General features: G+C 41.9%; 1 protein-coding gene and 2 long non-coding RNA genes across 6 annotated transcripts; 2 read left to right on the top strand and 1 right to left on the bottom strand.

Moving 5' to 3' along the window:
- Positions 1–11650: 11650 nt before the first annotated feature.
- On the bottom strand, positions 11651–51751 carry GARS1 (glycyl-tRNA synthetase 1). 2 transcript variants are annotated; one of them, XM_021935927.2, is made up of 18 exons: positions 51296–51540; positions 50498–50615; positions 47567–47668; positions 46423–46525; positions 45253–45394; positions 43624–43712; positions 43173–43249; positions 36735–36880; positions 34208–34357; positions 30702–30864; positions 29168–29332; positions 24815–24922; positions 23848–23993; positions 19652–19737; positions 17056–17165; positions 14153–14246; positions 13257–13447; positions 11651–11959 (listed from the first exon to the last, which is right to left on the bottom strand). In XM_021935927.2, the coding sequence occupies exons 4-18, from the start codon at positions 46478–46480 to the stop codon at positions 11834–11836; spliced, it is 1851 nt and encodes a 616-aa protein (XP_021791619.2). In that variant the 5' UTR covers positions 46481–46525; positions 47567–47668; positions 50498–50615; positions 51296–51540; the 3' UTR covers positions 11651–11833. The 2 variants fall into 2 exon arrangements, with proteins under 2 accessions (XP_021791619.2, XP_003896193.2); XM_003896144.5 differs by lacking the exon at positions 50498–50615 and having other exon boundaries at positions 51296–51751.
- LOC108585028 lies at positions 51576–86571 on the top strand. Of its 3 annotated transcripts, XR_004183241.1 has the most exons (4): positions 51576–51757; positions 74436–74597; positions 76279–76403; positions 85403–86571. It is a non-coding gene; the product is annotated as an uncharacterized LOC108585028 (long non-coding RNA). The 3 variants fall into 3 exon arrangements; XR_004183242.1 differs by lacking the exon at positions 51576–51757 and having other exon boundaries at positions 74063–74597; positions 76279–76378; XR_002520981.2 differs by lacking the exon at positions 51576–51757 and having other exon boundaries at positions 74063–74597.
- A 12838-nt stretch (positions 86572–99409) lies between these two features.
- Positions 99410–104130, top strand: LOC103882926. Its single transcript, XR_644908.4, has 3 exons — positions 99410–101852; positions 102162–102323; positions 102854–104130. It is a non-coding gene; the product is annotated as an uncharacterized LOC103882926 (long non-coding RNA).
- The last annotated feature ends 25349 nt before the right edge of the window (positions 104131–129479 follow it).

The raw sequence follows: 129479 nt of genomic DNA, 5'->3' as shown, positions 1-129479 counted from the left end.
TGCATTACTTTTATGGCTCAAAGTGTTTTATTGCTCACTTTGTCATACTTCTCTGCCACACAATATATGTATGAATTAAAATTAAGATATTTCATTTTCTATGACCAAAGGTTCAAGGGTTTTTACAATAATCTTCTGGGTTGAATTATTACAATTATTTTTTGATATAAAATATAGTAAACCGCTGATTAAAACAACATAGATACCTAAAGTTTTTATAAGTAACTAGTTAAACCTAAAGAGGAAAATTTACTGAAAACACAGCTTAATGAAATGGACAGGAAGTTAATGGCTCATGAATCTCTAGGTGAATATTTATTGCTAGAATAAATCGGGACTCAGCATCAATTCTTTTCCTTTTTAACCGTTTATAGTGGGCTGTCCTGAGAAACGTTTTCAATTCAGGAGATGATCTGGCACTGCCAGTCAGTTCTCTATCCTCCTGCTGAGAGGTACAGTCAAAACTGCACGGTGATCTACCACCAAAATGACCTATCAGCTGGCTGTTTAATTAATGTCCTTTCAATTTGGTTGGAAAAGATGAACTGAACATTATCTGACTTGCAGTAGGCTTTGGGTGCCCATGTCATCGGCTCATTCCGTTTCTCACCACCAGCTGTGCGGGAGTGCACTGCAGGTTAAATGTGAGCCCTGCTTCTCTTGTCAAGAGGGCAGGGAGGTTGGGGCGCCCTGATTTTATTTTCTCAAGTGACAGAACTCAGAACTCAGGGTATCTTAGAAAGTCTTACTGCATACCCAGCGGCAGCATGATGGCCGCATCCGTTAGCATCATCGGGGCTCTTGTAGAGCAGGGAGCTGCAAATGGCTTGGCCCCCAAGAGGCCACTTGGAGATTTCTGTGGCCAGATGAGGCTGTGAGCAGGTGCTTATCGGAGCAGATGCTGCAGAACCTGGCACCAAGTCCCAGGCATTCATCACTGCTTCTTAATACAGCCCCCGGCTCATTATGCCAATTGTCCTTTGCTCCCTGGAGGGACCAAGGGCCTGTGATCCCTGCTGGGAGTCCAAGCCTGCCAAGGCCAACACCGAGAAAAGCATCAAAGTTGCTAACCTTTGTTCAGCAGGCACTTCGATAAGCTCTCTCTCCAGTTCAGAGGAGGCTCCTCCTTGGTCCCACCCCAGCCCTGAATCCCTCATTACTCAGCCTCCTGGTTATGGCTCCCACTGAGCTCTGCCCTTAAAATGCCAACAGAGCCATTAGGCCATCTCTCTGGGTCCCTACTTGTTAAGCTCGTTAGGCACCTGTTCCTCAAGCCAAGCCAGTCCTCATTAGCATCTGCTCCAGCGCTGGCAGCACCTCGTGGAGCCGGCCTTCCTAGAAAGTGGCCTCATTAGCAGACTCTCCTTCTCCAAAGCAGGCAAGTTCCAGCACCCAGATCCTGGGGGCTCTTAGGGCCCCTGTTTAACCCTTTCACCCACCCTGATTTACACAACTGGGGAAGACCTAAGCCAGCTGCAGGTCCTCACACCAGCCTCTTGACCCCACTCCAAGAGAGAGGAACAGGCTCTGTCCTGACTCCAGCACAGCTCCCAAGTCCCTGGGTCATCATCAAAGTGAGGCTGGAAAGTACCTGCTGGGGTAGAAGCTGGTAAATGACACACGGCAGCAGGAGTGGTGGGTGGTGGAGCATCTGTGGGGCAGGAGGTGAATGGCAGGGATGGCATTTCTCTCCCGGGTCCCCTGCTGGGAGGACCCATGGTGGAGGTGCTACCCGAGGGCCTGAAGCCTCAAGACCTGTGGGGGATGGCACTCGCACAAAGTCCTTCCAACGTACAGACTTTCCTAGAGACGGAGGCCAACAGTCCCGTGGCCACAGAGAGGGAGGCCCAGATGGAAATGACACAAGGGCAGGAACACAGAAAGACTTGTAGGAACACACACAGAGACCCAGAGAGGGAGGCACAAGCACCTTCCTCCATCATTCCCCATTCACAGAATACCAGGTGTGCCAGGTATGGAAGTAACAGAAAGACAAGGTTCCTGTTTCAAGAAACTCAAAATCTGGTTGAGAACAGCACAAGGAAAAGGCAGGCAAAAGACACATTGGCTCCCGCAGCCTGCGCCTGTCCTCAGCCCCCTGCCCTGTCCATCTCCTAGCCCACGCCCACAGTGGCCCCAAGCCAGCTGGCTTCTAGGCATGAGGACCTCAGCTGCCCTCCCCACTTCTTTCCCCTTCACCCCCATGCAGGCCCGGACTTCCGGATGCCCCAGAAACAGAATAGGGAAAGAAAGCCCAGCTGCGCCGCTTGCGCTTTCCCCAGCATCTTCAGAGGGCCTGGGCAGGTGGGGGACGTGTGCTGATGCAGCTGGATGGGAAGGGGGCTGTCCTACGAGGGAAAGGTGAAGACTAGAAAATGGCACGCTCAGGAGAACGAAGTATCCCCCGCACATGTCATGGGGCATGGGGGCAGGCCTGGGGATGGGAGGCCCAAGGGGAGTTCTTTCCTAGAGTGACATTTCAGCCAGGGTCGGGGAGGGCTTGGCGGTAAACAGCTGTCCCTCAGGTGGAGTGGTGGGGGTGGCCGAGAGCGTAGGAGGGACTTGAAGCAGGGGGACCCCTTCAGCCAGGGAGCCTGGCCCGCTGTTCTGAGAGCACACCTGGAAGCAACCAGGTGGCATGTTGTACAGCAGGCTTCAGGAGTAGTGCTTGGTGGGGTCAGCCCCCGGGTGATTCTTACAGCAGGGGTGTGGGCCAGCAAAAAAAGACACATCCCTTGTCTCTTCTTTCCAACGCACACACATGTGCTATAGAAAGTGACAGCGACGCCGGGCGCTGTGGCTCATGCCTGTAATCCCAGCACTTTGGGAGGCCGTGGTGGGCAGATCACCTGAGGTCAGGAGTTCGAGACCTGCCTGATCAACATGGGAAAACCCCCATATCTACTACAAATACAAAAATTAGCCAGGTGTGGTGGCATGCGTCTGTAATCCCAGGTATTTGGGAGGCTGAGGCAAGAGAATCGCTTGAATCCGGGAGGCGGAGGTTGCAGTGAGCTGAGATCACACCACTGCACTCCAGCCTAGGGGACAGAGTGGGGTTCGGTCTCAAAAGAAAAAAAAAAAAGGAAAAGAAAGAAAGAAAACATGTGAATCTACTCATCAATATGCCCAGGATGGCTTCCAGGCTCTGCCTTGAAGGTGCCACTAATTTTCCTGAGGGGGCTGTGCCACTTAGACATGTTAATTAGCAGGAGGAATGGGCAGAGGGCATCACTGCCCTGTGTTGACTGAGTTTCTGCCAGATTTTCCTCTTAGGGATTTGTTTGTTTAGGCCTCGAGGCCCTCCCGCACAGCGCTGTAGCAGGCCTCCCTCGTCACAGAACCATCACCCGGCAAATCCTATGCATTAGTCGAAAGTGTCCCTTCTGGGGGCTCCTTCAGCAGTCTCCGCAGACTCCACTGCTGGGCTGGTCATTCCAGGGGGCATGTGCTGTTTCTTAGGCCCGCAGCAAGAGTTCTGCACTCAAGAGAAACCCTAGAAACATTCATTAAATAAACCAGCCTTTCCTATTTGTTCCACCCAGAGCTGGTTAACCTACAAGAATGACCAAAGGCACAAAGAAGTCCCAGAGATCTGTTGGCTTTGCACAGTGGGAGAAATCTGTCTGTGGCTCCATACACTACCCTTACTAGAGCCCAGAGGCCAGTCCCAGACAGAGGGCATCACCTCTTCTCTACTGCACATGAGTGACAGCAGATGGGAGCGGGAGGGCCTCCGTCACACCCTGCAGACTCTCCTGCAGTTGTCTCCAGATTAACCTCACCCCAAGGGGCCCCAGGCCTCAATGGCTCTCGACTTCCCACTGGCAGAGGACGCAGGCTGCCCTTCAGCAGTTCCGCAGTTCCCTAAGCTGGGATGAGACACGGTTTGCCCCCGTTAGTCCAGGATGATTCCTGTGACCTGGTGTAATTAATAGCATACCTTTCACTCTCATGAGTCCTAGTCTGGACAATAAATTATATGATCACTCTACTTAAACCCCACATTTGTCTGTGTACACAGCAGGGTCCACAGACGCTGCTTGGATAAATGAATGATGAAAGCCAGATCCATAGGAAATTCTGAACGTTAGCTACTGCACTTTGGAAAGGAGAACCTGAGTAGAAGGGATTTTCCGAGGTGACGTCCTGAGTTCCGTCTCAGTGTCTGCTTGGTGGACAAATGATTGAGCAGGGGCAAGTAGGAGCTAATGATTCCAGTTTCAGAAAAAAACTGTCCTTCAGCTTCTGCTGTGAATACGACAAAGTAATTAATTGTGCTTCTTAATTAGCTCTGTAGAGTACCACATAAGGCCCCCTCTAGCCCTCTAAGGCCCAATCAAGATAAACAATAAAGCATCACGAACCCCACAGAGGCCCTTCCACCCAGGAAGGTGGAGAAATCCTAAGACTCATTATTTCTTCCTTCAATCCCAGTTCTAGTCCGGTGTTCTCTGGCGAAGGCCAGTGGGGGGCCCATGAGCCATCGTGCAGCCACCTCTTTTCCCTGTGCTTCCTGCTTGGCCCAAATGCTGTACCTGCAATTACAAGGGAATCCATACTCCCTCTGGCCATTCAGGGACTTTCCACATGTGCTCCATGGAGGCCCCCAATTCCTAAACAAATTAACGCCCCAGCCTGGTGTCTCCAGATCCATCTCATCCTTCAGTTTGAAAGATTCTGGGCCACCCCCTCCCCCTTCATTGCAGACTTGAATGTGAAGGTCTTTGCATCTGAAGAAATGAGGTGCCAATGCTGGCGGGGTTCCCCATAAAGGAGCTCCATCTGGAAAGAGGCCCCCAGGACCTGCAATCAGACCTGGACTTCATTTGGGCAGCTGACCCCCTGGAGACGGGATAGATCCATTCCCCTAGAAAAACACATATGGGTATAAATAGAGCATGACATCTCTACAGAAATCCTTGAAGGAACTACGGATCCAAGTTTATAAGCCCCTAACATCAAGATAAAATTAAAACACTCTAATTTGGCTAGCAAGAATTCCCTAAGTTGGTGGTGCTCAGGCCTGGCTGTGGTTTAGATGCCCCACCCCAGGCCCCCTGAAACACATGTTGGGAGGCATGGACCCACATGTGAGCAGGCTGCAGGAGTGCTCACGAGGCCCTGCGCTCGCCGTGACTCCCACGGGACCCACCTCCCCACTGCATGGGGCGATGTCACCTTTCGGGGCCCAGGGCCAAGCCTCCTCAGTGGCCACCCTTGCTGTATGTGAGGTTAGACCTCACCGTCAGGTCGTGAAGGGTTCGAAGGCAGGGCCACATCTGGTCCAACCCCAAATTGCCAATACCAGTTACCCAGTGTTACTGTTCCTTTCAGGATGCCTCAACCAGCCCAGGAACTCTTGTCTCTAAAAGACCTTAAAGTCTCACAGTTTCTCTGCATGGAACCTCTTCTCAGAGTCCACCAGTGTTATAAAGATTTTTAAATTTACTTTTATTTTAGTGATAATCTTTAAAAATGCTTACCAGTTACCTCTCTTTCAGTGTCAAATGGAAGATGGTCTTACAGTAAGTATACAACATTAGCTAAAATTTCTCAAAATGGGGACTCCTGGTGTACTACAGAGGCTTTGGAGGTCTTGTTTCCTTTAAAAAGGGCACCACTTCTACTAAGTTTGGAAACCTGCCTTCGTGCCCAAGCATTCAGTGGCTGCAGGCCTTTTGCAGAGGACAGACGTGGGGCTTGAGCCAAGGGGTGAGTTGTGTGTGGGAGTAGCCATTTCTAAGTAAGCCAATTTTTATACCAAAATACGGAATATAGAGCTGCCCTGCAGGGAAAGATTCATTCGTTCATTAAGTCACTCATATATTTACTGAGGACTTACTAAGTGCTAGGCACTTCCCCAGGCACGGAGGATACAGCCAAGAACGAAACAGACCCAAATCCTTGTCCTCGTGGAACTTTCATTCTAATGGGGAGACCAAAAATTAAACAAAATAAAAAAGTAAAATACTTTTAAAGTGTTTAGTGCTCAAGAGGAAAAAGAAAACAAGGAAGGTGATTATGAAAGGGATGTGTCTGAATGTGAGGGTTGTGGGGGGGATGCAGAGCATGTTGAAATTTCAGATGAAGCAGCCGAGGAAGGCCTGAGGCGACTACTGAATGACATCCAGAGATGATGGAGTGGTTGTGGGAACCTCATCTTTGGAGGAAGCACTGTGGGCAGACAGAATATCACTGAGTACCAAGGTCCTGTCCTGGGCATGCTGGGGTCACTGGAAAAGGGCCAGCATGGGGGGTGGTTGGCAGGGGAGTGGGTGTAGATCCACATGTTATTCTCGCAGGACAAGAAAAGCTGGACTGGCAAGGTGGCTCATACCTGTAATCACAGCACTTTGGGAGGCTGAGGTGGGTGGATCACCTGAGGTCAGGAGTTCAAGACCAGCCTGGCCAACATGGTGAAACCCCATCTCTACTAAAAACACAAAAATTAGCTGGGGGCAGTGGCAGGCACCTGTAATCCTAGCTACTCAGGAGGTTGAGGCAGGAGAATTGCTTGAACCAGGGAGGCAGAGGTTGCAGTGAGCTGAAATTGCGCCACTGAGCTCCAGCCTGGGCAACAGAGCAAGACTCCATCTGAAAGAAAGAAAAAGAAAGAAAGAACAGGCTGGGCGCAGTGGCTCAAGCCTGTAATCCCAGCACTTTGGGAGGCCAAGACGGGCGGATCACGAGATCAGGAGATCGAGACCATCCTGGTTAACACGGTGAAACCCCGTCTTACTAAAAAAAAAAATACAAAAAACTAGCCGGGCAAGGTGGCGGGCGCCTGTAGTCCCAGCTACTCGGGAGGCTGAGCCAGGAGAATGGCGTAAACCCGGAGGCGGAGTTGCAGTGAGCTGAGATCCCGGTCAATACACTCCAGCTCTCATGACAGAGCAAGACTCCTGGCTCAAAAAGAAAGAAAGAAGAACGAAAAGAATGGAAAAGAAAGAAGGAAGGAAGGAAGGGTAAAAGAAAGAAAAGGAAAGAAAGAGAGAGAGAAAGAAAGAAAAGGAGAAAGAAAGGAGAAAGAAAAGAAAAGGAAAGAGAAAGAAGAGGAAGGAAGGAAGGAAGGAAAGGAAGGAAGGAAGGAAGGAAGGAAGGAAGGAATAGAAGAAGCTGAAGGAAGGAAGGAAGGAAGGAAGGAAGGAAGGAAGGAAGGAAGGAAGGAAGGAAGGAAAGGAAAGGAAAGGAAAGAAAGAGAAAGAAAGGCAAGAAAGGCCACTGAGTTCTGAGGACCAATGCAATCATTCTGGTGCCAGGTGGAAAACTGCTGATGAAGGGGCAAGGGCACGAGCAGGGAGTTCAGACAAGTTTTTCGCAATAAACCAGATGGGTGATGATGGTAGCTTGCCCCAAGCTGGTGGCCATGAAGGTGGTGAGAAGTGGCCCAATTCTGGTGGAGGTGGAGTTGACAGGCTGGACAAAAAAATGGAAAATCTGGGCTCAAATTAAAAAAAAAAATTCATAAAGACTTTCTAAAGCTTGCCAGTGGGTTTTTTCTTTCCCACAATTTCATTGCACTTAATCTCACTGTCAATTAGTTCACACTTAGATGCAGAACAGTGAGTTTTGAGGAGCCAAAAAAGGTTTTAACTTGCCTAAATTGTTTCAGTTAGCATAACTGCTTTTGTGCTAATTATTGGTGATTGAGTTTTAAGACCCAACAAATGCAGGCATAGGCTGGCAAATTCTATGCAGGCTCACTTTGCACTAAGTCTTGCACATTAAAAAAAGGAGGCCAGAGAGCTTTGGCTCCCAAAGAGAGAAGGGCTCTCTCTTCCCAGCAGCAAGCTCCTGAAACTACCATTAGGTTCAGACACTAGAAGAGTCAGACACTAGAAGAGTCAGACACTAGAAGAGTCAGGACAAGAAGCCAGCTTACTTTATTTCCGGCCCAGAGCTCACAGCAGCCCTCTGCTCTTTGGCACCACCAACCTCATCCAGCAAGAATAAGGTTCCCTAAAATTCCCCGGGAAAACAGAAATCCTACTGCTCACTTTCCCACTCTCACATCTACTTCTCTAATTGTCTCACTGGATACAATGTCCCACAAATTCATATTCTCAGAGGAAACCCCTTTTGAGAGAGCAACGGGTCCAGCCTCTCACACGGTTAGAAAGTTCACAAGGTGCCAACAGTGGTCGTGGTGTTTCTCCTAAGGGACTTAACATACTGATGTCCAGGCCCCACCCTCAACTCGTTAAATTGGTTTAAGGAGGAGCCCAGACATGAGTATTTTTTTAAAGCTCAAGTGACTTTAATGTGCAGCCAGGGTTGAGAATGACTGCCCCAACATCTTCTACTGAGGCAACAGATTTTCAAAGGTGTGTCCTTCAACACGCAAGGAAGACAGCCCATCCAGCAAGAGGGGTGCATGTCAGCAGCAAGAGTGAAGTGGCTCTTAGCCAGGAGCGTGAAGCTGCAGGCTGTGCCTCTCAGGCAACCCGTGGTGATACTCCCAAATCACATCCCAATTTCTAGAGGAGACATTCCTCCAGACATCCACACAGCCTTAACACAATTACTGCTTAGAGGCAGCTCAATAACCAAGAATTATTCAAAAGGCAACAACACGTGAACGTTGAGGCACAGCAAAATTAGTCATCCACTTACTTACTGAATCTTCAACTAAATTTCACTTTGGTGTTGGCCAAATGCCACAAACACCTGCCTTAAACATTGTCAGACTATCAGCAAAGATGCCGGTGCAAGCAATGCTCTCAAAGCCTCTCCATCCTAGCCCAGCCCAAGAGATACAGGTAATCGTTTTTCTTTGGGAAAGAAGGTTCATTTCAGGGCAACTATAACCAGAGATAATTTGGGTTTACCTCTAGGGCATCCAGCCCTCTCAAGGAATAGACTCCACTGACTAAGACAGTTGCTGCTATTACCCTGCAATTACACTGGTTAAGGCAGTAGTAAATAAAGGTCTAGAATGAATGTATTTCATGTGACTTATAATGAAAACAATGATTTTGCAAGTTCTTATCACAAAGAACTTGAGATGTCTGACATCTCTAGTACCAGCTCGTGAAAACAGTAAGATCATTTCCATGTTCTTTAGACTTGGTGATGAATTTCTTTTCTAGAACACCATCTATAGTCACTATTTTGCTGTTATGAGCTGTTGAGCTACATTAAGGTGGTGGACTCCTGCAGAAGCCAGGCACTGACAGCCTCTCTAGAAGTAACTCCACGTTGCATTTGACTGAATGCCCCGAATTCCAACCTAAGTATTAAAAACCTAATTCCTGTGTTCTTACATAACAGTCCACGGAAATTAGCTAGAATCTGACCTTCCCCCATCACTATTTTTGGGAGAGGTAATAAACAGGAGTAACTTCTCCGAGATACAATGCTATTTATCTCGCTCTTGTTTAGCCCACAGTCCAGTAAATACAGGTATATAAATAAATTAAAAGCCCTCAAAGAGCATTAAGCCAGAAAGACCCATGCTTTAAATACACATTGGGCTTGAACAGAAGTGTGTGCATATGCATACGCAAACTCCTGTGTAAAGAGTCTCTCAATTTAGAAAACAGCACTTCAACCTCTTGTGCTTAAAGTCAAGCAAATATGGTACAGACAGAACCAGAGAGCTCTGCTGCTGGCCCATCTCCCTCACTCAGGTATCAGTCACTTGAGAGACCCGCTTTAGAGCAGGTGTTCCAGGAGAAATCACACACTGCTACCCAGGGGAAGGAACAAAAGAGGGCTTGCAGATTCAATATCCAGCCTCTACCTCACGACAAATGTATTCGTCAATGAAAAAGGAAGAGAGGTTTGGTTCCAATTCCTTTATGATCCAAAGTATTAGGTTGGCACAAAAGTAATTGCAGGTTTTGTCACTATTTTTATTTATTTATTTATTTATTTATTTATTTTAGATGGAGTCTCACTCTGGGCCCAGACTGGAGTGCAGTGGCATGATCTTGGCGGACTGCAACCTCCGCCTCCCGGGTTCAAGTGATTCTCCTGCCTCAGCTTCCCTTGTAGTTGGGAGTACAGGAATGTGCCACCACCCCCAGCTGATTTTTATATTTTTAGTAGAGGGGTTTCACTGTGTTGGCCAGGCTAGTCTCGAACTCCTGACCTCAGATGATACACCCTCCTTGGCCTCCCAAAGCGCTGGGATTACAGGCGTGAGCCAACGCGCCCAGCCTGTCATTACTTTTAATGGCAAAAACCACAACTACTTTGGCACCAATCTGATAGGCAAATCTCACTGTGTATTTAATGTATCTTTCCCTATTAATGAGCTTAAACCAATGTCTGAGGCTGTGGTGACTGTTTGACTATGGAGGTACCTGCTGTAAAAGGAAGTAAATAAATGCAAAGTTAGGGCAGCCCCCTGCCAATGTAAAGCTGCTAGAACATATGCCCAGTTACAAGCTATATTATATAGAATTTGAAGTGAGAGAAATCCCTAGAAAATGGGATTTCATTTTCTAGAAAATGAAAACTCAGTTCATTTAAAATCTGGCTCCTTCTAATTTAATAATGAAAGCTCATAAAAGTATGAGACAGAAGAGAAATAAGCTTCAGTGTAAAGCTTTCCTTCCAAAGAGGTTTGTTCAAAAAAGAAGTCTGTTCAAAAATTCAAGTCTCATCCAAAGACTATTTATTGAAGACCTACTATGTATAGCACTGCAGTAGACACCACTGGAGATCAGATACAAATGAGGGAAATCCCTGGGAGATTCCTACTTTACATCTAAGAAATCACAACTTCAATTGTTCTTCACACCAGAGACAAAAGGGCACACTGGAGACCACCACTCCTCTATCCAATACTGCGGGGGAGGAAGTGGGGACACTAGACACGGTAGTAGCTCTGGAAATAAATAGCTGCTCAAGTTCACACAACCTTGAATTTTTCCCTTACAAATAAGCATAGTCTTCTGAGTTTTCTATACAAAAACATAAAAGAAGTAAAGCACCTTAAAACCTGAGCCAAAAACTACTAGCCTAGAATCAAGACAGTGTGATAGTCAGGAATTGCTAAATCAGACGAGACAGATGGGTTCCCCTAGCATCAGGAGCTTAATGATTTCAGGTTACCAGTGGAGCTGAGTACAAGCATGCCTTAAGATAGAAGGCAAATCTGTCAAGGCCCTCCCCTCCTGGAGAATCTGCAGTGGGGTTAGCAGTCCTAAAGCTCCACCCCAGCACTCTGCCTCCTCCACTGCACCACTCCTGCCACCCCATCCTCGCCTCAGTCTTTCCCAGAAGTCATTTCATCTGCTTGGAGACTGTTGTCACAGTATCTGCACGATGCATCATTTTCTCAGAAAAAGATAAAGAGTAGAAAAGGTAAATCAATAGACAGAAAGTAGAGGAGTGGTTGCCTGGGCTGAGGTTAGAATGGGAGTGAGGTAAATGAGCATGAGACTTCTTTTGGAGTGATGGAAATATTCTAAAATTGGTTTGTGGTGGTGGTTGCACAACTCTGTAAATATACTAAACATCGCTGAACTCTACACTTAAAATAGGTTATTTTTATGGTATGTAAATGATATCCCAATAAAGCTGTTAATTTTTTTAAAAGTGTTAACTGTGTTTAACATTAAGCCATGAGAATGTCTACCCAAACGTGGGAGAAACAGCCTTGCTGAAAATGTAAAAACACGAGCAAATAGATCACAAGTTTGTTCAGGATTCCTTCAACTTTAATTGTGGGGGTAAAATCAGGCAGCCACTGAAGATAAAATACAGTCCCTGGGAGTAATCACAATGCTGTTTTCTTTTGTAAAGTGGACATGATAAGAGTTTTTTGTTTTGTTTTGTTTTGTTTTTCAGCGCAAGTGGTCAAAAGTTGTCAACATTGTCTTCATTCCTCGATTGTCTCTTTTTTACCAGTCTCTTGCCCTTCAAACAGAGGATACCTGGCCTCCACATCGGCCCATGTGATGCTGCCATTGGCTAGGTCTCGGACTATGCTGGGCAGCTCAGAGACCTAGAGACAAGGAGAGAGAAGCCAAGTATCAACCAACTTGTTCAGATTTTTAAGAAGATTTATCCTGAACTCAGGAAACCTTACACAGAGCCAAACAATGTCATGCCATGCAAGGGTCCATGTTCTTCTTCTCGCCCACAATGCCCACCAGTTCCCCCAGACAACTCAATTCTCCCACAAAGCCTTTCCTAACTTTTCTAAATCTCCATGTCCTTTACTTCATGTGTATTAAATTTAACTATTAGAACAAACAGGAGTCAGTCAAGTAACTCGTGTGAGGGAGTTACATAAGACTGGCAAACTGGAGAGCTCTGACGAAGGAGGCCACTGTTCCTCAGCCAAAATCAAACACTGGCTGCCACATAGCAATGGTTCTCAAACTCGAGTGCACGTCAGAATCATCTGGAGGTCTCGTTAAAACTAAAAAAGTTTTGCCTGCCCCTTCTGCCTCTCCATCCCCAGTTTATGATGTAGTAGGTCTGGGGAGGTTTTGCTTATCTCACACATTTCCAGGTGACACTGATGCTGCTGGTCTAGGGACTACACTTTTGAGAACCACACCCAGATGGGTACACAGGTCCAGAGTAGCCAGATGGTCTCTAAAAAGTCAAGTTAGAAATTCACGACTTCTGGATTAGACTATAAACTCCTTCAGAAAAAAAAAAGCAGTCTTTTGCTTCTGTTTTCCCTATTAGTATCTGTATCAAGCTAAGTACGGAACAGGCACTTGAAATATGTGCTCAAAGTTGATAAATTAGGCAGGCAGACGTCAATTAGAGCAGCTACTCTTTCCTTTCCCTTACCACCCATCCTTCCCCTTCTGTGCTTCTACCATCTCCATTACTGCCTTCCTATTGACCAAAATTACTGAAACATCATTCACTGTTTTGAATATCTGAACACGGAAAAGTTTATACATACACATGTATACGTGTCTGTAAAAATAAAAAATTAAAATGTCTAACCCCTCAAAAGCCTACCAATAAAACTATGGCAACAAATTATTGGGATCATATTTCTCTTGCCCAATAAACAAACAAGTATAAAAGCAAACTGCTGGAGAATGAGCCCAGAGCAATACAAATGGTTATAAAATATTAGAGAAGTGCTAATGGATATTTTCATAATTAAACCAGGGGGACTTGAGATTCTGGGCTCTGTCTGATAGAAGCCGTTCATTAAAATTAAAAAGAAAAAAAAAAGGAAAGGGAGCATATACACATCAAAATCCAACACAAATCAGTAAGAAGCAGTACACATTTCTAAGGCTAAAAATGCCAAAGAGAAGGCCAGATACCTCTGCTCTTATCTGCCGCATTGAGTCACGGTCCCTCAGAGTTGCTGTGTGGGGGGTCTTGTTCACTGTGTCAAAGTCAATGGTGACACCAAAAGCCACGCCAATCTCATCAGTCCTGGCATAGCGCCTTCCAATTGACCCAGAGGAATCGTCTACCTTGTGAGACACTCCATGCCTGGTGAGGGCTTCCGCTATCCAAAATAAACAAAGTAAATTAAAAATAGAACAATGGAGTTAAGCCCAATGTTATCTAACTACTGTCTTCTTACAAGCTCAGACTTATAAAAGGGACCAAGACAAGACAGCAACAAGTTGAGTTGCAACACAAAGAAACATCCCTAAAGTTTAATAAATCCCTTGCGAGAATCCAAATCTTCACGCATACCTCCATCTGATACAGCTATAGGGGGAACAAATATAGGACCAAGAGCCAAGGCCAGAAGGTGAGTCCTGACTCCACCACCTCCATTTTTATGGCTCTGAGCAGGTCAATGGACTCTCCCCACTTCCCAACTCTGAAATAAGTGGGATGTGCCAGATGACCACTAGGATTCCTTTCAGGGCAGTGGATTCTGTAGCTGTAGATCCACTAGGGTTGCTACACTCCACTTGGGTTCCCTCGATGAACTGAGCACCAACGTCAGTATGAGAAGGAAATAATTTTTAAATCTGACTCTTGGGTCCTACCTTGACTCACTCAAATGCCAGAATAAAACATCTAAGCAAGCATACCCTCTCTCTTAGAAATAAGAGTACAGGCTAAAATCATGTACTCTTTATAAAATCATTTATATTCTTTATTCAATCTCTATTTTTATTGAAATAAACGATACATTTCCTAAGATTCAGTCTCCTGATGGTGTTCCCATGGAGTTTACCCAATTGAATTTGCTTACATAATTCCTTGACAAATGGCATGAACTCCTGGTTTTGGCTCAGTGGGAGGACGGAACATTTGAATGGAGCGACTACAGCAGGGAAACTGAAGAACTGGATGATTTAAAAAGAAAAAAATCCAAATATGTTAATTCGTAAATATCTAAATGCTAATACCCCAAACCAAAAGAGGTTAATATTCAGCAAGTGTTCAAACATAACATCATTACCCAAATGCCAGAAAACATGACATGAAAAGCAGTATGGCAAAAGAGAAGCAGGAGAACCAGCATCAGAAACACCTGGTTTCAGCTCCAAATTTGGGCCAACTCATGAGCTCTCTTTCTAAACCTTAGTTTCTCCATCTAAAAAGCAGGTCTCCACCACCTGCTCTGCTTGCTTCACAAGCCCGTTACTAAAAAAGTCAAATGATGTGAAAGCATTCTGAAAGCTACTACATATAAAAGACGGTAATTTTTAGTCCCACATAAAAGACAGTTTTTCTGTGGAGACTACCTAAATCATCAAACAAGTGGCAGTGCCCCAAACCAAAAGCCTATTCTGTCTTTTAAGAAAAGAACCTATGAGCCTTAGTGACCCAGTGAAACAGAAAAGTTTAATTAGCTCACAAACATAGGTCCAAAAGAAATAGTACAAAACAAAAAAGATGCTCCATCTACCTACACTAAAAAGTACATACAGCCTTCTTAAACTGCCCTGAAATAGTTTCTGAGTAACTCAGAAATCAAAGAAAGCAAAAATAAGGCTGGGCACAGTGGCTCCTGCCTGTAACCCCAGCACTTTGGGAAGCTGAGGCAGAAGAATTGCTTGAGCCCAGGAATTCAAGACCAGCCAGGGCAACATGGCAAGACCCCATCTCTACAAAAACTAAAAAATTAGCTAGACATTGTGAGGCGCACCTGTGGTCCCAGCTACTCGGGAGGCTGAAGCAGGAGGATTGCTTGAGCCCAGAAGTTTGAGGCTGTAGTCAGCTGAGATCATGCCACTGCACTCCAGCTGAGCAACAAAGCGAGACCAAAAAAAAAAAAAAAAGCGAAAATAAAAATATTCTGTGGAAGGCAAACCAATCTACCACTTTGGGTTGGAAATGGGAACTGAAGGCAGTTCTTAATACTTGTACAAAAGGTTCACTTGAAGGCAAAAACACAGAATAAATTTGTCCCATAAAAATAATGAATGACACAGATTCCAGTTTAGCCTCTTACCCAAAGTTCAATTAACCTTTAATGCCAAGCAATGAATATCCCACTCTAAGTAAGGCCTGTATTCCACCAACATTGCTGCTCACATCACAGAAGGTTCAGAATTATATTCCCTTCCTCCATCTTGTGATATTTCTATTTAATATGAGACAGTAATAGGGACCTGACTTTATAGAAAAATAATTTTTAGAATTTCACTAGCAATGTCTTTCTACTACATTTATAGGCAAATAGATTGAGGAACTAGGTGCTAACAATTTAGAAGCATTTTTGGCTTCCCACAGCCTAATCAAATTTCTCTTCATCATGGGAATTCATGCAATTCATAAAACACTGTGACTAATTTATTCTTGTTTAGCCCTTACGAAATTTCTATTAAAGCTGTAGTTATATTAATATTGTTAGATTCAAAGGAACAGCTAAAAGATTTTCTAAAACCTTTTTATTAGAAAAATAAGCAGAAAAAGCTTGAAGCAGACTTGACATCTAAAAAGAACACACGCAGTTATGTTTGTCATCATTTCTCAAAAAGAACCAAGCCTTATGTTTGCGTACCTGGGGCCTAGCCCAGGTTCTTACAATCTGTTGAATGAATAGGGCTGCTTCTTCAAGGTTGGGAAATGAAGAAGCAACTTTAGGGCAGAGAGTACACTACTAACTTTATTAGCTATGTATTACAATAGTGTGTCAGACTGAAGTACTGCTGCCGAGAATGCACTAGTTCATCCTTCAAGGTTAAATGTCCCAGAAAGAACCACAGGGTTGATGTCTAACATTACATACACTCAAGCTTTAGAATGGCCAAGTGGATGACGCTGTTTCTTTCAATTAACCTAACATATACAACCTCTCCTTTTTAGCCATTCTTCTGGTTGGCTTTCCTAGCAATCTGACCAGGAGTGTAACTTCTGCAGGCAGAGGCGAGGTAAAAATGGTGAAGTAAGGCAAGGAGATAGAGAGGAAGAAGGCAAGGAGATAGAGAGGAAGAAGGCAAGGAGCAGTGATTCAGAAGCATCAGAACCAAAAGAAAATTCGTGGGAGCTGATGAAGACTTCTTATAATCTTCTATCTTCAGCAATACTTGAATGCTAGGAAAGGCTATACCCCAGATAACTATTATCCCATTTATGATCTGTCAAGCTTTCACAGTGAAATCACCTAGGGTTCTTATTATTAAAAAAACACCCACATCCCTGGGTCTTAGACCTAGTGAATCAGCATCTCCAGAGTAGAACCTAGGAATTCACATCTTTACCCCAAAAGTACCCCAGACAATTTTATGCAGTTTGAGGAGGTTCCCTTTGATACTTTACCAGACTATAGATAGAGCTTAGTGGTCTGGCTAAATTCTATGAGTCATCTCATCCTTCCCAAATTTCTGAAAACACAGCATATCCAGAAAGTGCCATTCCTTCCACTGACATAATGTAGATTGTTCCCCAAAGTAATTGGTTCAGTCTCAGAATAGAGAGCACCAGGCAACTAAAACAATAGCTTCTAGAATAACCTAAAGCTCAAATAAGATAACACAGGAAAGTGGTTTGTCTATAAAAACTTAAGCAAAGATGAATGTTAACAGCACTAGTAGACAATAGTAATAACTAATTGATCATTCTAGAGTCTTATTAATGTACTTCACAATGTAATTCAGAACATTTTTATTATCTGACACTATAACAGCACACTACATGATAACTTACTGTTCTCTGTTCATCTCCTTCTCGTACATGGAATGTATGTTCAAATACCGTATACATGATCCTACCCAGGCCGAAGGAGGGTTCAATTACATTCGGAACAACTTCTTCCACTGCGAAAGAGAGAGAAATTCAATAACATTCTCTCAAATACCACATAATGCATTTCAGATTCTCTCTGAACAATTCACTGGGCACGGTGCTCACACCTGGAATCCCAGCATTTTGGGAGGCCAAGGTGGGTGGATCATCTGAGGTCAGGAATTCGAGACCAGCCTGGCCAACATGGTGAAACCCCGTCTCTACTAAAAATACAAAAATTAGCCGCGTGTGGTGGCAGGTGCCTGTAATTCCAGCTACTCGGGAGGCTGAGGCAGCAGAATCGCTTGAACCCCGGAGGCAGAGGTTGCAGTAAGCCAAGATCGTGCCACTGCACTCCAACCTGGAAAACAAGGGCGAGACTTGGTCTCAAAAAAAAAAAAAATTCTTAGCACTAAAAATATCTCTATTCTAGATGGATTTTTTATGTCTGTATATCAGAACAAAGAAACCAGAACATACCTAAAAACTATTTGCTAATAGGAAACATGCCTTCGAAGAGAAAGTTGGAGTGAAAAAATCTTTCACCAAATTCTGTTTATACTGTGTAAAAACGAAACCTGAGTTACCAGAATGTTTATTCACCAGTTGGCAAACTACGAATAGCAGCAGCTACATTTTGTCTCTATCACCTGCCTTGGCTACCCAGAAAGCACAAAAAATCTAAGGCTTTTAATAAGAATTTGCTAGAATTTAAAATCTAACACAGCTGGCAAAATTAACAAAAACAATTCCTACACGCAAAAAGTATTACACGGTTTGTGTTTCTTTAACTTTTTAGCTTGTTATCTTGATGAGAACTTGTTCAGAACCCCATTACTGGCATTGTATTACCAATGTTCTGGGGTCAGGACACCCTTAGGGAAGAGTTTGCTCAAAGAACAGCAGTCCATCAAAGACATCTTACAGTGGCCTACAGCTCTTCCTGTGGGTAAGACAACACCCGTGGTATACACAGGAAATACACTGATAATTATTACTTATTATGTGGAAAGGAAGAAGCACTGCTAAGCACTGTCCAGGTCTAAGATAACTGGCCATAACCTTGGAGAGTTTATATTGTTTGGGAAATGAGATCATTGGAACCAAAAACTCACACATGTAGAGGAAAACAGATCCTGTTTGTCTACGATAAAGAGTAATATTTTAGAAACATGATCAAGGCATTCCCCCCCCCATCCTTCTGTGGTATCTGAGTAATGGTGATGTGCAGCTCTGAACTAGCTGCCAGGATCGTGGCTATAAAGCCCCAGAGCGTGATGGAGAAGCCCCTGCTTACTCCTACCACTGCTCACAGAAGCCTGGCTACAAGCAGGCCAAGAACAAAGGCTCACTCTCTCCACTGGCAGTAGCTTCTCAAACACCCACTACTATTCTGTTTCCAGGAATTTCAATTCAGCCACAAATAAACTTCAGCATCCTCCATATATGCTCCAAATTACTCATTGCCTGATTCACATAATTTGTTCTACAAAAAAACAATCATCTTCTTAACTTTTAAAAAAGCATGAAACATCACTGGTCTAAATGGCCTTTTTTTTTTTTTTTTTTTTTTTTTGGAGACAGAGTCTCGCCCGTTCACCCAGGCTAGAGTACAATGGCGCAATCTCGGCTTATTGCAAGCCTCCCGGGTTGAAGGGATTCACCTGCCTCAACCTCCCGAGTAGCTGGGATTACAGGCACGCACCTCCACGCCCAGCTAATTTTTGTATTTTTTGTTTGTTTGTTTTTGAGACGGCGTCTTGCTCAGTCGCCCAGGCTGGAGTGCAGTGGCATGATCTCAGCTCACTGCAAGCTCCGCCTTCCAGGTTCACACCGTTCTCCTGCCTCAGCCTCCTGAGTAGCTGGGATTACAGGTGCCCGGCGCCACACCCAGCTAATTTTTTTTGTATTTTTAGTAGAGATGGGGTTTCACCATGTAAGCCAGGATGGTCTCGATCTCCTGACCTCGTGATCCACCCACCTCAGCCTCCCAAAATGCTGGGATTACAGGCGTGAACCACTGCACCCGGCAAAATTTTTGCATTTTTAGTAGAGATGGGGTTTCACCATGTTGGCCAGGCTGGTCTCAAACTCCTGACCTCGTGATCTACCCGCTCTCGGCCTCCCAAAGTGTTGGAATTACAGGCATGAGCCACCGCGTCTGGCCCCTAAAGGACTTTTTAATAAGTTATTTTGCCAAAAAAGACAGGGAATGAGGGCTAGGCGTGGCCGCTCATGCCTGTAATCCCAGCACTTTGGGAGGCCGAGTCGGGTGGATTGCTTGAGCCTAGGAGTTCAAGACCAGCCTGGGCAACGTGGCAAAAACCTCATCTCTACAAAAAATACAAAAATTCGTTGGGTATGGTAGCGTGCTCCTGTAGTCCCAGCTAATTGGGAGGCTGAGGCAGAGGTTGTGCCACTGCACTCCAGCCTGGGTGACAGAGCGAGACCCTGTCTCAAACAGCAGCAAAAGCTTTAGGGAGCAGTGACTTTTTGTTTATCATTTTTACAAATTTACCATATAGTGTCTTCTGGAATCTCTTCACATTGACCATGTCTTTTGTTAACTGAAATGTTTTCCCTTCAGTTTCAATTGTAAATTCCCTACAAAGAAACAAAATACATTTTGTATTAGTTCAAACAGGCACCCCATGCCTTAATTTAAAGGAATTTTGTAGATTGCTAAATTGTTTTTTATTTTATAACTTGATCAACTCTCCAGATATAATAAGTGATGTCAAATTTAAATTATTTCATAAGAAACACCAAATTAAGTATTATTCTAACAATGGCACCAAAAAATACTCTGAGGAGATACACCAAATTTTGACTAGTTTCATAAAATTCCACAAGTGACTTAATGACTAATGCCTTTGATTTTGAGATCAAGGTAAAACCAAAAACAACTTTTTGAAATTTCAGTTTTAGAATAATAACAACTTTGTCAGAAATAAGCCTGCTGGTAAAAACACAAGGGTTCTCATTACTGTCCCAACAAATGTACAAATGAACCAGCATGCCATCTTACAAAAGTAATTTTACAGTCCAATGCCCACACTATTTTCAAAATAAATTTTGACATTTGTCTTGATGAAGATCAGTTTAAAAGAAGTTTAATGTTTCTGTTTCATACGGCAATATAAAATATTATCCCCCCCAAAATCACTGGCTGCCATGTATTTGTGTCCTGAGATATGCCCATTCAGTTTCAGGTTATAATAATTCACTCTTTATAAAGAGTTTCATGTAATACCTGTATTTCAGCTTAGGAGGTGTTTCCTCACATTTTGAGTATCAATTTGGATTTCTCTTGCCTCCCAAGCAATTCAGTGCTAGGATAGAGTGCCCTCATGTGGTTGTCTCGGAAGCTGGATACTTGGCATACATAACAACTGCATTTTGCTTGTTTCCACCTGTGATAATCTCATGCCTCATCTGACTGGTGTTCACTGAATTCTTCCGTTTTTACTATTCTGTCTGAAGTCTGTGTGTGCGTGCATTAAAGGTTCCATTACATACACGGTGTTATATTCACCCTCTCTGTGAGCACAGTCTAAGTGTATCATAGTGAACAGCTATAAAAGAGTTGCAATTGGGTCAGGCATGGTGGCTCACGCCTGTAATCCCAGCACTTTGGGAGGCCAAGGCAGGCGGATCACCTGAGGTCAGGAGTTCGAGACCAACCTGGTCAACATGGTGAAACCCCATCTCCACTAAAAATACAAAAAATTAGCTAGGTGTGGTGGTGCACACCTGTAGTCCCAGCTACTCAGGAGGCTAAGGTGGGAGAATTGCTTGAAACTGGGAAGCAGAGGTTGCAGTGAGCTGAGATCACACCACTGCACCCCAGCCTGGGTGACAGAGTAAGACTCCATCTCAAAAAAAAAAAGAGTTGCAATTGGCAAGGAGACAGCCATTACTTGAGAATAAGTAATAAAACAAACTGTGTTTATGGATAATGATATTTAATTAGTAATATAACTTAGTCCATTTTAATGGGACTTGATATTGTTTTAGTATAAATAGATGTTAATTCTAGAAGACCAGAAATGTTTTAAAATTTTTCTGAAACAGATATCTTCAACTTGCAAGAGTTCATCTTTGTCCCATCCGTTCTTTGTTCCTTTTCCTCCTCTCCCATCTTCTTGTGGAATATTTTTTCTTATTCTACTTTATCTCTACCATTGGTTTATTAGTTACACCCCTTGGTTTTTTTTGTGTTTTTTTTCCAGGTGATTGCTCTAGAGTTCACTCTACGCATTTTTTAACTTATCACAGTTTATCTTCAAGTAATATTACACCATTTCATATATAATGTATACACCTCACAAGAGTATATTCCTAATTCTTTGCTCCCACCCTTTGTGCTATTGATAGCATACATTTTACTTCCATGTGTTAAAAATTCTGTATTATTATTATTTTATTTCATTTATTTATTTATTTATTTATTTATTTTTTTGAGACGGAGTCTCGCTCTGTCGCCCAGGCTGGAGTGCAGTGGCCACATCTCAGCTCACTGCAAGCTCTGCCTCCCGGGTTTACGCCATTCTCCTGCCTCAGCCTCCCGAGTAGCCGGGACTACAGGCATCATGCAGCCCGGCTAGTTTTTTTGTATTTTTTTTAGTAGAGGCAGGGGTTTCACCATGTTAGCCAGGATGGTCTCGATCTCCCTGACCTGCAGTGATCCCACCCGTCTCGGCCTCTAAGTCTTGGGGATTACAGGCTTGAGCCACCGTGCCAGGCCTGTATTATTATTTTGACTTTAAATACTCCATTATCTTTTGAAGAGATTAAGAGATGAGAAAGAAAATGCCATTTCTATTAACCCACATATTTGTCATTTCTAGATCTCTTAAGTCTTCTGGGTAGATCTAAACTTTCATACTTCTGCCTGGAGAAGTTCCCTTAACAATTCTCATAGTGGAGGTCTGTTGGTAGTGCAATTTCAGAGCCCTGGATTGTCTAAAACAGAGATGTTCAATCTTTTGGCTTCCCTGGGCCACACTAGAAGAACCGTCTTGGACTGCACGTAAAATACACTAACACTAGCCATAGCTGATGAGCAAAGAAAAAAAAAAAACTGCCAAAAAAAACTCATGATGTTTTTCGAAAGTTTACAAATTTGTGTTGGGCAGCATCAAAAGCCATCCTGGGCCACATACAGCCTGCAGGCCGCAGGTTGGGCAAGCTTGGTCTTAAAAGTATTTCCTCTTCATTTTTGAAAGATATTTTTGCTGGGTGTAGGAATTTTAAAACACTTTAAAAGATTTCATTCCATTATATGGTGATCTGCATAGTTTTTGATACGAATTCTAATCATTCTTATCTTCATTTGTTTTTACGTAATGAGTCTTTTTCCCCTCTAGCTGCTTTAAAGGTTCTTCTCTTCATCCCTAGTTTTTAGCTATTTGATTTTCATGTGTCTTCATATGGTCATCTTTGTGTTTATCCTGCTTGGGGATAAGCTTCTTCAATCTGTAGTTTTATCGTTTTCATCAAATTTGGAAAATTTCCAGCTATTGTATAGTATTTTTTCTATACGCCCTCTCTAGGACTCTCAATTACACACGCATTAGATGGTCTGATATTGTCCCACTGGACAGTTTTTTCCCAGTCTTGTTTTTTCTATGCTTCATTTTGGATAGTTTTTGTTGCTATGTCTTTGAGTTCAATGATCTTTCTTCTGTAATGTTTAATCTACTGTTAATCCCATCCAGTGACATTTTCATTTGAGATACTGCCTCTAAATGTTTCATGTTGTCTATATATATAAAAATGTGTTTATATCCATATTACACATATATTTTTCCCTTTCTCACCTCACATGTTCATGTTTTCCTTTATACCCTTGAGTACATTAAGTATATTTATAATAAGTGCTTTAACATCCTTATGTATTTACCGCATCATGTTTTTTCTAGGTGTTTCTTTCAACTGACTTTACTCCTCATTTTCCTGCTATTTCATATATATATATAGTAATTTTTATCGTTTGCTGGATATTGTAAATTTTACATTGTTCAGGGCTGGATTTTGTTGTATTCCTTTAAAGGCTTTTCTCTATTTTTCCTTTTTTCTTTGAGACGGAGTCTCACTCTGTTGCCCAGGCTGGAGTGCAGTGGCAAGATCGCGGTTCACTGCAAGCTCCGCCTCCCAGGTTCACGCCATTCCCCTGCCTCAGCCTCTGAGTAGCTGGGACTACAGGCACCCACCGCCATGCCTGGCTAATTTTTTGTATTTTTAGTACAGATGGGGTTTCACCGTGTTAGCCAGGATGGTCTCCTGACCTCGTGATCTGCCTGCCTCGGCCTCCCAAAGTGCTGGGATTACAGGCGTGAGCCACCATGCCCCGCCTTCTCTATTGTTTATATTCATGCTTAAACAATTACAGAGAGTATTCTAAACCTCCAAAAAGGAGAAGTGACCTGAGAGGTAGATGTAGTTTCTAACCCTTCCTAGCTGGGTAAGTCGCTTTAAGAAAGTTAATAGGAAAAAAAAAAAAAAAAAGTCTTTATATTCTACTTCAAATCTTTTTCCAGGCTATAATGCCAAAATCTCAGCAAAGACAGTCCTTCAAATGCAGCCAACAAAAAATCTTAAAAATCTTACCTGCAAAAAATCTTAAGAAATTAATCACACCCTAACTTTCAGAACCTGGCCGAAGACACAACTGACTGGAGCCCGTGGAAGACTAAACATCTGAAATCTTACCCTTTCTCATTCAGCAGCATCTCCATTTCTGTAATGTAGCACTCATCACAAATGGCAAGATACTCCATCACCAGTTTTGCATCCTTCTTATACGCCTTACCAATTGCTCCCTTATTGGGTTCAAACTGAACAACACTGACTGTTTTGTATGAAGTAGTCAAGGAATCCAAAACTACAGCACTGCCTCAGTATTTCAGAAAACGAGCCTGAGAACAATCAGTCATCAACTTAAAACCACCCCAGCTCTCTATCAGTACTCCAGATCCTGTTTATGTTGATTTTAAGACAAGATGAAACACCTGTCCACAAAATCATTCAAGCAAATCTCACCCAAAATTAATACCATCAATAGAAACTTTTCCAGTTACAGTGAGAAAAAAGAGATATTATCTAATCAGTAATGACCAACCCATGGCATAAGAACTTCTGATAAGAATTTATTTCTAAAATGCCCAAAACAAGATCTATTTCCTGTCACTGACCTACCCCTAAGAAATCAGCTCATAACTTCACTGCCTAGTAAAGAAAGAAAATTTCTATTTTGCTGATTTTCAGACCAAGTGAGTTAAATTATTATTTCATCTACTATCAAATGACACTCATCTTTTAATGGAAAAAGCTTTCACCAGGTACCCTTTATTTAAAGAGCATGTAGGTAGGTGCAGGTGTGAAGCGCATTTTGGAAACAGCTGAGAAAAAAACTATTAACGCTCTGAAAGATATTCAGAGCATTTTTCTAAATATGCTTCTTTTAAAGGCCAAACATTGAGTGGGCACACATCAGACTACAAGTGCAGAGAATAGGAAAGGAACAAAGAGATAGGTAAAATAATAGGTTTAAACAAGTATTACTACAGTATCAAAAACATCTCCATTTATCCATAGAACACGGTAAAGACTTGGACTTAGTCATTAGCAAGATGTTCACATGTGAATCCTGAGTTTTTGGAGTGAACAGAAAGGATATGGGTTCTTTCAGAGGTTTCTCAGCTACAAGTGGGACTTTGGTGGCTCGTGCATGACAGGAGAGGTCATAACAGGAACGATCAGCACATCCAACAATCTCAATCCAACCCTAAAAAGATATAATCAATAAAAACAGTACTTACTTATACTTACATTGTGTTCATTCACAAATGCATGCAGATTATAACCCTTTCATATATTCAAGGATAATTCGATTATACAATCTTCATTCAAATTTTATAAATATTTGAAATGGGAATAGCCTCATATATCAGGCAGCTAATAAACCTATAAAATATAATTCACACAGATCTGGGTGTGATGGCTCACGCCTGTAATCCCAGGTACTTGGGAAGTTGAGGTGGAAGGATCACTTGAGGCCAGGAGTTTGAGACCAATCTGGGCAACATAGTGGGACCCCATCTTAAAAAAAAAAAAAAAAATGAAAGAAAAAATATATAATTCACACTGTAAACAAAATAGTCTTCCTTTCCGGATGGATTTATATTGTCATACTGAGTCTGTGGTGTAAACTAATATATTCTGGAATTTAATTACGGAAATTAAATGTGAACCTAGACAAAGCCTGTAAATTTGGTTCAAATTTGTGAACAGGAATCAAAATGAATTTGGCAGAAACCATAATTCCTTGGATGAAGTACCTACTGTTCTCACAACTTGATATCAGATGGCTGACTAAACACCTACTTCAGCTTGCCATAAATGTGGGCATTTGGATTCAATTCACTTTCTTTACTGAACAAAAGACAACTCAGTATAAGAGTGGATAAAGTTTAGGTCACACAATAAAATTATATAAGAGCATTATGATCACACTGATGCCAGGTTCTCTGTCTTATAAATACATACATAAGATACTGTTAAAAAGCAAAATTTAAATTATTTTCAAAGAACCTGCAATGAATTGAATGCTTGTGTCCTTGGCAAAATTCGTATACTGAAATCCTAACTCCCAACATGATGGTATTAGGAGGAGGTGCCTTTGGGAGGTGATTAGGTCATGAGGATGGAGCCCTAATCACTGGAATCTGGGACCCCAGAGGGCTCTCTTGCCCTCTTTCACCATGTGAGGATACAACAAGAAGTTGGCAGTATGCAAATGAGAATGGGGCCCTCACAAGAATCAGACCATGCTGGCACCCTGCTCTCTGACTTTCAGCCTCCAGAACAGTGAGAAATCAATGTCCGTTGTTTATAAGCCACTCCGTATGTGGTACTTTCTTATAGCAACCCCAACTATGACAAACTCTTAAGAATCCGTTATTTCAATAAGAAAAAGAGTTTGTAAAGAGCTTATTTTGGTAGATATCTAGTTAGTCCTTCTCACGAAGATTTGTTGTTGTTTTTTTTTTGTCCTTGATCCAAAGAGTTTGGGGAAATTAAACCATCAAAACTACTAAGCTTGGCCAGACACAGTGGCTCATGTCTGTAATCCCAGCACTTTGGGAGGCTGAGGCGGGCAGATGACCTGAGGTCAGAAGTTCAAGACCAGCCTGGCTAACATAGAGAAACGCCGTCTTTACAAAAAATACAAAAATTAGCCAGGTGCAGTGCCATGCATCTGTAATCCCAGCTACTCGGGAGGCTGAGGCAGGAGAATCGCTTGAACCCAGGAGGCGGAGGCTGCAGTGAGCGGAGAATGCACCACTGCATTCCAGCCTGGGTGACAGAGCAAGGCTCTGTCTCAAAAAAAAAGGCAAAACTACTCAGCTTTCCAAGCACATGTTATCACATGGGGTGTTTGTAATAAAGCAAGCAAATATAAAACTCATATGAGCTCAGAAACTCCAACACGAAACAACAAAAGGAATTAAAGAACAAAGCCTAAAAACATGCAATCTGGCAATCTGACATTCCCTATACATGTCGACTGGTAAATATACTTATGTTCTTAAACATACAGTTTGGTGGTTATAATTTACCAAAGATGTCAACTAACATTTATGTACTAAAAGGTAAAATTATAAAAACGTGCCTGAGAATAACAATGTTGGGATAGTGATTACTTCTCTGGAGGGAAAGAGGATTGGTGTGGCATTAACTACAATGGTAACTTTTTTTATTAAAAAAAATATATAAAGCACACAAAAGTATTAAACTCTCTAAGGGAGTTCTCCCCTCTCGTTAAGAGCATCTGGGACTCTGGAGCTTCTTGTTTCATTTAGCCCTGTTTTCCAGTGACTTTCCATTTTCTGATCCCCAGCCTCACAGTAGCACTCAGATAAGGACTAGCAGGCATACAGTGGGTTTATAAAGCAGTACAGCATGACTGTTAAGAGCATGGGCCTGGCGTCAGACAGCCAGGTTTATATCCTAGCCTCACCACTCACTGGCTGTGAAACTTAAGCAAATTACTTAATAGAGACAGCAAGAACAACATCTGGTTTAATCTGAAATTAGAGTCAGAGCAAACTAAGAGAAGGAGCTGGGTATGAAACCAAAAGAAAAGAAATAATCTTTTCTCATAAAAAAGGAAAAACATTTTATTGGTTTGATCTGAAAATAAAAAGTCGTCCCAGAAAATCTAAAAAGTGTAAAGAAATTAGTGATCACCCATAATGCTAAGAATAATTACTATTATCATTTTGACATATGTCAAGCAAGCTTGCTAAGAAAATCCTAACAGATTACAGTAATTCTTTCCTAATTCCACAAGGGAAAAAGAATATATTAAAAACAACATCATTAATAGCCATTTATAAACATATGCAGATTATTATGCATTTACACATGTGTGTGTTAGAACACATAGAAAAATCATCTAGAGAAGGCAGACATACCCAAGATCATGGAGCTAAGTATGATCTTTTTTTGTTTGTTTGAGACAGGGCCTCACTCTGTCGCCCAGGCTTGAGTTCAGTGGTGCAATCATGGCTCACTACAGCCTCAACCTCCCGGGTTCATGTGATCTTCCCACCTCAGCTTCCCAAGTAGCTGAAACTACAGGGGCGTGCTATCACACCTGGCTAATTTTTGTACTTTTTGTAGAGACAGGGTCTTGCTATGTTGCCCAGGCTGGTCTCAAATTTCTGAGCTCAAGCAATCCTCCCACCTCGGCCTCCCAAAGTCCTGGGATTACAAGCATGAGTCACCACACCCAGCCAGTTTGGACATGTCTTAAAAGCTATAAAAAAAACAACAAAGTTACGTGACAGAGACTCATAAAGCTAAAAATATTTGCCATCTGGTCCTTTATAGAAAATGTCTGCTCAATACAAAGAAGAGACATAAAACACCTGGGGAGAGGCACGTAACTGGAAGTTTCATTTTCTACATAATATTCTTCAGAATTATTTTTTTCCTTTTTGTTTTAAAAAAAGTAGTCATTACTTTTTAAAATATGACTGATTTTGATTTTTAATTTTCAAAAATCCATAAAAAGAAAGCCATTTTAAAAAGTAAAAACTGCGCCTGTAGTCCCAGCTACTCAGGAGGCTGAGGCAGGAGAATGGCGTAGGCCCGGGAGGCGGAGCTTGCAGTGAGCTGAGATCCAGCCACTGTACTCCAGCCTGGGCGACAGAGCAAGACTCTGTCTCAATAAATAAATAAATAAATAAATAAATAAAGAGTGAAAACTGAACCAAGGGTGCAGTGGAACAAATGACCCTGGACTAGAATAAAGTCTCTTTCTATGCAGGTGAGGAAGCCTCTCTAACACCCAAGAAGGGAAATGCCAAAAGACTCTCAGCCTTGTTTTAGATGCCACATTTCCTCCTGCCACCAGTATAGACAGCATCTCCTATACGCAAATGCCTTTCGTCCCTCAGCTTCAGTACTGATGTTCATGTTTGGTGGTGGAGGCTGGAGGGGTGACAGGGCACAGGGGCAGCAGGGTACCTCGAGATCATCTGTGAATTGTGAGTTAAATACATAACATTTGAGAAAGGTAATACTTAAGCAAGAGATCAGAATCAACTAGTATATTCCCCAAAGCTACCACATAGCTCATTGAGCTAAGAGCACTATGACTTTCTTTACTCAACCTCTCCACCATTTCCAATGTTTGCTGGGATTCTTGCCAGGAAGGAGAGGCCAATGTGTCTTAGATCCACTCCAGGATATTGCCAGTAATGCTGCCAATACACTGTACAGCTAGTGTACACATCAGCACTGTCCCATCATCAACTAACTCTCTCTCTCAGCTGTCTAAGACTACAACGGGCTCCTTAGGACACATAAAAAGGCAGGAGGCAACTGCTTTTTCCATTTTGCTCAGGAAAAGATCTCTTTTCTTTTCCCTTTGTTCCTCTGTGGCATAAAGTGCACAAAAATCCATTTTTGGGCTCCTAAGTTAACAATGTGAAAACCACATGGTAAACAGCACTCCACTTACGTAGGATGTTTTGGATTCTGCATCCCAACAGTCACAGGCGTAATGGGCCATCTCATTCTCCATGTGCTGCCGAAAGCGGAGTTTATCTGGAGATATTCCAACCTTCGTGAGGTAGAGGTAGATGCGGCCAATGAAATAGCCTAATACTGTGTTATTAATCACACCCTAAATCAACCAGTAAGAAAGCAAGCATGGAGGAAGAAAAGAAAACACACATTAATTTGAAAGCCAAGATACCATTTTCCATTGACTCCTACTGAAAAATATTTGAAACCCAACGCAAACTATTCTATCTTGCTTTCAAAACAATTTCAAATACTCAGAATGAGATCTTGGTTATTTTTTAATGGGTTAATGTCAAGATGATGATAATGGAGTTATTCAAAATCTGTCCAACATACTTAGTGGGTCAGCAAAAATTCAGCCCAGTACCTCATACCTTCTAAATCTACAGTACTAAAAACAATATTCATAATGACACTAAAGAATAGCAAAGACGGCCGGGCGCGGTGGCTCAAGCCTATAATCCCAGCACTTTGGGAGGCCGAGACGGGCGGATCACGAGGTCAGGAGATCGAGACCATCCTGGCTAACACGGTGAAACCCTGTCTCTACTAAAAAATACAAAAAACTAGCCAGGCGAGGCGGCGGGCACCTGTAGTCCCAGCTACTCGGGAGGCTGAGGCAGGAGAATGGCATAAACCTGGGAGACAGAGTTTGCAGTGAGCTGAGATCCAGCCACTGCACTCCAGCCTGGGCCACAGAGCGAGACTCCGTCTCAAAAAAAAAAAAAAAAAAAAGAATGGCAAAGACATTCCCTTCTGAATTAACCAAAGTAATGAGACATGTTGAGGGGATTTTAATGTATCCTTACCCACTGAAATTTGTGAACCCCATAGAGTACATATAATCATTTTAGTGTTTGGAAGGACCTTAGAAAACATCTAGCCCCATCTCCATACACTACAGAGGTCTTCTCCGCAAAGTGGCTGACAAGCTAACGACCAATCTTGCCAGGAATATTTTCAGGGCCAGGAAGCTCACTGCTCCGCGAGGCAACTCATTCCACTAGTGGACAGCAGCTACTGTTGGCAAGTTTTCAGGCACTCACTTCTCCAGGCAAATATTTACAAAGTGCTTAGATGCAAGGCTTTATTCCACTGCTATGAATACAGAAGAGTTTGAAACCCAGAGGGCTTGCTCTCTGTGGGTCCAATTCTGTCTCCCCCAAAGTAGTACATACTGTTGAGAGTCAGATTGGTGAGGCACAATCAAACCAAGATCTATTTTCCAAGTGCTCTGCTAAACATTTGTTTTTCATGCTAGCCCCAAGGCCCACAAATTGAGATGTTCAGGTGATTTTTCTCTTACTATAATAATACTGTATAATAAATTCTTTACAAAACCAAGTACTGTATAAAAAGCAAATGACCGCCAAAATAAAATACTTTGTCACCCAGAACACATAGAATTTGCTAATTACTGCAAACCCTGAACAGGCACAATCTAAGTTAAGTTACCTCCAGAATCCTACCTGTTCAACAGCATCTCCCAGGCGCATTTTCCGAGCAGACTGTCCGCTGACCTGGGCTTTTGCTGAATACAAATAAAGGTGAAGGTCTGCCACATTTTGGAACTTGGGGTGGTCTTTCTCACTGGGATCGACAAAGTGCTCAATTTCTGCCATTGTGAATTCTCTGAAAGCAAAAACATAAGTAATATATCTGCATATTTAACTACAAAAAATAATAATAATAAAACAAACAGTAAATAAGGCCCCTATTTTCAACTGCATTCTAGTGATAAAGGCTCCATACTACAGTCATCTTTTTTACTAAACAGAAAGTTGGTTTCCTAAGGGAATGGCTAAAAAAATTCTGAATTAAATTTGTCTGGGTAGTTGTTATTTTTATTTTTTTGATGTATTATATTTCTACAAATGTATGGGGTACATGTGAAGGTTGTTATTTTTAAACACATTAATGAAAATTTTATTACTCACTATTTAAAATAAACATGATCTAACTTCTCTGAAGTATTAATTCCTTCCCTCCAGCTACATTCAAAAAGATTATTAGTTTTAACTGAAAATAACTTGTTAAAGGCAGATTAATACAGTTTTTTAAATTAGGAAAACATACGCAAATAGCACATGCAAAATAAGAAATAAGATATTGAATAGTGACATCCAGATAAAATGGTTTTCCTTAATGCATTAGCAAGTCTTTATAAGTATACACTAAATGAAGTTCTTCATCCCATTCAAAGAATGGGAAATTAAAAGCGAAATGAAATGGTTCTTTAGTTTTCACAGCAGTTTGATTTCTTCTTCTTTACTGCTACAAAAAAGTAAATGACTGATAATGGCATCATACAGCTGGTTTCTTTGGAGTAAGAGTTTCTTAAATAAAGTGTTATTCAAGGCAAAGGACATAAGGCATGAATTGAACAAGCTAACATCAAGCTAATTACCTAACGATGAAGTGCACACTGTAATGGTTTCCCAAAGAGATTTCTCTGAATGCAATTTAGTAGCTATTTGGGGGGAAAGTGTTTCAAGTTAATTTTATGAGTCAAAATCAATCTCTCTTCTTTCAAGAAAAATCACATTTTCTGGTGTACTTCCATGATTATCTCAGATGTTTTACAAGAAATGTAAAATTGCTTAAATGGATCCTAAAAATACATGAAATATACTGCAAAAGAGGTTTAATTTTTAAATTTTATTTTTTAATAGTGTCTCTTATTTGGTCCTGCAGCACCTATGTTTTAGCTGTCTTTCAACAACTAGGAAACATCTTCTGCGCCCATATAAATGTGAGAGAAACAAACATGATGTTTGTTCTCACATAGCTTGTAAATGGGCTGACAGCAACTGAACATCTACAATGCGGGACAGGATAAATTAAGGGCCCTGTTTAGAATCTCCAAAAGGCTGCTGCCAAAGTCTTTCCATCTGTTCCGTCACAAATCTCAGCACAGTGTCTATAGTTAATGATTCACTGTATACCTGAAATCTGCTCAAAGAGTAGATCTTAAGTAGAGCTCACCACTAAAAAAAAAAAAAAAGTTACTATGTGAGGTGATAATTATGTTAATTAGCTTGACTGTGGTAATCATTTCACAATGTTTAAGCATATCAAAGCACCACACTGTGTGACTTGAAATCATAAATCATACAAAATTTACTCATCAATAATCTCAGCTCATAGATAGGAGGCAGGAATCATCAGAATTCTGAGTAACTGTATCTGAGTTCAGAGACTGTACCTGAAACTGTAGAGAACTAAAATATACACAGGCTAGGAAGACAGACAAGTCAATCAAAATAAAATAAAATTTTAGAAAGTCTTCATATGAACAATCTAATACCCCTAAACTAACAAAAGGAAATACAGCTATGCAAAGATTAATCACCAGAGAACTCTGCCATCAAGAAGAATCAGAACACTACATGTCCTACAATGGAACAAAAGCCAGGAGGATGCTGACTCATGAAAAAATTAGTGGACTTCTGGTCAGGAACTTGCAAGGGACATAACAAAACTAGCCAGAATTCAGACACAACACTTTGAAGTGAAAATGACCAAAGAATATACTGTTGAGAAACCCCAGAGCCTTTCCACCAGTTAACCCCTGGGATCACTCCCAAGTTCCAAGCTGGTTTCCCTACCCACCACTTTTTTACTGCACAGGCCCCAGACACTGCCTTACTTCTCAGTCCTTCTCAATAATCTTCCCATAGCTACTCTGTGTAAACCCTCTTCGTAACACTGGCTTTAGACAAGGTCAGTCTTACACAGCTTCCTCAGTTTGGGAAGGCATGCTTGCTAGATATTGAAACGGTCAAAAACAAACAAACAAACAAAAAACACTCAGACACTGGGAAATAAAATGAAGACTCAAATCTGACAAATTTTTCATTGCTATCATACCTGGCTAAAGTTTCTGATGACCTCCTCTTTTTACATGAAAGCCCAGAGGGGTCCTTCCCCCCACTTCCTCTAAGTTGTGCACATTCTTTCCTCTGTAAGTCCCTCCTTCCTAAACTATAAGCCTGAAGGGCCTAGAGATACAATTTGCACAGAACGTAGGCATCTTCTCCCAGGTGGCATCATGGGAACTCACAAGATGAGGCAGGTGCTGTGGATGCTTTGATTCAGAGTCAGTGCCTGGGCTATGTTATGACTCAAGTCTGTAATTACAGTGAGCAAGAAGAGGACACAGGAAATGGGTGGGTGCTGGGGCTGGGAAAACACTTTGGGGCCTTAGAAAGTTATGTTGAGCTACAGTTCATATTTTATATGGAATGTATTACACTGAGAGATGGTACCAGGAATAACATGTATAGAAATCACAAAAAGCTTAAGTCATAAAAACAGCTAAGTCATAATAAATTTCTAAAGAAATGTGGAAATCACCAGCTCCAATATGCCTTCCCACACAACCCTGGATAGATCAGACAAAAGTAGGCTAATTGAATAGAGGCAAGTGAGTGAATACGAGTCATGAGGGTAAGCTTGCTTGCTGGCCTTTCTGTCATACAGGCCCCCAAATACCTGGACGGAGGTTGTGTCCAGAACACCGGTGGGTTACTGATACATCCTCACCCCAACTTTACCAATGTTGTCTGCCCTAGACACCTAGAACAATCCTCCTGTCATAACTTTCACCCTATCCCCACTCCACACTTTCATACACATCACCATTGCCAGGAATGCCTTGGTTTAGACAATCAAGATACTACCATCCTCGAAATATATGATGAACAAGGAAAAAGGTAATTTTGGAGCAGGTGAGATTTAAGATATTCTCCATCCTCCTTCCTTTCCCTTCAAGTTCACTTTTGTCACTCAAAACTGCCTATCATCCTGGAGATTACATTTAGAGGATTCCAAATGTAAAACATGATTTTTGGAGAAGACAAAAATAAATTCATAATCAGGATTATGAAGCAGAATTGTTTCAATATAGCAAGCTTTCATTTTCAATGCAATGCCAAGGTCATTCACTAATTTGTAAGAGTAACCTGAGCAGTACCTGACTCTGATCAGTCCAGATCGAGGGGAGATCTCATTTCTAAAAGAATTTCCAATCTGGGCAGCAGCAAAAGGCAACTTTCCTTGGTTGAATTCCAAAAGTCGTTTGAAATTCAAGAAAATTCCCTGTGCAGTTTCTGGTCTCAAGTACCTATAAATTTAAGTAAATCAGTCTGTTACAAAGAAAGAAATTATGTTTTCCAACAATCCTGAAATTCTAGATACAAATCCTAAAAGTCCTAAATATACCATTTTCATGACAAAGTTGTACAGGCCCTAAAATGAAGTTTTAGAAACATTTTCCTCAGTATCAAACATTTTCATAGCAAGTATTAGAATATGTATTAATTAGTGTGGCAATACTACTGTTGGCAATGCCATTTCATTTAATTACATCAGTGAGTCAAAACCCCATTTCTCAAAAAGCAGAAATAAAAATAATTTAAAAACACCACCTCAGGCCAGGCGCAGTTGCTCACACCTGTAATCCCAGCACTTTGGAAGGCTGAGGTGGGCGGATCACCTGAGGTTGGGAGTCAAGATCAGCCTGACCAACATGGAGAAACCCCGACTCTACTAAAAATACAAAATTAGCCAGGCGTGGTGGCACATGCCTGTAATCCCAGCTACTCAGGAGGCTGAGGCAGGAGAATCGCTTGAACCCGGGAGGCAGAGGCTGCAGTTAGCTGAGATCACACCATTGCACTCCAGCCTGGGCAACAAGAGTGAAACTCCATCTCAAAAAACAAACAAACAAAAAAAAACACCACCTCTCCCATAGTGCCACCTGATGTTTTCTAAGTCATCATGTACATGAAGGCAGATGACCATCTTAGATCCTCTGGAAAATAATACCTACGCCTATGTTTAGCCCTGTTAACCCACATATTAAAACTTAACTGAGGGGCTAAAAAGAAATCAGTATGGGCTCACATTTAACATCAGCACTCACTTATCACTAACTATCACCTCACCAAGCCAGGTAATTTTCAATGTTTTTCAAATCATTTTATTCTCTGCAGTATTTTATATTTTCAACCAGAGGCTTGCACATTTCTCTGTATTTTAAAGATATAGTCAAGCAAATACACTATTAAAGCCACTGCCCTCTCAATTTCCTAGGAAATATCCTGTGCAAAACATCCACTAAGGAAGTGCTCCCAATGGCCTACTTCAAAATAAGTATTTTACTAAAATAACTTTAAAACCAAGGGGTAAAAACCCTAAAATTGTACTCTCTTCTTACTTAACAGACGAACTCTTTTGATTTTTATGGCCCTTTCCAGATTTAATCCAAATGTAAGTAAAGTTTATGTGCATATTTACAGTTACTATGTATAAAATTATGTATTATTTATTTTATACTTTTCCATTTTCTAAATAATAGCACAAATTTCTCACATTAATAGTGGCAGAATATTATACTAAACTAATCCACTTTACTATAATTTGTTTAACCACTCTCAAATTACTGAATAGGTTATTTCTACTTTTAGTTTACATACTGCTTTTAAGTATAGTTTCCTTTCCTTCTGAATTATTTCCTTAGATCAGTTCCCAGAAATGGAACGTCTGGGTCACGGGTTGTGTCTCGTTTTATGACTCTCTGTACATATGGCCAAAATGAAAGGCTTGCCACCGGCCTCTTTCCATGAAATATTCCAAATCAACCTGATGTCTCATTAGAATAATTAACTGTGACACATTTTGTCACAATTAATTTTTCTTATTCTTCAGTCCCTCCTCTGGGAAACATGATCTATCTAGCTCATGTAGCAAAAACCTACTCTCTTACCGTAACATAAGAAAAATATCTAAAGCTATGAAAGGGAACATTGGCTAAGTCTGTTAAACAGTGGACAAGGAATCAGAAGATAGAGATTCCAATTCTGAATCATACTGTAAACTAACCAGATATTCTTTATCCGTGAAAACCACATCTTTCAAATCAACAGGCTACACCTATGCTGTCCAATATGGTAGGCCAAGAGTCACATGTCTATTTAAATTTCAATTAAGATGAAATAAATTTTAAAATTCAGTGCCTCAGAAGAACTTGACCCATTACGAGTGCTCAAGAGCCAAATGTGGCTGGTAGCTAATCACACTGGACGACACAGATTACAGAACATTTCCATCACTGCAGAAAGTTCCACTGGACAGTGTCAGGCTAAACTAAATGGTTTCTAAAGTATCCTTCAGCAATAAGTTCAATGGCTTTCAAAACCATTCTTCAACTGTCCCTTCTGCCCTATGCAGCTATAACTAGAAGATACAGTAATCAGAGATTTTATATCTATTTTATGGCAAAAAAAAATACATATATACCAAAACAGAAATTATATTCAGAAAGAACTTTTTTAAAGTAAGACTTATATCTGCCATTATTTCTCCATAATATAGTCATCTGTAGTTCTGTATATCACTTTTTAAAAGTTTTTTCCTTCATAACATTGATATTTACCTTTTACTATAAGCAATTTTAAAAACTTCATTACATAAACAGGTAAACAATAAGTGATACACACCCAGGCATGTTTCCTCCAGGCCCAATGAAAGTCTTGAACATTAAGTTAAAAGATACTGGAGGGGATAGGTCATTTCCAGTAATGGGAGATTTTACATTATAGTTCACAAAAAGATCCGTAAGTTCTTGCTGTCCATAGTTATCAAGCTAAAGGACATATAAAGAAATTAGTGTAAAAGACAAAGAAAACAAGGCATAAGATATAAAGTATTATATAAAACCCTAGCAATCCACTGTTACAACTCACACAAAATTCAGGAACATCACAATTAACCTAACCTTCAGGACACCCACATTAAAACCATAACCAGCCGGGTGCTGTGGCTCACAGCTGTAATCCTAGCACTTTGGGAGGCCAAGACGGGTGGATCATGAGGTCAGGAGATCAAGACCATCCTGGCTAACACAGTGAAATCCCATCTCTACTAAAAGTACAAAAAAAAAAAAAAAAAATTAGCCAGGCGTGGTGGCGGGCACCTGTAGTCCCAGCTACTCGGGAGGCTGAGGCAGGAGAATGGGGTGAACCCAGGAGGCGGAGCTTGCAGTGAGCCGAGATCACGCCGCTGCACTCCAGCCTGGGCAACTGAGACTCCGTCTCAAAATAAATAAATAAATAAAAATAAAAATAAAAAGCCCATAACCAATTTACACACTTTCCATTTATCAAGAGAGAAACAAAATATCTTTCTGGGACCTAAAACTCATATAGTCACTGTTTCAAAATGAAAGATAAAGCAAAATACCTCTTATTCAATTATAACAGTTATTAGTTGGCAAGAATCTGAAATTACATAAATAAGTTTACAAAGCTGAATTTTACTACTCTGAACACACTTAAGGTGCATTTCTGCATTTCTCTGTATTTTAAAGATCTAGTCAAGCAAATATACTATTAATAGCCACCACCCTCTCCTCAATTGAGTAATTAAATGTGCATTGAACTTTCCCTTAGGAGCTAAGATATTAAGCTCCTAGAAGATAGAAGCTGTATCTTATTAACCTCAGCATTTTCCAGTGTATTGCACATTCTATACATTGATCATCAATGCCAAATCCTGTAAAATGATGTATGACCTCCAATTCAAGAATTTCAAGTGGCTATGACAAACCATCTAATAGTAAGCAATATTTAAAACTTAAAAGTCTCCTAATAGAAACAAAGTAATTCAATAAATCAATTAATGGCCATAAGAACTGAAGCTTTGAGTTCAGAAAGACCTGGGTGTATCTCCCAACTCTATGCCACTTATGGGTTGTGTGACTACAGATTAAGTCTTATGTAACCTCTCTAAGAACAGGGGAGAACAGCATCTACCTCACTATGTAAGACTATTATGAAGATTAAAAACATGTAAAGTACTTAGCACAGGCAGGACCTGGTACATAATACCTACTCGATAAAGAGCAATTATGTTTTCTCCCCTCATAAATCCAATGGTATTTCCACTCCATAAAAAGGCAACTCACTCACACTAACCACATGTTCCAGGTTTGAACACGCGATTTAAAACACTAAGCCTTCTAGACTCTATTTCTACAGAATTTCTAGGGGGAATCCACAAAATAACATTATACAATTACCCAAGAGGCTGGATCAATGAGGAAACTGTTCCAGTGACCTTCAAGACATGGGTACCGTAAATATAAGCTGGTCCTACTACAGCAGAAAGTCAAAGAGCCTGAGGAACATCTATCTCCCAGGTAATTCAAGAATATATAGTGTTTTCCAATAAAAGGCATAATTTAAAAAGAAATCAGGAGGAAAAAGATTCCACCAATATAGATAGAAATCAAAACCCCTGGGAAAGGGAATCTGGCAATATCTGACAAAATTACATTTGTATGTATCCTTTGACCCAGCAATCCCATTTCCAGGCATCTATCCCAAAGACACAATAGCAAAAACATGAAAATATATAAGCACAAGATTATTCGATGCAGCACTATCTGTAACGTTAAAGATGGGAAATAACCCAAATGTCCAGCAGTGGACAACTGGTTATATAAAATATATCCACACAATGCAGAATTATGTAGCTATAAAATGGAAGGAGGCAATCTCTATATACTATGAGGGACCAATCTCTGAAATATTTTGTTATGTGAAGAAAACCACCATGGAGAAAAGTGTATATGGAATGCAACCATTTATTTAGAAAGGGGGGCATACAAGTATCTATGTCTTTGTTTATATTCTATTTTTTTTAAAAAAGGCAGTTGTTTCAAGTTAAAAACTCCTCAGGAAGCAGGGAAGGTGAAGGGAAGAGAGATAGTAGACTACTTAAATATACCTTGTTTTTTAGATTTGCCTTTAGAGGTATAAAAAATGCTTTATATGATTATAAAACAAATTTTAATTTTTTTAAATTATACTTTAAGTTCTAGGGTACATGTGCACAACGTGCAGGTTTGATACATAGGTATACATGTGCCATGTTGGTTTGCTGCACCCATCAACTCGTCATTCACATTAGGTATTTCTCCTAATGCTATCCCTCCCCCACCACCCCACCCCCTGACAGGTGTGTGATGTCCCCCACCCTGTGTCCAAGTGTTCTCATTGTTCAATTCCCACCTATGCGTGAGAACATGCAGTGTTTGGTTTTCTGTCCTTGTGATAGTTTGCTGAGAATGATGGCTTCCAGCTTCATCCATATCCCTGCAAAGGACGTGAATTCATCCTTTTTATGGCTGTATAGTATTCCATGGTATATATGTGCCACATTTTCTTAATCTAGTCTATCACTGATGGACATTTGGATTGGTTCCAAGTCTTTGCTATTGTGCTATATGATTATAATACAACTTTTTAAAAATGAAACCCTGAATACTGAAAATAAAATGAAATACAGGCACTAACTGCATATCTAGCTGATGACATAACCACAGAGAGAGAATGACTCCAAGTGACTTTAAATACAGTTATCAGACTGTAAGACTACACACTGCTGGCATATCCCTAAAGAAAAGAATAAAAATGTTTTTAACTGTTTTCAACATTTATATTGCCGATGGTGGTGTGGGTACTGTCATTCTGAGACTGTTAACGTATACAGTGGGCGATAAGGCATGTCAATAGTTATGTTTTGTTACTGAGAAGTGGGATTTTTGGTGAGGTTTACATGAAGGAGAGAGATTTAAGATTAACATAGTAAAAACCCCATAAACCTAACTTTAAGTAAACTATTAAGTATCTACATTAACTCACGAAAATTTTATCTTTTAAAAAATACCAATTTCCTAGCTCAGATCACTGACAAGGTCTATAATTAGTGATCAATACCATCCCCACTAGTAAGTACCAGGGCTCCTTGGAGAAATGTCTGATTCCAAGTCTGGGACAGGAAATGTACAAGATGAGATGGCAATATCTTGTCATATTAAAGGAAGTTTTCAGAGACTACTAGGGCTGTGTCAAAAGGACTCAGCAGAGAACTCCTAGTCACCAAAGACTGGACAATTTAACCATCAATAAGATAAATGCAACTGACTGAATATCAAATATTTGAATCTAAAGTTCACAACAGTAGGAGGAAAAAAGGAAAAGGCAGGCAGGAACTCGTGAATTTCTGAAGGATGTTAGGGAACCAACTAATGGAAAACAGGTTAAAAAAGACAATGGGTGGGAGAATGGATTAAGCACTTTTTCTCACTTTTCTTTATAAATGGTGTCTCAGAGAAATCAAATAGTTGATAGAAAAAGTTTTTCCATACAGAAATAGTCTAGCTAAAAATATATATATATAACAGAATGATAAAAATCACCATTTTGAAACCCCCTCATCAGTTAATGCACCTAAACAATGGACATCAATGGCCACAGCCCACAGAAGAGCTGACCAGGTACTATGTACCTCTGGACAGGAGGCCATAACACCACTTAATCAAATGTCTTGCCAAAAATACCTGGTCAAGCCTCTAAATCTAATACAGAAAAAGATGAACATGTGTAACCTCACTACAATAACATAATTAGCCAAATCCAGACCAAATTCCAGTAGAAAACAATAAGGAACAAATGACTCAGCTTCTTGAAAAAAATTTTAATGAAAATGCTGGGAAAAAAAGGGAATGAAGGAAGGCCATATAGATTGGAAGAGATTTAAGAAACATATCAACCAATCACAAAGTACAGACTTTATCTGGATCCCAATTCAAATTTTAAAAACTGGAAATATTTAAGACAGCCTTTATTTTATAAAGGATTTTTTAAATCATTTAAAAAGCCTTTATTTTTAAAGGATTTTTCTCTTTTAGAGATAGATAATGAAAAATTTACAGGTATAATAAAATAATGTTTGAGATCTGCTTCAAAAAAATTCAGGCTGGGCACCATGGCTCACATCTGTAATCCTAGCCCTTTGGGAGGTCCAGACAGGAGGATCGCTTGAGCTCAGGAGGTCGTGGCTGCAGTGAATCAAGTTCATGCCCCTGCACTCCAGCCTGTGCTACAGAGTGGGACTCTGTCCCCACCCTACCACACACAAAAAATTAGGGGAAAGAAGTCAGTAAAGTGAGAGGGGAATAGATACAAAAAAATTTAACAGTGAAGCACGGGGATAGGTACATAATTGTTTATTACGTTTTTATTTAACATATAAAATTTTGTATGTTTTGAATTTTTCATAAACAAGTTAAAAATGATTTTTAAAACTGGAACATCCAGAGATAGGCCAGCAAAAACAGAGACGAGAAACAAAAGAATTCGTTCTGAGCTGTTAAATCCACATAATAGGAGTAGAGGTCTTCCTACCACAGAAGGTGAATCAGGACCTTTAAAGAAACAATCGTGCTTCATAAAGCTGAAAAGGAGTCAGACACTAAGGTGCAGAAAACGCTATTCTGTGCTTAAGCAACAGATGGGCTTTCAGCCAGTGAATCCACCAGGGCCATTTCTGAGTGCTACACCATTTCCCATGGGTCCCTAACTTTTCATTGAAGATTATATTGACAGCTGTACATATATCTGATATGGCAAATCAAAAAACAAATTGCTTTCCTAGAACACGGATCCGAAATAAAAGAGAAGGCCAATGCTCAAACAATAAATTGACTTGTCAAATCAACTAGTTACTTCCCAACTCTGACAACGTACTTGGAAATGAATGATACTGTTAAGGTCAAAAACATATATATACACAAAACCTCAGTAAATCTAAAATTCTGAATGGAAAATTTTAGGGATACTTAGAGGTACTTTCCATTTTTCTAATAAAGGGCATGCCTTTGGAAAAGAAAATGAGATGAATGTGTGGCTTCAACAGCATCAAAATATAAGAAATAATTTTCTAAACCATCAGTAACTGTACTAAAACAATGAGCTTCAAGCAAGGGATAAAATTATACTCCACAAGGATCAAAATAAATTAGCAGATGATTCAACAGCCAAATTAAGAGAGTTTTCAATGTAAATGAAGGAGAAATTATTTTAGCTATGTTGGAAAGTTAACTATCACAGAGAAAAATAAGCATGCTAAAAAAAAAAATTAGAACAGTGGAAAAGTATCCAGTAATTCCCATGAGAAAAAAACAACAAATTAGGGAGTTCTATATTCAGACACAGAGAGAGACAGAGATCGGTGTAAAGAAAATAGGTTTAATCACTGTACTGGTTTTTTGTTTGTTTTTTTTTTACCCAAGGAAGTAAATAAAATTTAAGAAGCGAGCCTCAGTAGACCTCATGAGTAAACATGGTGTTGGAGAAACGTACTTTGCCTAAATGGAACAGCCGATAGATGAGGTGAGACACCAGCAACATATATACCTGAGCACATGCATCTTCCCAGGGAGACGTGCAGTTTTGATCATATTCTTAGGGTGGTCTGTGACTCAAAAAAAGGATAAGAACTACTTCTAATATAGAAAGTATTCCTGCAATTGGCAAAAGGTCAGAATAAATTATCTCTGTGGTCTCTTTGTTGTCTTATTTAAAATTTGTCAGCTTAAATATACAAATTATAAAACTTTAGAACTACAGGCAAACTGAGAAAAGCAAGGACAGAAAAGTAGGGACCTGCTGATGAGGTTCTAAGAATAACAGCACAAAATCAGGGTCCAAGCAGAGGCAGATCAAACAGCTAGTGAGAAAGTGCTCATCAAGTTATCTGCCCTGAAATCTCTACACCAGTGCTGAACACTATCCATCATCAGTCACTCCTGTGGTTTTAGCTAACACATCCAGAAAAGCAGTTTCCAAGGACAGACAAATTTAATGCCTATTTACGCTGACTTGTTAGTTTTGGCTGAAATAAAGGGTTAGTCACAAAAGAGAGAAGAAAATAAAACTGCAAAAAAAGAGATGCTATAAAGGACAGAATTAACCTCTGCTTCTTTACAGTGTGGCCAGGGTCAGCATAATGGGAAATGCAACAATCATTAAACACTGGAAGAAGGACAGCGACCACCTAGGTTACTCTGATAACATCTCTAGAGTACTCACCTGGGCCAAAACACTTTCCATCTCTGATTTCTTTTCGACAGAACACTTCTTATCAGACATCAATTTCTGTAAATGAGCTGTAAGAACAGTGTTGACATATGATAATCAACGGGAAAAAGGACAATGCACTTTTCAGTTTCAATGCTGGACAATTAAAAAGTAAATCCATGGATAAAGTTCTTAATTTACATGAATCCCATGGTTGATTTTACAGCAGTAGTCATGGTATTGTCTTGATTCATTTGCTAATTAGAAAAATCATCTGTATATAACTAATTAATCTACACAAAACTTTTTTAAAAAATAAGGGACTTGATTTATATACTTAAGATCTGTGCACTTTACTCTTTGAATGTTATGCCTCAATAAAACATTTAATGGAGAACATCTGAGAGAAAGTTTAAACCTTTTATTTTGATCAATCCTACCTGAAGGAGATGAAGAACCTCACCTTTTAATAGATGGTCAGCACGAAAACATTCTCCATTTTTTACATCTTTCACCATGAAGTCAGCAAATTTGTCTACATGGCCAGAGGTCCTAAATTAACAAACGCCAACTCAATTCGTCATTCTCGTACAAATTACACCTAGATATTACCTTATAACATAATTCCCCATCAGTGTTTATATCTGTGTATCTCAAAGATGGAAGCTCCCACATCTATAGTAATGATGTATCCATGACAGATGGTAATGTATGCCAGAGAAAATTCTTCCTCAAATCTATTTTTCACCCTCTCCCACATTCTTCCTTCCCATAAGAAAAAACACATTAACTACACAATAAAAAGACAATTCTTTTCTACAAGTTGTCATAAAGTCTGTACTATTCTTCAGGATCAATTAATCCATGCCTATGCCATTATTATTAGTGATCTAAACAAAGGTCAAAATCATTGGGAATTTGACTAGTTAAAAATTCATGGCAGTTCAGTATAGACATTGAACCTTAAGAAAGTGGTTCCTGCCACTGAAACCTGTACTGACATTGGTATTATCTCTACAAAGTTCCTATTGGTGGAACAAGAAGCTAAAAGGATAGGTAGTCTTGATCTTATAGAGCCATCATCCAGAATTCCTCATCTTAACTGGCTGAAATTATTAAGAGAACCTAACGAATGCCAATAGTAAAAATCAGCTCTCCACCAGGCAACCTTAAATGAATAATGACGAGTTACAAAATGGCAAGAATTCCTCTTTGAGTTTCACATTCTGAAATTCTGCCCTACTTTGGGAGGCCGAGGCGGGCGGATCACTAGGTCAGGAGATCAAGACCACCCCGGCTAACACAGTAAAACCCCGTCTCTAATAAAAATACAAAAAAAATTGGCCAGACGTGGTGGCGGATGCCTGTAGTCCCAGCTACTTGGGAGGCTGAGGCAGGAGAATGGCGTGAACCCGGCAGGTGGAGCTTGCAGTGAGCCGAGATCAAGCCACTGCACTCCAGCCTGGGCGACAGAGCGAGACTCCGTCTCAAAAAAAAAAAAATTCTGCCCTACTTTCAATAATGTTGGTAGGAATAATCTAAGTTTCTGCATTGAAACTTCAATACAAATAGTATTTAATTGAAAATCTCTACAAATATACCTTTGCTCAGAACTTCTAAAAACTTGTATTAAGGAAATAATCAAGGATACACCCAAAAATCCATCTATCAAGATATTCAGTGCAGTCAAAAATGAGAAACACCTTAATGCTTTCAATATGGCACAAACTAACATATTATGGTACTTCCATAAAACAATACTATGCTGTCATTAAAAATGCTTTAGATGAATAGTTAATGACATGAGTATGTATTAATCTATATTACATGAAAATAAGCAGTGTACTGCTAACACTGAAATACATAGGGACATACAGAAAAAACAGATTGGAAGGACAAACACAATCATCTTAACATGGCTATCTGTGAGCAGAAGGTATATGTTTCTTTGTTTTTCCAGATTTTCCAGATTTTCTACATGAACATGAGTAGTTCTTTATAATCAGGAAGTTATTTAGATGAGCATATTAAATAATTTAATAAGTTGTTTTATTTAAAGTAGGATTCCCCCCACTCCAAAGTAGGATCTCACTTTAAAACTGGCTCAGGGGTGAGCATGGTGCAATCGATCTCCAGGATCTGTTCCTCTTGGATAAAGTGCTGCCTCCAGGTCTGAATAATATTGTTCTTCAAAGCACAGCCAACTGGCCCAAAGTCATACAGACCACTAACACCTATAGAATATGAGAGGAAAACATGTACTTTACTTTGTTACTCTGAACAAATGAAGGCAAGGAGACATGAGAAACTGATACCTACAAGACTTCACATACTCCCTAAAAGTGTATTCAAGTCAACAATGCAAATCCCTCAATACTGAAGAGCCTTACTTTCAGCTAGCTGATGGAAGTAAAATAAAAAAGCTCTTACACCATTTACTAATTTCCTATTTATTCCCTAATTTCAAGCAGGACTAGCCCAAAATCTACAACAAAAGTTCCCCTTATACAAGAAACAGAATGAAAAAACAGATTATAGTTTTCTGCCATAAAAATTAGAAAATAATTTCTCACAACATCTGATAACAATGAGCTATAATTTTAGCATCCAATTCTCTACTTTATTCCTGGGTATTTGAGGCACTATTTAACCTCAAAAGGGTAAACATTTACAGATCTGCTTAGCCAAACTCAAGTCAACTTTCAGTGGCAAAGTACTATATGTCTAACGTTGTTGTAATAATCTACTGACTATGAAAAATACAGTTTTACATTTCATCAGTGAATTGCATTTGCCTATATACCTTCATATGGCATTCAGAGTGATTGATCTACATCCCTGGGACGAATGCTTTCTCCTGGCAGATGACCATAAAGAATAAACTAAGGACTGTTTTATCACTGCCCCTGTGTGAAGGGTCACAGTATAGTTGGCCAGTACTATAATGGCTCTCTGTAGCTCCTCAGTCACATTGCATTTTAAAAAGAGTACATGAGTACACAGACACATCAAATGCATACATGGGCCTCCAACAATTCCCTACATCCTAATGGAAAATAGTGCTCTCCAAGAATAAATACAGTGGAGAAAAATAACAGGTATTACACCAAATGGTGACTCCAAGCAAACAAAAGCAAAACATCTATCCCCTGCTTTGTGGCCTGATATAAGCAGATACCAACAGGCAAGCCATGTTCTCGATTTAAGTATAATATTAGAGCCACTAACAACACAACAGTTCTTTTTGTCGTTAATCCCTTACCTCCATAAATAGCAAAAGCTTGATCATAGAAAAACCTCCTCTTCAGGGTATCTTCCATTTTTGCTCGGTCTACAATATCATCTTTGGGCTGTAATGCCAGCTCCTGTTAGACATTAAATAAAAAGTGAGTGATTGGAGGGGTGGGTGGGAATCTGAACTTATGTATCTGAATTTAGTTTATTCCTCACCAGAATTAAATACAAAATTTATCAAACAGACAAGATTTTGACAGGTTAAAAACAACAGAAGCCACAGGTCTTTTTTTCCCTTTGAGTAATATAAAAGATACCTTTACTTCATCATTTAGGAAAATAATATGATCATTTCCAAGATTACAAGACTAAGCTTGGCCAGGTGCGGTGGCTCATGCCTGTAATTCCAGTACTTTGGGAGGCTGAAGTGGTGGATCACCTGATGTCAGGAGTTCAAGTCCAGCCTGGCCAACATGGCAAAACACTGTCTCTACTAAAATACAAAAATTAGCTGGGTGTGGTGGCGGGCACCTGTCATCCCAGCTATTTGGGAGGCTGAGGCAGGAGAACCACTTGAACCTGGGAGGCAGAGGTTGCAGTGAGCTGAGATCGTACCATTGCACTCCAGCCTGGGCAACAGAGTGAGACTCCATCTCAAAAAAAAAAAAGACTAAGTTTACTTCGATGTAGATACTGATAAGCAATACAAGCAATATTTGAATTGTTAGTGGATTGCTATAGCAAAATGATTAATTTAAAACCCCAAACAACTTAAGTTTGGTGATGAGAGATCTATTGTTTGAAAGGTCTGGGAGCAGGTATCAAATAAACAGACTTCTTCCTTAAAACAAACAAACAAAAATCATTATTTCCAGACATAAGAGAAGTCGTAAAGAAGAGCACAGTCCTTTCCATGGAAATTCATGCAGCGTATTGAGTCCAGAATTTGCAGGGTCAGGAAGGCGTTATTAAAAAGTTGACATTTTGAGTTGCATTTTGAAAGGATGAGGAGTCTACCAGGTAGAGGGAAAGGAGAAGAAGGCATTATGGATAAACAGATAAACCAAATGATACTTGTTCAGAAACTTTTCTAGGTCTCTCCCATCCAAAGAAATTAAAGATGAACAATCCTATACCTACTTACGTTCCTATTTTAGCATCCCAGGACTCACCTTTGCTTCCAGAACCCTCTTGCGGGCTTTGAGCTCAGCCACTGCTTTGTCTACATCTACTTGGGGTGCTTTATCTTCTTTGAGTTTTCGCACGAGATCTCCCTAGCCAACAAAAAGAATTTATATTCAGGATTGGTTTCAGAAGTCAAGAAATGTTAGAAATGTGTTTTTAAGCATGCCTTTTAAAAAGTCTATGTAAGAATGATACAATTCAGGTCAAGTGTGGTGGCTCACGCCTGTAATGCTAGCACTTTGGAAGGCCCTCTTCACCACCTGAGGTCAGGAGTTTCAGATCATTCTGGCCAACATGGTGATACCCCACCACTACTAAACATACACAAATCAGCCAGCCGTGGTGGTGGGCACCTGTAATCCCAGCCACTCGGGAGGCTGAGGCAGGAGAATCACTTGAACCCGGAAGGCAGAGGTTGCAGTGAGCTAAGATCACATACGTCACTGCACTCCAGCCTGGGCGACAAAGTGAGACTCCGTCTCAAAATGAAAAAAAAAAAAAAAAAGAATTATGCAATTCAAATGTTTATTATGCGATTGGTCATTATGAATGAAGGTCTCTGCCCTCTTCATTTATAATCTAGAAGAACATACAGGCAAATTAACAAATAACTGCTCACAGGGTGAATTTTTTCCTTTGGGTATAGAGGGGAGAAAAAGGAGGCGAGAAAAGCATTGATTAAAAAGTAAGAAAGAGCAAGATCTGTACTGAGAACACAGAAGAACCAATAAATCGACCACCCTCTTAAATCTCTCTCCTTTCGCTTACAAAAAACAAAAAAATATTATTCAGTTTTCCTCCCACTTCTCTGATCATTCTTCTCAGTCACTGCTGGCTCATCTTCCTTTGCCTTTCCCTTTATAGTTGGAATTTTTTCCTTGCTAATATTTCTGAATTATTTTATTAACTTCCAACAACCTATACTAATTCCATATTTATAGTAATATGGTGAACTAGATCATCTGAGAAAACAAACAAAATATTACCTATACAGGATGAAAAACTTTCAGCTGAGTAATTAAAGTTGTTAAATTGATAGAGCCCTTGGGCACCCAACAGAGTTTTTAATTTCAGTGATCCATTTCCATACAATATGTGGTTCATTTTCACACTGCATGATTGTTTTTGGTAGTCTCTTGTTCTTTGCTCATGTTTTTGAGTCCTCCTTCTATTTTAAAAGTATGTGATTATTCTAATACTTTTGGAGAATCTAATTCTATTATCATTTCCCCTGAGTCTCACTCAAGGTGGCTCGTTTCCTTGTGGGTTTTTAAATTTTGAGTTTAGCACTTATTATTTTGGTAACCGTAATCTGTGAAATATCCTAGAAGACCAATGTGGAAAGTCTGCTTCTTTTGCAATATGACGTTCTGGGTAAAGTATATGAAGAAAGACATACATAGGTGGAAAAGGAAAAATAATTTTAAAAGCCGTTTCGCATAATTGTGGATATTCTTTGATACTACCTCAAAACTCTGACAAGTGTTACTTTCTTCAAGGTTATTTCTAACTCAGAAACTATAGCAATGAATTTTTTGTACTGTTAGAATAAATCTATTAATGTATCTTAAGCTTTGAATGGCTCTTTCACCAATATCTGATTTCATATCATGCACTGGTCACCTGGAAAAATATTGGTTCACTGAATTATGCAGATTATCCAACTACTATCAAAAAAAAAAAAATCCACGTTTGTTAATATCACCACTCATCTCATCACAAATATCTTTAAGGACTGTGAAGCTGCCAAGCTCACAGCAAAAGATACGCGTTTTCTCAAATTCTAAAATTTTCCCAAAGGTTATTATTGGCCACAAATAGTAACCACTGTTTTCTTAAAGTGACAAACTCACTCATTCATTTTCCAGATTAACAAATTTCTATGAAACGTGCTACTAACAAGACCAGTCGTTAAGTAAAAATCCCACTCCGGAAAGGTTTTCAATTGCACTACACAATGGAATTATCCAAAATGGATAGGGGTGACAGTGTGTCTCACTTCCCCATAAACAAAAATGGGTAAAATTAGATCCTCTTTAAATTATCTTTCAGCTGACATCGGACTCAATAATTCACACAATTAACTAACTGATATATGTGTGTTCCTGGAAAATTAGAAAAAATATCCAAACTAACTTAAATCAACTAACTCACATATTCGGAAAATATCTTAAAGTACAAAACAATTAATAATCAAGACAATATAAACAGTACACAAGGCAGTAACAGCATCGGAAAGCTGCCGCGATCAAAGTTTACTTTAGTTAACTTGATCCAGTCTCAACTACCAATGGATGATTTTCACTGCAGTTCAGGCTAACGTGGCAGAGGGAGGGGTTTGGGTGTGGTTTTTTTTCCCCCAAATTAGTTGTATGCTCCCTTCTAAAGGGAAGGATATTAAAAAAAAAAAAAGGCAAGTTAAGAAAAGACAAAGGAACCACACCTAATTTTATTTGTGGAGTGGAAGGTGGGTGGAGGGAGACAGAGAATATACAATCTGTGTTCTGACACCAATCATGAAGAAAAAAGTTAAGCCCGTGGTGATATTTCAAAATGAAAGGCTATTTATTAAAATCAGTCAGGCTCAAACCAGTGAAGAGGACAGATGGCAAAGTGGCTGAATTTGCGGCAGCTATGCCCCAATGAATTATTTCCGAGAGAGGGTTCCACCCTCTGTAGCTAAGGCAAATTATTGCATCAGGCGCCCATGCAGGAGAAACCCGTTTGGTGTTTACTACTAGGTCATCGATCTCCGGGGTCCTACTGCAAGCTTCTGGCTCTCCCTAATTGGATATGGGAATCATCTGAAATAATCTTTTCCTCGCCATCTCTAAATTCTAACCTCTATGGCAGTGCCCTAGGTAAAGGAGGTCTACATTAAATCACCAAGCCCTCCAGCCCATGAAACCTTCCCTCACCTTCGGGAAAATCAAATTTCAAAATATTCCATACTAAGGATGGCTGACTTCACCAAGTAACTCCGCAACATTTAGTTTCCCAGGTTTACGATCTGAGAGCTCACTGGTTCCAAATGGCCTGTTCAGCAGCCAGAAAAGATGACACGAGCAAAGGATGATGAGTTCACAGCGTTAAGAGAAAAAGTTCGACACCTCCCCACATCCACGTTTCAACTCTGTTTTCTCAGCCAATCATTTGGCTAAACTAAGCACTGAATGAAGGAAGATGTTAAGGAGGAAACACTATTCAAAGCGTCCTGAAGATTAAAGGGCCTGGCCATAAGACGAAAGAACCGGCAGTTTTTCGGCTCATCATTGACCACGGAAAGTATTAGGAAGCTTTCCACCCAAGGTGCACAAAGAGTACAGCAGAGCCTGGAAAACTGAAGGTTATTCAGTTAGGAGGCGAGGAGAACCAAAGGGTCACAGATCCCAGCCCCACTGGAAACAGAGGAGACGTGGGCTGTGACAGAATGGGGAAGGGAGAACAGAGCCTGAGGAGAGGGACGCAGGAAGTCGGAGGGGTTCCAGGGAGTCATCCAAACAGAGAGGAGGACGGAGGTCCGCAGGAGATGAGGTGGCTGACGCACGGGGGACTTGGGACCAAAGTGGGGGAGGCGAAGAAGACGCCAGAGGATGAATGGAAAGAAAGGGGTAACCGAAGAGGAGGACAGTTCCTCGGGGAGGAGGGAAGGATAGCCAGAAGAGGGCCCTGGAAGAAGAGCCGAAGGCTTAGCAGAGGGCGCAAAACACCGGTACCTGCTGGCGCACTGCTAGCCTGAGAGGTGCCAGCACCTCCTCAGCCCCCGCGCCGTCCATGCTGCTCCGGGAGGCGGCGGGGAAGGAGATCGGGGCGCAGGAGGGCGCGCTGAGGGGTCGGCGGGGCGGGAGCGAGGGCCGGGCTAAGAGCCGGGGCGGCAGCAGCAGCAGTAGGGCGGCGCGAGCACCTCTAAGCAGCGCTGGACGCGGAGAGGGCATGAGCCGGCGGCCCTGAGCGGTCTAGAGAGGGTGGCGACGGAAGCGGCGCGCGCGGCCAGGCCCGGAGCATGATGAAATCGCCGCGTAAACGCCGCGGCGCGCGTGCTGCCGCACATTCCCTACCCCACGACGCGGCGCCGGGTCGCCGCCGCAGATTCGACACAAAACCCGGAAGGACACATCCTAGGGTTTTCTCCGGCTCGGGCGAGGGGTAGGGCTGCGAGTGAACAGATTTGCACAGAGGTGAGTCAAGCCACCACAGCATCGTGGGGTGGATGTTCAAAGACACAGCTCTGAGCGAGACCTGCAGGCCGAGGCACACGAGAACCTTCAAAGCATAGGTTTTTACACGAGTGACACCCCGGCGGACCTACTTGAACGCACACTTCTGTTTCTGTTCTTTCGCGCTCTGCGCCTTAGAAGGGTCGCAAAACATCAAATCAGATAGGGACCTTAGGCTTATGTTGCTCAAGTGCAGATGTTCCCCAGATGAGGAAATAGGCTCAGAGAGGTTAATGATTTTCCCAGTGTCATACATCCTGGTCCGCCGATGTCAAGACAAACGCTGGCGAAAGGCGGAGGAGTGAGGGGAAAGGGTCACCCCAGGCTTTCTGGAGAAGGTAAATTCCAATCTGCCCTTGCGGGGCGAGCAGGATTTGAACCAGCAGAGATGAGGAAAGGCAAAAGGTGCCTGATAAGTCCTTTTGCTTGGCATAGCGTCAATCTATCTGCCTCCTGTGGTTAGGCCCCAGCAGACCAACCACCCAGAGATGGCTTCCGCCTGCCCCACACCTGGTTCCTCCAGCCCAAAGGGTGGAGGGTCTAGAAAAGCTGGGTTCCCTCTCCAGAAAAAGAAGAGAAAAATAATGTGTTGGTTATAAAAAGAGCATTGCGCACACCTGCAAAAATGGCTAAAATGAAAATGATGGAAAATGCCAAGTGACCCTCTGAGACTCTCCTACACTGCTCAGGGGAGTGTCAACTGGTGCAGCCAGCCACTTGGGAGCTCTTCGGCAGTATCCACTGAAGCGGAGCACACACATCTCCTGTCACCCACAATCCCACCCAGGAGTGTGCAGGAGTAGACGGGCTCACTATAATGAAGTCTCCTTTCCTAATAGTACGAAAGTTCATGTTAGTTCTCTTCCCATTCCAGTGTGCAGTTCTGGAGAAGTTCTTCCAATTCAACATGAGCAGGGTGGGTTGCTTAAGAACCTTCTGCAATATTGAACAGTTATATTTTTAAACACTTTTATTTCAAGATTTGATATCAATTATAATTCATTTGGCTTTTATTTTACTAGGTAATTTTGAATTTATTTTAATATTTTTAAATGTGAAAATCATTTTAAGTATTACTTTTATTTTTATTTAGATTTTTATTAAAATGTTGAAATTCTATATCCTTTGAATAAAACTGTATTTTATTTCTAAAGAATTCCTTAGATCAATAATGTCTCATCCATTTTCATGTTAGAACAGTCCTGAAAGGACTCCAAATCTGTTCTTCCCTCCTCCCCCACCAATTCATCCTCCCCACTGCTGCTTCAGTCTTTCTTTCTTTCCTTCCTTCCTTCCCTCCCTCCCTCCCTCCCTCCTTCCGTCTTTCTTTCTTTCTTTCCTTCTTTCTTTTCTTTCTCTCTCTCTCTCTCTCTCTTTCTTTCTTTCTTCTTTTCAGACAGACTATCACTCTTTCACCCAGGGTGGAGTGCAGTGGCATGATCTTGGCTCATTTCAACCTCTGCCTCCCGGGTTCAAGCGATTCTCCTGCCTCAGCCTCCTGAGCAGCTGGGATTACAGGCGCGTGCCACCACGCCAAGCTAATTTTTTAATTTCTAGTAGAGACAGGGTTTCACCATTTTGGTCAGGCTGGTCTCGAACTCCTGACCTCGTAATCCACCCGCCTCGGCCTCCCAAAGTGCTGCGATTATAGGTGTGAGCCACTGCGCTCGGCCCAGTCATTATTTGTGAAAGGCAAATCTGACTGTGTCCCTTCTCTTCTCAAGACACTTCAGTAGGTCCTTCATCGCCCTTGGCAGAATTTCCCAAACAGTTTTCCTTTGAAAACTGTGTCTGCACAATAATGATAATAGTTTACATTTGTTGAGGACTCACTATGTACCATTTCGTTCTAATTTATCTCATGGAATTTATTCACCAATTTAGTGAGATAGGTTCTATAATTATTCCCAGTTTTCACATGTGGGATTCAAGGGACTGAGGTATCAAACAACTTGTCCATGGTCACACAACTGAGTGAATGTTGGGCCAGAATGTGAGCTGGGGGCAGAGGCAGATTTTCTACATAGCTAATGAAGCTTCAAGTGAGTTTAGCCCCTTTCTTGGTTGGGCTTTTTAAGTGCCCTGCAAGAGGCCCTAGTATTGTGTATGTATGATCATATATATTTCTTTCTTTATTAAAGTTCATTTCTTTGAGGGAAATACATTTTGCATACATTAAAATGAACAAAAATGTATAGTTCAATGGGTTTCCACAAAGCAATACCCTCTTGTAACCCCAACACCAAGCAAGATAAAGAACATTTTTCCCTGACCCCACAAATTCCCTTGCATGTCATCCTGGTCGTCCCACCCTCCACAACCAGGCAATCACTATTTTGATTTATTTTCCTCTTAGATCTAGACTGTTGTATAAATGAAATTGTTTTGTTAAATTTAATTTAATTTAGGAGAACTAAATAATTAAACATGAGGCCAAAGTACATAAGAAAGCGGCAGTCTTTTATTGCAAATATGCGCACACTCTCGGGCGAGGTTCTCTGGTCCTCAGGTTTGGGGGGGCCAGGGAAGGCGCTGGCGCTCTCGGGTGAGGTTCCCTGGTCCACGACTACAGGGGCCGAAGAAGTCACGCTGGCTCCTGCCAGTGGCAGACTTTTATGCATTGGTACTGGAAGGGGGAGGGCAGTGGGTGGGATAAGGGTGTGATAGGGGCGTCTCCGTAGGCGTGGCTGGGTAAGTTTCGATTGACATCGCCTGGCGCATGCTCGGTTGATCTGCATCTTCCCGGGGCGGGCTGCATTTTCCTGCGCACGGGAAAGTTGGTGAGGAAGAACCCGGAAGCAACATGGATTATGCCTTCTTGTTCACCTTCCTCCATCTTGTCCTTTCTCCCTCACCCAAACAGAAATCATGTAATATGTACTCTGTGTCTGATGTCTTTAATTGGCCATAATGTGTGAGAGATTAATCCATATTGTTTCACATATCAGAAATTTGCCCTTTTTTGCTCTGTAGTATCCCATTGTGTGAGTATACTATAATTTATTAATTTATTCACTAGTTGATAGACATTTGGGTTGTTTCATATTCTAGACCATTATGAATAATGCTACTGTGAACATTCTCATACATCTTTTTTTGTAGATATATGTTTTAATTTATCTTGGGTAAATATCTAGGTGCAGAATTGCTGAGTCAAACGATAGATGCATATTTAATTTTATTAGATTGTCACAAGTTTTTCCAATGTGGTTGTATTATGTTATGTTCTTATGAGCAATATGTAAGAGTTCTAGTTGCTCCACATCCTTGTTAACATTTGATGTTGCTGGCCTTCCAGATTTTAGCTATTCTAACAGCTGTATCTCTTTGTGGCTTTTATGCATTTTCCTGGTGATTAATAGAGTTGATTGTGTTTTCATGGGCTTAGTGGTCATTTGTACCTCTTCTTTTGTGAAACATCCACATTTTTTGTCTTTGCTCTTTAATATTGAATTATAGGAATTTTAGATATGCTGGATACAGTCTTTTGCTAGGTACATGTTTCATGAATATTTTCTTCCAGTCTGTGGCGTGCCTATTTGTTAATGATGATTTCGATAAGCAGAAATTTTTAATTTTGATAAAGTCTAATTTATCAATTTCTTTTTTTTTTTCTGGGTTCTAAAAAATCTTTGCCTACACTCAGATATTCACCCATATTTTTGTCCAAAATGTTAATTGTTTTGTGTTTAGGTCTATGATGCATCTTGAATTAATTTTTGTGTATAGTTTTAGGTAAGGGTCAAAGTTCATTCTTCCCATTTCACGTGTCCGTGTGAAGAGACCACCAAACAGCCTTTGTGTGAGCAACATGGCTGTTTATTTCACCTGGGTGTGGGCGGGCTGAGTCCGAAAAGAGAGTCAGCAAAGGGTGATGGGATTATCATTAGTTCTTATAGGTTTTGGGATAGGTGGTGGAGTTAAGAGCAATGTTTTGGGGCTGGGGGCGGATCTCACAAAGTACATTCTCAAGAGTGGGGAGAATGACAAAGAACCTTCTTAAATGTGGGGGAGATTATAAAGAATCTTCTTAAGGGTGGGGGAGATTACAAAGTACATTGATTAGTTAGGGTGGGGCAGAAACAAATCACAATGGTGGAATGTCATCAGTTAAGGCTATTTTCACTTTTGTGGATCTTCAATTGCTTCAGGCCATCTGGATGTATACGTGCAGGTCACTGGGGATAGGATGGCTTAGCTTGGGCTCAGAGGCCTGACACTTCTCATATAGATATCCAGTTGCTACAGCACCATTTGTTGGAAAAAAGAAGGGCTTACAAAAAATTATTGCCATTGATCAGCTGTAGTGCCTTTGTCAAAAATAAGTTGACCATATAAGGTGGGTCTATATCTGGGGTCTCTATTCTGTTCTAATGATCCATTTATCTATCAATAATTTTTATGCTAGTATCACACTTCCTTGATGACTGTTGCTTGAGGATAATTCTTGAAGTCAAATAATGTATATTGTGTATCCTTTCTTCTTTTTCAAAATTGTTTTTCTATTCCAGGTTCTTTCTATTTCTATACAAATTTTAGAATTGACTTGCCAACTTTTTAAAAATACCTGCTGGTATTGTGAACCTGTAGGTTAATTCGGGGAGAATTCATAGTTTAAAGGACTGAATGCGTTTTGGCAAATAAATGTATTCCTAAGTATTTTATTCTTTGAGTCTTGTAAATGTTATTTTATTTTCCATTGGTTTGCTGTTAATGTAGAGAAATAAAATTGATTTTGTATAGTGATGTTGAAACTTTCACTTATTAGTGCTATTATTTGTTTTGTAGGGGCAGGGGTTGTAGATTCCTTAGGATTTTCTATATTAATATGCATATCTTTTGTAAATAGAATCAGTTTTACTTCTTTCTTTCCAATATTTATGCCCTTTTCTTTTACTTGCATGGTTGCATAGCCTGGGTCATCTTGCACAATATTGAATAGAAGCAGTGAATGAACATCTTGCCTTGTTCCTGATCTCAGAGGGAAAAGTGTTCAATGTTTCTCTATTTAGTGTAATGTTAACAAATTCAACTTGATTTTGTCTTTCTTATATTCTGCTGGATTTTATTTACTAACATCTTGATAAAGACTTTTGCCTGTATGTTCATGAAAAATATCAGCTTATCATTTTCTTTTCTTGTATCTTTGTCAGGTCTTGGCCTGGCTTTATAAAATAAGAGTTTCTTTCTCTTCTATTTTCTGAAATTTCAGTCTTTGTAAGATTGTTATCATTTCTTCCATAACCATTTGATAGAATTCACCAGTGAATTCTGGAGTTTGCTTTGTGGAAAAGTTTTTTTGCAGATGCAGAGCCATCCATGCTTTCTATTTCATCTTTTGCCACTTTTGGTAAGTTTTGTTTTTCAAGGAATCTGGCTATTTCATGTAAGTTATCAGATTTATTGTTTTAAAGTTGTTCATAATATTCCAGTATTATTATTTGAATATATGTATAAGATCTGGAATGAAATCTCCTCTTTCATTCCTGATACCAGTAATTAGTTTTTTTCTCTCCCTCTCTTTTCTTGATTAGTCTTGCTAAAAGTTTACAAATTTATCAATTTTGTTAAACATAAAAGTTTTGGGTTTGTTAATGTTCTCTATTATTTTTTCTATTTTCTATTCCATTGATTTCCACTTTTATCTTTATAAGTTTTCCTTTGTACTTACCCTGGGTTTAATTTGTTCTTCTTTTTTAGCTTCTCAATATGAAAATGTATAAGCCTTTCTTCTAAGACAAACATTTGAAATTATGGATTTCCTTCTACTTACTGCTTTAGTTAAATCCACAAATTTTTGATACATTGTTTTCATTTTCATTTAGTTTAAAGTACTTTCTAATTTTCTTTTTGATTTCTTCCTTGACTTACTCCTTATCGAGAAGAGTGTTGTTTAATTTCCAAATATTTAGGGCTTTTTAACATATCCTATTATTTTAATTGTTGCTTTCTAGTTTAATTCCTGTGTGATCTGAGAAAGCCTTTTGAAATTTACTGACTTGTTTATGACTCAACATATGGTATATCTTGGCAAACACTCCATGTGTACTTAAAAAGTGTGTATTATCCAGTTATTGTATATAATGTTTTATACATGTCAATTAGATCAAGGTGGTTGATAGTGTTGTTCAGGTCTTCTATATTACTTCAACCCAAATAACAGACAGAGGGAGATTCTCCAGAGATACTGAGTTTATTTGAGATGCGCAGGGGACTTGCAAATCCAGGACATGGGGCTCTTGGGACAATAGGCATATCTGAAGAGGCTGAGGCAAAGGGAAGCTTTTAAAGGCAACAGGGAAAAGTACACATAATTTGCTTTGAAACAAAGAGAATATTGGTTACAGCAGCTTATCACAGGAGTTGAAGCCAGTTCATTAGTGAAGACAGTGTGTCAGGTGGGTGTTCTTGTACATCTGGCTAGCTATCCTTGTGATTCATGTAGCAGTTTGGGAAGTCTTTGACAAAACTTCTTGTTGCAGGCATGGGGGGGGGGGTAAGAGCTCTTCAGAGAGTCTTTGTAATTGAGTTCTTATCACAGATACGTGTGCAAGCCCCGCCCCCCTGCCACTGCCTCACTTCTCAGCCTCCCAGCGTTATTTATTTATTTTTGTTAGAATTTGACATAAGGAATTCCACTTAGACTCTGACAACTTTCATGATCATTACTAATTTTTTATCTAGTTCTATCAGTAACTAAGCGAGGAAGTTAAAATATCTAACCACGACTGTGGTTTGTCTATTTTTCCCTTTAGTTCTTTCATGTTTGCTTTATGTATTTTGAATTTGTTATGAGGCATGTACACATTTATAATTGTTATATGTTATTGGCAAATGACATTTTTATTATTATGAAATATTCTTCTTCATCTCAAAATATACTTTGTATCTTATAATCTGTTCAGCCTAACATTAATATAGCCACTCCAGCTTTTTTATGATTAGTACCAACAGTCAGTGAGGAGCTGAGGCCTCCTGCCAACAGCCATGGGGGTGAGCCAATCAGGAGGTAGATTTTCCAGCCCCAGTCCAACCTTCAAATGACTACAGCCCCAGATGACATCTTGAATCTAACCTTATGAAAGACCTTGATCCACAACTTGCCAGCTAAGCTTCTCCCATATTTTTGACTTTCAAAAACATTGAGACAATAAATATTTGTTGTTTTTTAAGCTGCTAGTTTTGGAGTAATTTGTTACATAACAGTAGATAACTAATACAGGGATCTTCCCTGAACCGAGTATACGATTCCTTTTCTTGAGAAGGGAGGTGCCTTCAAGGTGCCTCCTGGGGCTTTGACAATGAGTGTCACAGCAGTGAGGTAGTATCCTCCTTGAATCTTCTGTGCCATGTAAGAGCCCTGGCACCTGTTGTATAGTCATTTAATCAACATTTACCCCTTGAGAAGCTGAGAGTTCCAAAGTGATATGGTTTGGCTGTGTCCTCACCCACATCTCATCTTGAATTCCCATATGTTGTGGGAGGGACCCAGTGGGAGGTAACTGAATCATAGGGGTAGGTCTTTCCTGTGTTGTTCTCATGATAGTGAATAAGTCTCATGAGATATGATGGTTATTATAAGGGGGAGTTTTCCTGCACAAACTGTCTTTGCCTGCTGCCATCCATGTAAGATGTGACTTGCTCCTCCTTGCCTTCTGCCATGGTTGTGAGGCTTCCCCAGCCACGTGGAACTGTAAGTCCAATTAAACCTCTTTATTTTGTAAATTGCCCACTCTTCGGTGTGTCTTTATCAGCAGCATGAAAACAGACTAATACACAAGGCTTGATTGTTTCAGTCTTATTTCCTTAGGCTCACGCAGCCCTAGCAAGAGCCAAAGCAGATAGGTGCACTGAAGAAGCCTCAGAATGCAGGATGAGTGAGCCCAGCTTGTGGGCCAGATGATCTGGCCTCATTAATCCTCTCTCATTGACTCTCCTTTCTGGCCCGTGACCCGTTAAAAATGTTTTGCCCCCAACTTCTAGCCTCCCTTAGCAAAATTTGTTTTAGCCTCTGTCCTCCAAAAATGAGGAGGTGAGGTCCCTTGAATTCTGTGGGATAGTGTCAATAGCTGAAGCAGTGCCATTTGTTGTAAGATTTAATTCTCTTTTGATTTCACTGGTACAGAAGCCTCAGAAGGGAAGAGGTATGTTTCCCTTCCCTCCCTCCTTGATTCCCAGGGCATAGGTAAGGGAAAACTTTATCTTCTAATCTGTAAAAGTAGGGTTGGGGGGGTGGCATTCAGGGGCTTGGAGAGTGAGAAGCAGAAGTGGCCAGAGTGACAAGCTTTTCTCTGAGATGAAAACCTGCAGAATCAAGGCCTGTGGGTGCCAGAAGAAATGGAGACCTGTTCACTGACTGTGACAATGCCAGGGTCTCAGGAAGAAATGGTCATGTGTTGCTCTGGTGGAAACTAGGTCCTAGTGATGGGATTCTGAACCTTTGAAAGGACTCCTGTGTTTCAACTTGACACTGAGTGACCAAACTTTTGGCCTTCAAGAGACCTCTTAGGACTTAAACGTGTATGTCATGGGAGTGAGGTAGTGTCCTCTGTGAATCTTCTATGCTGCACGAGAGTCCTACACCTGTCACATAGTCATTCAATAAAGGTTACCAAGCACCTACTATGTGCCAGGCATTATTCTAGGCACTGGAGGGGCAGCAGTGAACAAAAATGATGAAGTTCCTATTTGCAAGGAGCTCATAGTCTTTGGGACCAGATTGGCAAAATAAAAATAAGCTGATTAATACATCATTTCAGATATTGATACTCTAAAAATAATAACGTAGGGAAAATTGACAGGGCATGATGTGAGATGAAGGTGGTCTTTAGATAGGTGGTCAGGCCTCGCTGAGGAAGGAACATCTGCTCTAGGACATGAACATGACAAGGAATCAGTCATAATAAGAGCATGTGCCAAGGTCTTGAGGTAGAAACCTGCTTGGCCAGTGAAAAGAACAGTAAGAAAACCCGTCTGTCTAGAATATTGTGAGTGAAGAGGAGACTGGTATAAAATAAGAGCAGAGAGGTAAGCAGAAGCTAAATCATATAGATATTGTGGGCCATGGTAAGAAAATTGTATTTTCAGTGCAATGAGAAGTCACTGAAGCATTTTAAGCAGGGGTGTAAATGGTCTGATGTCTGCTTTAAAAGGATGATTTTGGCTGTGTGTGGAGATTGGGCTGGAATGGGATGAGGATGGAGGCAGGATACTAGTAAGGGAGTTATTGTTGGTGCCCTTTAGCTTGCCTGGGTCAAGGTACGAATAGTGGAGGTGTGAAGAGAGGTTGGATTTAGAAGCTGTTTTGAAAGTGAAGCAAATCAGACTTGCTGATAGAAAGACATACTGCAGGAGGGAGGAAAATCAAGAGAAGAAAATAATACTTACTTGTAGATAGTTTTACTCTAAGAAAATGACTAAATTGTGGTGTCACTTCCTGGTATGGAGGGAACAGGGAGAGGAGCAGGCTCCCTGCGTCAGTGAGAAGGGATCCAAAAAAATAAGACATAGATTAGACCTGTGGAAGAACATGCTGATGGAGAACAGGAAAGGAGGATGAGTGAAGTGAGAGGTAGAAGCTGCATGAAATTCAGAGATTCCTTTCTGTGACTTCTGTGAAGTAGGAAGTAAAGTCACCTGTTGAATGTGAGGGGAAAGGCTGCCAGGCTGTAATGTTGTGGAGGATGGAGGAGGTTGCAAGAGCCCCTATAAAGAACACCATCGTAAACCCTGTTGGGGAGATGTGTAAACAATTCAGGCCAGTGCTGGAGGCCCAGCTGAGCTTGGAGACTGTTATGGATTGAATTGCATCCCCCAAAAATATTTATTGAAATCCCAGCTCCTGGTACTTGGGAATATAAACTTGTTTGGAAATAGGGTCTTTGCAGATGTAAACAAGATGAAGTCATTAGGATGGGCCCTTAATATGACTGGAGTCCTTAGAAGAGTTTGGTCACAGACAGATTTGCACAGGGAGAATGCCAAGTGAAGATGGAGTGATGCAGCTGCAGGCCAGGGAACACCACAGGTGGCAGCCACCACCAGAAGCTGAGACAAGGCAGGGAAGGATGCCACCCAGGGACTCAAGGAAGCACAGCCCTGCTGAGGCCTTGATTTCAGACTTCCAGCCTCTAGAACGCTGGGATGATACATTTCTGATGTTTTAAGCCACCAAGCTTGTGGTACTTTGTTATGGCAGTCCCAGGAACCTAATTCATAGACTTTGTATACCATAGTTCTTTCTTCATCCTCTTAATCTTTGTTCTTTCTAATTACAAAAATAATACAAGCTCTTTGGAAAATACAAATATTATAGCAGCATATGGCTTGGAAATTGAAAGCCAGAGAGAGAAAGAATAAGGAGGGAGGGGGACAAGTCACATATATTTAATATATATCAATATTTAATATACACACACATTTTTTAGAGAGAGTTTCTCACTCTGTCACCCAGGCTGGAGTGCATTAGTGCCATAATGGCTCACTGAAGCCTTGAACTCATGAGATCAAGCCATCCTCCTGCCCTAGCCTCTCAAGGCATGTGCCACCACTCCTGGCTAATTTTTTTGGCTTTTGTAGAGAGAGGTCTTGCTATGTTGCCAAGGCTGGTCTCCAACACCTGCCTCCAGTGATCCCCCAGCATTGGCCTCCCAAAGTGCTGGGATTACAGGTGTGAGCCACTGTGCCCAGCCTCTGGTTTTAAATATTTAGAATGCATTTGTGTTGTTTATATTTTTACAACCTAAATTACCTCTACATTTAAAAATACTTTTGTCAGCTGGGTTCACAATTTGTACTCTTTCTTTTCTTTTTTTTTTTTTTGAGATGGAGTTTTGCTCTTGTTGCCCAGGCTGGAGTGCAATGGTGTGATCTCAGCTCACCACAACCTCGCCCTCCAGGTTCAAGTGATTCTTCTGCCTCAGCCTTGCTAGTAGCTGGGATTATAGGCACCCACCACCATGCCTGTAAAAATACCATGTATTTTTAGTAGAGGCGGGGTTTCTCCATGTTGGTCAGGCTGGTCTCGATCTCCCGACCTCAGGTGATCCGCCTGCCTCGGCCTCCCAAAGTGCTGGAATTACAGGTGTGAGCCACCACAACCGGCCAAATTGTACTAATTCTAAGCAAACACAAGTCTATTTCACATAGATAACACATTACATTTCTACAGAAATCATTGCATTAAGCCTATTGAAATGCATCTTGCTTGCATTTTTTAAACTTAAGACCACGTATAAGTGATAGTTCTTTATATCAGTACATGAATCTGGGAAGACCCTAATTTTCTGTGACTACAGGTCTTTAATCTGTTTTGATTTTTCCCTGGCAGTGCTCAACAGCTGGGAGCTGCCCCATGGAAAGGGACTACTGGCCTAATCCCAGGCTGGGGTTTGACTAAAAGGTTGCACCAGGAGGACAAAAGGGAATGAGAGTAAGACCACTGGCAAAAGAATGACCAAAATGATAGACTTGGGCCATATTTTGGGCTAATTGTGCCCCCCAAAATATATATGTTGAAGCTCTAACCCCCGATGTATCAGTATTTGGAGATGGGGCCTTTTGGAGGATAATTAGGTTTAGATGAGATCACGAAGTAGAGCCCGCATGCTGGGTTTAGTGCTCCTACAAGACATCAGGAAGTTTGCTCTCTCCTTCTGTCATGTGAGGATACAGTGAGAAGGCAGCCGTCTGCAAGCTAGGAAGAGGGCCCATGCCAGAACCTGACCGCGCTGGCACTCTGATTTTGGATTTCTAGCCTCTAGAACTGTGAATAAGTACATTTCTATTGCATAAGCCACCCAGTCTATGGTATTTCCTTATGGCAGCCTGAGCTAATATAGGCCTCAAGATTGGAAGGGGAAGGAAGTAAAGAGAGAGAATTGGTAGGGATAAAGAAGAGGCATCAAGAGACTTGGGGTATCTACTACTGAAGACATCAGCCCTCCATGGCAAAACTGCACAGCATGTTTGGAGTAAGAGAAAGCTGAAGTCTCAACAAACAAATAGATTCTTAATGTTCTATATCACCGGACAAACTGCAGCCCTTTTATACATATGGAGTGCTTTCTGGGCCAGTCCTGTGGCCCCTTTCAAATGTATGGTGTTGAAATGTATTAAGTTTATGTCTTCAAGGTCTGCCCCTCCCTTCTTGCATTATATAATAAACTCTTCTCATTTCTTTTCTTTTTTTTTCTTTTTTTGAGACGGAGTCCCACTCTGTCACCCAGACTGCCAAGCTGGAGTACAGTGGCGGTTCAAGCGATTTTCTTGCCTCAGCCTCCTGTACTAGGGATTACTGGCACACACCACAATGCCCAGGTAATTTTTTTGTATTTTTTAATAGAGACAGTTGTTGGCCAGGCTGGTCTCGAACTCCTGACTTCAGTGATCCGCCCGTCTCAGCTTCCTGATGTGCCGGGATTACAGCCATGAGCCACCGCGCCCAGCCAACTCTTCTCATTTCTAAGTGTCCTAACACCCTGCATCTCCTGCTGACTGCAAGGCAATTCTCAGGGAGGAGCCTGGATTGTGTCCATGTATGAAGAAAGACTCTGCTGCTGATGTGCAAAGGAATGTGGATGTGATAGTTTCCAGCCTGAAAGTCCCCCTCTTTTCATCTCCGCGATGTAGTTCTTAGAAACAACAAGCTTTACTTTTACAATGAGTTCATGTCTAAAACTTTATGTGAACCCAAAATACCTGAGATAGGTCTCAGTTTAGAAAGTTAATTTTGCTAAGGTTAAGGATGCATCCAAGACAGCTTCAGGAGGTCTTGATAACATGACAACATGTGTCCAAGGTGGTTGGGCACAGCTTGGTTTTATACATTTTTAGGGAGACATGAGACATCAATCAATATATGTAAGACATACATCAGTTTCATCTGGAAAGATGGGACAACATGAAGCAGGGAGGGGGCTCCCAGGTCATAGGTACAACAGCATTCTTTTGAGTTTCTAATTAGCCTTTCACTGAATACATAACTTACAGGAATGGTCACTTATGCCTTAGTCTGGCTTAGTGAAACAATAGGGAAAAGGAAGCAATTAGATATGCATTTATCTCACGTGAGCAAAGGGATGACTTTGAGTTCTGTCTGTCTTTTGTCCACAAGGAATTTTCTTGTGGGCAAATTGTGAGGGAGGTACATAGCTTTTTAATCTTTGTAGCTATCTTGTTTAGGAATAAAATGGGAGGCAGGTTTGCCTGCAGTTCACAGCCTGACTTTTCCCTTTGGCTTAGTAATTTTGGAGTCCTGAGATTTATTTTCCTCTCACATCTCCCCCCTTTTCTTTTTAAAATCTTTCAGAGAGAGCATTTTAGAAGAAAACAAGTCACTGGTCTCAGGCTTTGTCTGATCTCTCATGGCTAGGATAGTTTATTCCTAGTTGGACAAGTACCACGTTATTTGGAAAGCTCATTTTTAGTAGGTTATGAAGTCTCATGTCCTATGAAGAGAAAATAGGGGAGGAAGGGAGAAAAACAACAACAAACAAACAAACAAACAAAATGAAGAAGAATCCTGGAAAATCGATATAGGCTATATTACTCTGAAGTCCATGTCAGTAGGTAGGTATGAAAGTGGTTTATGTGTGTAAATAGGTTGCTATTATTTTCTTCTGAAATTTATGTTGTCTAGCTTCAGTTTGTAGGGCTTTAAGAAAGACTGCTTAATTTTGAGTGATTTCAAATCAGGAAAAATGGGGTGGGGGGAAGTAAAGGAAAGAAGAAAAAAATTGAAAACATTATTTTGGAGACTTATAGCCAGGAAAAATTTTAGAATTCAATCCAAACTGTAGAAAATAATAAAAATTGAAAAACATTAGGCAAGGCAAGACTGAAATATAATAACAGGTGTACTATAGTTTATGTTGAAATATAATTTTCCTCTGTCCAGTCTCATTTTCACTAAAGACAAGTCATAGGAGGAATTCATTTGCAAAATAAGTTTTAGTCTTATTATACTTGGCTGGAGTATTTGCATAAAGTCAGAAGAATAATTATTAGCTATATAGGCTCCTCTTTTTTTTAATTGGCTTTGCTGGAACTTTATTCCACTCAGATTTAACTTTAATGCATTAAGCCTGGCCTGTGCCTGCAAATACTTGCATTAGTTGAGTGAATTCCTCATTTCAACGTCCCAAGAAAACTTAGGGCTCTTGGGCCTGTCAGAAAGTGACATTCTTTGCTCACTACAAGTCACCCTGTTTCAGGACTGTGTAGACAAGGTATGAGACCAGCTTTCTCAAGGAGTTTTTATTGGCTCTAAAGTCAAGTTTCATTCTTTAAAGGAGTCTGTTTGTATTTGAAAGCATCCCATTCCAGTCAAAACCTTGGTAAAATAACCAGCGTCTCCAATTGTGCCCTGTTACAAAGGAACATTCTTGAGAAAGAATCTTTCTCAAAGGGAAGATTCTAATTGCATGTATGCAAATAACTATATTGCCATAAGTTAAGAATACTCACAACTGGTTTCTAAATTTTGGAGAAATCAGGTAGAGAGAAATATGCTCCAAATTTTGTTTACAGGAATGTACTTTACTCCACTGTTAAACTATAAATAGCTCAAAAGTTTTCCTGGCTCTGAAAAATAAAGGGTCAGCAATGTTTTAGGCAAAAAGTCATAAAAGGATTATTTCAGTTTTCTATTAGTTCAGTCCAGGCAGTTAACTCCTTTTCTGCTTCATATTCATGAACATTTCAGCTCTCCAATGGAGTCTTGGAAGTTTTTCCTCTCTTCTAGTGTCACAGTCTCCAAAGTTATTATAAGCCTGCATTCAAGAGCACCTGTCAGAGTCCCATATCTGATTATAAAACCACCTTTTGAATAGGATAAAAGTTAAGCAACTGTGGATGACAAAAGTCTTAGAACAGTTATAAAGACACAATTGACAAGGATGTTTGGTTACTTCTGTGGCATACAACAATTTTACATAATTATAATTACCATAATTACATAATAATCATAATTACCATTGATAACATATGCCAAGACATATCAGAATCACAGGAATTTCATACAATTCTCAAACACATACCAATAACACATGTGCATAAATATAATCCAAAGAAGGTTAAACATTGTTTCTTACTTGATAATACTTCCTGTATGATTTTATTATATCAAATAAACCAAATATGTCTCTTTTGAACTTCAGGGGACTAATATCAAAAAATTAATAAGGACCAAAGTTAGAATTTGATTTTGGAAGGTTTGTCAAACAAAAAGTTTAAAACACTTAATAGCACAAAGTAGGATCACAGGTCATTGTAAAGTCATTCATTTAGACAAAGTGATAACTCAAAGATTTTTTTTAAGGTGAAAACCCTTATTCTTTGAGAGGAGACTTCATTTCCCAAACTATAAACCTTAATCAAGGTAGAATGAGGCCAATTAAACTTGTTTTTCAAAATTTTATAAACAGTCTATAATATTAAATAGTTTAATCATCTTGACCATAAGATGTAATTTCCATAAGCCTTTTTTATAACCTTTTATTAAGGAGTGGGTTAATGCTCCAAGAAAACCTTGTTAATCTGACTCAGAGGCCCATATGCTAGTCTTGCATCAGTGCCTTCGACATTAATGGTTAATTTATAGAGAAACTAAACTTAGTTTAGCTCTCAAAATTGGCTCTTACAATGTCACACATCCATGTCTTCCATGATGGTTCCTGGGTCTTGAGGAGTTGAATAGTTTTAATTTCTGGCCCTGTTTCTCATGAACACAGTTTATTTTGATTGGTATCTTCTACAGGGTCTGAAGACAAAGCTTTAACTGCTGTCAGGGTTTAAGATTTAGCAGGACTTGGCGTCCTTTTTAGACCCAGGAGTCTAAACCCTGTAACTTGATGGCACAAGGACTTTAAAAGCACATACAGAAAGTTACACAGATGTAATAACCTTAATGAAAAATATTTTTTCTTTTAATCTCAGTTTTTTCTAAGCACACCAAAACTTAGTGATAATGACATAGGAATTATTTCAATATAAAGTGTAAAATCCGTTGTTAGGCCAGTTACCCAAAAGCAAAAGAAAAGAGCTTCTGCAGTGTGACTGCTGTTCCCTATGGAGAATCCATTTAGATTAACTGCAAGTCAAAACTAATGAAAGAGATACTTGAATTAGTTATGAGACATGAAGCCAGCTGGGCTTCTGGGTTGGATGGGGACTTGGAGAACTTTTCTGTCTAGCTAAAGGGTTGTAAACACACAAATCAGTGCTCTGTGTCTAGCTAAAGAGATTTGGAAATGCACCAATCAGCACTCTGTAAAAATGCACTAATCAGCCTCTGTGTCTAGCTAAAGGTTTGTAAGCATACCAATCAGCACTCTGTAAAAACACACCAATCAGCACTCTGTGTCTAGCTAAATGTTTGTGAACGCACCAATCAGCACTCTAAAAACAGACCAATCAGCACTCTGTAAAATGGACCAATCAGCAGGACATGGGCAGGGCCAAATAAGGGAATAAAAGCTGGCCACCCGAGCCAGCAGTTGCAACCCACTAGGGTCCCCTTCCACACTGTGGAAGCTTTGTTCTTTTGCTCTTCACAATAAATCTTGCTTCTGCTCACTCTTTGGGTCTGCACTACCTTTATTAGCTGTAACACTCACTGTGAAGGCCTGTGGCTTCACTCCTGAAGTCAGTGAGACCATGAACCCACTGAGAGGAACAAACAACTCCAGACATGCCACCTTTAAGAGCTGTAACACTCACTGTGAAGGTCTGCGGCTTCACTCCTGAAGTCAGCAAGACCACGAACCAACCAGAAGGAAGAAACTGTGGACACATCTAAACATCTGAAGGAACAAACTCCAGACACACCATCTTTAAGAACTGTAACACTCACCGTGAGGGTCCACAGCTTCATTCTTGAACTCAGTGAGACCAAGAACCCATAGGAAGGAACCAATTCCAGACACAGTTAGACATAAGAAGAATGTTTCCTGGGTCATATGTGAAAATTTTTAATTTCATAGAACAATTTAAAGCCAAGAGCACAGAATATTATGTTGGAAGGGAACATTTCCTTTAGACCTTTAAGAGAAAACATTTTTAGCATCAGACCACAACAGAACCCCAAAAAAAAGAAACTTACAGAAGCTGAAAATAAGTTGAAGAATAGAGTGATTATTTCAGGCACTTTAAAAAGGGAGAGAAAGCTGCAAACAGTGAGATGCAATACAAGTTGAAATTTGCTTAAAAATTATAATGTCTTTTATTAATTTTATTAAGAATGAAGCAGTACTTCAAGAAAATTCCATTGTTCTAACCAATTCTTTTTTTTTTTTTTTTTGGTGATGGAGTCTCACTCTGTCACCCAGACTGGAGTGCAGTGGCGTGATCTCGGCTCACTGCAACCTCCACCTCCTGGGTTCAAGCAATTCTCTGCCTCAGCCGCTCGAGTAGCTGGGATTACAGGTACCTGCCACCATGCCTGGCTAAGTTTTGTATTTTTAGTAGAGACGGAGTTTCACCATCTTGGCCAGGCTGGTCTTGAACTCCTGACCATATGAGCCACCTGCCTTGGCCTCCCAAAGTGCTGAGATCCTTTATAATACAAATGGTTTTTAGGAAACACCAAAACCCAGTTCCTGGAAAGACCATTAAAAATAATTTCCCTTTAATTATAGACAACTTGATCATGTAAAAGTTTTTTTTTCCATAAATCCTCTTATGATTCACACAGACATGCTTGTGAGGTGGGAGAATAGGGTCTGGAGGCAGGGAACCTAAGGCCAATTTGCCCTGACTTTCTAGAACTGAATTAAAAGGAAAACCCCACCTCTCCAGACCCAAGTAACTGAAAGTATCAGAGGCTACTCTCTTTACACTGCCTCACAGATGAAAAATGGAAAGTACCCCTGATTGGTCCCCTCCCACAACCAATCAGACTGGTTGCAAGCCATGTGTTCACGTGTAACTTTGTAACTTCACGTCAGCCTCTGATTGGTCACCTCCCACAACCAATCAGACTTATCATGGGCCACTCCTTCATTTACATAGGGTATAACCAAGTAACCAATGGGAAACTTCTAGAGGGTATTTAAACTCCGGGACATTCTGTAACCAGCCTCTTGAGCTCCTTGCTGGTGCCCAATCCCAGTCTGTAGAGTGTACTTTCATTTAAATAAATCTGTGCCTTCATTGCTTCATTCTTTTGTTGCTTGGTTTGTGCATTTTGTCCAATTCCTTGTTCAAAATGCCAAGAACCCGGATGACTCATAGTCAAGACCCTCCACCAGTAACATATATTGGTGAGCCAGCCAGGAGGTAAGCCCAAAGTTTGGGATTTATTTTTCTTCTCTTGTTTTCACTTTTCCTCTCTGCTCCCTACAGGGGAACTCTTTTCTCTCTCTCTTCTTCCCTTTCTAGCTTGGGACCCTTGGTGGACAGCGCCTAAGCACAGAGGCAAATGCAGGTTTCTAATCAGGGCCACTCCCCGGCGAAACTGAAAGGTTTCTGTGTGAAAGTGCCTGACCACCACTGCCCAGTTCGGGTGACGGACCTGAGTCCTTTTCCTTTTTTTAGTCTTTCAATGGCTGTTTCCTAGTAGCTTCTTGGTAATTGAGGGCAACTGGTCGGGACCACTCTCTAGTGTCACCTGAAGGCCAAGGAGTGAACCTGGGATAGCTTCCCTGCCCAGAAGGCGGAGGGACTCTTTTGTATCTTTTTGAGTTATAGTCCCTGATCCCTACCTGTGATGCAATTGGCAGCAGAAGCTCATCCAGGGTGAACTCACACACATTTTAGGCGACTTAAACCCTCTTTTCTTAAGCTAAATTATTCCATAGAGTTAGCCTGTAAGGGCAAAAGATAATATCTCTTAGATGTTTTGACCTCCCTTCTACTCAATCTATTGACTGGCTGAGGACCTTTGGGACCCACAAGCTTTAGAATACATTCTACATCTTGGACCTCCACTTAGGGGAGCTTGGTGGTCATTGCTTTGGCATCAATTTGCTTGCCCTGAACCCCATAAAAATTCTATATATCTTTTAGATACCCAATATAAACCCAATCTTTTATATACCCTCTGCACCATTTCTTCATGGGGAATACCCCACCAACCTTGGTACCGTTAACTCCACAGTGTTTGGGAACCTCCTTAGTCTTGCAAGGAATGCAGGAAGATATGGTCCATCTAAATTGGTAGGATGCTAGAAGCTGAGACCTTCATCCAGGGACAAAAGAAAAGCTCATATTAGACCATTGCCTCTGGAGGGAAAACATACAAAGCAACACTGGTGCCCACCTAAGGTCAGAGATGTCTGACACTTTTAGACTGGACCCCAAAGGGGGATGCCCTAGGGGATCCAACTCCAGACCTCAACCTCTCCAAACGGAATGCCCTGGGCAGAAGTTCTCAGGTCTAGTACTAAGCCCTCCTTAGAATTTTCTCTCTCTTGCAGACCACTACAGGAAACACTCCATCTATTCCACCTGACTTCCCACTTGGCTGCATCCTCAACCATTGAAATGAATTTGACTCTCATAATCTAAGGAGGAAACATTTGATATTTTTTTGCAATAATATTTGGCCCCAATATTGTTTGGAATCTGTAGTTTGCTGTTGAATGGGAAAGTGGGATGACATTGCATGTATCCAGGCTTTGGTGCTGCTGTTCTAAGAAGGGTCAGGCCTGGTCGGCATGTGATGCTGTCCTTTGGTGCTATTTGGCTCCAGTGTTCTTTGGAGTCTGAGGAGATTTGGCTTTTAAAAATCAAACTGCCACAGAAACTGCTTTACCGAAAATTTTGGTTCACAGCCTTCACTGGATTACCTATTGGGGCAAACAGTGTAACCATGTAAAACCCTGTGAGCTTGTATTGCTATCTCATGGCCAGAGTTCCATGGTAAAAGCTATTGGATCTTCGTTTGTGTGTGTATCTACATGTCTAGATGTGTTTATTTGTATGTACACTTGTTACATGTTGTGTCAACCAAATCAGCTTATAAATAAAAGAGCACTCATAAATTAAATAAATAAGTCCAAGCAATTTTCAGGTTCATGTGACTTAAGTAAATCTTTACTAAACAAGCTGGCTTTAAAATTATTGGTAAAATGAAAATAGAAACGTCTTCAGAATTGTCAGCATACATTTTTGTCTGGGTTTCATATTTGTCTTTGCTAGAAATGTTGACGTGTCAGCATTTGGCATAGAAGATTATAAAGCTATGAACCCAGCCAAAACAAAACGGTCTTAGTTTATGTGCCTTCTTTGACAAATGAGACTAATTTAATATTGTTAGCTAAATCTTCTGGGTTATTGGCAAAGATGCCTATGCATTTAACTTTGAGGTTCTTATTTAGGTGAACACATGATGTTCATTGGCTATTAAAAATGGTTAACAAAGAAATAACTAACTTTAAATGATGATGTTTAATATCTCAGTTTTCAGAAGTAATCTAGATAAACTGTTAAAAATGAAAGAATTAAGTACATGTAAATGGGATTAATGTTTAGGTAAATTTTGTGTAATTTAAAATCTTAAAAGTATTTTTGATGCTCATTGGATATCTGGGTCATTTCCAATTAAGAAAGGGTTATGATATGGAGGAATATGTTCCAAAAAATTGTGGAATTATTTTTATCTATAAAATGCTAATATCTGATAGTTCAGGATTTTTTGCTTCCTAAGGTTTCACTAAAATTTAAGTTTACTAAGGTGATATGGTTTGGCTTTGTGTCCCCACCCAAATCTCTTCTTATAGCTCCCATAATTACCATGTGTTTGGGGAAGGATCCAGTAGGTGAGAGGTGGTTGAATTATGCTGTTCTCATGATAGTGAATGGGTCTCAGGAAATCTAATGGTTTTGAAAATGGGAGTTGCCCTGCACAAGCTCTCCTTTTGTCTGCTGCCATCCACATAAGATGTGACTTGCTCTTCTTTGCCTTCCACCATGATTGTGAGGCTTTCCAAGCCATGTAGAAATGTAAGTCCAATAAACCTCTTTCTTTTGTAAATTGCCCAGTCTTGAGTATGTCTTTATCAGCAGCATGAAAACAGACTAATACATAATGATATGAATTATAGTTAATATATAATTCTGTACACAAAATGTGCCCAAAAAAGATGTGTTATTGATGAGAAAGAATGATTTTGTGTAATTTGGAGGTTATCTGAAAGTTAATTCAAATTATGGACTTTTTAAAAAAAGGGTTATTTATGAAACAAGGTGGTAAGGAACCAGTAAGTAGGGGAGAGAGATGTGAAGAAAGTTATATATATGAAGATATGTTTTTGTGAGGGAAGGTTGTAGAGATGGTGGCTTTGTATGAGAAAAGATCTTGTATGATAAATTCTTGTCCTAAAGTAAAATGACTGGTTGTTTAAAAAGAAGGATGTTTAGGAAACTCAGAAAGTCCGAGCATTTTTTAGATGGTCTGGGTAAGTTATGAAAATAATTCATGTAAGAAAAGGAGAATGTACTTTTGGTAAAAAGCATGGAAATGTAGATTTCTTGCCTAAGTTTAGAGGGTGAAAGGAGGTTTTAAGTGAGATAGGAACAATCTAAAGGTTTGAACAAGTTGTGGAAGGCTTATGAAAAATTAATTGTAAAAGAGATTCTGTATGTGAACATATTGGCTAAAGTTAAAGGGGAAGACTGGCAATTAGACTTCACCCATATGCCAGTCTGCAAAGGATATGAGTTTTTGGTAGTACTAATAGACACTTTTACTGGCTGGGTTGAAGCTTACTCTGTGAGAACAGAGAAGGCTCATGAAGTGTCTAAGCTTGTTTTAAAGGAAATAAATCCCCTAGTTTGGATTACCCCAAAGCCTCTAACGTGATAAAGACCCATCTTTTAGAACTCAAGGGGCTGTTAAGGATCTCAGAATAAAAAGTTATTTACATGGGAAAGTAGAAAGGGCTAATCAAACTCTTAAAATGGGTGTTAGCTAAGCTATGGTAGAAAACATCAGAAATTTGGGTCAGCTTATTGCCTGTAGTCCTCTTAAGAACCCATAATTCTCCTACAGCAATAATTAATATGAGCTCATATGAAATGTTATACAGAAGGCCATTTTCTTTTTCTTTTTTTTTGAGATGGAGTTTTGCTCTTGTCACCCAGGCTGGAGTGCAATGGCACAGTCTTGGCTCACTGCAACCTCTGCCTCCCTGGTTCAAGCAATTCTCCTGCCTCAGTCTCCTGAATAGCTGGGATTTCAGGTACACACCACCATGCCTGACTCGTTTTTGTATTTTTAGTAGAGATGGGGTTTCATCATGTTGGCCAGGCTACTCTTGAACTCCTGACCTCAAGTGATTCACCTGCCTCAGCCTCCCAAAATGCTGGGATTGCATGCATGAACCACTGCTCCTAGCTGGCTATTTTAAAATAATGATCTAATTACTGATCCAGAAACAGCCAGTTTAGTAACATCTCTAATTAACCTGGGACAATTTCAGCAGGCTTTACAGAAGTTTAGAACTCAAAGACTCCCCACAACAGGAACTAACCAGCAACCCAAAATCAGGCCAGTAGATAAGATACTTGTTAAAACATGGAATGAGGGATCACCTGTTGAACAATTACAATGCAAATGGAAGGGACTATTTTCAGTGGTACTAGCCATGTCTTCTACAGTCAAAGTACTGAGAATAGTTAGTTGGATACGTCTTTCCAGGGTCCAACCTGCAATAACTGAAGCCCCAGACCTGGAACCTGAAGATCCCAACAGCCACTAAACCTGTGAACCTGTGGAAGACCTGCAGTACCTGTTTAAAAGGCAGCCAGAAGATAAGTAAATTCCTATCAACTTTCCTTGGTGTCCTTCTTGTATATTACTGTAAGCCATTTTTATATTTTTACATATAATATAAATATATGTAATATAAATATATATAATAGTAGCCATTTTTATATTTTTACAATTTAATTGCTTTCTTCCAAATGGATTGAATCACTTCTTTGTAATAATTAAGTAAAGTGTTTTAATTAATTTTTATCTATAGAACAAAATAACAAATAAGTATTTTTTTATGCTATAATGGTCACCCACAGCCTGTGTATACTAAGACCTTGCATACTGAGAATCAGTTTTATTTTACAACAGAGTTTCACTTTACCCCTCTGGTGATTAATGTATTCTGGGTATTTATTAAAAACTTCAACACAAAGACTGTTAAATACCACCAGTCCAGCTTTGGCAAAGCACTGTTGGCTTTGTTTATCTCCATCATCATCCAAACACACTACCATCCTGATCCCAGCCCAATCTTGGGCCCTTGAAAAAATGACCTGTCATCCTAACTACAAGGGAGAAACTCCTTTCAAATTAATGAACCTGGCTGACTTATATAGCCTCAAAATTATGGAAACGACAAGGGTTACAATGTCAGAATGAGCACTAAACCTTCCCCAGTCCTATCAGAGCAAGCTTTCTGGGGCTGCTTCCCTCAGAAACCCATTTGGGGCCCAATATAGAAACCCCTCAGAAACCCATTTGGGGCACATAGAACTAAAATTCCAGGCACCACTTTGTATTAAGAGAAGCCAAAATTTTGGTCAGGCCCTGGGACACCTAAAGTCACCAATGTAACTACACCCTACAGATTAAACCCTCACATGCTCATGTAAGCTATGCAGTTACCCAAGCTGCATCATTTAGAAAACTTGTACAGTTTTTATGGAAACCATCCTCAGTTAAGGACACTTTAAAGGATACATAGTGTAAGTACTGTCAAGGTAGGCCCACTAGCTGTGTTCACATTTTCCCTTGGCCACCTTAGCAGGGACCTTAATCACTTGAGAAAGTGAAACAACAAGCTAACCCACACGTTCGCCATAGAAAACAATTTTGTCTTGAAAAACAAGGACCCTTTTTCCCGTGTGGGACCAGTTCCTACTTATGTTTTACCAGCCAATTGGACTGGAACCTGTACAGTTGTTTATTTAGCCCCTGAAATTAATATAGCTTCCAACAAGCAGTCCCTCATTATACTTTTAACTGCAACCACCAGACACAAATGAGCCATCCAACTCATACCACATTTGGTAGAGCTAGGAATAACAGCAGGAGTAGGAATGAGAGTTAGCAGCCTTGCAACTTCCCTATCCTATTACCAATGCTTGTCCAAGGATTTTATGGAAAGCTTGAGTGACACTGCCCAAAACTGTCATCACCTTACAAAATCAGATAGACTCTTTGGCAGTGGTGGCTTTGCAGAATAGAAGGGGATTGGATCTCCTAAATGCTGAAGAAGGTGGCTTATGTCTTTTTCCTAGAGGAAGAATGCTGTTTTTATGTCAAGCAATCAGGATGATTAAGGGATGCCACCCAAAAACTAGCCGATTGGGACCATAAGATATGACAACAGCTGTCTGAGTCATGGGGCTCCTAGTCAAAATGCTAAGTTGGGGTTCATGTCTCCTTCCTCTAGCAGGTCCACTATTAATTATTATACTTGCCTTGGTTTTTGGACCATGTTTGTTCAATCTTTTAACCAGATTTATTTCTTCTTGCCTAGAGACCATTATAATCATGCAGCAGGGCTACCAGCCAGTTTCAGATAATGATGTCAACCCCAGCCATCAAGAAGTAACCTTGTCTCCACTAGACAGAGCAGGGTGAGAGTTCTGTAATCCCCAATAGGTATGGACTGTGCCCCAAGTCAGCATGAAGTAGTTATGTAAGAAACACCATTGGTCCCTCTGCCTCCCAGAAAGATATATGGGGATCACATCTCTCAGGGGAAAATGAGGCAGGAGAATAGGATCTGGAGACAGGGAACCTAAGGCTGATTTGTGCTGAGTTTCTAGGATTGAATGAAAAGAAAAACCCCCTCTCCACACCCAAGTAACAAAAGGATCAGAGGCTACTCCCTTTGCACTGCATTGCAGATAAAAAATGGGAAGTACCTCAGATTGGTCCCCTAACACAACCAATCAGACTGGTCATAGTCTACTCCTTCGTTTACATAGGGTGTAACCAAGTAACCAATGGGAAACCTCCAGAGGGTATATAAACCCCAGAAAATTCTGGAACCAGTGCTCTTGAGCTGCTTGCTGGAGCCTGCTCCCACTCTGTGGAGTGTACTTTCATTTCAATAAATTTGTGCTTTCATTGCTTCATTCTTTCGTTGCTTTGTTTGTGCATTTTGTCCAATTCTTTGTTCAAAATGCCAAGAACCCAGATGACTTATAGTCAGGATCGTCTACCAGTAACACTTGAACTTTCTGGTTTGTCCTGAACATCCCTCTTTCTTAAACAACCAGTCATTTTATTCTAGGCCAAAAATTTACTATACAAGATTCTTTCTCAGATAAAATTATCTTCCAACTAACTTTTCTTGCCAGAAATACCTTTTATAACTTTCTTTACATTACTTTTATTTAGTGGTTATTTTTACCTTGTTTCATAAGTAACTTTTAAATAGCCTTTGAATTAGATAAAAAATTATTTTCCTTTAAATAAGAACATATTTTTTTTTTAGAAAAATACTTTTCTATAATTTTTTTTTTTTTTTTTTTTGAGACAGAGTCTTGCTCTGTCACCCAGGCTGGAGTGCAGAGGCACAAACTTGGCTTACTGCAAGCTCTGCCTTCCAGGTTCATGCCATCCTTCTTCCTGAGCCTCCTGAGTAGCTGGGACTACAGGCACACGCCACCATGCCTGGCTAATTTTTTGTATTTTTAGTACAGGCGGGGTTTTACCGTGTTAGCCAGGATGGTCTCGATCTCCTGACTGTGATCCACCCGCCTCTGCCTCCCAGAGTGCTGGGATTACAGCTGTGAGCCACTGCACCCAGCCTAATTTTTTAGATTGGAAATGACCCAGATGTTTAATGAGTATCTACTATTTAACTTAATATAATTTTAGATTCTAAATTATACAACAAGTTTAATTACAAGCATTTATTCCATTACATTTACCTAATTAATTTTTTGATAGTTTACTCAGATTACTTTTGAAAACTGTGATAGTTATCATTGAAAGTTATTTCCCAGTTAATCATTTTTATAGACTGTGAATTTCGGGTTTTCCTAAGTAAGAAACTTAAGGCTAGATAAATTGTTTCTTTTTTTTGGCCAATAACTCAGGATTTAGCTGTTTTCATTAACTAAACAATATTAAATGCCTTATTTATGAAATTTTACACAAAGATAATTTTCCTTTGGACTCCTTTCATTGTTTTATAACCCTCATGCCAAATTTTGACATCTAGCAGAGATAAATATGAAATCACTTTATCAATAAATTTAAACAATAGCGTATGTTGACAATTCTGAAGTCATTTTAACTTTATTTCATGAATACTTTCAAAACCAGCTTATTTATTTATTAAAGATTTACTTAAGTCACATGAACCTGAAAAGACATTTGGCTTAAAATCTCTATTTCTCTGATAAAGTATTTGATTTAAAGCCCCATTTTTCTTTAAGCCAATTAATTATAGCACTTTCATATGTTTTTAGTAGTGAAACATCATATACATGACACATAAATACATAGATGTATTATACATACAGATAGAAGTAGAGCTTATCATTTCACAAGACCTCTTTTTTTCCTCCTATTTTAGACTTCCAATTTCTTGATCTTGTTACCCTAGGCAGTTGTCAGCTAAGATAATCCTAAATATGCATATTAAAGGAACTCTTAGTTCCTTTAAAAGTCAGATAGTGAAATTTACATCTCAAGGTACAGAGAGAGAGTCTCGTGCTAGTGTTTCCGGAATTTATTCCTTCTGGTGGGTTCTTGGTCTCACTGACTTCAAGAAAGAACCCACGGACCTTGCAGTGAGTGTTACAGCTCTTAGAGGTGGTATGTCTGGAGTTGTTTGTTCCTCCCGGTGGGTTCGTGGTCTCACCGACTTCAGGAATGAGGCTGCAGACCCTGGCGGTGAGTGTTACAGCTCATAAAGGTAGTGCAGACCCAAAGAGTAAGAAGCAGCAAGATTTATTATGAAGAGCGAAAGAACAAAGCTTCCACAGCATGGCAGGGGACTCGAGCAGGTTGCTGCTGCTGGCTGGGGTGGTCAGCTTTTATTCCCCTATTTGTCCCCACCCACGTCCTGCTTTGGTCCATTTTACAGAGCACTGATTGGTCCACTTTAGAGAGTGCTGATTGGTCCATTTTACAGAGTGCTGATTGGTGTATTTACAGTCCTTTAGCTAGACACAGAGTGCTGATTGGCACGGTTTTACAGCATGCTAATTGGTGCGTTTACAATCCTTTAGCTAGACACAGAGTGCTGATTGGTGCATTTTTACAGAGTGCTGATTGGTGCATTTACAATCCTTTAGCTAGACACAGAGCCTTGACTGGTACATTTTTACAGAGTGCTGATTAGTGCATTTACAATCCTTTAGCTGGACACAGAGCACTGATTGTTGTGTTTACAATCCTCTAGCTAGACAGAAAAGTTCTCCAAGTCCCCACTCAACCCAAGAAGTCCAGCTGGCTTCACCTCTCAATTCCCCCTCTAAACAAGACACCCCAACAAGTGTTGGGAATTGGGCAATGACCACTCTAGCTACTTCCTGCTGGATAGGGGTGAAGAAGGGGCCTTACAGTTGTAGTGTCCTCCAGAGGAGAACTCTCTAGGCCAGCCAAAGGGCCACTGGGTCAAGCCAGGGGTCTTGGTAGAAGTTGTTAGTTGAGCTCATTTGGGGTTCCATTTGTAAGACCATCTGTAGCTTGATGACGTCGATCCTGGAGGAAACAAATTTGACAAGGAAGTTAAAAACACAGGGCCTGAAGGTGAGTAATAGCAAGAGGGCTGTCACAGGATCTAGAAATGGGAGAAGCCATGTCGCCCAACTCCAGAGGTTGGTATAAGAGTTTGAAAGACGTTGTCTGATTTCAGAAGCCTTTTCCTGTAAATGCCGGTGGCATCTCATACTATCCCTGACTGGTTAGTGTAAAAACAACACTCTTTCCCTAAGAACGTGCAGAGTCCTCCTTTCTCAGCAATGAGGAGGTCTAGACCTTGGCAGTTCTGGAGAATCACTGCTGCCAAAGAGTCTATTTGGGATTGTAGAGTAAGGACAGATTCTGTTATTTCTTGTAAACTGAGAAATCCTTTGAGTGTGTGTGGTAGTAGGATAATGAAAGAGATAAACTGGCTATTCCAGTTCTTGTATCAGTAGCCATTCCTAACCCTGTATGTAGAGGTATTAGTTGTATGACTCTGCTTGCTGACAGACTTGAGCTTTGAGAGGCACTGATAGGGTCTGATTTCCTGGGGCAATGCTAATGTTGGGAATTAGGAAGACTCCTAGAATTGGGGTATTACTGGGACTGCTGCATTTTCTTACTAAGACTTGAGCTTTTAAATGTCTAACAATTTCCTGTAATCCTTTATGAGCTTCAGGCCTTAAGGGATATTGCCTTTGATAAGGAAAAGTTGTGGGGTCTTTTAGCCTGATTTGGACTAGGTGGGCATTTTGCGCCCTTCTGAACTGTCCTTCCAATGCTCAGACTTCAGGATTGAGTCCCTCCTCAAGCAGAGGACAACAAATAGGTAACTTGTTCCCCATATTCTTGTAGATAGTAGCTCCAGCTTTGGCTAATATGTCCTTCCCTAATAAGGGTGTGGGACTTGCAGGCATAACAAGAAAGGCGTGTGAAAAGAGCAAAGTCTCCCAATTACAACTGAAGAGGTGGGAGAAATACCTGGTTACAGGCTGTCCTAGGATTCCTCAGATGGTAACAGACCTTGAGGACAGCTGTCCGGGACAGGAGATTAACACTGAGAAAGCCATGCCAGTGTCCAGGAGGGAGTCAATTTCCTGGCCTTCAATGGTTAAACATGCCTGGGGCTCAGTGAGGGTGATGACATGAGCTGGCGCTTGCCCCGGGCACCCTCAGTCCTGTTGTTGGATCATCTTGTTGGGGGCTTCTCGCCCAGAGAACCTTTGATCTCTGGGGCAGTGTGCCTTCCAGTGATTGCCTTGGCATAGTGGACATGGGCAAAGGGGTGGCTTTTTTCTCATTGGACAATCTTTTTTAAGGTGTTCTTGCAAACCACACTAGTAACAAGCCCTACTGGGTGATTGGCCTGCTCCATTTTCTGTCCTCTCTGAACCACCAAGGTTTGTTTGTCTGAGGGCCATGACTAAGGCTGTGGCCTTTCTCTGATCTCACTTTTCCTTTTTGGCCTGTTCCTCTTGGTCCCTATTATAGAACACTGAGGTTACAAGGTTTAATAATGCCTCCAGATTTTGTTCAGGGCCCAGGGCTCACTTTTGGAGCTTTCTCCTGATATCTACAGCTGAGTTGGTAGTATCCTCAGAGACTGAGGCAGGAGTTTTGTTTTGAGACGGAGCCTCGCTCTGTCGCCCAGGCTGGAGTACAGTGGCCTGATCTCAGCTCACTACAAGCTCCGCCTCCCGGGTTTACGCCATTCTCCTGCCTCAGTCTCTCGAGTAGCTGGGACTACAGGCGCCCGCCACCTCGCCCAGCTAGTTTTTTTGTATTTTTTAGTAGAGACAGGGTTTCACAGTGTTAAGCTAGGATGGTCTCAATCTCCTGACCTCGTGATCCGCCCATCTCAGCCTCCCAAAGTGCTGGGATTACAGGCTTGAGCCACCGCGCCTGGCCACACTTATCTTTTAGTATCAATTGACCCTCAAGTGAGTCGGGTAACAGGGGAGTATATTTTCTTAAGGTATCCCATAGCTGCTCGAGGAAGACAGAAGGATGTTCTTCCTTTCCCTGAGTTATGGTGGACATCATTGAATAATTCATGGGCTTTATCCTAATTCTTCTTAGTCCTTCTAGTACACAGGTCAACAGATGTTTGCGACTCCAGTCCCCATGATCTGATTTGAGATCCCAGTGGGGATCCACAATGGGGACAGGTTGCTGACCGATAGGGAATTTGTCCCTTTCTTCAGCTGTCATTCTATCATTTACTTGACTAAGATATCAGGTATCTCCAAACTCTCAGGCTGCAGCTAAAGCCACATTCTTTTCATTAAAGGCCAGGGTTTGATCTAAAAATAGCATGACATCTCTCCACGTTAGATTGAAGGTTTGCCCTAGACCTTGTAGGACATCTATGTACCTATTAGGATCATCTGAAAACTTCCACGGGTCTGCCTTGATCTACTTTAAATCAGAGGGGAGAAGGGGACATGTACCCAGTTTGGGCCAAATTCCCCTCCCCCTACAGCTTGAAGGGGACATAACTGATAGCCCGGGGGTTTTTGTGGTCCTTTGGAGATTTCTTTGCTTGTTTCCTTCTGGGCGGGAGAGATTAGAGGAGGTTTATCATTAATAGGAAGGGGAGCCATAGGGAGGCTAGGATATGGGGATAAGCTGAAAGGCCCTCCCATGGGATGTAAATTGCAAGCTTTGCATAGTTGTAGATTCTCCTTCAAGGAAAAGAAAGCTTGGACATAAGGCATTTCACTCCATTTGCCTTCCTTTTTACAGAAAAGGTCAAGCTGCAAGATAGTATTGTAATTTATACTTCCTTCAGGTGGCCATTTTTCCCCATCAGAGAGAGAATATTGGGCCAGGCTGTAGTACAGAAAAAAATGAGCCACTTCTTTTTCAGGTTTTGCGGGCCAAATTGGTCCCAATGGTTTAGGATGCATTTTAAGGGTGAGCCTGTTGATATCTGAGCATTTCCCATGTGAAAGAAGAAACCACCCGTGGTTTTGGTTTGTTTATTCCCCCGCTCCTTGCCCAAGAACCTGCAACGGTCCCTGGACCTGCTGATCGGAATAGTTGTGCTCACCAACGCAGCAGCAGAAACACTAGTTTTCCTCCTAGACCACAAGGAGGACCAAGGAAGGTCGGATTTAGTGGCCCTTACAGATGCATTCTCGAAAACCCGCACCCTTGCCTGTCTTCCTAGACCACAAAGAGGACTGAGAAAAATCAGATTTAGTGGCCCTTACTGACACATTCTCGAAAACCTGTTAGAGTCCTAAGTGTTCTCCTGTTAGTATTGGGACCTACCACTGTCCTATAAAGATGTTATGCCCCAAAAATGAAGGGGAGGGCGATGCCCTGAGAGAGGGAAGGGATCTCCAGGGTTGGAAGAATGACGCCTTTTGTCCTCACTTCTCATCATATGAATAGGAACAATATCATTTCTGAGGTTCCCCATATCCTAGCTTTAGGAATCTCTTTTGTTAGGCCTGCTAGTCTGAGGAGGGATCCTAAAATTCCAGATAGTCCTCCCCCAGTGGGGCTTTGGGCAAAAATTATATCTTTCTGATTGGTGAGCCCAGGTGCCTAAGGAAGGGAACAGAGTCCTGAGGTTTATACTAGAAATGATTCTTATAAGAGAAACTAGGAAAGCATCAGAGACAGGGAGTGGTTTCTAGAAGCAGGACTAGCCTCGGAGAAGAGAGGCAGGAGGAAGTTTGTCTGACAAGCGTTAGGACCCAGGAGGCAAGGGTCAGGATAGATAGGATAGATGGGTGAGTCTCGCTTGAGCGATGTGACTTTGAGAGTTCCACTCATGGCTACAGAGTCAGCCAACTTTTTGTCAGGACCCTGGAGCTGAATGGCTTTCCTCTCTGTCAACCCTCAGCTCAGCCCAGAAGTACAGGAAAAGCAGAAGCTGGTTCCAGGCAAACCAATGCTCCCAACTCTGAAGAGTCAGGGGTTGTTAGAAAGCCCTTTCCCAGAAAGCCTGACACCCGTGTCTTTAGTCTGGCAGCTGCGCTAGTCACTTTTAACTGGCTGATAGGTGCCTGGTATTTAGCCCCCAAATTCTAAGGAAAAATAGGACAGAATAGCAAGTGAAAAGGGTCCAGTGGTACTCACTGATTGGTTATAGTCCCTTTGTGGTTGCCAAGATGTTTCCAGAATTTATTCCTTGTGGTGGGTTCTTGGTCTTGCCAACTTCAAGAATGAAGCCGTGGACCTCACAGTGAGTGTTACAGCTCTTAAAGGTGGTGTGTCTGGAGTTGTTCGTTCCTCCCGGTGGGTTCGTGATCTCGCTGACTTCAGGAATGAAGCTGCAGACCCTAGCGGTGATTGTTGCAGCTCATAAAGGTAGTACGGACTCAAAGAGTGAGAAGCAGCAAGATTTATTATGAAGAGTGAAAGAACAAAACTTCCACAGCATGGAAGGGGACCCAAGTGGGTTATCAATGCCGGCTGGGGTGGTCAGCTTTTATTCCCATATTTGTCCCCACGCACATCCTGCTGATTGGTCCATTTTACAGAGCACTGATTGGTCCATTTTACAGAGTGCTGATTGGTGGGTTTACAGTCCTTTAGCTAAACACAGAGCACTGATTGGTGCGTTTACAATCCTTTAGCTAGACACATAGTACTGATTGGTTTGTTTTTACAGAGTGCTGATTGGTGCATTTACAATCCTTTAGCTAGACACAGAGCACTGATTGGTGCATTTGCAATCCTCTAGCTAGACAGAAAAGTTCTCCAAGTCCCCACTCAACCCAGGAAGTCCAGCTGGCTTCACCTCTCACTAGTAGGGGGAGATTAAAAACGAAAGCCAAATCAAACATAAAATTACAGAAATCTATTATAGGATTGTATAAGAAGACTGATTTCATTTATATAGGTAGTTCTAAATTTAGTCTGTCTTTTAACTGGATCTCTGAGCTCTGGGCAGAGCCCACACTGAATCCTGGGTCTCCAAAAAGAGAATTATTATGAGGCTAAGACCATGTGATGGTTTTATAACTGCACTCTCCTTTTTTTTTTTTTTTAAACATAAACCTTTCTCTAAGTATCTGAAATACTCTCTTCCTTACTTTAAACAACCAAGAGTAACCTCTGTTGTTACTCTTTGACTAAAATAATTATTTTAGTAGAAAGAAAGAAAGAAAGAAAGAAAGAAAGAAAGAAAGAGAGAGAGAGAGAGAGAGAGAGAAAGAAAGAAAGAAAGAAAGAAAGAAAGAAAGAAAGAAAAGAAAAGAAAAGAAAAGAAAAGAAAAGAAAGAAAAGAAGAAAGAAAGAAAGAGAAAAAGAAACCAGTGACACAATACAAAAGCAAGCAGTGTAAAATCTGAGACGAACTTTTCCGTTTTACAGTCTTTGGGTTCCATAAGGAAAAATAGAGGTTGCTCCCCAAAAAGGAGTCTGGTGCCTTCTCTGTTTTCTTTAAGGAATCCCAGGCTGTTAGAAACTATTTTAGATTCCTCATTCAGCAGAGGGTGGCAAGAGAAAGAAGAGGCAGCAGAAGTAAAATGAAGAAAACAGAATTTGGTTGACGGAGAAAAAAATTTTGCTCAAAAAGTTGTAGGAGAGAAAAACAGGGCCTTAAATACACACACACACACACACACACACACGCACACCCCTGGATGTTAGCTTTTAAGCTTGTAGCCATTAAGCTCCTTAAAAAAAAAATCCCTTCAAATCTCATTACTGTATTTTAGCTAGGACAAATTGCTGATATTTCAAATGTAATGCAAATACCAAACCAGAAAGGGCTTGATTTAGGAACCAAACTTAGGCGGTCATGATGAAAATAAGGACAGAACCTTAGTTTCCAAACTGCAGCGCTGGGGGACAACCATTGCTCTTTCAGTTTGGCTTGGTTAGCAAAAGATGGCCTTGTTATGTAAATAAAGCCCCTAAGGTAATAAAAATCAAAAAAATTTTTTTTTTCCTTTTGCTGGCTGTTTTATTCTTTTTTCTTTTTTCTTTTTCAGTTGCAGGAATTTAGCCAATTCAGAGGTCTTGTTCTCCATAATTTGGAACTTTCCTTCGGATTTGATCAAGTTGGATAGAGTTGGTCAAACCCAATGGGAAAAGATGAAAACAACAAGAAACAGAAACAAACAACAACAACAACAAAAACAGTTAAGTGGAACAAACACACAATCACACAATTTATATGGTCACTGAGTGCTCTAAAGGTAAGGAGAAATTAAGACCAGCCGGCTGTTAATCTTAACTCTAGCCAAGACAAAAACCCCAATTCAGCTACTTACCTAGTAATGGGTCTCAGGCTGAAGTCTGCTCTCTACCATCCTAGAAGCAGGAAAAAACTGAAACTCATCTTCCCTGTTGGAAACGAGCTCAAACTCCGGAAAGGAGTTACCTGCTTTCCATCATCATGGAAGCAGGAAAACTTGCCTTCCTTGTTGGAAGCAAGTAAAACTCCAAAAAAGGAGTTACACAGAAAAATAAACTTCCGATCTCAACAAATTTGGGGAGATCAGGGATTCTCTGGGGGTGGGATGGCTCCCAGGCCTCAGTCAATTGTCCTATTGGTTTCAGCCACAAAAACAGCTCAAGCTGCTACCACGCACTGATAGAGTTGTCAAAGGTCAGGGGCATCTCCACTCAGAATCCCTCTGTGGTTACCAGTTGTGAACACAAAATATCTGAGATGGGTCTCAGTCATTTTAGAAAGTTTATTTTGCCAAGGTTAAGGACACATCCATGACATAGCCTCAGGAGGTTCTGATGACATGTGCGCAAGGTGGTTGAGGCACAGCTTGGTTTTACACATTTTAGGGAGACATGAGACATCAATCAATACATGTTAAGACGTACATCAGGTGATCCAGAAAGGTGGGATGGCTGGAAGCAGGGAGGGGGTTTCCAGGTGATAGGTAGCTAAGAGAAAAATAGCTGCAATCTTTCGAGTTTCTAATTAGCCTTTCACTGAATACACAATTCACAGGACTAGTCTCTTAAGCCTTAGCCTGGCTCAGTGAAACATAGGGCAAAGGAAGCAATCAGATATGCATTTGTCTCACGTGAGCAGATGGATGACTTTGAGTTCTCTGTCCTTTGTTCACAAGGAATTTTCTTGTGGGCAAATTGTGAGGGAGGTATGTAGATTTGTTTGTTTGTTTGTTTGTTTAAATCTTTGTAGCTATCTTGTTTAGGAATATAATGAGAGGCAGGTTTGCCTGCAGTTCCCAGATTGACTTTTCACTTTGGCTTAGTGACTTTGACTTTGGGAGTCCCAAGATTTATTTTCCTTTAACATTTACAAGGAGAGGTGAAGAAATAAGTAAATTAGAGAGCTAGAAGGATGGGAGTTTGCGGTTAGAGAGAGTGGGATGTTGAAGGTAATACTGATTGCATATTCCTTATCCAAAATGCTTGGGACCAGAAATGTTTCAGATTTCAGATGTTTTCAGATGTTGGAATATTTGCATTATATAGGTTCAATATCCCTAATCTGAAAACCTGAAATCCAAAATGCTCCAATGATTGTTTCCTTTGAGCATCACATTGGTGCTCAAAAGGTTTTGGATTTTAAAGCATTTCAAATTTCAGAGTTTCAGATTAGGGATAATAAACCTATATCTCAGAAATGGTGCATTTCTGAATAATGACAAATTGTCATGATTTGCCATGAGAATTGTCATTAATGTGGGTGGAGATGGGGATGATTGTAGGTCAAGAGATTGAAGCAATAGGGCAGGTTTGGGTGTTAGTATGGCCCTTCATGGGAATGTGTTGATGTCATCCAGGGTCATGGGAGGCTTCCAAGTGGGGAGGAAGCTGAGAGCCTATGGTCAGGGTCTTCGCTGATGAAGGCAGACAGCAGGAGGTTGGCAGATGGTGGGCACTGACTAGACTGGAAGAGCCAAGAACTTCAGTGTAGCAAAGTTTTACCCAAGACACAGAGGTTGTGGTCTAGAGCAGCCCAGGGATGAAGGAGCACCCATTGGAGAGGACTGTGGGGAAAATAGAGTCCTGGGAGATGAACCAAGCATCAGCTGAGGCCGGAACAGTTAAAATGTGTACATCAAATCCTCTCCAAGGACACTGTACCCTTGGCTGAAAACTCCCTCCTTAGTTTATTTCCCATCCCAAATTCTGCCCATCCACATTGTGGCATCCTAGGTCTCTCTAGCAGCTGAACAGGCAGGCCTCCGTAACAACTGTTGCAGCACTGACTGAGTGGTTAAGTTAAATATTGAAAGTTGAAGGAGCCAGTGACCTTATACAAAGGCTGGAATAGAACAAAAGCTTCTATTCCAAGTTTTTTGCCTAAGCCTTTCTTGTGCCTTGAACCATGACAAGAGGAGGAAGGAATTCTCAACAGGACCCATTTAGGATTAAATACGTTGTTATCGGCTGGGCACAGTGGCTCACACCTGTAATCTCAGCACTTTGGGAGGCCGAGGCAGGCGGATCACCTGAGGTCAGGAGTTTGAGACCAGCCTTTCCAACATGGTGAAACTCCGTCTCTACTAAAAATACAAAAATGAGCCAGGCGTGGTGGCGGGATCCTGTAGTCCCAACTACTCAGGAGGCTGGGGCAGGAGAATCGCTTGAACCCGGGAGGCAGAGCTTGCAGTGAGCTGGGATCACGCCATTGCACTTCAGCCTGGGCAACAGAGCGAGACTCCATCTCAAAAAAAAAAAGTTTTTACTGGGGGTCTGAAGACACAAATTTTATTGGAGTTCTAAATGAACTCCTCAAACCTCTGTGATTTAGCAGGAGATATGATAAGGGTAATCACCCCAGCACTTGGACCCATCTAGATTCAATACATTTACTGAGGCTCCAGAAGAAGGTCTTCACACCTTAGTTATAGATTAGAAGAAGTTGATCACTTATGTCTTTAGATGAATGCACACTTACATGCAGACGTATAGCTTAGAAGGTATATAAACCCTGGAAAACTGTAATTTTGAGTTGGTCTGGTGATATTTTTCAGGTCTTCTTCCTGTAACTGGTTACAAAAATACACTTTCTTCCTTCCCAGTTCATCTGCCTCTTGTTATTGGCCTGCAAGAATCAGCAGCCTGACCCTCGGCTTCGTCCGGGGACAACATGGTCTGATGGAGCTCATCCCATGTTCCACGGGGAGATTAAATGACAAACTAAGATTCCCCAATAATAAAATGCCAACAATAAGATGCCCTACAGTGTAATAGAAACAATGTACCATTATGAAATTCCCAGTAGGAAATGAAAGTTGAAAGACTAAATTCACTTGCCATTTCAAGATAAAAAGAAAATTTCAGGTCCAAACTTTTTTCCTGCCTCAATTTCATATTCTGATCAGGCTCAGCCAGAGGATGTCTCAGTATTTAGACAGAGTGGAGGTTCCTTCGGCACCATCCTGGAGAGGTGTAACATTCTCAGAGTGGAGAAGGTGAACTCTGCCCTCATACGCTATCTACTTAGAGAGTCCGGGATTAATAGGGCACCAAAGATGATCACAGTTCTGTCTCCACATCCACCAAATTTAGAAACCAAAGCTGATAACTAAGCCATTTATCAGAGAGTCAGTGGACCCAAGTGAGGAAGAGTCACTGGAGACGAACTTTGTGTGTGTGTGTGTGTGTGTGTGTGTGTGTGTGTGTGTGTGTTTTGAGACGGAGTCTCTCTCTGTAGCCCAGGCTGGAGTGCAGTGGCGCAATCTCAGCTCACTGCAAGCTCCGCCTCCCGGGTTCACGCCATTCTCCTGCCTCAGCCTCCCGAGTAGCTGGGACTACAGGCGCCGGCCACTGCGCCCCGCTAATTTTTTGTATTTTTAGTAGAGACGGGGTTTCACCGTGTTAGCCAGGATGGTCTCCGTCTCCTGACCTTGTGATACACCTAAAGTGCCTGAGCTACCGCGCCCGGCCATTCCCCTCCCTTTTCTGATAGACTCACTGAACTATTGACGAGCAAAAAGTAAACTTCCCTTGTGTGTGAGCTATTAATACATTTTGAGTCTATTTGTTAGCGCAATGCGCTTGCCCTAACTACTATACTATCCCTGGGCCTCCTATGATGAGATTGGTAAGAGCCACAAACCTGTATCTGGGACACAGGAGAAGGTGGGAGAGGGGAAAATAATCTGATTGGCAAAGGTTCTGTTTATAGGTGACTTTTTAGGACTGTGGAGTTAGGCAAAGCTGGGATCACTCACACAGCCTGATAGGGGATTTTCCTACGTGAGTGGGCTGACCTGGTGGTCCTGGTTACACTGCCCACCTGCTTTCTGGTGTCTCTACTAGGAGTAAGGTGCAACCCTCCTCCTGTGCCTTCTCTTTCTCCTCCAGGACCCCACACCTCCAGACCCTGCTGTGGGAAGGAAGGCCACCCATTTCTAGTCCCAGCTCCTCCTCTAACTAACTATCTGTGTGATCTTAAACAAGGCCTTTCCCCTCTCTGGCCTCAGTAGCCGCCTCTGAACAGTGGGACTGGGACTGCTGACCTTCTGGCCCTTTTCTGCTCTGTGAGTTTGTGAACTTGTGACTTAGGGAGACAAGAGTCCTCGGAAACGGAAGGAGAGCATGTTTCACTCTGTCCAGCAGAGGGCAGAAGCTACCCACAAATCAACAGCACGGCAAAGCCAGGGCTGTGCGGGAGCTAGGCACAAGTTCTGCCTCCGGAAGCCTTTAGTGACAGCCTCTGAGCCAGAGGGCTCCAAGCAGAAGAGGTCCCGCCCCTGGAGGGGGACCTCAGAGAGGTCCTCCAGGCCCCTCTCAGCTCTTACTTACGGCATCCCAGATGCTGTATTTCTCTTCAGCAAAGAGAAGGTGGGTCAGCCACTAAATGGTGCTCGGACCTTGCAGTTTGGTGGGAAGGAGGAAGCTTATTCAAGCCAGGAAGATGAGACAGGCAAAAACCGACGCATAAGCCAAAAGCCTCTCCAAAGCGAGGTGTTACTCCAGGCTGACAAGTCTCCAGCAGGGTGGACTTCAGACTCCCCGTTAGGAACTGAATTGTGTCCCCCAAAAGGAGAAAGTCACCCCAGAGTAGGACCTAATTCAGGAAAGGTCATTGCAGATGCATTTAATTAAATGAAGATGAGCTCTTGCTGGAGTAGGGTGGCCTCTGAACCCAGTAGGACAAGCTACTTGTAAGAAGAGGGAAATCTGGACACACACACAGCAGAGACTGCCGTGTGAAGATGGAGGCAGAGATTGGAGAGATGCTGCCACATGCCACAAACACCTGGGGCTCCCAGAAACTACACGGAGGCTCCCCCAGCGGCTTCAGCAGGAGCATGGCTCGGCCAACACTTTGATCTTGGCCTTCCAGCCTCCAGACCGTGAGTCAGTGAGTTTCTGTGGTTTAGGCCCCCCAGTTGTGGTTCTTTCTTACGGCAGCCCCAAGAAACCAATATACTACCCCGTCCACTTTCCACGGCAGAGGTTGGGCATCACTGAATCCCACCTCCGCAGCAGGTTTTGCTTGGACTGCACAGTATTTATTGGTGCTGCTGTTGGTTTTAATTTCGAATGTGTGTGCCTGTAGCTGAGCCACTCCTCCTGATGACTCACCTGGGTCCTGCAGCATCTGAGATGTGGTTCCTGCTCCATACTTACTGGGGGAGCAGAGGAACTCTTCAGCCTCCTCTCAAACTTCTCTCAGGTTGTGCTGCTCACTCCCTCCCCAGGCTTCCGGTCCACATGGGCAGCTCTGACCCAGAGAAGATTCTTTGTCTTAAACAGACATCTGCCTCCCTGTAACTTCGGTTCACTAGTACTTGCTCTGCACTCTGGGGCCATACACAACCCCTCTGCTCCCTCTGCCCTTAGCCATTGGCTCCTAGGAGACACTTGCTTGTCCGGCCATCGCTTTAAACTGTCTAGTTCCAGCTCCCTCAGAACTTCTTCAGTGACACAGTTTCCTGATGGTCATATTGCCTGGATAAGCTCCAGTCTGTTCAACTCCCTCTGTGGTTCAGGAACCAGGACTAAACAGGAGTCACCGGATGCACATTCTAACCAGCATCAAGAGGGCTGAAGCATCGCCTCCTGCGTTCCAAACTCAGTATCTCAATTTTAATCCTCACTTCTCAAGGGAGGGGCTTGGTGGGAGGTGATTGGATCATGGGGGCGGTTTGCCCCATGCTGTTCTCATGATAGTGAGTGAGTTCTCACGAGATCTGATGGTTTTATAAGGAACTCTTCCCCCTTTGTGCGCCCTCTCTCTTTCCTGCTTCCTTGTGAAGAAGGTTCTTGCTTCTCCTTCTGCTTCTGCCAAAGTATGACCTTATGATTGTAAGTTTCCCGAGGCCTCCCCAGTCATGTGGAACTGTGAGTCAATGAAACCTCTTTCTTTTATAAATGACCCAGTCTCAGGTATTTCTTTATAGCAGTGTGAAAATGGACTAACACGGATATTTGGCAGGCATCCAGTAGTCTTCGATAAACACAACCACCATCTAGTGGCCAGAACAGCTTTATCAGGCCCCACTGTCTCTGCAATGAAGAGCAGTTCCTTTCCTCATCCCTTATAGGCCAAACACCCAGCATCCTGGGACAGTGGCCCCATGTGCCCAGCTTTGAGGATGAGCTCATGCCTGGCTGCTCTGGGTGAAGAGAGGGAAGAGCTGAATCAACATCCATACATATAAATCTCCTTTTGTGCATTTAGAATCATGTCCTTAAATTCCAATCAGTGGCATTACTGAAGCAAATTGTATCAAAAATGCAAAAAAGACCCATTTTTCCAAATTGTTTTCTAATAAGAAAGTAATATTGTTTGCCTTTTGATACTGTTCTTTAGAAAATGATGCATAAGAGTTTTACATTTCATATAGTATGTTCTATTTATTTTATATTTTGTAATTTCTGTAATTTTTAAGCACTGTTCTTCCCATACTAGAGGCTCTGCTCTATTTAGTTCTGTTTGTCCTAGTTTTCCTAAAATTCCCTTTTCCACTGGTGTGTGGTGCAAGATGAGGCACATTTTCCATGGATGGTGCACAGAGGGAGGAGCCTTTTGATCACAACCAGGTCACCCCACTTCTAAGCCACCGCGTCTCCAGCCCCACAAGACTGAGGAGAGAGAGCACAGAGTGGTGGAGAGTGAGCCATGCTGGGACCGTTGTTTCCGTAACCTCGTTTTCTGTGTCCAGCTGACACACCTTCAAAGCGGCGTCAGGTCCTAAACTGTAGCTTGCTACGTGCCTGTTTGCCAGCAACCAAGGTGAAAGTGCTTTTAGACAGTGTTTCCGTGCAGGAGTCTCTTCCCAGCTTTTCTCTGGAAATGCATGTTTCTCTGAACTCTGAGTCCTAAGAAAAATCATTTGAGACATCAAGAAAATGGGGGAAGTGCTAAAATTGTGTGGGAATTCAAGCTTAACAATAAACATCAAGACATTTTTGGTAAAAATGAATCCACTGACATCAGGGAGGAGCAAGAGAACAGCACGCTGATAGTGGGTCAGAGGCTAAGGCCGACATTTCTGGGAACCACTCCCGGAAGGGCACAGATGAGACGCTTAGAGCCTCTCATCAGCCAGCCTGGCCTGTAGCTGCTGAGTGTTATGAGTGTGTTCCTGGCATGACTGCTTCTAACAGTGAGTTTTCTGGCAAATCAAATAAATACTAATAAGTCTGTGTGCACATTATACTTTATATAAATCCTAGGAGTGATGTTCCAGAAATAACAAGTTTTGAAGGCAAAATAAGTCCTTAAATTGGCAACTTTGACACATAATTCCATGTAGTAATCTTGCTAGAAGATCCCAGTGTTGTTATTCTAATACAATCTGATAATGTTCACTGGCATTTTCCACTGTTGGCATCTTTACTATAGCCTACAGTTGTTTGTTTGAGACGGAGTCTTGCTGTGTTGCCCGGGCTGGAGTGCAGTGGCGTGATCTTGGTTCACTGCAACCTCCCCCTCCCAGGTTCAAGCAGGTTCTCCTAGAAGCTGGGATTATAGGCGCGTGCTACCACGCCCAGCTAATTTTTGTATTTTTGGTAGAGACATGGTTTCATCATGTTGGCCAGGCTGGTCTTGAACTCCTGACCTCAGGTGATACACCTGCCTTGGTCTCCCACAGTACTGGGATTACAGGTGTGAGCCACGATTCCCAGCCACCTACAGTCCTTTGTAAAGCAGACAGAATAGTTTCATCTTGTAAATAAATGAACATATATGAGGCAACCTGTACCTAATTTAGGATTTCAGAAATTCCCCGGACTGCTTATACATTTTAATTTCTCATTCCTAATTCCCAAAGATTAAAATCTGTCAGGAATTTGGAAACACTGAATCACAGTCCAAAATACAACCATGTCTCCATTCATTCATTCGTTCAACAATTATTTATTGAGCACTTGCTATTTTTCAGGCACTGTGCCACATTTTGAGAATAGAGTAGTGAGTAAGACAAAGTCATCACCTTTAGGGAGTTTATATTTTACAGGAAAGAAAGACAAATAAAAGTGTTTAGGCTGGGCATGGTGGCTCATACCTGTAACCCCAGCACTTTGGGAGATCAAGGCAGGTGGATTGCCTGAGCTCAGGAGTTCAAGACCAGCCTAGACAACAACCCCATCTCTACCAAAAATATAAAAAATTAACTGGGTGTGGTGGCACATGCCTGTGGTCTCAGTTACTTGGGAGGCTGAGATGGGAGGATCTCTTGAGCCTGGGAGGCAGAGGTTGCAGTGAGCCAAGGTCGTGCCACTGGACTTCAACCTGAGTGACAGACCCCATTTCGAAAACAACCCTGGGCCGGGCGCGGTGGCTCACGCCTGTAATCCCAGCACTTTGGGAGGCCGAGGCACAGATCACGAGGTCAGGAGATCAAGACCATCCTGGCTAACATGGTGAAACCCCGTCTCTACTAAAAATACAAAAAAATTAGCCTGGCATGGTGGCGGGCACCTATAGTCCCAGCTACTCGGGAGGCTGAGGCTGGAGAATTGCTTGAACCCGGGAGGCAGAAGTTGCAGAGAGCCGAGATCGCACCACTGCACTCCAGCCTGGGCAACAGAGTGAGACTCCATCTCAAAAAAAAAAAAAAGAAAAAAAAACCCAAAACTGTTTAATACAAAGTACTGTCAAGTGGTGATGAGCACTATGGAAATGTGAAGCAATGTCTGAGTGCAGCGAGTGAAGCAGTGCTGTTTTGTGTGATTGTCATGAGGACCCCTCAGAAGAGCAGAGAGCTGAATGCAGTGAGAACAGAACCTTACTGAGGCCTGGGCAAGGCTCTTCCAGACAGTGAAATGCCCTAAGACAGGACTGTGTTTGGCATGTCCTGGAAACAGGAGAGAAGCCAGGGCCTCTGGAATGTGGTGAAGGAGAGGGAAAAGTAGGAAATGAGGCTGGAGAGAGAGGCAGGGGCCAGAATACATAGGGCTGTGTAAGTCACATTGAGTTCTTTGGATTTTCCTGTAAGTGTGGATGGGAAGCAGTTGGAGGGTTTTGAGTAGGGGTGGTGTGATCTGACCTGCATTTTAGAATCATCCCACTGGCGGAGGTGTGGAGGAAAAAAGCAGGGGCAGACGTAGAGGCGAGGGCAGCCAGTTAGGAGGCTACAGGAGTAGCCCAGACCAGACAGGAGGGTGGCTCGGCCCTCAGAGATCTTGGTGGAGCAGATTAAAGAGTGATCAAGTTAGAGCTAACAGACTTGTTTTTTTTTTTTCCCAGACCGGGTCTCGCTTGTTGCCCAGGCTGTAGTGCAGTGGTGCAGTCACGGCTCACTGCAGCCTTGACCGCCTGGATCAAGGTATCCTCCCACCTCTCAGCCTCCCAAGCACCTGGGACTACAGGTGCACGCCACCATGCCCAGCTAAGTTTTGTATTTATAGAGACATGGGTCTCACTGTGTTACCCAGGCTGGTCTTGAACTCCTGGGCTCAAGACATCTGCCTGCCCTGGCCTTCCAAAGCGTTGGAATTACAGGCGTGAACCACTGTGCCAGGCCAGAGCCAACAGGACTTACTGAGAAACTATGAGAGAGAGAGGGGTCAAGGATGACTCCCCCTGTTCAACCAAGCAACGAGGTGAATGGTGCTGCTGCTTCCTCAGATGAGGAAGACTGTAGAGGAAACAAAGCAGGAATGACAAATCAGGAATTTAGCTTTGAATACATTAGGTTTGAGAAGTCTAGTCTATACCCAAACAGACCACACTGTGGCATCTGTGTAGCAGGATCTGCAGAATCCAACAGGATGGGTGCCAGTGCCAAGCTGAGTAGACAGTTGGGTCTGTGAGTCTAAAGCTCAGGGAAGACCTCAGGGTCTGGGATACAAATCTGGAGATCATCAGCCTGTCTGTGAAAGCCAGGGGAATGATGAAACATACTATGAGAAAAAGAGAAGAGAGGAAAGAGAAGAGGTCCATGGAAGGAGACCTGGGAGAATCCAACCTTCGATTAGATCAGGAAGAGGAGAATCCAGCAAAAAATGCTGAGAAGTCTCTGGAAAGGAAGTCTTCCTTCCTTCCCCTGCACCGGGAGAGGTGCTATCCCAGAAATCAGTAAAGAAAAGTGTTTGATGGGGAGAGCGGGATCACCTTTGTCAACTGCTGCTGCGAGACTTGGGAAAATGAGGACTGGAAAGAGAGCAATAGAAACTTGAAAAGCCATTGGTTATCTTGACAAGAGTTTCTGTGGGGGTGGTGAGAATTGGAGCCTGATTGGATGGGTTCAAGAGAGAATGGGGAGTTCTAGCCAAGAAGGCTGAGAGGATGAGTCAAATTAAAAACGTTTTCTTTTTATGAGTCCTCTCATATTTACTGATATATTGGGTCTCCATTCTGCCACGTTACTTTATATTAATCATGTATTATATCTGCTGTGTTTCTTTCTCTATGCAATGTATTTTTTTACTTTAAAAATTGTATTTATAAAGGTTTGTAATTTTATTCCTGTGGTTATTTTATATGTACACTTTTTTTAATGCTCTTTTTTAGAATTTTTTTTTAAGACAGGGTCTTGCTCTTTGCCCAGGCTGGAGTATAATGGCGCAATCCCAGCTCACCAAAGCCTTGGCCTCCTGGGCTCAAGAAATCCTCCCACCTCAGCCTCCCGAGTAGCTGGGACTACAGGCATGTGTCACCATACCTAGCTATTTTTTTGTACTTTTTGTAGAAACGGGGTCTCCCTGTGTTGCCCAGGCTGGTCTCAGTCAGGCGATCCAGGGCACAAGCGATCCTCTCACCTCAGCCTTCCTTGGCTCTTACTCTTATTTTCTTGTTTAAGCTTTTACTATCTGGTTTGTAAATACTGTAGTATTCTTCATCTCCCATACATTGCCCACACAACAATCTAGGAACATATTCTGTTTTTTCCTTTCTCTTTCCCTTGTTGTCCCATTTGGAGTTGCACTATTTCCTTATCATCTCTTATCAGGTGAAGCTCGTTCTCTAGTGTACAGATCAGAAAACTTTTTTATTTTTTGCAAGGGGCCAGATAGTAAATATGTTGTTTTGCAGGCGTGCAATCTCTGCCACAGCTCTACCATTGTAGAGTATAAGCAGCCATAGACAAAATGTAAACAAATGGGTATGGCTGTCTTCCAATAAAACTTTATTTGCAAAAACAGGTGGTGGGCCAGATTTGGCCTATAGGCTAAAGCCCTATCTTAGAGTAGCAGCAGTAAGGAGACAGAAAAACTGTGCAGGAGGCGAGAGAAAACTGGCAGGAGAGCTAGGGGCATATTGACAAAAGAGGAGACCTTTAAATCTTTCAGGGGTAGAAAAAATGAAATTCTTTGATGTTACTCAATAGTTTACCTGCTCGGAAGGAGGAAAGGTGTCTCTTCCATCTCAGGGTTGGCTCGGCATCCATCGTGCTGGATTCTGCAGATCCTGCTGGCCAGATGCCACAGTGTGGTCAGCTGAAAGTGATTTGCTCATCCTGAAAACAGCAGGTACAGAAAGCGCTCTTTCAGCGCCATGGCAACCAGATCCCGTTTTTCTAAAAAAGGATCAGATCAGCGAGTGCCTCCCTCCAGGCACTGATCCATTAATGTGCACTGAGCTCATTTCAGAGCCAGGCCTTGGGCTGAGTGCTTAGAATACAGAGATGCATAAGGCAAAGTCCCTGTTTTTAAGGAGCTCTCAGACTGGAGGAGGAGGCAGACATGCACAGTAAACAGTGTAATCACACGCCATCAAAGGAAGGGACACACAAAGGGCTGGGGAGCGTCTCCTCCTCTTTGGGAGTGAAAAACTAACCTGGAGATCTAAGGTTGAGCTGAATTTTGGAGAATCCGTCAGAATTGGTCAAGAGGACAAACGGGGATGGGTCAAGGAAAATGGAGAAGCTTGAGGGCTGTGGCAGCTCCGCAGAATGGCAAGTATGGCCAGAGGATGGTGTCTCCGGGGTGCCGGAGATGGCGGTGGAGAGGCACCGAGGCCAGGCCATGCTGCCTCTGCTGCCTCTGCTGTCACCAAGGTCAACGACAACCTGGTGCCCAAGCCAGTGGCATTTTGCAGCCTACATTTACTCATTCCTTCTTTTGGAAAATGCTCCCTTTACAGCCTGATTTTCATGGTATCATGACCTGCTATCTCCTGATGTGTCCTCTGCACATCCAGCTGCTCTTTCTCACTCTCTTATTTGCGCTCTCACTTCCTTAAATTTTAACCTTCTTCTCATGCTGCACTTTCTCCAGGTATATGAGAAACGTCTCCATTTTTCACTTTCATCTCTATTGCTGTTTGTCTGTTGTCCTCAATTTCTCCTACCACAAGATGAGACCCTATATGTATCTGGGGATGTGGCCTCAAGAACACCAGTGTGGCAATCCCAGTGAAAAGCTTTTTCCCAGTACTCATCTTTCCATCCTGGGGAAGGCATGGGATTGCTGCTGGTTGGTTTTGTGCCTATCCTGGGACCCATCACTATTATCAGAGTGATGGGCCAATCCTATATATGGTGAGGGAAATGAGGTTCCATGATTGGCCCCGTCAGTCACAGGGATGGAAAGGCAGTTTCCTAAGACAGATGTATCAGGCAGGAGACAGGAGCTATACAATGTCAACAGGGAAAGTGTAATATAAATAATCATGAACTAATAATAGCGGGTTAGCCTCTAAGGGATAAAAAGAAGTCTAAAGGTTACTGAAACAGGTGAATGGATAAACAAAATGAAATGTGATTCTGCCATAAAATGGAATGAAATTCTGATAAATGCTCCACATGGATAAACCTTGAAGACATTATGTATGAAATGAAATAAGCCAGACTCAAAAGGGCAAATATTATATGGTGCCATTTATACAATGTACCACGAATAGTCGATTCATAGAGACAGAAAGTAGAATGGAGGTTTTCAGGAGCTGGAGGAAGGGGAGAATGGGAAGTTATTGTTTAATGGGTGATAAGGTTTGGCTCTGGGTCCCCACCCAAATCTCATCTCAAATTGTAATCCCATGTCAAGGGAGGGACCTGATGGGAGATGATTGGATCATAGAGGTGATTCTCATGATAGTGAGTGAGTTCTCATGAGATTTGATGGTTTAAAAGTGTATGGCTCTCTTCTCTCTTTTTCTCCCTCTCCTGCCACTTTGTGAAGAGAAGATCTGCCTTGCTTCCCCTTTGCCTTCCACCATGACCGTGTTTCCCGATGCCTCCTCCAGCACGCAGAACTGTGAATCAATCAAACCTCTTTTCTTCATCAGTTACCCAGTCTCAGGTAGTATCTTCGTAGCAGTGTGAGAACAGACTATTACAATGGGTATAGAGTTTCACCTTGGAATGATAGAAAAGTTTTGGAAATAGATAGTGGCAATGGCTGCAAAACATTGTGACTGTATCTAACGTCCATGAATTGTACACTTAAAAATGGTTAAAATGATAAATGTTATGTATGTTTTACCACAGTAAAAAAAAATACAAGCCAGCCTGGCAAACATGGCAAAACCCTGTCTCTACTAAAAATACAAAAATGAGCCGGGTGTGGTGGCACACGCCTGTGATCCCAGCTACTCTGGAGGCTGAGGCAGGAGAATCACTTGAACCCGAGAGGTAGAGGTTGCAGTGACCTGAGATCACGCCACTGCATTCCAGCCTGGGCAATAGAGTGAGATTCCGTCTCAAAAACAATAAATAAACAAAAACCAGGAATCGTGGATATAGGTGGCAGGCATTAGCTCTAGGGCTGAAGCAGAGAACCCAAGGAAGGAACCAACTTGGAAAAGGGTCTCCCCAGGGATGAGACTCAGACACCGTTGGAGATGGTGTGGCTAGAGTCCGCAGGATGGCAAAGAAGTTTGTTGTAGTGCTTCAGGCCAGGCTGGCATGCAAGAAACCCGTACACCGGTGGGGGCAGCAGAGTGGGGGCTGACAACACTCACTGAGAAGCTGCTGTCTGAGGCGCAGGCACTCACTAGGACTTCACCCGTGGTATGTTACTGAAACTCAGGGGAGCCAGCTGCTGGAGCATTTATGAGACACACTGGGCCACCATCTGGGGCTTCAGCAGTGTTTGGTGAAAACCTGCCTGTGGGGTTGCTGCTAAATTTGCTGGAGAGCTGACTGAGGTGCTAGCAGAACTCCTCAGGAAACTCACCAGGGGTGAGCATCTCTGGGTGCCCCACGCAGCAGTCAAGAGCGGGAGCAAGAGGAAAGGAAGGGAGCCTCTTCTTCCTGCAGTGTCCCTCCAGAGCCCTCCATTGACAGCACTTAGTATCGTGCTAGCAGGCAAAGACATGTTTACAGGATTCAGCTCCAGTGTCACAAAGGAGGATAACGAAGAGTGGATTTGGAATTCAGAGGCACTACAGTGATAACTGTCACCACCCACCTCTTTGGCTACCGAGTTTCCATATGCACCCTCCTACACATATCTGAACTTCTATACAACAATGAACAAAATATAGCTATCCTTCTTACCAGTAAAGATATTCCTACCCTTTCTCCCAAATGAGAAGATACTCAGTGCCAACAACAATTGTATCTATCTCTGGCTATATTCATTACTTGAATTTGATCACAGTCCCTCTAAATATTCTGTTACCAAAAGACCAAATTGTAAAATTAACCTCCAACAACTTATATATAAACTAATGAAGAAGGAGAGAGAGAGAAAATGGATGGCATTTTCCCATCACCCATCTATCAGCAGTAAAGAACTCTGGAGAAGCGCTCTTGAGGAAATATCTTTGGGAAGAATCCCTGATTGGCCCTACTTGGGTCATGTGTGTTGGAGTCTATGAAAGTCTGGAATTTTGCCCATCTTACAAGCTAGTAAGCCTGTTACAGTTTCATGGATGCTGGCAGATGACATGAGACTGGATCAGAGACAAAGGACTACACTACTCATGGCAGAACAAGTTGCAAGAGGTTTCTGTTAGTTAGCATTGATTTTCCATGTCCCCAAGTTCCACTGGGGTGATGTGGAGGGGCCCAGGTGGTTACTGTACACGCAGTGTGTTTGTACTGCAGCTAAGGAACACCGAGCTTGGGAACATACAATTTAACAGTAAGTGATGAGCAAGCCTGCCTCTTTGTCTGGGGCAGGGGGATATTGCTTTGTCAAGACTGTCTACTGCAAACACAACCCAGAGAAATGTCTCAAGCAAGGAACAGTCAGGACCTTGCATTCTTGTCATCCCCAGCAAGAGCATGCAGAGACAATCAGAGCCCGTGGCAAATTGCCTGTCACAAAAATCCACCACAAGGCCTGACAGATCCTTGGCCAAATTCACATTTTCCAATGAATATGCTACCTCATCAGCTGCTCTGATTAGTCTGACCAACAGAGGGACCAAATCCATTTAATTTGATTCCTATCACATTTAAAATTAAGGCTGCTATTGACAGGACTTCAAGTCATGCAGTGAGGCAAGTCTGCCATATTGATCTCACCCATGTCCCCAGGGTCTCGGGCTCAGCCGACTGTTTAGAAGTTCTGGGGGCAAGGGAGACCAGTCATTCTTATTTCAGATAGCTAGGATAAAATCTCATATCAGTCTAGGATTCATTATGACCCACTCATGGGAGTTTAGATGCACTGATATCAATGCCAGTGACTACAGGAGGCAATGCAGGCAGCAAAGACCCTCATCCCTAATGGAAGGACATTTATGGCCCATTCTCACTTACAAAGAGACAATCCAAAGGGGAGTAGGTCACTCTAGTTTAGGATTTGTTGTTAAATTTGATTTGAATCATCATTGCATTGGTTTGGTTAGGTAAATATACACACACACACATTATATATATTTTATATGCACATACAAGATAATAGATAGATAGATATCATATTGGTTCTGTTTTTTTTTTTTGGAGAACCCTGACTAGCCCTAGTTGCCTTTCTTTTCTTTTTCCAGTTTTCTTCTGAGCTCATGTTCCCCCTCCTGATACCTTACCATCCTTTCCCTGAGCTCACTTTATCCTTTTCCTTCTTAGAGGCAACCATTTCATTAAGTTTTTAAGTGCCTGGCAATTGCTTGGTTACGACTGGTGTCTGCTCCGTGACAGCCTCTTCTTGGTGAGTATTCCACATCTGCCACTGGTTTTTCCTATCCGTTTCCTACATTTGCAGAGATCCTGTATGTCTTCCTTTTTGATGACTCATCTTTGAACAAGTGGAGTTTTTCCTGGACCAGCTCTTTGCTGGTATCATGTGGGAGGAGTTGGGGCTGTGTTCCAAGTCAGCTGGAATTTTCCTTATAACCCAGGATTTTAGATGTGAGCTTGATCAGCCTTTACTTCTCTGCTTAAGCAGGTCTGGGCATGTTTGGCAACCTGGCCTACATGACGGAGATTTGCATAATTTGGTGTTCATCTGTTTATTCAGTTTTTGCCTGAATGATGAAGGAGGAAGTTTACGTCTTGCTCCCTGGGGACAGGCAGAGGCAGTGTGTGCACTTCCATCTGACAAGGACCAGATCTGAACAGTCTGGAGAGAGGAGCTGTGGTGACAGCAGAAAGATCTCGGCTTCAGGGGCCAGGTGTCCAGGTGAGACGCCACAGCGCGGCAGAGAGAACAGAGGCTTCTCTGCATGCCTGCCAGGGAATTGGCACCATGTCAACTGAAATCTTAAGTTACAGGAACAGAAACCAGCCCCGACTGACGTGTGCAAGCCTGGAGTTTTCCTTTCTCCTTGCACTTCCCACATGTTCCCCACATAACCAGAAACCACAGAGCCACTCCCTGCCACTCAACGACTCCCTCCTGAGCTAGAAACTTGTAAGACCCAGCTAGGAGTCTGAATGGTTGGACATCTAAAGCAAAGAATAATCTAGTTTGTAACATGGGATCAAAGGAAGAACTGAATATCCAGATTCTGTGTAAAAGAGGCCACTTTGGAGATTTCTATGCTTCTCAAGGGCTGTCCCTCGGTATAACTCAGCTGTAATTTGGATTCCTATACAGATCCAACTTCCCTGGAAAGAGAAAGTCTCATGTTTGTTAATAGCATGAGGAAAGAATTAAAATATATCAGCTGCTGTGGGCTAATGTCATTTATTTTGACTCTTCTTTTGTAGAAGAAATGCTGATGCAGTGTCTTGCTTGTCTCTGCCCTCCTTAGAGAACGCCTGAACAGTTCCATTGACTCAAAGTGAAGATCAAAAGAACCAAATGACAGCAATAGCTAAGTGTAATCATCAGTAACCCTGTGTTCTATCCACGGGTAAAGAACAATCATCCTCTTCATTATGGGTTTCAATTTAAAATATAATACATTTTTAGAAATGTCTATTTCCTTTTATAATCTCTTTATATAATCTAGGGTATTCTGACTCTTAGATCTTCATTTAACTACTGGAAAGATTTGATCTCAAATCAATGATCTAACCACCCCTGCCCGCCTCCCTCCCCATACACCCCCCAGCATGACTTCTGGGAACTCAGGTAAAATGCTTTCTGGAAACCTGCCTGTATTAGTCTGTTGTCACACTGCTAATAAACACATACCCGAAACTGAGTAATTTATAAAGGAAAGAGTTTTCCTTTGTAGTTCCACATGGCTTGGGAGGTCTCACAATCATGGTGGAAGGCGAATGAGAAGCAAAGTCACATCTTACATGGCAGCAGGGAAGAGAGAGTTTGTGTAGGGGAACACCCCTTTAAAAAACCATCAGATCTTGTGACACTCATTCACTATCACGAGATCAGCACGGGAAAGACCCATCCCCATGATTCAATTACCTCCCACGACATGTGGGATTTATAGGAGCTACAATTCACAATAAGATTTGGGTGGGGACACAGACAAACCATATCACCGCCTAAAACCAACTCAATAGTTGGAGGAATTTGGGGAGAATCTGGAGAGGATTTAATTAATTTGGCAAAAGGATTAGCAATTGTATCTAAGTGAGAAAAGAGAATTCCTGGAGGAAGAAAAGATGTTTAGTTACACTGAGAAATTAAAACCTGAAGCAATTGCCTTTGAGATTTTTTTCAGGAAATGAGTATTGACTGCCTACTGTGTGTCAAATTATGTGTTTCATGTTAAAGACTCCAAAGTAGATAAGACATAGGCCCAGCCTTGGGGAGCTCATTGAGCCATAGAGAAAGTTTGAATGTTTCAGAGGAATCATCAAGAACAGGGGATCAGCAATCTATTATATTTCAATTGCCTCTTTTCATGATTGTAAAAGCAATGCATGCCTGCTGAAGAGAATTTGGAAAAACAAGAAATTAAAAATCGTCTCTGATCCTGCCACCAGAAATAACCACTGTTAGCAATCGTATCACTTCTGTAGGTCTATATGGTTATCATAATCAGCTCTAGCATTGATTACATGCATCTCATGTACCAGAGAGTATGCTAGACTCTCATTTAATCTGCACATCAGCCGTATGAGGTAGGGACCATCATTTTCCTCATTTTACAGATGAGGAAACAGAGGCTTAGAGGGGTTACTCTGCCCAAAGTTTCATAGCTAGTGAGTGGCAGAGATTGGACTCACTCAGGCTCTGTCTTATTCCCAAGCTCTCAACCAACCCAGTGGTGAGAAGAGCCAGCAGCAAAGCCTGTCATCTTTGTAATTTTTTTTTTAACCTCAAATCGGGGAGAAAAGCCTTTGTCATTAGAGGGGCAAGGCAGTTCTGAAGACAGCCCAATGGCTATGTCTCCGATTTGATTTTCAGGGGCCTGTCTGATACCTACGGAGAGGCAAGGGCTTAACAAGCTGTACCCTCAAAACAAAACAAAGCAAAACACAACTTTAGTCTCTTTAGGGACTCTCTGATAGTAATGCAGAGGGAGAAAGGCTTTCTTTGTCTCACTGGGAGGAGGGTTCCCTACGGAAATTGAAGGCAGTGCCTGTTGACATAGCGCTGCCACCTGGTGGAAATCATGGTGTAGGACATCATGTCCAGCACCACCAGCGCTGAGAGACACTCCCTGGGAAGAGAAATGTTTGGAGAGAAATTTGCAAGAAGTTGGAAGTCTTGCAGTAGCCGGTAGGAACAAGAATTATCACTGCTACTGTGAGCCCCTAAAGCTCCCCACATCCTCTTAAGGCTTGGAGAAACTCACATTATGTATATTTTCCTGTACTATTGAAAAATGTTTTCCTTTATGCTTTGTTGTAATGAAATTACCTCTGATGGTCACATACCGTAAATATTTAGTATGTATATGAATACTAAATGTCCATTTTAGGAGTTAGTTTACCTGCATCTAAAATCAGGAATATGTCACAGAGTAACTGAGCAAAAAGTGCTGTAAGGTTTGTACATTTTGCCCTTTGCCTGGGATGAGAGGACCTCAATCATCTTGGTATTAATGACAGGAAAAGTGCCCTCCTATCCATGGGTATTGGCTACTCGACTCAATTCTCCTTATTTCCTTTTCTAGCATAACTCCAAGGATTGTGATTGTTGTTTTACATCTGTGTTAATGAGATAAATAGGTTTAAAATAAAAAGATGTGTACCAGGCAGATGGAAAGATGAATCATGAAGTTTTTGCCATCTGGATCTTCTGTCAAAGACAGATGAAAAATTCTGCCCAGGATGTATGCTGAAGAACACAGATACTTAATCTGGAGTTCAAGTATCAGCTTCAAGGAGTCTATACACCCCCTGAAATTTTGGGCCGGATGGAATGTGTCTGGAAGTGTGTTCATTTTTCTGGGAGGAAGGTCCAGAGTTTTCATCAGCTTCTGAAAATAGTACATGCGCAAAGAGAAGGTTCAAAATCATTGCCTGGGGCCTTTCAGAGGGTCCTTCTAATCATGAGGTTCTCTAATGTTAATCAACATCACGTGCACTATTATTATTAAAAGTAATTGGGTCAAGCGTGGTAGCTCATGCCTATAATCCCAGTACTTTGGAAAGCTGAGGCAGGTGGGTTGGTTGAGTCCAGGAATTCCAGACCAACCTGGCCAACATGGTGAAACCCCATCTCTACAAAAAAAAATACATAAAAATTAGCTGGGTGTGGTGGCACACGTCTATAGTCCCAGCTACTCAGGAGGCTGAGGTGGGAGTATCTCCTGAGCCCAGAAAGTGGAGGCTGCAGTGAGTTGAGATCATGCCCCTGGCACTCCAGCCTGGGCAACAGAGTGGGACCCTGTCTCAAGAATGATAATAGTAATCATCATCATCATCATCATGTTGCAAGCTGATTTGAAGTAACTCATTTTTAAATAAGCACTTGGATTTACATAGGCTTGACTGAGGAATTACACCAGTGATGAGGGGTTCAACCTGGACACTGGTAAGGCAGACCAAGCCACATGAACCCCTGCAGTTGGCAGGCCAGCAGCCAGTCCATCCTTCCTTCTTTAGACCTGTGGACTGCACTCAAGATCAGTAGAGGCTCTGTCAGAAGGTCCTAGGAAACAAGACTTGTCTATGGTTTCTTTACTTGAAAGTAAAAATGTTTGATGATATAATTTTTAAGTTCCTTTGAATCATTAAAGCTCACTGATTTAGGAGAATGGCTTTTACAATTTTTAAGCTTTAAGCTCCCTCCTAAGTTTCTGAAGATGCCCTTGGGCCGCTTCATGGATTTGATTTAAATCTAAAGTCCTAGGGGTTTCAAGGAGCACAGCTTGGAATCTAACGTCCTAGTACATTCATTGTATTAGTTTGTTTTCATGCTGCTGATAAAGACATACCCAAGACTGGGCAATTTACAAAAGAAAGAGGTTTAATTGGACTTACAGTTCCATGTGGCTGGGGAAGCCTCACAATCACGGTGGAAGGCAAGGAAGAGCAAATCATGTCTTACATGGATGGCAGCAGGCAAAGAGAGAGAGCTTGTGCAGGTGAATTCCTCTTTTTAAAACCATCAGATCTCATGAGACTTATTCACTGTCACCAGAACAGCACGGGAAAGATTTGCCCCCATGATTCAATTATCTTCTGCAGGGTCTCACCCACGACATGTGGGAATTCAAGATGAGATTTGGGTGGGGACACAGCCAAACCATATCATTCATATAAGTCATTGAATTGATAAGTGAAAAGGTAACTAGCATTCTTAAAAGAAGATTTTGCCAAAATGTGTTTGAGCTTGGATGTCTTAATAAGACTTCCTATTGATTTAAACTAAATTTAAATTAGGAGTCCCTGTGTCATCTCTTTCTGATTGATAATCAATTAGTGGAGGCTTCTCATTCAGCATCTTGGTTTTTTGATTGTCTGTTTTTTGCTTCCCTAGTCTGCTATATACCTAACGAAAGAAAACACTGAAAGATTACTGGATTTATATGAAGTTCCAGAAAAAGCAAAAATAATCCATAGTGGAAAAATCAGGGAGCTGGAGGCTATTATCCTTAGCAAACTAACACAGGAGCAGAAAACGCAATACCAGATGTTCTCACTTGTAAGTGGGAGCTAAATGATGAGAACTCATGAACAGAAAGAAGGGGACAACAGGCTGGGGGCAGTGGCTCATGGCTGTAATCCCAACACTTTGGGAGGCCAAGGTGGGCAGATCACCTGAGGTCAGGAGTTCGAGACCAGCCTGGCCAACATGGTGAAACCCCATCTCTACTAAAAATACAAAAATTAGCCAGGCATGGTGGTGCATGCCTGTAATCCCAGCTACTTGGGAGGCTGAGGCAGGAGAATCACTGGAACCCAGCAGGCGGAGGTTTCAGTGAGCCAAGATCACGCCACTGCACTCCAGCCTGGGTAAGAAAGTGGGAGGCCGAGACGGGCGGATCACGAGGTCAGGAGATCGAGACCATCCTGGCGAACACGGTGAAACCCCGTCTCTACTAAAAAATACAAAAAAAAAAAACTAGCCGGGCGAGGTGGCGGGCGCCTGTAGTCCCAGCTACTCCGGAGGCTGAGGCAGGAGAATGGCGGGAACCCGGGAGGCGGAGCTTGCAGTGAGCTGAGATCCGGCCACAGCACTCCAGCCTGGGTGACAGAGCAAGACTCCGTCTCAAAAAAAAAAAAAAAAAAAAAAGGGAGACCCCATCTCAAAAAAAAAAAAGAAAGAAAGAAAGAAAGAAAGAAGGGGGCAACAGACACGGGGGCTTATGAGGGTGGAGGGTGTGAGAAGGGAGAGGAGCAGAAAAGATAACTACTGGGTACTGAGCTTAATACCTGGGTGATGAAACAATCTGTACAACAAACCCCCTTGACACAAGTTTACCTATGTAACAAACCTTCACATGTACCTCCAAACCTAAAGTAAACTTTTTTTTTTTTTTTTTTTTTTTTAAACTCAGAAGAGCAGTTGCCTCAAGGAGGAATGGTGAGGACAAAGATGAATTGAGAGGAGATGTGCTGGAACATTTGGGGCTGATCTGGGATTACACATTGTTGAAACTTAGTGGATGTGCACTTAAGGGGTTTCTTCTTCATTTAATTGAATTTAAATTTCACATCGAAAGAAAAAATTTGAGTACATACAATAAAATAGTATTCAGCCTTAAAAAGAAAGGAAATCCTATTACATACTACTTCAGGGAAGAAACTTGAGGACATTATGCTTAGTAAAATAAACCAGTCACAAACCCCGTGTGATTCTATGTATATGAGGTACCCAGAGTGGTCAAATTTGTAGAGACAGAAAGTAGAATGTTGGTTGCCAGGGGCTGAGGGGAAAGGGGGAATGGGATGTTATTTTTTAACAGGTATGGAGTTGTCGTTTTGTAAGATGAGAAAGTTCTGGAGATTGGTTCCACAACAATATGAATTTACTTAACACTACTGAACTATATACTTTAAAATGGTTCGAATAGTAAGTTTTATATGATTTTACTAAGATTAGAAAGAAAAAATGAGGAAATATCAAACTCTAGTAATAATATGCATGGTGAAATATTTAAGAAGGGGGTGTAATAATGTCTATTTAATTTGAGATGCTTCAGAGAAGTAAAGTGGATGGGCCGAGCATGGTGACTCACACCTGTAATCCCAGCACTTTGGGAGGCTGAGGCAGGCGGATCACCTGAGGTCAGGAGTTCAAGACCAGCCTAGCCAACATGGTGACACCCTATCTCTTCTAAAAATGCAAAAATTAGCCAGGCATGGTGTCAGGAGCCTGTAATCCCGGCTATTCAGGAAGTTGAGGCAGGAAAATCACTTGAACCCAGAAGGTGGAGGTTGCAGTGAGCTGAGATTGTACCACTGCATTCCAGCCTGGGCAATAGAGGGAGATTCCATCTCAAAAAAAAAAAAAAAAAAAAAGTAAAGTGGATGGATGCAAGAATGGAGAGATGGGTAGATCGGTGATTAAACAAGAACAAAAATGGTGGGATACATGTCACTGTAAAATTCTTTCATCTTTGCTGTATTTTAAAATTTTCATAATATTGGGGCAAAGTTAAGAAAAGATTATTGGGAATAAGTTGGCAATTTACATAAGGAACTCCTTGATTTTTTTGGTTTATAAATTCATTTGTTTCTTTAATAATATATGAAATATGCAAATTAAAACCTCATGATATACCACCATACCCTTCTCAGAATTGGCAATGAGAAAAACTGATACTAACAAGTATTCATGAGAATCTCATATATTACTGGTGGGTGTGTAAATTGGTGCAATCATTTTGGGAACTTGGCAGTGTCTTCTAAAGGTAAAACATGTGTCTATCCTATGATCCAGCAATTCCACTCCTACGTCTATTCCAAAGAGAAATTACTGCTTGTGTTCAAGACGTGTTTGAGAATGTTCATAGCAGCTGTATACATAATAGCCCCAAACTGTTAAGAACACAAATGTCTATTCACAGTAGAATGGGGCCAAGCGCGGTGGCTCATGCCTGTAATCCTGACACTTTGGGAGGCCAAGGCAGATGGATCACTTGAGGTCAGGGGTTCGAGGTGAGGGGTTCAAGACCAGCCTGGTCAACATGATGAAACCCATCTCTACTAAGAATACAGAAATTAGTCAGGTACCTATAGTCCCAGCTACTCAGGAGGCTGAGGCAGGAAACTCTCTTGAATCTGGGAGGCAGAGGTTGCAGCGAGCCGAGATTGTGCCACTGCACTCCAGCCTGAGAGACAGAATGAGACTCTGTCTCAAACAAACAAACAAACAAACAAACAAAAACAGAAGAATGGATAATTTGTGATATATGTATAAAGGAAATTCCACATAGCAAGAAAAACACAAACTACTGCTGCATGTAATAACACAGATAATTCTCACAGATACTATGTTGAATGGAAGAAGCCAGACATAAAAGAGTACATAATAGGTGATTCCACTTACATGGAGTTCAAGAATGAGTATAACCTAATCTATGATGATAGAATGAAAAATAATGGTAGCCCTTAGCAGGGGGTGGGGAGCAGGGAGAGTTGACTGGGAGTGTTACCGTGGGTAGCTACTCAGGTATGAACAGGGCAGGAGAGGGCTCCCCCTATACACACACCAGAAAAGTCAGGCAACCAGCAGGTCATGGTCAGGCAGTTGTGAACTGTCTAAGTAATAATTAGTCACAGTTGGCAGGGAAAGACACGGTCCTAATAGATAGGAAACACCTGATACTGGTGATCAACAGCTTCCTGATAAGATCTCAGCAGTTGGGAGAAGCAACACAAGACCCTGAAAGTATGCCGACGTATAAAAACCCCAAGTCAAAAGGTCAAACCATGCACTTGTATTTCAAGTCACCCACTTGCTTCTCTTCCAAGTGTACTTCCTTCCTTTCCTTCCTGCTCTAAAACTTTTAAGTAAACTTTCATTTCTGCTTTAAAACTTGCCTTGGTCTCTCCTTCTGCCTTATGCCCCTCAGTCAAATTCTTTCTTCGGAGGAGGCAAGAATTGAAGTTGCTGCAGACCCATATGAATAATTACCAATGCTAGCAGGGGGTGCGCAGGGAGTCTCCTGAAATGTTGGAAGTTTCTTTATCTTTTTCAGAGTGGCGGTTTCACAGGTGCACACATATATAAAAATGTATCCACCTGCATACTTGAAGTTTTACACACTTTGTATAATTAATCAACCAAAAAAGCAAAAATAACAATGCATAAAATCCATGAAGCTAAGGAGTAGTCATCGTTCTTTGTCCTGGAAACGTCAAGCATAGTTTGCTGTTCCCTTTTTGCTGACACTGCTCTGTCTGAAGTCCTCTACCCAGGGACGCCACAAGGCACTGTTCTGGGTGGAGGTGGGTGTGGTGTCCACTGCCCCATACCCACCAGGACCTGAGGTGGAGGCTGGCCAGACACTGGTGCTCTGCTGGCATTTGGGCTGCAGATTTGGGGCAGGTAAGGGGCATGGGGAGAACAGAGCCAAAAGCAGCACAGGAAGACATGGCCATTCTGGTATGGGAGAGGCATGGGAAAGGAGGGTTGGCGGCAGAAGTATTTTCTAAACTTAGGCTCGTGAACAGCTTTCAAGTCCAGCTCTTGTCCAGATGTGGCCTTATACCACATGCTTGTGGCAACCAGACCACCTGATTTTTTTGCAACCAGGTGCCTAACACAGCACATCAGTCAGGATCTGGCAGGAAGCAGGTGACGCTCACACAAGGTAACTGACGATAGCTGCTTTTGTTTTTTGCTTTTGGAGGAAGATGTTGAGAACACCTCCATTTATTAAATTAGCTAACGTATAATTTACATATTGAGGAGAGTTTAATGATAGGATTTATACAGATGTGACAGGTTTGGGGAATGACCCCACTCAGTTATCCCCCTTTCTATGAGACCATGCCTCTGCCTTCTCCCAACTCCATTCCACCCCAGATGGCCTTCCTTGGCCCTTCTGTGGGTGGAGGTGGGGGTAGTTCTCAGTTCCAGCTAGAATCAACTCAACTGGGGAAGCTTCAAAATACATCAGTGCCTGGGCCCCGCCCCCAGCATGTCTAATTTAGTGGGGCTCAGATGGGGCCCGGGCAGTGGTGCTGTGTAAAAGCTCTCAGTTGATTCCAAACACTCCCAGACCAATTCACTGACAGTCTCTGAGGTGGAGGGGCTGGGCACTGATACTTTTTCCAATTTCCCCAGTGCAGCCAGAGCCAAGAAGCTCTGTTTTCTTTTCAAATCTATTGTCTGTTGGGGTGATCAGACCCAACACCAGGTTGTGGGGGTGACAAAGTCTGGCAGAGTCAAAGGATTGAGAAAAAGTTTGAGAGAGAAAAGTGGGACACCAGGGGGCCATCGTGGAGGCTGCAGAGGCCCTGAGCTCTGGGAGCCCAAGCTATTTATCGGTAATCCAACAAAGAAACAGGTGGTGAGAATGTGGAGGTTGAAAGGACACGTTGCATTAAGCACATGATTTACAACTGTGATGGTTTAGCGTTCATATGGAACATGTTCTGCTACTTGAGATAATGGAAATAGGAGCCTAGGAAGGCTAGAAGCAAGGAGCCAGCAATTCTAGACACAACCCAGAGGATATTATGTCAGACATGCAAGCCCTGCCTCAGTTTCTCCCAACACTCAGCTTTTTCCCAACATGCCTCCCTTCTCTTTTTTGTAAAAGAGAAAGTATCATTATTACTAGCTATCATTAGCAAGGTGATTGCAGGCTGTGCAGCCCTTAATTGCCGGTTGGTGATCCAGCTTCATTTTTCTTAGCCCTTATTCAAACTGGAGTCACTCTGGTTTGAATGCTTCCCACATATCTCCCCTTTCCCTTTTACAAGAGGACCCTTAATCCTAGGGGTCGCAGAAGGATGAAGGTCCGCTTTCTGTAACTTCTTCATGCTGAATAGCGGCAATGATACTCCTGCCTAACCATTAGGGTCTCTTGTATTCAGGGTAGAGAGGAGCTCAAGTCAGAAAGCATTGGTCCGTTAAGCATCATGACTCCAGTTGGTCCTCGTTTCATCTTCTCATTCAGATTCAACTGGCTCATGGCTCGTACTGGGGAATCCAGTCCATGGTTAGGATCCTTGGGTTCCCTCCAGTCTCCCGTTCCATGGTCGTACACATCTTGAGGGCATCCACATGGTTCGTTCATCGCCTGCAAAAACACAAGCATACCCTCACCCCCACATTAGTAAATCTACTGAAACAGAAGCAAAAACTTTTGTGGCTGTAGCTGGGAGGCCACTGATATTGAGAAACAGGCCCCTTCCAACAGAAGGCACAAGGAAAGCAAATCGAGGCTTAAAAGCGATCCTTAAACCTTCAATTTGCACTGTACAGGTGGGTCTACTAGATGCTGTGGCTCATGATAGATCTTCAGATGTTTGGTGAGCACCCATGCAGGCATCTGATCATCACCTGGAGAGACACAAACAAATCCTCTTCCCTATATTAAAGAATGGAATGCGTGTGCATCAGCAAAGAACACAGACACCAATGCATCTGCCCTTTAAGTTTAAAGGACCAAAGAGTCCTGTTGGAGAGAAAAGAAAGAGCACTTTTATTCTTACCTTCCTCTCCTCTATTCCTTTTATATTTGCCCTTTGAGCCATAGCTAATTTCCATAATTCACAACGTTCTTGTCTGTCCCTGCAAATCTCTGCTAGTCTTTGTTAGTCTCTACTTTTGTACCTCTTTAGGGCACTGACCTTATATTGCTAGTCTTTGCTTTTGTACCTCTTTAGGGCACTGATTTTATATTGCTAGGCTTCATCTATCCCTATCTGTCTCTGTGGTACCTCTTAGTTCCTGTGAGTTCCTGCAAGTCTCTGTCTCTATTTATCTCTATCTCTATTTATCTCTAACTCTATCTCTATCTCTGTCTCTATTTATCTCTCTATCTCTATCTTTATCTATCTCTATCTCTATTTATCTCTATATTTATCTCCCTTAGCTCTACTTAGACTTACTTAGCTGTATTTACTAAGAGATAGTAAGACTTATCTCTACATCTTTCCTGGAAAACTTTTTTATGACCCCTAGTAGAGCTTTAAAATCCACACTTTAAGCTTCAGCAAGAGACAAAACAGAGACCCTGGACCCTGCACCAGATTGAAGGGAACAGGAAGTGCTCTGCCCTCCCCAAAGCAGGAAAACAAGAGTTTGGGCCTTGTAAATTTCCACTCCACATCAGCATCATCCTCAATTTCCTGGAACATTATAGCAATGAATTTGTAGTTATAGTTGATGTCCTCTGATTCCACTTCAGAAAGTCCAAATATAGCCCAGAATAGTGTCTTAAAACTGTTGTGAAGGCTCCATTTTGTTTTGCACCAATGTAGTAGTAGAGGTTGAACATTCCCATCATAAAGGCCACAAACACCACAATGAACACATTCCTTGAGTGCTCATTAAATCTGTTTTTCTCTAGCAGAGGCAGGTTAACCATGAAACTGAAGCTTCAAGATGACTTTACTTGCCCTATGCAAAGCAGCCGATGATTTCTTTTTTCTGGGGACTATTGACAACCAGGCCTGTATGTCAACCTGTAAGCATCCAACAGCCGGTCTACTGTACAAATAGGTCTTTTGTCAGACACTTGATTAACCCAATATACAGTCTTTCCTGTTGGATTAGTACTACCAAAGCCTCCTGTTCCTCTCACTGTGCTGCTTCCCAGCTTTATGTCAACAACTGAGCAATTCTTTCTCCTAGGGAAGCAGACCACGGAGTTGAGGAACTAATAACTAATTGAATTTCTCCAGCATAATCAGAACCAATCATTCCTGCATGCACAGTGACACCTCTAGGTCTTTCTTTTTTTTTTTTTTTTTTTAATTATACTTTAAGTTCTAGGGTACATGTGCACAATGTGCAGGTTTGTTACATAGGTATACATGTGCCATGTTGGTATGCTGCACCTCTTAACTCATCATTTACATTAGGTGTATCTCCTAATGCTATCCCTCCCCCTCCCCCCACCCCACGACAGGCCCCAGTGTGTGATGTTCCCCACCCTGTGTCCAGGTGTTCTCATTGTTCAATTCCCACCTGTGAGTGAGAACATGCGGTGTTTGGTTTTCTGTCCTTGTGATAGTTTGCTCAGAATGATGGTTTCCAGCTTCATCCATGTCCCTACAAAGGACGTGAACTCATCCTTTTTTATGGCTGCATAGTATTCCATGGTGTATATGTGCCACATTTTCTTAATCCAGTCTATCATTGATGGACATTTGGGTTGGTTCCAAGTCTTTGCTATTGTGAATAGTGCCACAATAAACATACATGTGTATGATAGCAGCATGATTTATAATCCTTTGGGTATATACCAAGTAATGGGATGACTGGATCAAATGGTATTTCTAGTACTAGATCCTTGAGGATTCGCCACACTGTCTTCCACAATGGTTGAACTAGTTTACAGTCCCACCAACAGTGTAAAAGTGTTCCTATTTCTCCACATCCTCTCCAGCATCTGTTGTTTCCTGACTTTTTAATGATTGCCATTTGTGTGAGATGGTATCTCATTGTGGTTTTGATTTGCATTTCTCTGATGGCCAGTGATGATGAGCATTTTTTTATGTGTCTTTTGGCTGCATAAATGTCTTCTTTTGAGAAGTGTCTGTTCATATCCTTTGCCCACTTTTCGATGGGGTTGTTTGATTTTTTCTTGTAAATTTGTTTAAGTTCTTTGTAGATTCTGGGTATTAGCCCTTTGTCAGATGGATGGATTGTAAAAATTTTCTCCCATTCTGTAGGTTGCCTGTTCACTCTGACAGTAGTTTCTTTTGCTGTGCTGAAGCTCTTTAGTTTAATTAGATCCCATTTGTCAATTTTGGCTTTTGTTGCCATTGCTTTTGGTGTTTTAGTCATGAAGTCCTTGCCCATGCCTATGTCCTGAATGGTATTGCCTAGGTTTTCTTCTAGGGTTTTTATGGTTTTAGGTCTAACATTTAAGTCTTTAATCCATCTTGAATTAATTTTTGTATAATGTGTAAGAAAGGAATCCAATTTCAGCTTTCTACATATGGCTAGCCAGTTTTCCCAGCACCATTTGTTAAATAGGGAATCCTTTCCCCATTTCTTGTTTTTGTCAGGTTTGTCAAAGATCAGATGGTTGTAGATGTGTGGTATTATTTCTGAGGGCTCTGTTCTGTTCCATTGATCTTTATCTCTGTTTTGGTACCAGTATCATGCTGTTTTGATTACTGTAGCCTTGTAGTATAGTTTGAAGTCAGGTAGCGTGATGCCTCCAGCTTTATTCTTTCGGCTTAGGATTGTCTTGGCAATGTGGGCTCTTTTTTGGTTCCATATGTACTTTAAAGTAGTTTTTTCCAATTCTGTGAAGAAAGTCATTGGTAGCTTGATGGGGATGGCATGGAATCTATAAATTACCTTGGGCAGTATGGCCATTTGCATTATATTGATTCTTTCTATCCATGAGCATGGAATGTTCTTCCATTTGTTTGTGTCCTCTTTTATTTCGTTGAGCAGTAGATTGTATTTCTCCTTGAAGAGGTCCTTCACATCGCTTGTAAGTTGGATTCCTAGGTATTTTATTCTCTTTGAAGCAATTGTGAATGGGAGTTCACTCATGATTTGGCTCTCTGTTTGTCTGTTATTGGTGTATAGGAATGCTTATGATTTTTGCACATTGATTTTGTATCCTGAGCCATTGCTGAAGTTGCTTATCAGCTTAAGGAGATTTTAGGCTGAGATGATGGGGTTTTCTAAATATACAATCATGTCATCTGCAAACAGAGACAATTTGACTTCCTCTTTTCCTAATTGAATACCCTTTATTTCTTTCTCCTGCCTGATTTTCCTGGCCAGAACTTCCAACAGTATGTTGAATAGGAGTGGTGAGAGAGGGCATCCCTGTCTTGTGCCGGTTTTCAAAGGGAATGCTTCCAGGTTTTGCCCATTTGGTATAATATTGGCTGCGGGTTTGTAATAAATAACTTATTATTTTGAGATATGTCCCATCAGTACCTAGTTTATTGAGAGTTTTTAGCATGAAGGGCTGTTGAATTTTGTCAAAGGCCTTTTCTGCATCTATTGAGATAATCGTGTGGTTTTTGTCTTTGGTTCTGTTTTATGATGGATTACGTTTATTGATTTGCATATGTTGAATCAGCCTTGCATCCCAGGGATGAAGTCAACCTGATCGTCGTGGATAACCTTTGAGAGGTGCTGCTGGATTCAGTTTTCCAGTATTTTATTGAGGATTTTTGCATTGATGTTCATCAGGGATATTGGTCTAAAATTCTCTTTTTTGTTGTTGTTGTCTCTCTGCCAGATTTTGGTGTCAGGATGATGCTGGCCTCATAAAATGAGTTAGGGAGGATTCCCACTTTATCTATTGGTTGGAATAGTTTCAGAAGGAATGGTACCAGCTCCTCCTTGTACCTCTGGTAGAATTTGGCTGTGAATCCATCTGGTCCTGGACTGTTTTTTTTTGGTAGGCTATTAATTATTGCCTCAATTTCAGAGCCTGTTATTGGTCTATTCAGGGATTCAACTTCTTCCTGGTTTAGTTTTGGCAGGGTGTGTGTGTCCAGGAATTTATCCATTTCTTCTAGATTTTCTAGTTTATTTGCATAGAGGTGTTTATAGTATTATCTGATGGTAGTTTATATTTCTGTGGGATCAGTGGTGATATCCCCTTTATTATTTTTAATGCATCTATTTGATTCTTCTCTCTTTTCTTCTTTATTAGTCTTGCTAGCAGTCTATCAATTTTGTTGATCTTTTCAAAAAACCAGCTCCTGGATTCATTGATTTTTTTGAAGGGTTTTTTGTGTCTCTGTCTCCTTCAGTTCTGCTCTGATCTTAGTTAACTATTTGTTGCCTTCTGCTAGCTTTTGAATGTGTTTGCTCTTGCTTCTCTTGTTCTTTTAATTGTGATGTTAGGATGTCAGTTTTAGATCTTTCCTGCTTTCTCTTGTGGGCGTTTAGTGCTATGGATTTCCCTGTACACACTGCTTTAAATGTGTCACAGAGATTCTGGTATGTTGCATCTTTGTTCTCATTGGTTTCAAAGAACATCTTTATTTCTGCCTTCATTTCGTTATGTACCCAGTAGTCATTCAGGAGCAGTTTGTTCAGTTTCCATGTAGTTGAGCGGTTTTGAATGAGTTTCTTAATCCTGAGTTCTAGTTTGATTGCACTGGTCTGAAAGACAGTTAGAATTTCTGTTCTTTTGCATTTGCTGAGGAGTACTTTACTTCCAACTATGTGGTCAATTTTGGAGTAAGTGCAATGTGGTGCTGAGAAGAATGTACATTCTGTCAATTTTGGGTGGAGAGTTCTATAGATGTCTATTAGGTCTGCTTGGTGAAGAGCTGAGTTCAATTCCTGGGTATCCTTGTTAACTTCCTGTCTCATTGATCTGTCTAATGTTGACAGTGGGGTGTTAATGTCTCCTGTTATTATTGTGTGGGAGTCTAAGTCTCTTTGTAGGTTTCTAAGGGCTTGCTTTATGAATCTGGGTGCCCCTGTATTGGGTGCATATATATTTAGGATAGTTTGTTCTTCTTGTTGAATTGATCCCTTTACCATTATGTAATGGCCTTCTTTGTCTCTTTTGATCTTTGTTGATTTAAAGTCTGTTTTTTCAGAGACTAGGATTGCAACCCCTGCTTTTTTTTGTTTTCCATTTGCTTGGTAGATCTTTCTCCCACCCTTTATTTTGAGTCTATGTGTGTCTCTGCACATGAGATGGGTTTCCTGAATACAGTGCACTGATGGGTCTTGACTCTATCCAATTTGCCAGTCTGTGTCTTTTAATTGGAGCATTTAGTCCATTTACATTTAAGATTAATATTGTTATATGTGAATTTGATCCTGTGATTATGATGTTAGCTGGTTATTTTGCTCATTAGTTGATGCAGTTTCTTCCTAGCATCGATGGTCTTTACAATTTGGCATGTTTTTGCAGTGGCTGATACCAGTTGTTCCTTTCCATGTTTAGTGCTTCCTTCAGGAGCTCTTGTAAAGCAGGCCTGGTGGTGACAAAATCTCTCAGCATTTGTTTGTCTGTAAAGGATTTTATTTCTCCTTCACTTATGAAGCTTAGTTTGACTGGATATGAAATTCTGGGTTAAAAATTCTTTCCTTTAAGAATGTTGAATATTGGCCCCCACTCTCTTCTGGCTTGGAGAGTTTCTGCTGAGAGATCCGCTGTTAGTCTGATGGGCTTCCCTTTGTGGGTAACACAAGCTTTCTCTCTGGCTGCCCTTAACTTTTTTCCTTCATTTCAACTTTGGTGAGTCTGACAATTATGTTTCTTGGAGTTGCTCTTCTCAAGGAGTATCTTTGTGGCGTTCTCTGTATTTCCTGAATTTGAATGTTGGCCTGCCTTGCTAGGTTGGGGAAGTTCTCCTGGATAATATCTTGAACGGTGTTTTCCAACTTGGTTCCATTCTCCCCATCACTTTCAGGTACACCAATCAGACGTAGATTTGGTCTTTTCACATAGTCTCATATTTCTTGGAGGCTTTGTTCATTTCTTTTTACTCTTTCTTCTCTAAACTTCTTTTCTTGCTTCATTTTATTCATTTGATCTTCAATCACTGATACCCTTTCTTCCACTTGATTGAATCAGCTACTGAAGCTTGTGCATGCATCACGTAGTTCTTGTGCCATGGTTTTCAGCTCCATCAGGTCATTTAAGGTCTTCTCCAAACTGTTTATTCTAGTTAGCCATTCGTCTAATCTTTTTTCAAGGTTTTTAGCTTCTTGCAATGGGTTTGAACATCCTCCTTTAGCTCAGAGAAGTTTGTTATTACCGATCATCTGAAGCCTTCTTCTCGCAACTCATCAAAGTCATTCTCCATCCAGCTTTGTTTCATTGCTGGTGAGGAGCTGCGTTCCCTTGGAGGAGAAGAGGCACTCTGATTTTTAGAATTTTCAGCTTTTCTGCTCTGGTTTCTCCCTATCTTTGTGGTTTTATCTACCTTTGATCTTTGATGATGGTGATGTACAGATGGGGTTTTGGTGTCAGTGTCCTTTCTGTTTGTTAGTTTTCCTTCTAACAGTCAGGACCCTCACCTGCTGGTCTGTTGGAGTTTGCTGGAGTCCACTCCAGACCCTGTTTGCCTGAGTATCACCAGTGGAGGCTGCAGAACAGCAAATATTGCAGAACAGCAAATGTTGCTGCCTGATCTTTCCTCTGGAAGCTTCATCTCAGAGGGGCACCCAGCGGTATGAGGTGTCAGTTGGTCCCTACTGGGAGGTGTCTCCTTGGGGGGTCAGAGACCCACTTGAGGAGGCAGTCTGTCTATTCTCAGATCTCAAACTCTGTGCTGGGAGAACCACTACTCACTTCAAAGCTGTCAGACACAGACATTTAAGTCTGCAGAAGTTTCTGCTGCCTTTTGTTCAGCTATGCCCTGCCCCAGAGCTGGAGTCTACAGAGGCAGGCAGGCCTCCTTGAGCTGCAGTGGGCTTCACCCAGTTCGAGCTTCCCAGCTACTTTGTTTACCTACTCAAGCCTCAGCAATGGTGGACGCCCCTCCCCCGACCTCGCTGCTGCCGTGCAGTTCGATCGCAGACTGCTGTGCTAGCAGTGAGTGAGTCTCCATGGGTGTGGGACCCTCCTAGCCAGGTGTGAGATACAATCTTCTGGTGTGTCATTTGCTAAGACCATTGGAAAAGTGCAGTATTAGGGTGGGAGTGTCCTGATTTTCCAGGTACCATCTGTCATGGCTTCCCTTGGCTAGGAAAGGGAATTCCCTGACCCCTTGTGCTTCCCAGGTGAGGTGATGCCCCACCCTGCTCCATGGGCTGCACCCACTGTCCCACAAGCCCCAGTGACATGAACCCAGTACCTCAGTTGGAAATGCAGAAATCACCCGTCTTCTGCATCACTCACGCTGGGAGCTATAGACTGGAGCTGTTCCTATTCAGTCATCTTCGAACCTCTCTAGATCTTTCAGGTAATAGACCGACTGTTCCTGAGGGCAAGGGTCCCCCAACTCCTGTGAGGACCCCCTCTGGCAGCTCCCCAGGAAGCAGGGAAATGGAAACTGTGCTGCAAAGGTCCACAGCAGCACTGCCCGCCATGGTGGCAGACAATTGTTGCCATTTGTAAGGGCACTGGCTGTGCCATACATGCCTTGGTTTATTGAGGTGCTCTCTGAATAAACAAGCCTCAGATTCCACTGGGTCTTAGTGCTACCAATTTTTCCAGGTTTTAATGTTGTAACTACAGGAGTGGAAAGTTTTGGAGCTAATTCATTTTCTTGCCCATTAAGGGAAGAGAGAGGAGGTGGCCATTCACTTAATTCAGCAGGGGGAGCCGATGGGCTAGTAAAACATTTTTTTTTTCATTTTCCCTTTCTTTTCTTTAATTTCCTCCATTTCCTGTTCCTCACATTCACAACCTGAATTTAGTTCTTTATACTCGTCCTCCTCTTCCTCATCTAAATCTGCCTCATCATCTATTTGAAATGGCTCAAGAGTTGCTTTTATTAGCGTCCACAATGACCAGATGGAGACTGGAATTTTTACTACATCTTTATACACTTCTTTAAAATCTCTGCCAATTCTCTCCCATTCCTCCAACTCCGTAGTCCCTTGTTCTGGGAACCATGGCAAAACTGCTTTACTGCACTAAAGAGTGAGTGATAACAAATTCTGAGTACTAACGTTCACTCCCCTTCTCCGTAATAAATGTCTTAAGACATTTAAATAAGCAGAATGACTGCTTTCACTTTGTCCCATTGTTACCCTGGTTCTTCCAAGTGCCCAACTTTCCCACTGAAATTCTTTTAGATGTCCTCGGGTATCCTTTGACGATGTGTCCTCCATTTTCACATGCTCTAGCATTCCTTCATCAGGACCTTTGTTGCCTCACAGTGAGCAGCCAGAAATGTTGGGGCGATCAGACCCAACACCAGGTCGTGGGGGTGACAAAGTCCAGCAGAGTCAAAGGATTGAGAAATAGACAGTTTGAGAGAGAAAGGTGGGACACCAGGGGGCCATCACCATCGCAGAGGCTGCGAAGGCCCTGAGCTCTGGGAGCCCAAGCTATTTATCGGTAATCCCACAAAGAAACAGGTGGTGAGAATGTGGAGGTAGAAAGGACACGTTGCATTAAGCACATGATTTACAGCTGTGATGGTTTAGCATTTATATGCAACATGTTCTGCTACTTGAGATAATGGGAGTAGGGGCCTAGGAAGGCTAGAAGCAAAGAGCCAGCAAGCCTAGATACATTCTAGAGGACATGTCAGACATGCAAGCCCTGCCTCAGTTTCTCCCAACACTCAGCTTTTTCCCAACAATTGTCTTAGCAAAAACTCGGGCTCTGTTCTCCTCAAAGCTTCCTTTTAGTTTTCAAGGTATATTTCAGAAGTAAAATAATATAATTACATTTAAAAGCTGAAAATTGATTATTTTTACCCTAGCAACACTACCTGAGGTACTGTCAAAAGCTCCATCCAGAGGAGGGTCAAGAACAAGGAAATAAAAGAAAAGAACACCTCTATTTGATAGCAGCATTGTTCACAACAGCCAAGAGGTGGAAGAAACCCAGTGTCCACCATGGATGAATGGAAAAGCAAAACGTGTCATGTACATACAGCAGCATGCTATTCAGCCTTAAAAAAGAAGAAAACTCTGGGCTGGGTGAAGTGGCTCACGTCTGTAATCTCAGCAGTTTGGGAGGCCAAGGCAGGTGGATTAGGAGCTCGAGACCAGTCTGGCCAACATGGCGAAACCCCATCTCTAATAAAAATACAAAAATTAGTTGGGTGTGGTGATGTGTGCCTATAGTCTACTTGGGAGGCTGAGGCAGGAGAATGGCTTGAACCTGGGAGGCGGAGGTTGCAGTGAGCAGAGACCATGGCACTGCACTCCAGCCTGGACGACAGAGTGAGACTCTGTCTCAAAAAAAAAAAGAGGAAGAGGAGGAGGAAGAGGAAGAAGAAGAGGAGGGAGAGGAGGAGGAGGAGGAGGAGGAGAAGAAGAAGAAGAAGAAGAAGAAGAAGAAGAAGAAGAAGAAGAAGAAGAAGAAGAAGAAGAAGAAGAAGAAGAAGAAGAAGAAGAGGAGGAGGAGGGAGGAGGAGGAGGAGGAGGAGGAAGAGGAAGAGGAAGAAGAAGAAGAGGAGGAGGAGGAGAAGAAGAAGAAGAGAAGAAGAAGAAGAAGAAGAAAGAGGAGGAGGAGGAGGAGGAGGAGGAGGAGGAGGAGGAGAAGAAAACTGTGACACATGCTACATGCTATACCATGGAGGAACATTGACATGGCGCTAAGTGAAATAAGTCAGTCACAAAAAGACAAATACTATGTGATTTCTCTTACATGAGATGTCTATAGTAATCAAATTCATAGAGACAGGAAACAGAATGGTGATTGCCAAGGGCTATGGGGAGAGAGGCAGGGAGAGTTGTTGTTTAATGGATAGGAGTTTCAGATTTGTTAAGATGAAAGAGTCGTGGAGAGGGACGGTGGTCACCACATTGTACAGCAACGTGAATGTGCTGAACACTACTGACTTGTACACTTAAGAATGGTTACAATGGTAAATTTTATGTGTTTTTTATCCCAATTAAACAAAATTGTAGCCAAGCGTGGTGGCTCACATCTGTAATCACAGCACTTTGGGAGGCCAAAGCAGGTGGATCACTTGAGCCCAGGAGTATGAGACTAACCTGGGCAATATAGTGAGATCCCATCTCTATCACACACACACACACACACACACACAAATTAGCCAGGTGTGATGGTACTCACTTGTAGTCCCAGCTATTCAGGGGGCTGAGGCAGAAGAATCATTTGAGACTGGGAAGTTAAGGCTGAAGCAAGCCATGATTGCATCACTGCACTCTAGCCTGGGTGACAGAGCAAGGCCCTGTCTAAAGTAAAAAGGGGGTTGGGAGCAGTGGCTCATGCCTGTAATCCCAGCACTTTGGGAGACTGAGGTGGGTGGATCACCTGAGGTCAGGAGTTCGAGACCAGCCTCGCCAACATGTTGAAACCCCGTCTCTAATAAAAATACAAAAATTAGCCTCGTGTGGTGGCACATGCCTGTAATCCTAGCTACTCAAGTGGCTCAGTTTATACTACCACCACGAGGGACAGAGCTCCAGCTTCCCCCTTCCATTTGTCATCTTTGCTGGCTTTATACAGAAAATATCATTGTTTTCATGACATTTCCTTGATATCTAGTGCTTTTTAATCTTTTTTATATACCTATTGGCCATTTTGTGAGAAATACCTGTTTCTTCATATCCCATTTTCTGTTGAAAATCATTTGTTTTTTTTCTGAGTAATTTAAAAGATTTCTTTATAGGCTAAGGATACAAACCTTTTATTTGTCATTGAGGTTACAAAAACTCCCAGCCTTGTGTGAAATTCAGGTAACAAGCAGTACACGGTGACGTAACACAATTCTTGGTTTTCATGATTGCAAGTCATAGCCAAGTATCAAGTGAGAAATTCAGTTTCATTTGCAAGGCTTAGAGAAGCCAGGTGATCCTAGAAAAATGAGCCTTCTATTTGTTTTAAATTGTTAAAGAGCTTTGAGTGCTTATTAAAATGAAAGCTTTTAAAATTTATTTTGTATTTTATTTATTTTGAGATGGAGTCTCACTCTGTCACCCAGGCTGGAGCGCAATGGCTTGAGCTTGGCTCACTGCAACCTCCGTCTCCCAGGTTCAATTGATTCTCCTGCCTCAGCCTCCCGAATAGCTGGGATTACAGGCACCCACAACCACACCTGGCTAGTTTTTGTATTTTTAGTAGAGACTGGGTTTCACCATGTTGGCCAGGCTGGTCTCAAACTCCTGACCTCAGGTGATCCACCCACCTTGGGCTCCCAAAGTGCTGGGATTACATGTGTGAGCCACTGCACCTGGCCCAAAAGTTTTGTATTTTTACAGATATTAGACATGCTTCTTGTTTAAGAAAAAATATCTTAACAATAATATAGGAAAATAAGAGAAATGTTTTTCCAAAAAAGAGAAATCAGTGTGATTATTTTATCTTATTGGAATGTTGGATAATATAGTCTACTTCATTAATCATCAAGCATGCTACAGATTTTCCATTTTTATAGGATCTGTATCTCAGTTAAGGTATTATGGGTAATTTTTGCACTGTATTTGAAGATGAAAAATACAGGCCAAAATCATAGACCTTGCATAGAAGCTGAGTAATGAAGAAAGCTCTGGAAGAACACATAGATACACATACACAGACACACACGGATATATATATATTTTTTAAAGTTTTAAATATATATATTTAAATATATATTTTTTAAACCCAGAATTCTTAACCAGTACCCAACAGTCCATCCACAATTTTAACAATTACCCTCTACTGCCCCTTGGGCCCCCTGTCCCCAGGACAGGGGACATATATTTTTTAAATATATATTTATTTTTTATAAAGCACTGGACGCAGAGCTTGTAGGTCAAGTGCCTGCCCTGTCCTTACCTGATGGTGGTCTTGGCCAAGTCCTAGGTGCGGTATTGGGTACTTGCACTGTGAAGATACAGAAGAGTACCTTTAGTATGTTACCATTTCTGTAGAGAGAGGAAAAGTGTGTGTGTGTGTGTACATACTATGATAATATATGTAAAACATGTCTGCAAGGGTTCATAAAAAATTCAGGAGAGAGCAACAGGGTGACTGGGAGATACTTCCCTTCTGTACCTTCTGAGTTTTGGGCTATGTGAATGTATCATCCTTTCAAAAAGTGAACAAAAGATTAATTTTCCCCTTCCTGTCTGTGCCCCCATCCCCAGCAAGAAAAATGGGCTTAGAGAATTGGATAGACCTAGGTGTTCAAATCCCAGCTCGGCCTAAGTGATCTAGACAAGCACTTAACCTCAAATACTCCATGTTTTTTCATCTACACAATAGAGGTAATCATAGTAACTGTCTCCTATGGTGGTTGCAGGGATTAAATGGGATTGCTAGCATGGTACCTGGTGAAGCACTCCATAAAGGTTCAAACAGTGGTAATAACAACAGTAACAACAATAGCAATAGTATCTGATCTCTCTGGGCCTCTGTTAGCCAGCTGTAAATTTGATCTCTTTCCCTGTCCCTTCAAACTTAACTGAGTTCTTTTAAAAACCAGATCATGGGCTTGGAAATGCCTTGATCTTTACTGACCGAGTTGTCATATTGAGCCTAGCCCTAACCCTTTTAAGGGGCACTCTGTGCAATGGCCCAGGCTCCCCAGATTGAAACTTCTCACTCTTCACCATCCAGTTCTTGAGCCGCAGTAAAGCACTTACTGAGTGGCAGTTAGAGCAGTCCATACAGGAGAAGGCACGGCTGAAAGCATACCTGACACGGGTGAGGTTTTGCAGAGGGCGGTATGTGGAAGGAAGATGACCCCAGGTGGCCAGGAGCAGATGAGGACCAGTGACAGCCCTTCCTAACTTCTGTGCCCATTCTTGCAGTTGAAGGAGTTGCTTAAACAAGTCCAGCTAAAGAGAGATCAATATGCTCAACATATAAAAGGAGAGAGGGCCCGGTGGCAGCAGAGAATGAGGAAAATGTCACAGGAGGTGAGATCTGACCCTTCAGCGCGCCTCCCCACCCCTCCCCCACTTAGATAGGTCACTGGATCGTTCTGGGCATTTGTAAAATGGGAAGAGTACAGCCAGAGGTGGTCATGGGTCTAGGCTTTGTGGAGGTGGGGGCAGAGAGGGAGATGGTAGCCTGTCCAGCCACCAGCCCCTCTCTCCAGGCCCCTTTGCCCCTGTGCTTTGGGCAGGTTCGCACATTGAAGAAGAAGCAGCATGATATGCAGAAGAAGGAGAAGAAGCATGATATGCAGTAGAAGGAGAAGAAGCATGATATGCAGAAGAAGGAGAAGCATGATATGCATCAGCTACAGAAGTTGGAGAGGAGCTTGTCCAAACTCAAAAACCAGATGGGTAAAGATGGGGCTAGTGTGATCTGGGAGCAGGACTGGCATCAGAGGGTCCTGGGGGTAGCTTAGAATGCCCCAGGGAGGTGGGTGGATGGAAGGGCTTCGAGGCAGAGGGAAAGAGGTCTGTGCCAGGAGACGGCAAGTCTTGTCATCTACATGAGCCTCAGTGAACCCCATCAGCAAAGAGGGCCCATTGTCAGCCACCCACAGGGCTCTCTATCTGAAAGTGGCTTGGAAGATTGGCTACCATCTGGGTGTGAGGAATAATTAGCAGTGAGGCCAAATTTGGGGAGCCTGAGAGGAGCTGTGCACCAAGAGGAGGGTTTTGTTTTTCTTTTTGTTTTGTTTTGTTTTGAGAATCCAGAGGCCCTTATTGTCGGCTTCCTTTCTCAGCTGAACCCCTGCCCCCAGAGCTTCCAGCAGTGCCCTCTGAGGTGGTGGGACTGTGGGTGGTATAGTAACATCTTGGTTCTTAAAAGTAAAAATAAAGAACAGCAGCTTATTCCTCTCTGGGGAGGGGGCTGGCTCAGGGTTACATAGTGAGGGTGGAGGCAGAGGTGGGCCCACAGTACCTCCTTTATTGGGTTGTCTGGGGACCCCTCTGGTCACTCGCCACCAGGAGGTGGAGGAGGGCATCTGGACAGTGAGGAAGAGGAGGCACCTTGTCCCATGCTGAGTGTCCCGGAGGACCTGGAGAGCTGGGAGGCCATGGTGAGCCTGACTCCCCCTGCACCCATTTTGCCACCTTCCTCTGTGGTTCCTCCAAGACCCCTTTATGCTCTTAGTTTCCCTGTCTTCTGATTTCTCTGGACCCTCACCCCTTCCAGGAGCCAGTGGTCAGACACCATTTAACCTGTGACCAACAGGCGCACTCTCTGAGGCCGCAAGGGAAGGGGCTGTACTCCACCTCTCTGCCTCATTTGTTCAGTATATGCCCCTACAAGAATGTTTACATCTTGCCCGCAGGTGGCATTTTTCAAGTCCGCTGGAGCCAGTGCCCAGGAGGACCAGGCACAGTTACAAGAGCAGGTGAAAGAGCAGACGGTGTGCTGCCAGCGCCTGGTTCACCTGGTGGCCTCGGCCCAGAAGGATCCAGAGGCAGCGGTCCCAGTCCCAGGGACAGGGGCAAGTCTGTGAGTGGGGACACCCACCAGGCCCTGCAGGAAGTCATGGAGAAGCTGGAGGTGAGTGAGTCCTGGCATGGGCCAAGAAGCACAGGTGTGGGGCAGGTCGCTGCCGAGATGCGACCCCGTTATGTTGACTCCAGAGTGGCTTTATGGAACTCCTGGAGGAGAAGGCAGACCTGAGTGAGCTGGTGGAGAAACAAGAACTTCGATCTATCCAGTACTGGAGAGAGAGATGCCAGCAGTGAGTGGGAGGCGAGGGCACGGCAGGGGTCTGGCCAGTTGCCTAGGCTGGTGTCAAACTCCTCAAATAATCCTTCTGCCTCGGCCTCCTAAAGTGCCAGGATTATAGGCATGAGCCACTACACGCCGCCTGGAATTTTTTTTAAAGAGTCAATTAAAGCGCTTCATTTAAGTGTATGTCTCTAAGAAAATTTAATAATTGATTAAATATTGTTGAATAGACTGAAAACACAACATCCAAGCACATTAATTAAGCAAATAATGCAAGCATAGCTCTCACACTCCATAAATGTTTTCTAGGTGTCATTCCAAAGCCATTCTTTTTAGAGGATCTTTAAGAAAATGCTTGGCTGTCATCTAACAATTATACAAGATATTAAGAATTTACTGAGTTTACAGTTCTTTCTATGAAGGAAAGAATGAAGTCTACACCGAAGAGAAACACTGGAATTTTCATTTAAGTAAACCTGTATTCTCGTTTAAAATGTTACTAGTGCTCTTGTCGGCAATAGACACATGAAGCAAAATTTTCCTTTTACATTTGAATTTCAACTGCATTTAAAGTGTTATAAATACTATGAATACACAAGCTAAGGGAATGAATGTATTAACTCTGATGCAGTTTGTCAGGTTTTAACAGTAGCGAATCTTGGAATCGGTACATCTCAATCCAGTATAGCTATGGTAAATGACATAGAGATCGCTGAATTGTATTTCCAGGACTTTTCAAAAGTGACTATTAAGGTTGGCCATGGGATCTATCAAGTTATTGTCTTAGAAGACTTGTGGCCTTCCCCTAAACCAGACTGGGAAAATTCTGGTTCTTCTATTCACTGACATCTCAAAGGGCAAAGAGGGAGGCACCATGAGATTCTGCAGTTGCAGGCCTCTCAGGATGAGACTGTATTTTTCCATGCAGCAAGGTTGATTTGATCTGGCCTAATTCTCTGATTGATGTGCTGAGAGGTAGGACTACTTGGGAATGTATTCACTGTGCCTGATTTCTCTCTGGGCAATTTATTTGGCCATCAATCTTTTTATCCTCTTGACATTCGATTTCTAGATATTGGCCCAAATTCCATATGATAGAAATTTTTGTTCTGAGTTTTAATAATATATGTATTTTAATTAATAGTATGTTTTAAAATAAAATACAACAAAAAGAAAAAAAAGACAAAAAAGAAACCTAAGAATATATGCTCAAAAGTGCCAAAAATACAAAAGAAGACAGAATTTTTAAAATAAAAGCCTTTTGTTCGACTTGCTGCTCTTCTTCCCACTTCCTCAATTCCATTTCTTTTCCTATAGGTGATCATGGCTAACATTTTGGTATTTGTCTTTCCAAAGTGTATAGTTATAGATCTGAATAGAAATGTAGATACAGAGATATCAAAGACGAGCATGGGCCAAACACTCAACAATAAACTACGTTGGGTCTACTTTTCAAAGTTACTCTCAAAACAAGAATACAGATTGTCTGTTAAACATACTGGAATTTTAATACATTCTTTTTTTTTCCTCCAGAATATTTTTGATTTCATATATTCTGGCATGTTTCCTGCCATGTGGCAAACCATAAGCTGAAAGAGATATAAATATAAATAACACTATGTCTAACAAAATTTGTTCAGTATATGCTAAAGCATTAGTATAAATGTCTACAT

This window comes from Papio anubis, chromosome 4, assembly GCF_008728515.1.
Source record: "Papio anubis isolate 15944 chromosome 4, Panubis1.0, whole genome shotgun sequence".
NCBI lineage: Eukaryota > Metazoa > Chordata > Mammalia > Primates > Cercopithecidae > Papio > Papio anubis.
This window is presented reverse-complemented; position numbering and strand designations above follow the sequence as displayed.

What these genes read in the sequence shown, in the direction of transcription:
- GARS1 (XM_003896144.5), bottom strand. Translation starts at nt 51,514, where the DNA reads ATGCCCTCTCCGCGTCCAGCGCTGCTTAGAGGTGCTCGCGCCGCCCTA. An exon ending in AGCTTTTGCTATTTATGGAG is followed by an intron (nt 45,395 to 46,422) that starts GTAAGGGATTAA and finishes CATATTCTATAG; the next exon opens with GTGTTAGTGGTCTGTATGAC. An exon ending in TGGAAAGTGTTTTGGCCCAG is followed by an intron (nt 36,881 to 43,172) that starts GTGAGTACTCTA and finishes TATGTCCTTTAG; the next exon opens with CTTGATAACTATGGACAGCA.